This window comes from Vicia villosa, linkage group LG4 (assembly GCF_029867415.1).
Source record: "Vicia villosa cultivar HV-30 ecotype Madison, WI linkage group LG4, Vvil1.0, whole genome shotgun sequence".
In the NCBI taxonomy this organism is placed as follows: domain Eukaryota; kingdom Viridiplantae; phylum Streptophyta; class Magnoliopsida; order Fabales; family Fabaceae; genus Vicia; species Vicia villosa.
The window spans coordinates 190453276-190597454 of NC_081183.1; the positions used below are offsets into that span (position 1 = coordinate 190453276).

General features: G+C 35.4%; 8 protein-coding genes, 1 long non-coding RNA gene, 1 other non-coding gene and 1 pseudogene across 27 annotated transcripts in view; 6 read left to right on the top strand and 5 right to left on the bottom strand.

Annotated features, from left to right (window-relative positions):
* The first annotated feature begins 2236 nt into the window (after positions 1 to 2236).
* On the top strand, positions 2237 to 3766 carry LOC131598580 (uncharacterized). The gene is made up of 7 exons (XM_058871165.1): positions 2237 to 2374; positions 2458 to 2725; positions 2805 to 2895; positions 2973 to 3100; positions 3188 to 3278; positions 3355 to 3511; positions 3602 to 3766. The coding sequence occupies exons 1-7, from the start codon at positions 2237 to 2239 to the stop codon at positions 3764 to 3766; spliced, it is 1038 nt and encodes a 345-aa protein (XP_058727148.1).
* A 3399-nt stretch (positions 3767 to 7165) lies between these two features.
* On the top strand, positions 7166 to 35937 carry LOC131598581 (uncharacterized; annotated as a pseudogene).
* Positions 23803 to 28537, top strand: LOC131596481 (uncharacterized). Of its 2 annotated transcripts, none has more exons than XM_058869140.1 (2): positions 23803 to 24621; positions 27139 to 28537. In XM_058869140.1, exon 2 carries the CDS (start codon positions 27784 to 27786, stop codon positions 28399 to 28401), a length of 618 nt encoding a protein of 205 aa, XP_058725123.1. In that variant the 5' UTR covers positions 23803 to 24621; positions 27139 to 27783; the 3' UTR covers positions 28402 to 28537. The 2 variants fall into 2 exon arrangements, with proteins under 2 accessions (XP_058725123.1, XP_058725122.1); XM_058869139.1 differs by lacking the exon at positions 23803 to 24621 and adding an exon at positions 24889 to 24982.
* A 30-nt stretch (positions 35938 to 35967) lies between the features above and the next one.
* Positions 35968 to 36513, top strand: LOC131596482 (uncharacterized). Its single transcript, XM_058869141.1, has 2 exons — positions 35968 to 36172; positions 36275 to 36513. Exons 1-2 carry the CDS (start codon positions 35968 to 35970, stop codon positions 36511 to 36513), a joined length of 444 nt encoding a protein of 147 aa, XP_058725124.1.
* Positions 36514 to 36693: 180 nt separating this feature from the next.
* LOC131598582 (uncharacterized) lies at positions 36694 to 38111 on the top strand. Its single transcript, XM_058871166.1, has 2 exons — positions 36694 to 37450; positions 37534 to 38111. The coding sequence occupies exons 1-2, from the start codon at positions 36694 to 36696 to the stop codon at positions 38109 to 38111; spliced, it is 1335 nt and encodes a 444-aa protein (XP_058727149.1).
* A 1422-nt stretch (positions 38112 to 39533) lies between these two features.
* Positions 39534 to 47484, top strand: LOC131596484 (uncharacterized). Of its 17 annotated transcripts, none has more exons than XR_009282322.1 (11): positions 39544 to 41101; positions 41201 to 41620; positions 41709 to 41972; positions 42065 to 42246; positions 42610 to 43154; positions 43445 to 43812; positions 44007 to 44182; positions 44259 to 44346; positions 44430 to 44495; positions 44585 to 44682; positions 44799 to 45238. It is a non-coding gene; the product is annotated as an uncharacterized LOC131596484 (long non-coding RNA). The 17 variants fall into 17 exon arrangements; XR_009282325.1 differs by having other exon boundaries at positions 39545 to 41101; positions 44449 to 44495; XR_009282326.1 differs by having other exon boundaries at positions 39545 to 41101; positions 44455 to 44495.
* Positions 47485 to 51841: 4357 nt separating this feature from the next.
* LOC131596483 (uncharacterized) lies at positions 51842 to 61788 on the bottom strand. Its single transcript, XM_058869142.1, has 9 exons — positions 61376 to 61788; positions 59529 to 60262; positions 58012 to 58273; positions 56565 to 57924; positions 55621 to 55841; positions 54890 to 55487; positions 54722 to 54803; positions 52877 to 52924; positions 51842 to 52218 (listed from the first exon to the last, which is right to left on the bottom strand). Exons 1-9 carry the CDS (start codon positions 61710 to 61712, stop codon positions 52015 to 52017), a joined length of 3846 nt encoding a protein of 1281 aa, XP_058725125.1. The 5' UTR covers positions 61713 to 61788; the 3' UTR covers positions 51842 to 52014.
* A 6042-nt stretch (positions 61789 to 67830) lies between these two features.
* LOC131594132 (transcription factor RSL3-like) lies at positions 67831 to 69866 on the bottom strand. The gene is made up of 5 exons (XM_058866228.1): positions 69179 to 69866; positions 68874 to 69077; positions 68664 to 68729; positions 68510 to 68575; positions 67831 to 68392 (listed from the first exon to the last, which is right to left on the bottom strand). Exons 1-5 carry the CDS (start codon positions 69812 to 69814, stop codon positions 68294 to 68296), a joined length of 1071 nt encoding a protein of 356 aa, XP_058722211.1. The 5' UTR covers positions 69815 to 69866; the 3' UTR covers positions 67831 to 68293.
* A 23935-nt stretch (positions 69867 to 93801) lies between these two features.
* Positions 93802 to 94269, bottom strand: LOC131598583 (uncharacterized). The gene has a single exon (XM_058871167.1). It carries the CDS (start codon positions 94267 to 94269, stop codon positions 93802 to 93804), a length of 468 nt encoding a protein of 155 aa, XP_058727150.1.
* A 9631-nt stretch (positions 94270 to 103900) lies between these two features.
* Positions 103901 to 103980, bottom strand: TRNAL-UAG (transfer RNA leucine (anticodon UAG)). Its single transcript has one exon. It is a non-coding gene; the product is annotated as a tRNA-Leu (tRNA).
* Positions 103981 to 138855: 34875 nt separating this feature from the next.
* LOC131596485 (LEAF RUST 10 DISEASE-RESISTANCE LOCUS RECEPTOR-LIKE PROTEIN KINASE-like 2.1) overlaps positions 138856 to 144179 on the bottom strand; it is an 8584-nt gene continuing 3260 nt past the window's right edge. Inside the window, exons 3-4 of the mRNA XM_058869143.1 lie at positions 141526 to 141549; positions 138856 to 140283 (exon numbers count right to left, since the gene is read on the bottom strand). Of these exons, the coding sequence (XP_058725126.1) occupies positions 139022 to 140283; positions 141526 to 141549 (1286 nt within the window). The 3' untranslated portion in view covers positions 138856 to 139021. The remainder of the gene's footprint in view (positions 140284 to 141525; positions 141550 to 144179) is intronic.

The window sequence follows — 144179 nt, forward strand, 5'->3', positions numbered from 1 at the left end:
CAAGGACCCAAGATCTAAGAGAAGATGATTAAGAGAGGCAAGCGAATGAATTACTAGTGTGTGCAACCGAATCAGTAGAATCTGAGTTCTGATAATTTTGATATTACCTAAGAAAATCATCGTAGTTTGGCGTAAAGTTTTTTGGAGTAGCCATGAGTATCGGATCTGGAACAGTTTCACGGTGGCGAGTGTGGCGATAGAAAAATCGTCATGATCGGCCGGATCGAAGGAGGCGTTACTGCCGGTAGGGTTAGTTTGCTGGAAGGTCGCCGAAAACAATAGCGGCAACAACGGATGATGGCGGTATTCTGGTGGTGACCAGAGAAATTCAAAAACGAATGCCGAAATGAGTCACGGCAGTGTATAAATGGAAAACCGGAGTTATGACACGGTTTGCCAAAAATTTCTCACCAAAAGAAAGTGGGTCTACTAGGTAAAGCACGGTAAATGATTGTCTCTCAGTAGGCTCTAGATACCATGTTGAAATACGAGAGACTAAGAGACATTTGAATAAACCATGTGTTTTAAAAAGCACTATGGAGACTTTATCATATATAAAGAGATTACAGCCAATTATATGATATAGTCGATGTGAGACTATTATTTTTGCAAATATTCTTAACACTATATATTCACAAATATCAACAGTTATTTACAAAAATTACATAATTCAAATTAATTCTAAGGGGACTAAGATATCATATACCCAACAGACGAGTTGTGGTGGTCCAAGGGGACTAAGATATCACTCAAAAATGTTATTAAAGTAGTCTCAAAATAAAAAGTGATGGGATGTCCGCAACTGCCATTCAACAGCCATGCGTGCAGGGAGTGGATGCTATAAATTTAGATCATATGATGGAAGCGTGGAATGAAAGGCTCACTCCCATAGAGGATATAGAAGAGGTCCAGATTAGTTCCCTAGGTTTTCAAGTCACCAAACTAGACACCTCCCTGAGTGAAGTCGAAGAGGAGGAATCAATCGCCTTGTTGAGGAGGAATGTCGACTTATTTTCCTGGACGCCGACTAACATGCCAAGAATAGGTGACAGGGTGATCTGTCATCATCTCACCATTGATTCCACCGTAAATCCATTATCTCCTAGAAAGCGTACTGTAAATCCAGGCCGGAGACAGTTATTACCTCCTTTAAACTCAAACTTGAATCTCTAAATAATTCTCGTTCTACGTCTCAAATTCAAACGGAGATGGAGAATTAAAACTCAAACCCGACTCAAACGAATTTGAGTTAGGTTTGGATATTCCCACTCCACCACCATCCATTTAGTGAAATTATTTTTATTTTTTTAAATACTTATTTTTTCCAAAATCAAATCACACTATAGATAGTAAAATAAAATAATTTCAAAGAATTCTATACGTATATTTTAAATATTTTTAAGAGAAAAAGGGATATGTACTGACAGTGTAAAATATTTCTACACTTTCAACCAATCACAACCATGAATCTACTTAAAACACAATTTTAATTTAAAAAAACTAATATGACATTGCAAGTGTAAATATTTTGATTGGTTGTATGTGTAAAGTTAGTTTACATTGTCAGTGCAGTACCTTTAAACTCTATTTTTAATAATAAATGCAAATTAAAATCGCAAAAAATTGTCTACGTATTTAATATTCTAAATTATTAAAAATAAATAATAATGTACATAATAAAATAAACGGACATGTTTGGGTGAGTAGTAGTGTCTCCATTATCCAACTTTATTTTAATCGGAAAACACCCAAACCCAATCAAAATGGATTTTCTCCGTCAACTTTAGAACGAGTTAGAGTGGATACCTGCATATACAATTTTTGTTGCAGATACGATTTTTGTTGTCATGCCTAAAAAAGTAGGTGAATTCTTATTTACCCATCTTTTCATTGTCATGTAAACATTTGTAGTCATTAATTAATTGTGAATTGCCACATCAGCAACTCTTCTCTCAATGATCCACATCACCTTTGGTGGTTACTACAGAATTTTTGATCCTTCAACTGCATGGTGGGCTGCGACAGTTATGGCTGTGGAAGTTTCACCCTCACAGCTTCTCATGTTGCTGCAGTTATGTAAGGACCATTACTCTGTGCCTCTCCACGTTCCAAACTGCACAATTGCAGTAATTATGTGTTTAAATGGCTTGCCTATTTATCAGTGATTTCATTCTTCTCTTTCCATGCTTGCTAACTTCTGCGGTAATCATTCAGTGCAGTGTGAATTTGCATTATCATGTCAAGGCCTGTTGAGAGAATAGCAGAGATCAATGATGGAAAAGAGCTTTGGAAGATTGTTGTTAGGATTCACCACCGATGGAAAGTTGTCTCCAACAGCAAGGAACATTTTAAAATGATCTTTGTTGACAAATTGGTGATTACCCTGTTTATGTTTCAGTATGTTTATCATTTACCTATGTTTGTATAGTTTGAATCATTTTTTGGTTTCTGCTGCAGGGAGATGATATTCATGCTGTTGTTCCAGCACCGCATGTGTCGGTTTTCACCGAAAAATGCTTATTAGGCCATACTTATACTGTATCTAATTTTAAGGTGGTGCCTTATGTTCTGGCATTCAGGGCATCGGGACACAGATATATGATAAAGTTTACTGCTGGAACGTCTGTTCTTGATGAAGACAAACATGAGATACCCCCGAAATCGATTTTATTTACAAGTTTTTCAGACATCATAACAGGGAGGTTTGACAAACATGTTCTGATTCGTGAGTATGGTTTTTGGTTTTTTTATTGTCTCATGTTTTGATGCATTATAGCCGTGTGAAATTAATAAATTTATTTCAGATGTCGTTGGAATGGTGGATAGTATTGGTTATGCACAGACTGAGTCAGGTGCAAAGAAGCAGCAAATTAGCATGATGTTGCGTGATCACAGGTTTGTTTTTTTATACATTAGACTGCCTCATATATGAATCATGTTATATATCTTAATGTGTTGTGATCATGGTTTAGCAACAACATGTTGAACTGTACTCTGTGGGAATCATACGCGGATCAGTTCATCAAGTTTAACAAAGTTAGGGTTGCTGCATCACTACCTACAGTTGTGTTGCTTCAGTATGCCAAAGTGAAGGAAGAAGGTTATTCCATGACTTATTTTTTAAATTAATACTAAAACAACAAAATCTGTGATAAATATATTGACAAGGTGTAATTTGAATTTGCAGGAAAGTATCCTCTGTCTGTGACAAACACCTACAATGTGACCCTTTTATGTGTTGATGCTGATTTTCCGATCATGAAAGACTTTATTGATAGGTATGTTGATAGTGTCATCCATTTTATGCAATTATTTTTTTCATGTATGAATTTGATATTGATGCATGCTCTGCAGAATGCCTGAGGAGAGCAAGGTAACCCTCTCTGACCAACTTGGAGGGAATTCACAATATTCCTCCCAAAGTTCTGAAAATCAACAGCTCACTCCTGTGCAAAAATTGTTCTCAAAGGCTGTTGTTTTGCCTATTGCTGAGATTATTCAACTTACGGATGTATGTCTTTCTATTTTCCTATATTATCGTAATTATAACCTCATTGTTTAGTGTGTCACATGTTTCTGATTTTGGCGGCTATTTGTCCAGGTTACATTTTGCGCTACTGTCGCTACAACAAAATTATTAGTAGCATCTCCGTTTGAATGGTTCTATCGTGCCTGCCATATGTGTCAATCTATAGCGCGCGGGGACAGCCCCCCCTTTGAGTGTGAAGCTGGTCATGAAACCATGGCTGAAGTCCTTAGGTTTTAGTTGTTCTCACCTAATAGATGTTGTTTCAGTCATGTTTTTGATGTTTCTATGTTGTCGGCTTTTTTAACGGAATGACTTCTTATGATGTTCAGGTATAAGATTGAAATTGAGGTTACTCACGGGGGCCAAAGCTGCAATTTTGTCTTCTGGAACAGAGAATGTGAAATGCTGTTGGGTTTATCTGCATCGCAACTTCGTAACACTATGATTCAGGTTATATTTATATTGTGCAGACGAATTAGAATGTACTTTTCAATACTCTGTGTACACTAATATGGCCAGTTGTTTAAATAGGCTGGAATTACTGATCCATTGGACTTTCCGTTAGCACTTGATCAGTTGTTGAAGTTGGAAATGGCTATGAAGGTTAAGTGGCATCCACGCTGGAAGAACTGTTCCGTCGTTATGATTATAAAAAATGATCCTAAGGAAAAATGGGGAACATATGAGGTCAGCTCTAATAAACTGACATTTGTTTTATAAAAGAGGACTTCATATTATAACAATTTTTGGCCTGATTTTGTTTTTCTTTGGTAAATTCTCAAGGAACCTATTCCAATCCAAACTGTCGTACCTGATACTCTGGAGGTAGAAATTTTAAACTGTGTATGCATTTTTTTGCTTTTCCTGTGATTATGTTATATTGAAAACTGTGTTTAACAATATATAGATTAAAGAGAGTGTTGATGAAGCTAAAACAGATGCCAATGAAGACTGTGAATTGGTTACAGTAAGTCTCACTGCAACACAATTACCTACTTACATTTATATCAATATTACTAACACTTACCGACTTACATTTATATCAATATTCCTAACTAATAGTCTTCATCGTGGCATTGCAGGACCTGGAAATTACATCTGAACACAAGCCTGATGCTGTCACACCTGGTGGTAAGAGACATCTTCCTGCTGCATCAAGTGAATCTATTGATTTGGACGGATTACATGATGGGGAACTGTCATCAAACAAGCTGAAGAAGATAATTAAAATGGAGAAGATTGATTAGGAATATTTTTACTTTGTGTGTGTTTTGCTTAGGTGTTTGTTATAAAAACTGAATGTTAGTTTCCTTTGCTTTTAATCATGTGTGTGATTTCATTTTCTGTAATAATTAGTGCATGAATACTGGCTATGTGCTTCTGTTATGTTCAATTTGATTTAAGAATTATCAATGGTTTCTTTGGCTTATTATATTCAAATGATTCAAATTGAACTACATATTATATATACCATTATTAATTATTTTGATTCTTTTTGATCATATATCAAACATTCCATTTTAACTATACCTCTTATAACGGGGTGCTCCTTTTTTATTATTTTTAATGTTAGTTACAATAATGATGTCGCAAAGAACGGTTTGTTTGGATTAGCAGAATTTAAGTTTTCTGTCATTACATTGTAAACTAAAACATGGATTGTGTCTCACAAACAAACACCAGGACTTTTAACATTTGACTATGTTAACTATCAATAAATAATTTTATGTCTGATCTTACTATAATGTTGATACAATATTATGGGACAGATTTCATTTTAACTAACAGCATATCAGAGCGGATTAATAGAATATAATAGGAGAACTTAAAAAATTTGTCCCGAAAACGATTATAGATTAGATCTTCCAGTGGTCACAATATTACTGTGTTCACATTTTGGATAAAGTGCTTACAAAATAACATGTAGCTGAATATATATAACACAATGTACCAAAATAACATTCCCAACATATAATGTAACCATTAAAATTCGGGTATAGTACACGGTTTGCAAATAGCAGTAGTTTCTTCATTGTCTTTCAACCTTCACATAGATATACGGAGAGAATCGCAGCATACTCCACGCTATTGTATCCCCATTACGCAGGTTAAGAGATTTGGCGAATTCGTACCATCCCAGGGCCATGTACTTTTCATATGGCTGGGGTATTCCTTTTCTGTTAGCTTTGTGAACCTGACAGGTAACAATGTTCTTCGTCCTCACATCCAGCAGGTTGATTTCATCTTGAAAGCGACGGAGGCATCTTTTGGCGATTTCCTTAGGGAAATGCTGCATACAAGAAATAAGGTAACTATTAACAATATATACTATTTACATTTTCAATAACATGCTGCTCATATTCAAATATCTCCTTACCATTACATTCTGCTGTGTAGATTTAGCATTTGTAACATGGGTGTTCCAGAAAAATTTTTGAGCCCCTGTAGAACTGTCTACAGTAATGTCTGTACCGACCTTTGCTTTTTTCACCACTTTACCCTTTTGTTTCTTACCCTCTTTTGATCCATTTGGTTCACCAACTTCAGAAACTTTGATTTCATCTGTGTCAATGTCTGTTGATTCCTCTTTTATCTTTACAGGTCCTGCATTGGGATTGCTTTTAACCCTTGCGCTATTTTGTGCGACAACATCAACATTCGTCACAACACGATCAGCGGTGACATTGCGCTATTTATTCCTGCGTTTTCTTTCCACCTTAGGATCGTACCCTATTTCCTTTACCAAATCTTCTATGATTTCCATTGCCTGATCATTGCTGTTCCAACATCAAATATGGATTAAAAAGAAACCGCATATGAAGCATTCTTTACTAAGCAATAGTCATATGCCGAGCAACGACGGGATATGAAATCCAACAATAAAAACCAACAATAGTCATTCAGTCACATTTGATTTCTTGACAAATACCACACATAATACAACGTGCGCTATATTGATACTACACCCATCACTAAATGTTGTTAAGTGTTATTACCACACTACCATATTTTGTATACCGGTATACCCTATTTTCTACGGCAAAGCAAAGGTGAAATAAAATTATCTACTCATACCTGAAATCATTTTCATCATCAGAGGGAATACGCACAGAAGGACCACCGTGTGAAGATGCCATTGTCGGAATCCTAACCGCAGGCAGTTGCAATGCTAAACTTCTATTCAGTGCAATAGGAAACAAGTACTTGGTACATGCAGAAAGTGGGTTAACTGTTCAGTTTCTATTTACTTATAATATTAGTTTTGACTTAAAGTCTTTTTAAAAGAGTAACACATCCATCAAATAAAATATTATAAATAACCTGTATAGATTAAATTAAATACATTTAACACACACAACAGTTATAAGGGAGGGATAAGTAGTAATTTAAATCTATAACCATCATTCTATTCATATTCAGTTCCAACTTCATATATATTCAAGTATGAAAGAAAAATTAAAATCAATACTGCATTCATGACATTTGAACCCACCAATACCCCTTCAATTAGAAACTGTAAACTTTTAGTATTCAAAAGCATGAAGTAGAATGCTATACCTCTCATATTGTGTGCATAAATCTATACAAATCAATCTTATTTATAGTATTAATATTCATCCTACTTTTGTGTTTGTGATGGAAACAGATGTAGTTAAAAACATTGCTCCTCAAACATCCATTGCAAGAAAGAGGAGAAAGTTTATTCTTAAAGCAAAGAGGGATTATCGAAACCGTGTCAGATCAAGCAACCTCACTTCCCATCTAAATCATAATTTTACATCTTCTGTAACATATGAAACCACTATTGAAACGGCTATGGCTAGAAAGAGAAGGAAAATAATCTTGGATAACAGAAAAAGATTGAGAAATTTGTTCAATACTGAAGTTAGTAGGGTTCAAAATACAAACAACATTGTTAGTCAAAGTCAGAACATGGATCATGCATCTACTTCAAATTATAATATGTCAAGTCAGTCCATGGATCATCCATCTACCTCAAATCATAATATGTCTGTTGAATCTCATTATGAGGACAATAATGACTCCAACTCTGACAATAATTTAGATTCTTCAAATAGTTTCGACTCTGACGAAGATTCAGACCCGTCACAATTACAGGAGGCCCATCTTCAAGGTATTTCCATATCATACACTGATAACCAAATGATGTACACTTCTTCTGTTAATAGACATATTCAGTATTGTGGTTTCTTCTTTCAGAATATTACGATATTGGCGACCAAAGTTATGAATGCGCACACTGCCAAGCATGTATGTGGTACCAGGAAAAAGTCAATAGACACAAAATTACAGCAACTCCTCGCTTTTATCGTTGTTGCCGTGGAGGAAAAATTGTTCTTCCGTTCCTTGAACAACCTCCACAGGTGTTGCAACATCTTCTATTTAATAAAACATATTCAGATAGTAAAAACTACCAGGCTAACATACGAACATACAACGCAATGTTCTCATTCACTTCCCCTGGAATGAAGTTCGACACAACATACTCTAAAAGAGGAGGACCCCCTACTTTGAGACTGCAGGGTCAGACCTGTCATCGAATTGGTACACTGCTGCCAGAAAGAGGGCAACCTCCGCAATATGCTCAATTATACATCTATGACACGGACAATGAATTTGAACACAGAATAAAATGTTTCAAGTAAGCATGCTCAGACATAATTACACAATTGTTTTATAAAAATATTTTGTTAAACTATTTATTCATGGCTGCGAAAAATAAACAGGGACAATAAAGGCATCGAGCGACCGGTTGTCAAAAAGCTCAAGATGATGTTAGATGAGAACAATGTTCATGCCAAAGCTTTTAGAATGGCAAGGGATGTTTTGAGGACAAATTCTTTCACAGATTTAAAACTCAGGCTTATTTCTGATAGATCCGAAGATGTCCGTGTTTACAACAAACCTACGGTCTCAGAAGTAGCTGCACTCATTGTGGGAGACATTGATTCTGCTGATAAAAGGGACATCTTAATTCAGCGCCGCAATGGTGGTTTGCAACGAATAGATGAGTTTCACCCAGCATATTTGGCTTATCAGTATCCTCTTATATTTCCTTATGGGGAAGATGGTTACAGGAAAAATATAATGCACAGATATCGCCATGAAACTGAGGTCACTAAGAGAAACCGTCAAAGCATTAAGGATTGGTTTTCTTACCGGTTACAACAACGTCGCAAAGAGGCAAAAACACTACTTTACTCAAGACGCCTATTTCAACAATTCTTAGTCGACGGCTATGCTATGATGGAATCCGAACGACTGAATTGGTTGAGAGATAATCAGTCGAAATTAAGAGTGGGCAAATATAATAATTTGGCCGCTCAAACTGATGGCGATACAAGAAATGAACACCAAAAGCGAGGAAAACGAGTTGTTCTGCCATCAACATTTGTTGGTAGCAAGAGATATATGGATCAACTATATTTTGACGGTATGGCCATTTCAAGTCAATAGGGATTCCCTGATTTATTTGTTACTTTTACCTGCAACCCAAATTGGCCTGAAATTAAAAGAGCATTGTCAGGCACAGGTCTACAACCCCATGATAGGCTGTTGCACCCTGATTTTTACCCTACGATCCCGTGTCATTTACATCATTTCATTCCATTAGATTATGCTTTATGTTTACTAACCATTAATCAAAATTGCAAAAAAATGTTTTGTTTCTCTTTTATTTTTGTTACAGGGACTGGATCGAGGAAAAGTGGGATTTGCGAGATGATTCGACTAAAAGTCAACATTTCAAGTCCAAGTTCAAGTCAAGATTTAGAGTTCCATTTTCTCATTTCTTTTTCAAGTTTATGGTCATTTTATGATATTAATTTGTAGTATTAATTCTAATTTTAATTCAAATTTGAAATATCTTTCTAATTTGAGTTATTATTAAAATTAAAACTATTCTTTAATATAAAAATTATTTTATTATGTTAGTTTGTTTTTATTATTAACCATTTTCTTTTTGTTAGTGTTATTTTTAGTTCTTTTATTCAATATAATAGATCCAAGAAAATGGGTGGGTCCACACAACGATTTCCAGCAAGAGGGGGAAGGCAAAGAATGTTCACGTTTCTTCCACCAGTGAGATTCACACATTCCGGGAGCCAAATTCGCAAGTCCAAATTCAAATATCAGCTCACACTTTCTTCGTGGCAAACTGAAGACAAATTCTCAGCTTAATCTTGACCATAGGTTTGAATTTAATCAAGGGCTGAAATTCTTCAAAATTGATTCACACGGATGACTCTCCAAACTTGATCCAAAGGCAGAAGTCGTGAACCGATTTCCCTCTCAATCTCCCTCCAATTTGTCATACTCTTCTCACCTATCTATGCCTATAAATAAGCTATCTTAGATCAGAAAGAGGGGGAGGAGAAAAAACAGAGTCGTTATGCTGCCAAAATCTCACCACAAAGAATTCTCCTCCAAAAAAACTTGATCTAAACCGATTCACAAACCTGTAATTACGCACCAGTTTCCATCATCATCTTCCATAGCTAAATATCACAAAACCTCCAACAAATTCATCAACAACCATTCATCATCTTTTAAATTTCAACTTCAATACAATCAACCTGCATATACACCTTCACTGATCTCAAACAACTTACCTTCAATTCAATCCTTCAACAACGATGAAATCAGTACGACCTTCACGCAACAAAAGCTCAGCGATTCAATTTTGATTCAACATCACCTCACGTTTTCACCGGCAAACTCAAACGCAACGAATCAGACGCATCATTTTCACCACATGAACGAGTCAGCATCAGCAGCGTGAGTTATCAACATCAGACGCATCATTTTCATCACATTGACAATGTCACATTCAACTCCAACAGCAGAGGATTGAAGCAGAGCAAAAGGAAATCAAGCTCACCGTGGATTCGTCCTCCGATAACATTCGGAGTCGGTTAGTTTCCTGATTCTATATGCTTCTTATGACTGATCACCGTGTATGTCGTGTTGCCATGCTTGAACCGTGTTAGTTTGTAATGTTTGAATCTTACCGCTGTTTGAATGTTGAATGTAATCGTGTGGATTTATATGCTGCGATTTTGGGTGCTGAGTTGTTTGTATGCTTTTGATTATCGAAATCGAGAGTTGATAGAGATTTGAGACGTGAGAGTTTGAAGCGAGAGCAGAGTTAACCGATCGAGAGGGTGAGGCCGAGAGAGAGTTTTGTTGTCGCTGTGTTCATGAAAGTTTAGTTGTTGTTTGTTTCGATTATTGAGAGGCGAGTGTTATCCTTGTTTAGTTCGTGTGATAGATGATGAATGAACCGAGAGTTTGAGGCTGAGAGGTGAGAGTAGAGTGAGTAATTTGAGAGTTTGGGAACAGAGCATTTCGGAAGAGATGAGAGAAGCCATGGGAGAAACAGAGGAATTGGGTTTGGAAGCAGAGACGTGAGAGAGAAGAAGAGAGAGGCGGACCCTCCTTAGTCATTAGGGTTTTCTTTGTTTAATGGATATTTGGGCCTTGTATCTGTTTCCTAATCCGGCCCATTTCGTTTTCAGCATTATCACCCCCTTTCTAGCGATTTTCCCCCTGAGTTGATGTCTTTTATTTTATTTTGGGCCAAGCTTAGAGTCCAATGGATCCTTCGTATGATATTTACATCTTTTTTTTTACTTTCAGCCTTTATTTTAGTTTCTTTTAATTGTTTTAGTCTTAGTTTTAATTCTTGTTTGTTTTATCACAAAAATTCAAAAACATGCTTTTATTTTAAATTTAGACTTTATTTTTATTTTCATATTAAAAATTACAAAAATATTTTAATTTGTTTATTTTCCTTTTTAGCAACTCATGTTTGTATATATTCATCTTTTATATTTTCTATTTCTTTTAAAATGCTTTGTTCGGTTTTCTTTTATTTTCTTTTATGCACATGTTAATTCCGTTCCACGACAATTGTGTAAGTCTCCAAAGGTCGAGCAGCAGTGGAATGCGACGTTTAACATCACACACACACAAAATGTTTTAAGCCGAACTACGACTGCTCTGATTCCTTAATCGGGATACGTAGGCATTAGGTCGCGGGGCCTGAACGAGTAGAATCTTGTATATATTTTCTTTCTTTTCCCCGTGTTTATTTTCTCTTATTTCGTCGTGTGTTTCCCTTTAGTTTTAGGTTTAGATTTTTAGATAACACCCTTAGATTTAGACTAACAAGAGCGGATCCCGTCGAGTACGACGGACGTGAGGAGTGCTAACCCCTTCTCCTTGCGTAACCGACACCCTTACCTAGTTCTCTGGGTCGTAAGACCGTTGTTTGTTTTCTTTATAGGTTTTACTCGATGTTTTCCTTTCCCATTTTTGGGATAAATAAACAATCGATGGCGACTTCATTGATTTCATTTTGATGATTACGAACCAGTTGTTTCAGCTGGCGACTTCACTGGGGACAGATTGACCTTTGCTAGGCCCATCCTGAGTGTCAGTCCTAGCTCTTGTTTGTTTTTATCTTTGGGTGTTTGCTTTCTTCATGCTTTATTTGTATATTTGTATATATTTCTTTATTTGTATATTCGCATATATTGCTTTATTTGTTGTTATATTCTGGTTATCTGCTGTTCTGTATATATACTGTTCTAGATCTGCTGTTTTTTTGGTGGGTGGGATGTTACTGAGGTAAAAGGCCCAATACACAGGCTATGAGTGATACCATAGGAACTAGGACTAGAGTGGCCGTGACGGACAGAAGGCGTATGCCTGATTGATCTGATCACGTATCCACGGGCAGAGCTTGGTGGAACGAGGCAACATCGTATGATGGCGCCTACGTTCGATCCTATGTTGGCTTTTTGACCTACCCTGGCTTAGATTCACCCGTGAGTGGGGCGGGAATCAATCATTTTACAGGTACATTGCTGGTGACTATGGTTCTTGTTCAAGTGGTTCCATTTCTGTTTGATGATGACTGAGTTATGATCCTATTGGTTACTGTGGTTCTGCTGGTTACTTATTCACATTTTGCATTACATCTTGCATTGCATATCATTGCATGGTTCCCGCATTCATCCAGGTTGCCCGAGATCTTATTTTCAATTTTTGCTCACTTCCAGCTAGTTGTTGATCATTAAGTTGATTCCTTGACACGTTGAACTAAGAAGCATGTACCAGAAGACTATGGAAGAACTTCAACAAGACCAAGAGTTATTAAGAGCTGAAGTTAACCAGTTGAAAAGTCAGATGAATCAGATCATGGAAATCCTTCAGATCTTGTTGAAGAGAGAAGACAATTTTCCTTTTGTTGTTACAAAGCAAGTTGGTGTTCCTATAGTTCTTCCGAATTCTACTACAGTCCAAAGGCAATATCATCCAGTGAGTACTCTAGTGCCTTCCTGTGGCCCTTCTCCAAAGGATCTTCCTCCACCTTTGTTCTCAAAGATTCCTGATCAACAATCTCTGTCTGCTCTACGACAAAGCCAAGGAAATCATCAACAAGATGAGAATCTGAACAAACCTCTAAAGAAACAACAAAAGAGGCCTTGCCACTCTACTATTATTCCAATGAAGTCTGTTGGGTTGTTTCCTCAAAGAGTTCAAGCTTCTCAACCTCGGGAAGCTAACGAGAATCAGAATCGCGATAGGACTCACTTTGATCCTATTCCTATGTCTTATACTGAACTGTATCCATCTTTGGTCCAGAAAGGGTTGATTACAACTAGAGCCATGCCTCCTTCTCGAAATCCTCCTTTAGATGGTTATAGATCTGATCTTTATTGTGATTTTCATCAGGGGGCTGCTGGTCATGATTTAGAACATTGTTATGCACTGAAGGCTAGAGTGAAAGACTTGATCAAAGGAAAAGTGATAAGTTTTGCTGCTCGTACTCCAAATGTGATTTACTATTCACCTCCAGAGACTGACAATTGAAGCTTCAATCAAATTCAGATTCTCTCCTGAAGCCAAGTGTTTCAGACGGGACAACTCATCCTTGTTGCTGATTAGTCACTAGGCCATGTTTCTTTACTGTTTGCATTTCTTCCAATTGTAATGTCTGTTTAATTTCAAACTTGTTTGTTTCTTACTGTTAATTTTAAATGAAATGAGCATTGCATGTTTTGATTCAATTGTTCTCTTTTACTGCTTTATTTCTTTCAAAAAAAAAAACAAAAATATGTTTCTTTTATTTGTTTTCTCTACCCTGTTGCTTATGATTGGAGGGAGGATGATGAAAACAAGATACCCATAATTGCTGTTAGTGTGCTTTTGAATAAAACTTTGCTGATGATGTACAGGCCTTGTTTCAATTCCCAAACACTGGAGAAATAAGGAAGTTAATCCCTTGTCAACCCCTCTGAGCCTTCGAAGTTGGAGTTTTCTTTTTAAATGAAAAAACCTGCAATTTTAACCTGGGGATGGGTAGTTTTCAGTTTATTCATCTATGCATTCAAATACAAGAGTTTCATTCAAGATACCTTTTAATAAAGGTTGTAATCACAAGTTTTCCTTCGCACACATCCAAGAAATGTCGAAGACGTCCTTCAAAGTCAAAAGTGATGATGATGGTTCTCCGCAATTGTTAAGCAAGGCAGTCACTATCTTTCAAAAAAGAAAAAAATGAAAAAGAAAAGTTCAAGAAAAGCCCGCTAAGTCAAAACCTTTGAAGGAGACTTAGGCAAAATATATATTGGGGCATCCCGCTGACTGTAAATCTCAAATAAAACAGTTCAGGCAAAAGTTAGGGATATCAAAAGTAAAAAAAAAGAAGAGAGAAGTCAATAAATTCCAAAACAACAAAATGTTGTAAAAAAAGAAGTGACTTCCATCTCAAAGTATATTCCTTGGCTTCTGAATCATCATTGCCAAACAAGTGCTGCAAATTCCAAGTTCTCTTGAAAACCTGAATGCATAGGTTGAATTAACTGAATGTAGGATGGAAGTTCATCATGAAGAAGGGGTGGGTACAAATAAATTTTGAGCCTTATATCCTTTGTTTCTTAAACCATGAACCAGGCCACATTACAACCTTCAAAAGTCCTAATTGAGGCCAGGTTTATTTTGAAAGCATACTACAACAAGGTTGCGTTAACCTGACTCCTAAAGTTGTGCCAATCATTTGTCTGGATTTATTTGCTTTACTTTTCACTTCAAATTCCATGTTTCTTTGTCTTTCTATTTGCTTTATAATGCCATTTCTGTTGATTTCAAAAAATCTGCATGTTCTTTGCATTTAGATTACCAGTTTTGAACAAACATTTTTGCTTCTAAACAACATTCCTCATCAAGGAATTTCAAACAGTTGAGAAATTGGTCTGTGATCTCATCAGGGGCATTTCACTTCAAGGTTCTGTTCAAAGGTTTATCTCAGTGCAAGTTATTCTCAGATCTGGTTTATCATATCTCTTTCAAGACTAATGCTGGGGCAAGTGTTTCCAAATGCCTAATAAAGCTGTCATTCCAGATTATTCAAGCTGAAGCCATGATCAGTTGTTCTACATTAATCAGTCAAGCCGGGGCAATCTACTTCAAAAGAATCTCCGAGCATTTTATTAGTCTCTCTCAAAGGATCAGTTTAGTACATTTCACAAGTGTGATTGAAGAGCTTTGGGCAATGTTCCATGTGTTGAGGAATCAGACATCCCTTTCTGCCGCACAAAGGAGTCTTTCTCAGTTGTCACAAATAAATGCATTGCATTAATCATTCATATCATGCATAGAAAAATTTCATATCACGCATAGAAACAAATTCATATTCATTTGCATTTTCACTTTGAGATTAAAGTCCAACTTACTTGGCATTATTCAATACGGATTTATCCCTTTGGTTCATTTGTCTTGTTTATCCGATGTTTATTCCGGATGTGTTCCCTCTACAACCATGTTTTATCTAGGTTCTCTTTACAACCATGTTTTATCTTGGTTCTCTTTACAACCATGTTTTATCTTGGTTCTCTCTACAACCATGTTTTATCTTGGTTCTCTCTACAACCATGTTTTATCTTGGTTCTCTCTACAACCATGTTTTATCTTGGTTCTCTTTACAACCTTGTTTTATCTTGGTTCTCTCTACAACCATGTTTTATCTTGGTTCTCTCTACAACCATGTTTTATCTTGGTTCTCTTTACAACCTTGTTTTATCTTGGTTCTCTTTACAACCTTGTTTTATCTTGGTTCTCTTTACAACCTTGTTTTATCTTGGTTCCCCTACAACCATGCTTCATCCTGGTTCTCACTTTTTTCAGATTTATTCTCTGATATTGTGATTTCTCACTTCATTCAGATCCATTCCTGGATGTCGTGATACCTTTCTCACCTTATTCAGATTTATTCTCTGATATCGTGATTTCTCACTTCATTCAGATCCATTCCTGGATGTCGTGATACCTTTCTCACCTTATTCAGATTTATTCTCTGATATCGTGATTTCTCACTTCACTCAGATCCATTCCTGGATGTTGTGATACATTTCTTCAATTATCTCTTTCATCAGGTCTTGTGCTTGTTCCATTAACAGTTTGTCTCTCGTGGCGCTATATTCCCCACGAAGATTTGAGTCTGACTCATATCATATCATTAAAAAAAATTAAAAGAGGAATTTATACATTCATACCATTCTTGGGGCATCTTAGGCTAAAAATCGGGACATGTTTGTATTTAAGTATCTCCTATCTCCTGATAGAAGAAACTTAAATAGGGGCAGCTGTTGCACCCTGATTTTTACCCTACGATCCCGTGTCATTTACATCATTTCATTCCATTAGATTATGCTTTATGTTTACTAACCATTAATCAAAATTGCAAAAAAATGTTTTGTTTCTCTTTTATTTTTGTTACAGGGACTGGATCGAGGAAAAGTGGGATTTGCGAGATGATTCGACTAAAAGTCAACATTTCAAGTCCAAGTTCAAGTCAAGATTTAGAGTTCCATTTTCTCATTTCTTTTTCAAGTTTATGGTCATTTTATGATATTAATTTGTAGTATTAATTCTAATTTTAATTCAAATTTGAAATATCTTTCTAATTTGAGTTATTATTAAAATTAAAACTATTCTTTAATATAAAAATTATTTTATTATGTTAGTTTGTTTTTATTATTAACCATTTTCTTTTTGTTAGTGTTATTTTTAGTTCTTTTATTCAATATAATAGATCCAAGAAAATGGGTGGGTCCACACAACGATTTCCAGCAAGAGGGGGAAGGCAAAGAATGTTCACGTTTCTTCCACCAGTGAGATTCACACATTCCGGGAGCCAAATTCGCAAGTCCAAATTCAAATATCAGCTCACACTTTCTTCGTGGCAAACTGAAGACAAATTCTCAGCTTAATCTTGACCATAGGTTTGAATTTAATCAAGGGCTGAAATTCTTCAAAATTGATTCACACGGATGACTCTCCAAACTTGATCCAAAGGCAGAAGTCGTGAACCGATTTCCCTCTCAATCTCCCTCCAATTTGTCATACTCTTCTCACCTATCTATGCCTATAAATAAGCTATCTTAGATCAGAAAGAGGGGGAGGAGAAAAAACAGAGTCGTTATGCTGCCAAAATCTCACCACAAAGAATTCTCCTCCAAAAAAACTTGATCTAAACCGATTCACAAACCTGTAATTACGCACCAGTTTCCATCATCATCTTCCATAGCTAAATATCACAAAACCTCCAACAAATTCATCAACAACCATTCATCATCTTTTAAATTTCAACTTCAATACAATCAACCTGCATATACACCTTCACTGATCTCAAACAACTTACCTTCAATTCAATCCTTCAACAACGATGAAATCAGTACGACCTTCACGCAACAAAAGCTCAGCGATTCAATTTTGATTCAACATCACCTCACGTTTTCACCGGCAAACTCAAACGCAACGAATCAGACGCATCATTTTCACCACATGAACGAGTCAGCATCAGCAGCGTGAGTTATCAACATCAGACGCATCATTTTCATCACATTGACAATGTCACATTCAACTCCAACAGCAGAGGATTGAAGCAGAGCAAAAGGAAATCAAGCTCACCGTGGATTCGTCCTCCGATAACATTCGGAGTCGGTTAGTTTCCTGATTCTATATGCTTCTTATGACTGATCACCGTGTATGTCGTGTTGCCATGCTTGAACCGTGTTAGTTTGTAATGTTTGAATCTTACCGCTGTTTGAATGTTGAATGTAATCGTGTGGATTTATATGCTGCGATTTTGGGTGCTGAGTTGTTTGTATGCTTTTGATTATCGAAATCGAGAGTTGATAGAGATTTGAGACGTGAGAGTTTGAAGCGAGAGCAGAGTTAACCGATCGAGAGGGTGAGGCCGAGAGAGAGTTTTGTTGTCGCTGTGTTCATGAAAGTTTAGTTGTTGTTTGTTTCGATTATTGAGAGGCGAGTGTTATCCTTGTTTAGTTCGTGTGATAGATGATGAATGAACCGAGAGTTTGAGGCTGAGAGGTGAGAGTAGAGTGAGTAATTTGAGAGTTTGGGAACAGAGCATTTCGTAAGAGATGAGAGAAGCCATGGGAGAAACAGAGGAATTGGGTTTGGAAGCAGAGCCGTGAGAGAGAAGAAGAGAGAGGCGGACCCTCCTTAGTCATTAGGGTTTTCTTTGTTTAATGGATATTTGGGCCTTGTATCTGTTTCCTAATCCGGCCCATTTCGTTTTCAGCATTATCACCCCCTTTCTAGCGATTTTCCCCCTGAGTTGATGTCTTTTATTTTATTTTGGGCCAAGCTTAGAGTCCAATGGATCCTTCGTATGATATTTACATCTTTTTTTTTACTTTCAGCCTTTATTTTAGTTTCTTTTAATTGTTTTAGTCTTAGTTTTAATTCTTGTTTGTTTTATCACAAAAATTCAAAAACATGCTTTTATTTTAAATTTAGACTTTATTTTTATTTTCATATTAAAAATTACAAAAATATTTTAATTTGTTTATTTTCCTTTTTAGCAACTCATGTTTGTATATATTCATCTTTTATATTTTCTATTTCTTTTAAAATGCTTTGTTCGGTTTTCTTTTATTTTCTTTTATGCACATGTTAATTCCGTTCCACGACAATTGTGTAAGTCTCCAAAGGTCGAGCAGCAGTGGAATGCGACGTTTAACATCACACACACACAAAATGTTTTAAGCCGAACTACGACTGCTCTGATTCCTTAATCGGGATACGTAGGCATTAGGTCGCGGGGCCTGAACGAGTAGAATCTTGTATATATTTTCTTTCTTTTCCCCGTGTTTATTTTCTCTTATTTCGTCGTGTGTTTCCCTTTAGTTTTAGGTTTAGATTTTTAGATAACACCCTTAGATTTAGACTAACAAGAGCGGATCCCGTCGAGTACGACGGACGTGAGGAGTGCTAACCCCTTCTCCTTGCGTAACCGACACCCTTACCTAGTTCTCTGGGTCGTAAGACCGTTGTTTGTTTTCTTTATAGGTTTTACTCGATGTTTTCCTTTCCCATTTTTGGGATAAATAAACAATCGATGGCGACTTCATTGATTTCATTTTGATGATTACGAACCAGTTGTTTCAGCTGGCGACTTCACTGGGGACAGATTGACCTTTGCTAGGCCCATCCTGAGTGTCAGTCCTAGCTCTTGTTTGTTTTTATCTTTGGGTGTTTGCTTTCTTCATGCTTTATTTGTATATTTGTATATATTTCTTTATTTGTATATTCGCATATACTGCTTTATTTGTTGTTATATTCTGGTTATCTGCTGTTCTGTATATATACTGTTCTAGATCTGCTGTTTTTTTGGTGGGTGGGATGTTACTGAGGTAAAAGGCCCAATACACAGGCTATGAGTGATACCATAGGAACTAGGACTAGAGTGGCCGTGACGGACAGAAGGCGTATGCCTGATTGATCTGATCACGTATCCACGGGCAGAGCTTGGTGGAACGAGGCAACATCGTATGATGGCGCCTACGTTCGATCCTATGTTGGCTTTTTGACCTACCCTGGCTTAGATTCACCCGTGAGTGGGGCGGGAATCAATCATTTTACAGGTACATTGCTGGTGACTATGGTTCTTGTTCAAGTGGTTCCATTTCTGTTTGATGATGACTGAGTTATGATCCTATTGGTTACTGTGGTTCTGCTGGTTACTTATTCGCATTTTGCATTACATCTTGCATTGCATATCATTGCATGGTTCCCGCATTCATCCAGGTTGCCCGAGATCTTATTTTCAATTTTTGCTCACTTCCAGCTAGTTGTTGATCATTAAGTTGATTCCTTGACACGTTGAACTAAGAAGCATGTACCAGAAGACTATGGAAGAACTTCAACAAGACCAAGAGTTATTAAGAGCTGAAGTTAACCAGTTGAAAAGTCAGATGAATCAGATCATGGAAATCCTTCAGATCTTGTTGAAGAGAGAAGACAATTTTCCTTTTGTTGTTACAAAGCAAGTTGGTGTTCCTATAGTTCTTCCGAATTCTACTACAGTCCAAAGGCAATATCATCCAGTGAGTACTCTAGTGCCTTCCTGTGGCCCTTCTCCAAAGGATCTTCCTCCACCTTTGTTCTCAAAGATTCCTGATCAACAATCTCTGTCTGCTCTATGACAAAGCCAAGGAAATCATCAACAAGATGAGAATCTGAACAAACCTCTAAAGAAACAACAAAAGAGGCCTTGCCACTCTACTATTATTCCAATGAAGTCTGTTGGGTTGTTTCCTCAAAGAGTTCAAGCTTCTCAACCTCGGGAAGCTAACGAGAATCAGAATCGCGATAGGACTCACTTTGATCCTATTCCTATGTCTTATACTGAACTGTATCCATCTTTGGTCCAGAAAGGGTTGATTACAACTAGAGCCATGCCTCCTTCTCGAAATCCTCCTTTAGATGGTTATAGATCTGATCTTTATTGTGATTTTCATCAGGGGGCTGCTGGTCATGATTTAGAACATTGTTATGCACTGAAGGCTAGAGTGAAAGACTTGATCAAAGGAAAAGTGATAAGTTTTGCTGCTCGTACTCCAAATGTGATTTACTATTCACCTCCAGAGACTGACAATTGAAGCTTCAATCAAATTCAGATTCTCTCCTGAAGCCAAGTGTTTCAGACGGGACAACTCATCCTTGTTGCTGATTAGTCACTAGGCCATGTTTCTTTACTGTTTGCATTTCTTCCAATTGTAATGTCTGTTTAATTTCAAACTTGTTTGTTTCTTACTGTTAATTTTAAATGAAATGAGCATTGCATGTTTTGATTCAATTGTTCTCTTTTACTGCTTTATTTCTTTCAAAAAAAAAACAAAAATATGTTTCTTTTATTTGTTTTCTCTACCCTGTTGCTTATGATTGGAGGGAGGATGATGAAAACAAGATACCCATAATTGCTGTTAGTGTGCTTTTGAATAAAACTTTGCTGATGATGTACAGGCCTTGTTTCAATTCCCAAACACTGGAGAAATAAGGAAGTTAATCCCTTGTCAACCCCTCTGAGCCTTCGAAGTTGGAGTTTTCTTTTTAAATGAAAAAACCTGCAATTTTAACCTGGGGATGGGTAGTTTTCAGTTTATTCATCTATGCATTCAAATACAAGAGTTTCATTCAAGATACCTTTTAATAAAGGTTGTAATCACAAGTTTTCCTTCGCACACATCCAAGAAATGTCGAAGACGTCCTTCAAAGTCAAAAGTGATGATGATGGTTCTCCGCAATTGTTAAGCAAGGCAGTCACTATCTTTCAAAAAAGAAAAAAATGAAAAAGAAAAGTTCAAGAAAAGCCCGCTAAGTCAAAACCTTTGAAGGAGACTTAGGCAAAATATATATTGGGGCATCCCGCTGACTGTAAATCTCAAATAAAACAGTTCAGGCAAAAGTTAGGGATATCAAAAGTAAAAAAAAAGAAGAGAGAAGTCAATAAATTCCAAAACAACAAAATGTTGTAAAAAAAGAAGTGACTTCCATCTCAAAGTATATTCCTTGGCTTCTGAATCATCATTGCCAAACAAGTGCTGCAAATTCCAAGTTCTCTTGAAAACCTGAATGCATAGGTTGAATTAACTGAATGTAGGATGGAAGTTCATCATGAAGAAGAGGTGGGTACAAATAAATTTTGAGCCTTATATCCTTTGTTTCTTAAACCATGAACCAGGCCACATTACAACCTTCAAAAGTCCTAATTGAGGCCAGGTTTATTTTGAAAGCATACTACAACAAGGTTGCGTTAACCTGACTCCTAAAGTTGTGCCAATCATTTGTCTGGATTTATTTGCTTTACTTTTCACTTCAAATTCCATGTTTCTTTGTCTTTCTATTTGCTTTATAATGCCATTTCTGTTGATTTCAAAAAATCTGCATGTTCTTTGCATTTAGATTACCAGTTTTGAACAAACATTTTTGCTTCTAAACAACATTCCTCATCAAGGAATTTCAAACAGTTGAGAAATTGGTCTGTGATCTCATCAGGGGCATTTCACTTCAAGGTTCTGTTCAAAGGTTTATCTCAGTGCAAGTTATTCTCAGATCTGGTTTATCATATCTCTTTCAAGACTAATGCTGGGGCAAGTGTTTCCAAATGCCTAATAAAGCTGTCATTCCAGATTATTCAAGCTGAAGCCATGATCAGTTGTTCTACATTAATCAGTCAAGCCGGGGCAATCTACTTCAAAAGAATCTCCGAGCATTTTATTAGTCTCTCTCAAAGGATCAGTTTAGTACATTTCACAAGTGTGATTGAAGAGCTTTGGGCAATGTTCCATGTGTTGAGGAATCAGACATCCCTTTCTGCCGCACAAAGGAGTCTTTCTCAGTTGTCACAAATAAATGCATTGCATTAATCATTCATATCATGCATAGAAAAATTTCATATCACGCATAGAAACAAATTCATATTCATTTGCATTTTCACTTTGAGATCAAAGTCCAACTTACTTGGCATTATTCAATACGGATTTATCCCTTTGGTTCATTTGTCTTGTTTATCCGATGTTTATTCCGGATGTGTTCCCTCTACAACCATGTTTTATCTAGGTTCTCTTTACAACCATGTTTTATCTTGGTTCTCTTTACAACCATGTTTTATCTTGGTTCTCTCTACAACCATGTTTTATCTTGGTTCTCTCTACAACCATGTTTTATCTTGGTTCTCTCTACAACCATGTTTTATCTTGGTTCTCTTTACAACCTTGTTTTATCTTGGTTCTCTCTACAACCATGTTTTATCTTGGTTCTCTCTACAACCATGTTTTATCTTGGTTCTCTTTACAACCTTGTTTTATCTTGGTTCTCTTTACAACCTTGTTTTATCTTGGTTCTCTTTACAACCTTGTTTTATCTTGGTTCCCCTACAACCATGCTTCATCCTGGTTCTCACTTTTTTCAGATTTATTCTCGGATATTGTGATTTCTCACTTCATTCAGATCCATTCCTGGATGTCGTGATACCTTTCTCACCTTATTCAGATTTATTCTCTGATATCGTGATTTCTCACTTCATTCAGATCCATTCCTGGATGTCGTGATACCTTTCTCACCTTATTCAGATTTATTCTCTGATATCGTGATTTCTCACTTCACTCAGATCCATTCCTGGATGTTGTGATACATTTCTTCAATTATCTCTTTCATCAGGTCTTGTGCTTGTTCCATTAACAGTTTGTCTCTCGTGGCGCTATATTCCCCACGAAGATTTGAGTCTGACTCATATCATATCATTAAAAAAAATTAAAAGAGGAATTTATACATTCATACCATTCTTGGGGCATCTTAGGCTAAAAATCGGGACATGTTTGTATTTAAGTATCTCCTATCTCCTGATAGAAGAAACTTAAATAGGGGCAGCTGTTGCACCCTGATTTTTACCCTACGATCCCGTGTCATTTACATCATTTCATTCCATTAGATTATGCTTTATGTTTACTAACCATTAATCAAAATTGCAAAAAAATGTTTTGTTTCTCTTTTATTTTTGTTACAGGGACTGGATCGAGGAAAAGTGGGATTTGCGAGATGATTCGACTAAAAGTCAACATTTCAAGTCCAAGTTCAAGTCAAGATTTAGAGTTCCATTTTCTCATTTCTTTTTCAAGTTTATGGTCATTTTATGATATTAATTTGTAGTATTAATTCTAATTTTAATTCAAATTTGAAATATCTTTCTAATTTGAGTTATTATTAAAATTAAAACTATTCTTTAATATAAAAATTATTTTATTATGTTAGTTTGTTTTTATTATTAACCATTTTCTTTTTGTTAGTGTTATTTTTAGTTCTTTTATTCAATATAATAGATCCAAGAAAATGGGTGGGTCCACACAACGATTTCCAGCAAGAGGGGGAAGGCAAAGAATGTTCACGTTTCTTCCACCAGTGAGATTCACACATTCCGGGAGCCAAATTCGCAAGTCCAAATTCAAATATCAGCTCACACTTCCTTCGTGGCAAACTGAAGACAAATTCTCAGCTTAATCTTGACCATAGGTTTGAATTTAATCAAGGGCTGAAATTCTTCAAAATTGATTCACACGGATGACTCTCCAAACTTGATCCAAAGGCAGAAGTCGTGAACCGATTTCCCTCTCAATCTCCCTCCAATTTGTCATACTCTTCTCACCTATCTATGCCTATAAATAAGCTATCTTAGATCAGAAAGAGGGGGAGGAGAAAAAACAGAGTCGTTATGCTGCCAAAATCTCACCACAAAGAATTCTCCTCCAAAAAAACTTGATCTAAACCGATTCACAAACCTGTAATTACGCACCAGTTTCCATCATCATCTTCCATAGCTAAATATCACAAAACCTCCAACAAATTCATCAACAACCATTCATCATCTTTTAAATTTCAACTTCAATACAATCAACCTGCATATACACCTTCACTGATCTCAAACAACTTACCTTCAATTCAATCCTTCAACAACGATGAAATCAGTACGACCTTCACGCAACAAAAGCTCAGCGATTCAATTTTGATTCAACATCACCTCACGTTTTCACCGGCAAACTCAAACGCAACGAATCAGACGCATCATTTTCACCACATGAACGAGTCAGCATCAGCAGCGTGAGTTATCAACATCAGACGCATCATTTTCATCACATTGACAATGTCACATTCAACTCCAACAGCAGAGGATTGAAGCAGAGCAAAAGGAAATCAAGCTTGTAACAACCCGTTTTTTTAGTATTTATTTTATTATATTATTTTTATACTTTTGGTGCGTTAAATTAATTATTTAATAGTTATGAGATTTAATTATTAATTTAATTAATTAAACTTGAGTGCATTTGTGTTCAATAGAATTAATTAAATTATTAGAGAGTTTGATTAATTGGGCCTATTTATTAGAGTTATAAGCAATTGGGGGGTGCTTTTATTTTTAAAGCCCAATATGATAAATAATGATAGTAAGAGAGGAAAAAAGGGATAGAAGCATCATTAGTTCATTTTTCTGGTTTTGGAGAAATAGAAGTGAAGGAAGAGAGCAAGAGGAGAAAGCTAGGGTTTTGGAGGAGAAAACAAGAGGTAAGGGGGAGAATCCCTAATCATTATGGGCTAGTATAATGGGGTAAATTGGTAGATTATCCTTATAAATTGTTCATGAATAAATATTATGGTATGGGTGTTTTGATTTCCAGCATTATATTGAAGAAATCTGTAAAACGAATTAGAAACTTAAGCTATCATCCGAAACATACTGTTCATTTCATTGTTTTCATTTGATTTGTGTAGGTACTTGTTTTCAATTTACTTGTTTCTTTAATGAATCACTTTTGGCTGTATGCTATTTCAATTTAATATGAAGTGTCACTACAGCTACCTGAGTAACCGTGAGTCACCAACATTTCCTCATTTTCCGCTACAGTGCGCCTTAGACCAATGAACGTGGCTGCATATCCTCCTAGCATTATTTAGAAACCGTGAGAACCCTGTAGGCACTAAGTTGAATTGGGAACCGTAGAAAAGCACCACTTGTAGCATGTTATTTTACTGTAGCGATAATTACCACATGTAGTTATTATGACCACCCAAATTTTATGGATAGCATACACTCATGACAGACTAGCGGCTGGCCATACACTAAAGCATACATGCCTCACTAATTATTTTCCTTATTTCATTTAATAAGCTGATACATTAATTGCTAGATAGACTTCTATTTCTTTTATATAGTAGTGATACCACTACTGACAAGTAAATCAAATGGTGATGTGATAACATTCATCCACTGTAGCGATAAGGCAATATATAGAGGTTATGCTTACTTACTGTAGCGCAGCCACTTGATGTAGGAATAAAAGAACATGCTGCTACTAATTAATGCAATGAGTCAAAACGTGGGTCTGCCACCTTTTTCCAATGAACACCACTTGATATCTTTCTTTTGCTGTAGCATAATTTCATGAGGAATGAATATAGACCCTCCTTTTTCTATTACCCTGTTTTGGTTATTTTTATTCTAAGAAGCATGATGCACCCATTTTACTTAGTCAATAGGAAATGTGTCTCACTTCAACTACTATTAATAATTGCTGAACATACCATTTGCTGTTAGAATAATGGACACTCTTGTATACATATAGCTAACATGAAATGTGATATATATGTGCATATAATTATGGTAGTTAATAAGTGTGAGATAAATCTTATCTTGATTAATTGATAGATTTCATAGGTTAATTAGTAAATAATTATAGTTTAGTGACATTAATTATTATATTAAAATAGTGAACTTCTAATAGAAATGACCCATAGTCATGTTCTAGTATTGTTCTAAGGTAGAATTTTCTATGAGTAATTAAGTAGTATAATTCAAATGGCTTGTTAGGTTATTATTAAAAGAGTAAATCTTATCCAATTGAGAAATTGTGAGCTAGTATATGACAATATTAATGACTAGTATTAATTAAAAATGGTGGATTGGATTTGTGTGTTGATTATTATATGTGAATAATGCTTATGTGATGAGAATGTTGTGTACAATATTGTGGAATAATTCATTGAGTGAATTAATTGTGATATGCTAAATATTAAGATGGTAGAGATGATCTTAATTGCATATGGTTGATTAACATTGTACATACATTCATATCATGGATGCCTTGAAACAAAGGTGGTTTGCTTTGAAACATAAGCGAGGCTTAGATTCTAAAGTGAATCGGAAGCGGTAAACTATATGTTTACGTTTGGTGGGCTTTGGTCTTGTCCGGATCGGAAGCGTGGCTTGGATTCTAGATATTGAATCGGAAAGCGGTGAAACTTTGGGTTCACAATTCGGTACCACATGCATAGTGTCACATATCTTGCATTGGGTCACATTAAAATTATGCGATAATTGAGTATGTGAAGTTGATGTGATTGTGATATGTGTATGAGTTTGATAATTGAAACGAGTGAAGTGTGAATACATATTTGATTAAAATGTGTGAATAGGTGAGAATCATGACTGTGTACTTATCTGGGAATATGATAGTAGAATTGAAATATTATACTATTTAAGCTTGTCGTATACCCGATAACATGTGATTTATGCGTTGATTACTATTATATATCTCGTTTTATATAGTATGACTAATTACTTGAAGTATCGATTTAACCGTTGTATTCTGTTATACTTTCTTCATAATGATTCGTATTCTCACCCTTCTGTTTTAATGTTGCCCTCGTTTGGCGACATGCAGGTTCTGGAGTTTAGTAGCCGCGTGTGACTTAGCTGGAGGTTCTTCCTTGGTTATTGGAGACTAGGTAGTGAGTCGATGCTCTGGTCATGTAACACTGGGTAGATTAGTCGTGTTGAACTCATGTTTCTATTTGGTTATGTATTATGTTTATGACTTGAGAACTTGTTATTTGGCTACTTGTTGTTTGAGAGGCTTTCAAGCCAAATATCCTGAATTATGTTTTAATTTATGTTGATATGATTATTGAGACTTGATCATGGTATGGGACATGGATCATTTTATGAAACACATGAGTATTTAGTAGTTTCCGCTGTGAATGCATATTCTAGATAAAATATGATGAATTGAGAAGTGTTATTTGAAATGACCAGGTGTATCATATATTGTAAGTAAATGCTGTCGGTTTTTAAAAAGTTTTTAGTTTTTGGAAAACGTCGATGTGACGCCCTTTTGAATTATATGCATGCTTATTCTCTGATTATATGCTTATTTATTTTGGGGTATAAAAGGGGTGTTACATTAGTGGTATCAGAGCATGGTCGACCAGTTGGTCAAGGTTATTAATGTCTTTTATCCTGTTGTATTTGATTCGTGTATCTGACACGATCGACACTGTTTTGTCTGGTTGTTTGGTTGTTTAGGACGATGGTTGCGGGAAGGAATGTTGACATTAATGTTGAGGCAATAATGAGGTGGACTGGTACGATTGGACAAGCGCCACAAGAGAATGTCGGTTATGGAGGAAAGGATGAGTTCCGTGCTTTTGGAGACTTTCAAAGGTGCAAACCGCCGATCTTTGAAAGAGGGTATGGACCGGACAAGGTGCACGCATGGATGAGAGAAATTGAGAAGATCTTTCAAGTCGTGAGTTGTACTGATGTACAGAAGGTTCGGTTTGGTACTCACATGCTGACGAAAGGAGCTGAAGATTGGTGGAGTAATATTGTGCAGAGATTTGAAAGAGAATGTATTGAAGTTACTTGGACTCTTTTCCGTGATGAATTTTTGGAAAACTATTTTCCAGAAGATGTGCGTGGAAAGAAAGAAATGAGGTTTCTAAAGTTGAAGCGAGGAAGAGGACAATCCAGCGGGAAACCATATGATGACAAGAGAGAACAATCTGATTTTGGCAAGAAGCTAAGTGGGGGAGGAAATTCTACTCCACTTAAGTGTTTCGGATGTTGTATTGAAGGTCATTGTGCCGTAGATTGTGATGGGACTCCTGTGGTGGTCATAAAGCACACAAGTGTAGAATTGGTTTGAGTGTCATTTATTACAATTGTGGTGTGAGATTGGATCTTGTTTTATCTGTTATGCATAGAAGTATGGTTATTGATACAACTGTTGTGGTTTTGTTTCTACTTCTTTTGTGTGTTTGAATTATCCGTGGAGCATCTTGGTAGAGATTTTAGGATTGATTTAGTTTGTTTTCCGCTAGACCAATTTGATGAGAATTTTGGTATGAACGGTTTGGAGTCTAAGCAAGTGATTGTAATTTTAAGAGAGATGTTGGGTATTGGTGTTTTAAGTGATTTTGAGTGCGAGTTCTGAAGGAACACTATTATGGTTTAGTAACGATGGTTTATGTTTCATTATGATTGTCGACTGTCTATTGACAAATTGAGGACCTGATCACCCTTAATCCATTGTTGATAGGAGACAATATCGTATTGAACGAGATGGACTTGTCTTACTAACTTGGTAGCGTGTAAAGCGACTAAGGAGGAGTTGGAGAGTAGATTTGAGGAATTGTTTGAGAAGAGGTTCATTGCCTGAGTGTTTGGTCGTAGAGTTACGCCTGTTTATCGAGTAAGAAGAAAGAAGGTTCTATGATGTAATGTTTCTTGAAGATATTTGATTCTAAGAGCGACGATGATCATGTGGAACATTTAAGGATTGTGTTATCGGTGCTCAAAGAGAAGGAGGTCATGTAAAGCTTTCTGAATATGAGTTTTGGTTGGAAGAAGTGAATTTTCTTGGATATGGGATTTCGAGTTGAGGTGTGTTGATGCAGATATCGATAAGTGGTAGGTTATGCTTCAAGGTAACTTAAAGTTCATAAGGGGAATTATTCGATGTATGTATTGGAGTTGTTTGCCTTTGTGTTTGTTTTGGAATGTAAGAGGCATTGTTTGTGTGGATCAAGGTTTGATGTGTTGAGTGATCACAAGAGTTGAATACGAGGTAAACAAGACGAGTAGAATTTCGAAGGATTTTAATCTTTGGTTTGAATTACGATCCTGGTAAAGTGAAGGTTGTGGCCGATGCATTGAGTAGGAAATAATTTTATAAGTTATGTTGAGGATTCAAGAATTAGAAATCGTTGGAACGATTTGGAGGGTTGAGTTTGGTTGTGAAGCGACGTCTTCGTGTGTTAAGTTGATATGTTGAAGCCTACTTGGAATATTTTGACAAGATTTGAGAAGGTTAGAAATTGGATTTTTTCAATTGGTTGACAAGATGATATTGATTAATCAAGGAAAAAGTAGTAACTTTCGGATTGATGAGAATGGTGTCATGAGATGTTGTGATCGAGTTTGTATTCCTGATGGTTAGAATTCAGACAAAGAGAATTTTAGATGAGGAACATCGTAATGATTTGAGTATTAATCATAGTGTTAATTGTGTATCGAGAGTTGAGGAACTGTGTAGTGGTAAAGTATGAAAAGGGATATACCAGAATTGTGTATTTGAGTTGGATTTGTCAGGAACCGTTTCGTTTGGTGCAACAGTTATCTATTTTTGAGTGGAAGGGAGATGGTATCTCTATGGATTTTGTTTCGAGATTGCCGAGGCATCGAGTAACTGTGAAGTGAGTTTGGTCAGTGTGGATAGTTGACGAAATGTGCTCGTTTTATTCCGATGAAGAAGGATTATTCGCTGAAGAGACTTGCTGAGTTGTGCATTGAAACGATTATGTGTTTGCATGGTATTCCATTTGGGTATTGGAATGACATCTTTTGAAGCTTTGTATGGTCGTAAGTGTAGAACATTTTGTATCGGTATGAATCAAGAGAGAGTGGATGTGGTTTTGGTGTTGAGATGGTTGTGTCGACTGAATTTTCGAGGACGAAAATATTTTAAGTTGGGGAGAGTTGTAACAACCCGTTTTTTTAGTATTTATTTTATTATATTATTTTTATACTTTTGGTGCGTTAAATTAATTATTTAATAGTTATGAGATTTAATTATTAATTTAATTAATTAAACTTGAGTGCATTTGTGTTCAATAGAATTAATTAAATTATTAGAGAGTTTGATTAATTGGGCCTATTTATTAGAGTTATAAGCAATTGGGGGGTGCTTTTATTTTTAAAGCCCAATATGATAAATAATGATAGTAAGAGAGGAAAAAAGGGATAGAAGCATCATTAGTTCATTTTTCTGGTTTTGGAGAAATAGAAGTGAAGGAAGAGAGCAAGAGGAGAAAGCTAGGGTTTTGGAGGAGAAAACAAGAGGTAAGGGGGAGAATCCCTAATCATTATGGGCTAGTATAATGGGGTAAATTGGTAGATTATCCTTATAAATTGTTCATGAATAAATATTATGGTATGGGTGTTTTGATTTCCAGCATTATATTGAAGAAATCTGTAAAACGAATTAGAAACTTAAGCTATCATCCGAAACATACTGTTCATTTCATTGTTTTCATTTGATTTGTGTAGGTACTTGTTTTCAATTTACTTGTTTCTTTAATGAATCACTTTTGGCTGTATGCTATTTCAATTTAATATGAAGTGTCACTACAGCTACCTGAGTAACCGTGAGTCACCAACATTTCCTCATTTTCCGCTACAGTGCGCCTTAGACCAATGAACGTGGCTGCATATCCTCCTAGCATTATTTAGAAACCGTGAGAACCCTGTAGGCACTAAGTTGAATTGGGAACCGTAGAAAAGCACCACTTGTAGCATGTTATTTTACTGTAGCGATAATTACCACATGTAGTTATTATGACCACCCAAATTTTATGGATAGCATACACTCATGACAGACTAGCGGCTGGCCATACACTAAAGCATACATGCCTCACTAATTATTTTCCTTATTTCATTTAATAAGCTGATACATTAATTGCTAGATAGACTTCTATTTCTTTTATATAGTAGTGATACCACTACTGACAAGTAAATCAAATGGTGATGTGATAACATTCATCCACTGTAGCGATAAGGCAATATATAGAGGTTATGCTTACTTACTGTAGCGCAGCCACTTGATGTAGGAATAAAAGAACATGCTGCTACTAATTAATGCAATGAGTCAAAACGTGGGTCTGCCACCTTTTTCCAATGAACACCACTTGATATCTTTCTTTTGCTGTAGCATAATTTCATGAGGAATGAATATAGACCCTCCTTTTTCTATTACCCTGTTTTGGTTATTTTTATTCTAAGAAGCATGATGCACCCATTTTACTTAGTCAATAGGAAATGTGTCTCACTTCAACTACTATTAATAATTGCTGAACATACCATTTGCTGTTAGAATAATGGACACTCTTGTATACATATAGCTAACATGAAATGTGATATATATGTGCATATAATTATGGTAGTTAATAAGTGTGAGATAAATCTTATCTTGATTAATTGATAGATTTCATAGGTTAATTAGTAAATAATTATAGTTTAGTGACATTAATTATTATATTAAAATAGTGAACTTCTAATAGAAATGACCCATAGTCATGTTCTAGTATTGTTCTAAGGTAGAATTTTCTATGAGTAATTAAGTAGTATAATTCAAATGGCTTGTTAGGTTATTATTAAAAGAGTAAATCTTATCCAATTGAGAAATTGTGAGCTAGTATATGACAATATTAATGACTAGTATTAATTAAAAATGGTGGATTGGATTTGTGTGTTGATTATTATATGTGAATAATGCTTATGTGATGAGAATGTTGTGTACAATATTGTGGAATAATTCATTGAGTGAATTAATTGTGATATGCTAAATATTAAGATGGTAGAGATGATCTTAATTGCATATGGTTGATTAACATTGTACATACATTCATATCATGGATGCCTTGAAACAAAGGTGGTTTGCTTTGAAACATAAGCGAGGCTTAGATTCTAAAGTGAATCGGAAGCGGTAAACTATATGTTTACGTTTGGTGGGCTTTGGTCTTGTCCGGATCGGAAGCGTGGCTTGGATTCTAGATATTGAATCGGAAAGCGGTGAAACTTTGGGTTCACAATTCGGTACCACATGCATAGTGTCACATATCTTGCATTGGGTCACATTAAAATTATGCGATAATTGAGTATGTGAAGTTGATGTGATTGTGATATGTGTATGAGTTTGATAATTGAAACGAGTGAAGTGTGAATACATATTTGATTAAAATGTGTGAATAGGTGAGAATCATGACTGTGTACTTATCTGGGAATATGATAGTAGAATTGAAATATTATACTATTTAAGCTTGTCGTATACCCGATAACATGTGATTTATGCGTTGATTACTATTATATATCTCGTTTTATATAGTATGACTAATTACTTGAAGTATCGATTTAACCGTTGTATTCTGTTATACTTTCTTCATAATGATTCGTATTCTCACCCTTCTGTTTTAATGTTGCCCTCGTTTGGCGACATGCAGGTTCTGGAGTTTAGTAGCCGCGTGTGACTTAGCTGGAGGTTCTTCCTTGGTTATTGGAGACTAGGTAGTGAGTCGATGCTCTGGTCATGTAACACTGGGTAGATTAGTCGTGTTGAACTCATGTTTCTATTTGGTTATGTATTATGTTTATGACTTGAGAACTTGTTATTTGGCTACTTGTTGTTTGAGAGGCTTTCAAGCCAAATATCCTGAATTATGTTTTAATTTATGTTGATATGATTATTGAGACTTGATCATGGTATGGGACATGGATCATTTTATGAAACACATGAGTATTTAGTAGTTTCCGCTGTGAATGCATATTCTAGATAAAATATGATGAATTGAGAAGTGTTATTTGAAATGACCAGGTGTATCATATATTGTAAGTAAATGCTGTCGGTTTTTAAAAAGTTTTTAGTTTTTGGAAAACGTCGATGTGACGCCCTTTTGAATTATATGCATGCTTATTCTCTGATTATATGCTTATTTATTTTGGGGTATAAAAGGGGTGTTACAAAGCTCACCGTGGATTCGTCCTCCGATAACATTCGGAGTCGGTTAGTTTCCTGATTCTATATGCTTCTTATGACTGATCACCGTGTATGTCGTGTTGCCATGCTTGAACCGTGTTAGTTTGTAATGTTTGAATCTTACCGCTGTTTGAATGTTGAATGTAATCGTGTGGATTTATATGCTGCGATTTTGGGTGCTGAGTTGTTTGTATGCTTTTGATTATCGAAATCGAGAGTTGATAGAGATTTGAGACGTGAGAGTTTGAAGCGAGAGCAGAGTTAACCGATCGAGAGGGTGAGGCCGAGAGAGAGTTTTGTTGTCGCTGTGTTCATGAAAGTTTAGTTGTTGTTTGTTTCGATTATTGAGAGGCGAGTGTTATCCTTGTTTAGTTCGTGTGATAGATGATGAATGAACCGAGAGTTTGAGGCTGAGAGGTGAGAGTAGAGTGAGTAATTTGAGAGTTTGGGAACAGAGCATTTCGGAAGAGATGAGAGAAGCCATGGGAGAAACAGAGGAATTGGGTTTGGAAGCAGAGCCGTGAGAGAGAAGAAGAGAGAGGCGGACCCTCCTTAGTCATTAGGGTTTTCTTTGTTTAATGGATATTTGGGCCTTGTATCTGTTTCCTAATCCGGCCCATTTCGTTTTCAGCATTATCACCCCCTTTCTAGCGATTTTCCCCCTGAGTTGATGTCTTTTATTTTATTTTGGGCCAAGCTTAGAGTCCAATGGATCCTTCGTATGATATTTACATCTTTTTTTTTTACTTTCAGCCTTTATTTTAGTTTCTTTTAATTGTTTTAGTCTTAGTTTTAATTCTTGTTTGTTTTATCACAAAAATTCAAAAACATGCTTTTATTTTAAATTTAGACTTTATTTTTATTTTCATATTAAAAATTACAAAAATATTTTAATTTGTTTATTTTCCTTTTTAGCAACTCATGTTTGTATATATTCATCTTTTATATTTTCTATTTCTTTTAAAATGCTTTGTTCGGTTTTCTTTTATTTTCTTTTATGCACATGTTAATTCCGTTCCACGACAATTGTGTAAGTCTCCAAAGGTCGAGCAGCAGTGGAATGCGACGTTTAACATCACACACACACAAAATGTTTTAAGCCGAACTACGGCTGCTCTGATTCCTTAATCGGGATACGTAGGCATTAGGTCGCGGGGCCTGAACGAGTAGAATCTTGTATATATTTTCTTTCTTTTCCCCGTGTTTATTTTCTCTTATTTCGTCGTGTGTTTCCCTTTAGTTTTAGGTTTAGATTTTTAGATAACACCCTTAGATTTAGACTAACAAGAGCGGATCCCGTCGAGTACGACGGACGTGAGGAGTGCTAACCCCTTCTCCTTGCGTAACCGACACCCTTACCTAGTTCTCTGGGTCGTAAGACCGTTGTTTGTTTTCTTTATAGGTTTTACTCGATGTTTTCCTTTCCCATTTTTGGGATAAATAAACAATCGATGGCGACTTCATTGATTTCATTTTGATGATTACGAACCAGTTGTTTCATAGGCCAGATATCATTTCAAAAGTTTTCAAAATAAAGTTTGATACCCTCATGGATGATATTACAAAACACCATGTCATTGGAAAAGTGATTGCATGTAAGTTGTTTCATTTAATTATACTACTTTTCAATCATGTGTCTGTGTAGTACCAAAATATTACATCGAACTAACTTTCAATTTAATAGATATGTACACCATCGAATTCCAAAAGCGCGGATTGCCACATGCTCACATCTTGATATTCCTACACCCAAAGAGCAAATACCCAACACCATCTGACATAGACAAGATCATTTCTGCTGAAATTCCCGACCCGACTGTTCATCTCAATTTATACAAATTGGTTAGGGCACATATGATGCATGGACCCTGTGGGCTTGCTCGCGTGACCTCACAATGTATGAAGAATGGACGATGTTCTAAATACTATCCCAAAAAGTTTATTGAACACACTATTGTTGATGCTGAGGGATATCCGCTGTATAGGAGAAGATCAAAAACCTTCACTATTGAAAAAAATGGTATCACCTTGGACAACAGACATGTGGTTCCATATAATACCAGATTTCTTATGAAATACCAGGCACATATAAACATGGAATGGTGTAATCAGAGTACTTCCATAAAATATCTTTTCAAATATATCAATAAAGGCTATGACAGAATAACAGCAGCAGTTTCAACAAATAGAAATCAACCTGTTGATGAGATCCAACAATATCTCGACTGCAGGTATGTCTCTCCCAGTGAAGCATGCTGGCGCATTTACTCTTACAATATTAATGGCAGAAAACCAGCTGTGGAACGTATGTTCTATCATTTGGTTGGGGAAAAACCTATATACTATACAGATTATGCACGCATGGAAAATGTGCTGGAAACTGCAAGTGTGACTGAATCAATGTTTACTGCATGGCTGGTAGCAAATGCTAAATATGAAGAGGCACAAACATTAACTTATGGTCAATTTGTCTCAAAGTTTGTTTATCACAAAAAACAGAGAGAATGGAAACCGCGGAAAAAAGGCTTCACCATTGGACGTCTCATATGGGTTCCGCCAACAACTGGTGAACTGTTTTACCTGCGCATGATGTTGACAGTGGCAAAAGGACCAACAACATATGAGGAAATCAGGACCGTGGATAACATTTAGTATGATACATTCAGAGATGCATGCTTTGCAATGGGATTTCTTGAAGACGACAAAGAATACATAGCTGCTATAAAGGAGGCAAGTCATTGGGGGACTGGTCATTTTCTTCGAAAACTGTTTGTTATCATGCTTTTGTCTGGTGCTGTTAATCGCCCTGCACATGTTTGGGAACAAACTTGGCTCCTATTATCTGATGGTGTCTTACATACACAAAGAGCATTGGCTGCTAATCCAGGTTTGTTAGACATAATAAAATAGCAAACAAAACAATTTGTTAATAACAACCTACAGATGACTTACCAACAGTATTATAACTCAATTTCTCATATCAATGCAGAATTGGACCTCACACAAGAAGAGTTACAAAATTTGACTTTAATAGAAATTGAGAAACTGCTTCAGGCAAATAGAAGGACACTAAAGGATTTTAGTCCTATTCCATATCCGGATGCTTATGTTCTTGAACAGTTGGGAAACAGGCTCATATATGATGAGCGTAATTATGATACAGCATCAATGAACTCAGAATTTGAAAATCTGTTTGCTGCTCTTACAGGTAACTATTGCGTCAATTAAATTCATTTTATTTTACGCTTTGAAATTCTATGAATCAATTATTCTAACACCGTTCTACAATCAATATTATGTTCCTAAGATGAGCAAAGAAGTATTTATGAAAAAATCATCCACGCTGTGGAGTCTCAAAAACCTGCGGTTTTCTTCCTTCATGGTTATGGTGGTACCGGAAAAACATATATGTGGAGAACACTCGCAGCTGCATTAAGATCAAAACACGATATATGTTTAACTGTTGCAACTAGCGGTATAGCATCATTGTTACTTCCAGGAGGTAGAACTGCACATTCAAAGTTCAGGATACCGGTACCAACTATGGACAATTCTACTTGCAAGGTTGAATTCAACGATGATGTCGCAGACATGTTACGACAGACAAAGCTTATAATATGGGATGAGGCACCAATGGCGCATAAGTATGCAATAGAATCGCTTGACAGAACTTTGAAAGATGTTATGAGTGCAGACAAAAATTCAACTGATGTATTCGGTGGAAAGGTTGTTGTTTTCGGGGGCGATTTCAGACAGATTTTACTTGTCGTCCCCAGAGGCAGTCGTTCCGATATTGTACACTGTGCCATAAATGCATCTTACATATGGCATTCAGTTGAGGTATTAACATTGACAAGAAACATGCGGCTACGAACAGGATCAACACAGATTGACAAAAATGAGATAGCACAGTTTTCAGATTGGCTTTTAAGAATAGGAGAGGGCCGAATATCTGAGCCTAATGACGGCACCGCCGAAATCAACATACCACCTGATATTCTGATAACAGAATTTGATGATCCAATCGTGGCCATTGTCAATAGCACATACCCTGATTTCATAAATAATTTCCAATGTGTTGATTACCTTAAAAGTCGAGCGATACTTGCCTCTTCACTGGAGATTGTTGATCAGATCAATGACCATATACTTAACTTGATGCCAGGTTAAGCAACAAAAATATATAATTTAATGGATTATATTAATCTAATTTTTGCTTTTACTAATTCTGTTCGGTCAACAATGTAGGAGAGATTCGTGACTACTACAGCGCAAATTCAGTTGACAAGTCTGAGATTCATGACCCAGCAGTAGTTGATATCCTCACACCAGAATTTCTAAGTTCCCTCCGAACATCAGGATTGCCAAACCATCACTTAAAACTAAAGGTTGGGACACCTATAATGCTCATGAGAAATATAGATCAGGCTGAAGGTTTATGTAATGGCACAAGGCTGTGTATAACAAAGATGGCAGCCCATGTACTGGAGGCTTCAATAATGGGTGGTAAAGGTTTGGGAAATTTGGTTTACATACCTCGAATGGACATGTCACCATCCCAATCACCATGGCCATTCAAACTGAATAGGAGACAGTTCCCTATTATAATTTCCTATTCTATGACAATCAACAAATCACAGGGACAGTCATTGGATAACGTTGGTTTGTACTTACCGAAAGATGTATTCACACATGGCCAGATTTATGTCGCATTGTCAAGAGTAACAACAAAAAAGGGAATCAAAATACTGATACATGATGAAGAAAAGAAATTCAGGGAGAAAACTACAAATGTTGTGTATAAAGAAGTTTTTAACAATGTCTAAGATTTTAGAATTGATCAGAATAAATCTGTAACAGTGGTAATCTATATTAATAACAGCATATTAGTATTGCAAGTAACTGCTGTAATATATATTACTAACAACATATTAGCAATGCAAGTAACAGAAATAATATATATATATAGCATAACATCTAAATACCAAAATCGTATATATTAATATATAGGTGGACCTAAGTCCACCAGAAAATTACAAAAAGTTAAACACTTAGATACTTATAACAAACTTTGACATCATTTTCAATATTTCAACATTGTTACAAGTATCTCCTTGCTGATGGGATCCTTAACGCTGAAGCCCATAGAGTCTCCATCAAGCAGGCACCTTTCTTTGGCAAATTTGTACCAACCACGCCCTAAAAACATCTGACCCTTTTCGGTATGATGAACTTCACATTCATACCTGACTTCCCTTTCCCAGTCAACCAAATCTACAAACCTTGCTCCATGGAGCCAGCGACTTGCCACAACATGCTCAGGAATTTCCTGCAATATTGATATAAAACAACATTAGATAATCCCATTAACTGTTAGGGAAAGACAATAAGCTTAAAACGAATAATAACTTACAAGAAGACATGACTGAGCCATCTTCCCGTTGGACACATCTTGCTTCCAGATACAATATTGTAACTTAGCAGGCTGTTCTACATGGCAACTAAAATCATCAACAACAGGTTCATGGCATCTGGAACATTATACAAACAGACAACATGGTCAATAAATAAATGTGTTATCAAACATTCTAAATTAAAACATAAAACATAAAACGTATACTCAACATAAGCTAATTCAAACATACACAGAGTTATCAGAGGTGACAGCTTTCCCCACAGCCATTTGGTTGACCGAGTTTTCTTCACCTGCATGCAACCATATATAACTTTTAAATACAATATGTAACAGAGCAAACTTTCAAATGATGTGTTTACCTTTACCTCTCATTGCTTGATCAACTCTTCCTTCCATCTTTTCAGAAATTCGCAGCTTACACTGTTGATTGTAGAGTAATGATGAATGCTTCAGTGTTTAGTGCTATCAAACTATCTGCACATTACTTATATAACACTCTAAATGGACTCTTCACATACCTGCTACTTTTCCACTGTCCAATAGAATTCAATGCAATTGTTCAATTAGTCTTCTTTGCATTTACATCACTTCAAAACAGTTTTCATTTTATTTATATTCCTCACGAAAAACATTAACTGCCCATAACCCAATTGATCTTTCTCATTCCAATATAATATAACACATTACAACTATTTTATAACCATTTAATATTATCGTACTACTCTTTAACATATACTATTAAATTGAATTTTCAACTATTCATATGTCCATTGTTGTGTGTTTACCAATTAGATTTAATAGCCTACCATTTACAGGAGCCATACACGAACTTATACTAACCTATCAAGTTTGATAGATATCCTGTTCAATACTTATAATAAACAATACTTAATTTTAAAACAGAATGGTAATCAATTTTGAATAAAAACCAGGGCAAATTAGGCTCATTCCATGAAACTTACAACCAACATTGTTAATATTCAATTTAAAACCATACATAATGGCATAATTGTTAAACTTGGTTCACATCCACCATTACAAAAAACAACAAAACCATAAATCCCATACAAACCAAACTGCTAAAAAAAGGCCCTATACATCCACCACAAACATTGCCTAACCAACAGCTCTATGAACGATCACCACTGCGCTCCACTGTTACCATAATATCTAACACTGGCGGGTAATAAATCACAAAGTGCACTTTATCACCTTCTTTCAATTCCGCTGCCCTTACATAGTCAAACCATTCTCCATACAAATATGTTTCATTTTTTTTGGCCTCTTCTTCACATTGCACTCATATGGGTACCCGTTGTCCACATCATTGAGGGTAATCTCTGACATTCCAGCTAGCCCACATTTCTCTACTATTTCTGCAGGAATATGCTGCACTCATTGACATACAATATCAGTTACATTACTTCTCTCTATAACACCAGTGTTCCAACAACTATAGACTTTGAACACTGCTTACCATAACATTTGAGCAAAACTTCTTTACATCAAGAACTTCACGAGTCCAGTACGCTTCTTCGTACTCTTCCTGTATAGGACTCATTTCCCTGAAATTAAGACCACATTTACAGCACAATGCCAAATAAAGACCACATTTACAGCACAATGCCAATGACCCTTTCTATAGGGAAATGCTAACGAGTGCCCCAGGGGCACTCTTTAAGCATTCCAAATAAAGAAAATGTTCTTTAAAAAAGTTTACCATTTCAATTTTCGATGCATTAATTAGACATATTTCCAAGAAAAACTTCCTTTTTTTAAGCTCTTAAAGAGTGCCCCTAGAGCACTCGATGATCCGATTGTTGACCACTTGTGTTTCGGTGAAAGATAAGTAACTCATTCCTAATGCTTATGATTTAACAGAAATTCTCTTATGATGCATTGTGATAACACATCACATAATTTTGTATAAAGTTTTCCTATCAAAAGGGGAATTACTTATTGAAATGCTGGTATGCGTGTTGTGTTGGTGGCATCATGTGCTTTTATACAATGACAACAATAATGTATATAAAAATCATGATGAAACAATAATCATACGCAACATGTACACCTAGACTACAATAACATTTCACCTTCACTCATAATACACAGATGCACGGATTCTCATATTACATTCGCGGTACGTAAAAGCAATTACGTGAATGCGCATCACACACCATTGGAAATTCAATATAATGTAAATTTATGAGGATTAAGTGTGGTATTAAAGCACCTGTGTCGGTTTATTTCTATTTGCGGTGTCTGTTATCAATTATCAATCTACTACATTATTGTTCCGAGTTTTCTAATATAAAGAAATTGAATGCAACAACATTGTTGTTCGAGGCATCACGATTCTTGCTCCTGTGAATTCGCCAAATACCGATGGGATCAACCCTGGTAAGTTAAGTTATGTAAGTATATACGTCTTTTCGAAGATGATGCGATGTATAGTCTGGTATATCCGTGATTGATTATGGTTTATGGTTTATGACGCAGACTCCTGCACGAAGACACAGATTGAGGCTACTTCCTTTTGGTTAGATAACAACAAAATAAGTTGGAGACTGGATTCGGCTCTTAAGGATGGAAAGCAAGCAAAAACAGACTGACAATGCTGGCGATGGAGCAAATACCAATCACGGGATAGAATCACTTACAAGTGCTAATGATGAATATGGCATACATGAAGTATTGACTAACTATCATGACAAAGCTGTGAATAATTCTGAGGATGGAGCTTTGAATAATCAAGAGGTCTTTGATAATGGGAAGTCAACAGAATTTCAGGCTTCATTGTTGAATTCTGTTTTGTAATATACATATTTTGATGGCAAATACTAATGCACTTAATGAAATTTCAGGCTTCATTGTTGTTTGTTTACCTCGCTGTTGGGACTGGAATCGTAACGTTCCTATGTAAGACCATACTTTGACACTTTCCCTTCTCTTATTATTCATGTGTACTATTAATTGATGGTTTTAAATTGCGGTATGTATTCTGCAGAGGTATGTGTTGGATGGTGACAGGAGAAAGACAAGCTGCGAGGATTCGTAGTTTGTACTTGAAAACAATATTGAAATAGGATATTGCGTTTTTCGACACTGAAACAAACACAGGAGAAGTAATTGGTAGAACGTTTGGTGAAACAATTCTCATTCAACATGCAACGGGAGAAAAGGTTGGCAAGTTTGAATGTTGGTGGAATTTTCCCTATGGTTGTATGCTGCAGCTTCAGAATGTGTAAGCATTGAACTGCATCTTGACCAGGTTCACTTTCTGCTTTCCAATTTTTATGCCATAGAAAATGAAGATTCAACTTCTTACTTACTTTCATTATGTTTTTTTTTTTTGGGTTTTAGGTTTTGATTTTATCTGACTTGGAAGCTGATTATATCAACCCATTTGATGCTTCATCTCGGATTAACTACTTCATTCTTCCAAAGTTTATTGGATAATGAATTTTATGTGCACTATGTCTCTTCACTGGCCACTGGCTCATGTTTTTGCTCAATCTGCCTCTTACTTGCTATCATGCCATGCTGTAAGTATAGTTTTGGTTGTTATATTTTTGGTGTGCTCATACTGAATTCCATTTTGAAGAACTATAGTATTAATCATTATCTGCATTAGCTAATTATGATGATAAGTATCAGAAGTGTAACAACATACTGGTAAGTATCCAATATGATTCAGTAGAGATCTTGACGTATCTGTTTGCCAAAGGTGTATATTATATATCTATATATGAATGTTATGATGTCATTTTCATTTTCATGTGGATGGATTAATAAAAAAGGCCATATGTTCGTCAAATTAATACATAGCCAAGTCTTATTGTTGATCTTCAGTTATACCGTCCTGAAACAAATCATCGTTTCATTCAAGTTTTATTTCGATTAAAAAGATGTAGAGGAAGAAGGAAGAAGAATAAAGAGAAGAAAGAAGAAGGAGAGAGAGGACGCGGAAGAGAGAAGAATGGAAGAGGAAGAGAGAGGTTAAGGAATTGTAGATTAATGACGGAGGAACCGTTTTTGAATTTGGAGATGGTTATATATTTTGAACAGGCTTCTGGAAAGGTATAATTTTTTAGCTTCTTGAAACAAATCATGTATATTTTTGAACTTTGTCTTTCAGCGTTTAGCAAAGATCATTTACTTAGAGGTTACCTTGATTTCAATTTTCTATTGTCTTGGTCATGTTCACACAATTTGTTTACTTTATTATAGACTAATGGAGAGTTCATTAATTGCATCTTATACTTACTTTGGTCCTCTTGGATTTTAGTTACTTTATCTACTAATTCAGCCATTCAGATAAGCAAGACAGTTGATGGAGATAGTATCCTACATAATGATGGTAAAGGTAAGAAATTTCAAACAATACTTGGTGAAGACACACGATGGGAAATTAAATGGGAGGAACTTCGTATCGGGGAGCGTATTTGTATTGGTGAGTTTATTCCCAGGCTTTAAATATGATTTTTGGATTTAAAAGTTTATTGGGTTGATTGCAATGGCACTGTAAGTTTTCTCATACTTTTTATGTTGTCTTTTAAAAGGTGATTAGAATTCCATAGTCTGAAAAAGTCTAGATAACTTCATTGTTCTGATTTATTTATGCAACGATTTTGTTCCAATGTGGGTATTGAGAAATTGAATGGAATTTTCTACATCTGAATACGTTCCTTGGCCAATAGAGATACTATTCCGTGACCGATTTTATTTTAAATTTGAGTGCAGTTCGAGATTATGGTTTACCTCAAAGGGAAAGTTGTCACATGATCAGGCCTTGCATAAATACTGCATATCTTTGAAAGTGTTGAGTTTACGTAAAAATTCGTATATCAAACAATATGTGCGTGGTTTGCATTACAAGTATGTGGCTGCATACTTCTGATATAATATTTCTTCAAGTGATTATGATTCCTCATTGTGAAAGGGTATAAAGATGCGTGCCTTGAGTTTGGACCACGGGTTAGTATCATGGTCCCTTTGATTTTACGAAAAAGGGAGCCTCATGAGGTCGAGTTCATTCAGGAAGTCTAGGAGGTAGTTCAAGCCCATGAGAGAGTCATCGGGAAAAATGCTCAATGAGTTTCTTTCAAATGGTTATTATTAATCTTCTGTTTTCAAACTGTATTTCTAATTTATAATATCATTCATGACTTGCTTACTGTTTAGTCAATATATGCTCTAACTAGCTTCTGGACCATTGTTCAACTTTTCTTGCATTTCAAATAATGCAATTGGTATTAATTGCACAATAATGCTTTTGTGTGTCTAATGTATCTTCAATCTGCAGTGTTCCTCTCTACCTGGCTGTTAATGTAAAAGAAGTTTTAACAATGTGAGTCTTTTTGAGAGTGAAGGTTGTGAGGATGTACTTATTCAGCTTATATCCCTTGATATCGGTGCACTTATTGCCAGAGCAAAATACCTGGGAGAATTCGAAGATAGGATGAAAGCCGTTCTTAACGGGTATCCTTAAAAGAGCTCAATATGTTTTCAATATGGTTTAGAACGCAAACCTTCTGATGTGCAGAAGTATGTAAAGGTGTTTATGGAAGTTGACACCGACAGGGATGGGAAAATCACCAGGGAGCAGGCACGCAGTCTATTTTTAAGTTGGAGATTACCGATAGGTAAAACCTTTTGCATTCAAACTAACAACTGTTTGATAAAGTCTTAATGCATTTTGGTATTGTAACAAGTTTGTGAACTTTAGTTTCCTTGATGTTATTAAGGAGCAGCAGATCAGTAGGGGTTATTTGCTTGTGAACTTTATGAATTAGTAAGATATTCATTTCAATTAATCATATTTTCTTTCTGCAGATTATAATATAATTGAATAACGGGTTATTTGTTTTTTTTGGTTTCTAGATAATGGCATAGAGTCTTAATGGATTGACAGTTGGATTCTCACTTCCTGATAATCTAATGGAATCTCCGGCAAGGTCTGAAAGTGTATTCTCTCTCAGGTAAAGTCATGACTGCTTATGTTATACTAGTATGAAAGAATATGAACAACTATTTCTAGGAACTAGGCTTATTGTGTGTAGTAGCATATAAATAGTAATTATGTTGATATGGTTAGGGAGATGATTAAATATTATGATCTTGCTGATGCTGGAATTAAAGAGAGAAATGGTTATGATGCGCTTTATTTGTACCATTTCGAGTTCGTCTTCCTCTACGTGCAATCTGCTACTCTCAATGATAGAATCGGTTTATGCTATGTCGTCAAGAATCGTTTAACTTCTTCTTGCTATATGGTTTCAAAATAAGAGAGCTAGATGGAAATCAAAGCAACTTGAGAGAGTACAATAAACTTTAAAATATTTACAATAGTTTGGTATCAAGATTTGTATGAAATGAGTTTCATCTATGGAGTTAGGCCATGTTTGGATAAATAACTTAATCAAACGCCTACAGTATAAGTGCTTATACATGAACACTTAATCTTATGAAATCCTACCATGTAGATATATCATAACTTTGATTGCAACTTCATAACAGTAAATTCATTGTAACTTCCATGCATGCAGTTTTTTTCCTTTAAAAAAAATACAATTTCGTAACAGTGACATTGGCAGAAAGTGAGGCATGGTGATGAAATTATTTTGAGAGAGGGAAGGAAATATATTTAAAGTTGTGGTGGTTTGTCTTTTCTAATTTCCATTAACACTCTTGAAAAAAAGTGACTATTAACGTAAGATTTTATGAAACAACCACTTTTTGGCCCTTGAAAATGTGAGATTTTATTTATTTTATTAATATCTTTTTATGTTTGTAATTGAATGGTAACACAAATTAGTTTTAGTATTGATTGATTGTTTTTCAGTATTTGACAATTTTTACGTGTGCAATATTTTTTTATATGTTTTATTATGTAGCTTGATCTTGAAGCATAATAAACTGATGCAAAAGAGAGAAATAAGAATATTTTCTTAAATATAATTAACATGAATCAATGAAAATGTGGACAATTAATTGAAGGGAAATGCTAACGAGTGTCCCAGGGGCACTCTTTAAGAGCTTAAAAAAGGAAGTTTTTCTTGGAAATATGTCTAATTAATGCATCGAAAATTGAAATGGTAAACTTTTTTAAAGAACATTTTCTTTATTTGGAATGCTTAAAGAGTGCCCCTGGGGCACTCGTTAGCATCACCCTTTTCCATAAATATATCCTATACATCTTGTAGTTCCAATGGAATAACAAAACAGAAAGTTAAGTGTATGGTTGAGCTTTCTGTAGATTCCAGACATTATGAAATGCTAGCTGACCTCGTGCACCAACTCAAATCTTCTCCCTAATAAAGGTTACTCTTCCATTAGTGTTATAATTATATTATAACATTAACAATTCTCTCGATTTCAACATATTCTAATTAGTCTCTAGTTTCCAAAGCATCTTTTGCTAAGTTCATAGAATTAAGAAAGCAATATTGGTCTGAGAATCGGCCGCATTATATGAACTAGGAAAAAATGATTCCTCAATCCTTCAGTAACGTTTCTATCGTCTATATAACTGATTTTATTTCATTTACATGAAAGGCACCAAGAAAAAAACCACATAGATTACTGAGAGGGTGAAGGAACATGGGAGGTATAAAAAGATGGTTATTTAAGAGGCTAAGAGAGAAATCATGGAGGTGCAAGAAATTTTTGTCTTCATTTAAGTGGAAGAGCCATTATTGGCCATTTCCATTTATAAATTACTTTATTTTTAAGATTATGATGGTGGTTGAGACCATTGTGTTGGTTATGATGCTGTCTCTGTTCTACCTTTTTTGTGGCTGTACCTTTTAAGTTTCCTTGTAGAGTCGAATGGAATGGAATCTAGTGATTCTTAAAACTATGTTAACTAATTCCATTCCATTTCATTTCTTGTTAATCTATATCACCAACTCAAACATACCATTAATATTTGATTCTGGTAAAATGCAAACCTTAATCAGCAGCTACTTTAAAGAAACAGCCTTTTTTTATATGATAGTCAATTTTTTTTTTTATAGGAGTAATTCAGTACAGCATGCAATGGTAGCGTGTTAAAGCAATGTCTAAGATGCTAACAAGCATTCAAATATAAACAGAATGCATGACTTTGTAGCCTTTGTATTGGGTATGTAGTTTATTAGGCTAAAAAATGCTTTAGTTGAATTAAAAATACAAAGTCTCGATCACTAAATTTTAATACGTCATATTATTCCTATTAGTTTTGTAATCAATCGATTATTTAAGGTATTGGAGTGGCGCAGTTAAGAAAAGGGTCCTATGAACTAAAGGATGTTGCTCTACAAAATGCAATTTGTAAAGGGGTTGAAGTCGACAATGACCTGAAAAAGTTATACGGTGGCAAAGGGAGAAGTCGACGTAATAGACAAACAAGATGGTCAAAGTGTATCTGTCGACCATGTTGAGAATTGAGACTTACACAAAAATCTATTGAAGAGTAATTCAATATTCAGAAGTTGTTGTTAATCAGAAGAAGATGCTTCTGATGTTCTGGTGTTGTTCAGAAGCAGTAGAGCTTCTGAGGTTATTAATCAGAAGCAGATGCTTCTGATGTTCTGGAGTTGAGTTTGTTAGTGTAGCTGTTAAGTTTAGTTAGTAAGAGTACTTTAGTATTTTCTAGTATTGTACTGTTTGTACCTTAAACTTGTTCACTAAGTTTAGTGAATTAGGGCTTAGGAGGCAATTTTTTTTCTTTTGTATAAATAGCCTTGTAGTAGCTATCATTTATTAACAATGCAAGTAGAATATACATCTTTATTCTCTCATTAATCTTTGCGTCGTTATTCTCTTTGTCATCATCTTTATTCTTTGTGCACCAACAATTGGTATCTAGAGCTCCGATTCCAAACACAGGGAAACACGAGTGAACGTGAGTTTGTGTGACTGTGTGATTGATTTTGTTTCTGGGAAACAAAGTTGTGTTGAATCACATTTTTTCTTGGTTGTTTGTGGGTTGGGAAACACTGTGTGAGTGTGAGTGAAATCTGATTTTTCTGCACAAGTTTAAAGATGAGTGGAAGCAACTTGAATACCAAACTTCCAGTTCTTGATGGTAAAAATTGGAATAGATGGATGATTCAAATGCATGTATTATTTGGTGCTCAAGATGTTTTAGATCTTGTCACTAGAGGATATGTTCCGGTTGCAGTGGATGCAACGGAAGAACAAAGAGAAGCGCAGAGGGAATCAGACAAGAGAGATCAAAAGGCGTTGTTCTTCATCCATCAGTGTGTGGATGTGAATGTGTTTGAGAAGATTTCTGATGCTATGAAGTCTAAGGAGGCGTGGGATATACTGGTCAGGTGTTACAGTGGTGACGTATCAGTAAAGAAGGTGAAACTTCAATCCCTGAGAAAGCAATATGAAAATCTCAACATGAAGAACAATGAGAAAGTTTCTGAGTATATCTCTAGAGTGATTGTGATCACTAATGAGATGAAGGCTTGTGGAAAAACTCTTTCTGAACAAGTAATCATAGAGAAGATATTGAGGTCTCTTACTCCTCAATTTGATTATATTGTTGTATCTATTGAACATTCTAAAGATCTGGACACCATGAGAATAGAAGAGCTGCAAAGTAGTCTAGAGGCGCAAGAGTTGCGTCTGACTGAAAGAACTTCTGAGAGGGAAGTTGAGCTGACTCTGAAGGCTTCTTTTGTCAAGAAGGACCAGAAGCTGAAAAAACATGGTAGGTCGCAGAAGTCAGAAGTCTTCTATTCTGATGAGGAGAAACATTAGAAGGGAAAGGAGAAGTATGACAAGAGAATGGTTCAGTGTTACTGTTGTAATAGGTTTGGCCACTTTGCTAAAGATTGTTGGTCAAACAAAGAAGAAGCAAAAATAGCCAGAGGAGATTCTGATGATGAACCTGTGCTATTAATGGCTTATGAATCTGATGAGGAACCTGTGAGTTTGTCGTTTTCTGATTCTGAAGGGGAAGAAGATAACTCTGAATATTCTGAAGGAGTATTTTTATATGATTCAGAATCAAAAGATGACTTTGAAGATTCTGGAGAAGAGTCAGAATCTGAGGTTTTTGAAAATAAGTCAGAGTAAGAAGATGACTCTGAAGCTGAAGACAAGTCAGAATCCGAAGGTGATTCTGAGTCTGAAGGAGAATCAGAAGATGAGTCAGAATCAGAAGAAGATTCTGCTTCTGAAGATGAGTCAGAACTTGAAAGTTCTGAAGAAGAGTTAGAGTCAGAAGATGAAGAATCTTCTGGAGACTCTGAAGATGAGTCAGATGGTGAATCTGATTCTGATCCAGATTTTGATGATGATCAAGAATCTGGTGGTGGTCATGCTTCTGGAAAGGAAAACTCTAAAGACATAGGTTCTGGAGGACAAGCTTCTAAAGATGATCATGTTTCTGGTGTTAATCATGACGTTGAAAATGAAACTTTTGAAGGCGGAGCTTCTGAAGGTAGTCCAGCTTCTGACGGTGGTCATGATTCTGAAAGAAAAGATTATGAAGTTGGAACTTCTGAAGGCAGAGCTTCTGAAGACGATCCAACTTCTGAAGTGGTGGTTTTGAACAAGACCCATAAATTAACAAAGGTGGAACTTCTGGTGGTGATCAAACTTCTGAAGAAAATCCAGAAGGAGATATGGTTCCAGAATCAGAAGGAGATTCTGAACTATTGGATATTGAAGAAGCACTCGAGAAGAAAGGCTGGCTGAATGCCATAAAAGAAGAACTTAAGGCTTTAGAAGGAAACAAGACTTGGAAGTTAACTAAGCTTCCAAAGAAGAAGAAAACCATCAGCGTCAGATGGGTTTTCAAGGAGAAATCTGCATTTCTAAATGGAGTATCAGAAGTTGCACACTGTAGCAACCAGAAGAAACTTACAGATGTTCTGATGAAGGATGTCAAGACTGAACACCTTATTCGTATGGAGTTGGTGTAGATTTTGGCTAGCTGAATATGAATTAAGGGATGGTATTAAAGAGTAATTCAATATTCAGAAGTTGTTGTTAATCAGAAGAAGATGCTTCTAATGTTCTGGTGTTGCTCAGAAGCAGTAGAGCTTCTGAGGTTATTAATCAGAAGCAGATGCTTCTGATGTTCTGGAGTTGAGTTTGTTAGCGTAGCTGTTAAGTTTAGTTAGTAAGGGTACTTTAGTATTTTCTAGTATTGTACTGTTTGTACCTTAAACTTGTTCACTAAGTTTAGTGAATTAGGGCTTAGGTGGCAATTTTTTTTCTTTTGTATAAGTAGCCTTGTAGTAGCTATCATTTATTAACAACGCAAGTAGAATATACATCTTTATTCTCTCACTAATCTTTACACCGTTATTCTCTTTGTCATCCTCTTTATTCTTTGTGCACCAACAAAATCCGATTATATTTATGTGTTGGGGGTTTGTGTCGAATTAAGCACTTGAGCAGGATAAATTTGAAATTTAAAAGTACCAGCAATTACAACAGGAGTATTTCAAAATAAGCGCCAAAGACGTGGAGAACGGTTACATTAAGACGTGTCAAACATTTGGCAGGTTTCAGGCCGTAGGCAGTTAGTTTGTACTCATTATAAATAAAGGATCCATCGAAGGATTTTAGTGTGTTCATTTGTACTAAATCACTTAGAAAAACTTTGCATTTTGAGCGTAAGAGAGCAGAAAAGTTTCAAGAGTGCTAATGTACGTGAATCACCACTTTTATTTCAATGCAACTTCCTTTCTTTTCAATTGTTCCTTTTGAGTATCTTGTTGTAGTCTCTTTTACTTTTGAACAATTCTTTTACATCGTTATCTATGTTTTCGACACTAATTCCATTACAATAATGGAATTTACCAAAGACACGAGCTACCCTCAGTTAGTCACATTAACTTCTTTTTGTGGAAAACCATACTTGTCCAACGCTTTGAAGAAAACCGTTTCTTATAGTCTAATTTTTCGTCGAATTGAACAAGTTATACTTAGTTACATTAACACATGTCCTAGGATCAACTAGTCGATCCTCCAAGTGACCCTTAGTTTTTACGCTATGGGAGGACTAGCGGTTATTTACCATTTTCCACATTAAACACTTGGTCACCAATATATGCTACTATAATGCTTGGATGATTTGCATCCACCAATAACCTTTTATCAGATACTTATGTTGCAAAGTTTACTGTTTGCTGGATAGTTAATACATCTATAAAAAATTACATATACTAAAATTAGTTTATGTCATTGAAATATATAAAAAATTAACAACAACTTGTACATTTATATTGAATAAGATTAACCTTGGTGTATTTCATTAACATGATTTTAAATTCATGTAAAACTTCACAAATGAAATGTGATAGTAACTTCATATCCACTAGCAATTTTGAAACATTAACGTCAGTAGACCATGGGTTGAGATTAATTACCCTTGGTCAATCCAGTCCAATTCACTCACTTAGAAAAATGAACAAAATGATCAACTTCTCTATATGCCACCTTGACCTTGGCCGGATTAGGTTGGTGGACATTTGACTCGCATGACCATAAACCTGTAATGAACCAACTCATCCAACCTGCAAACCATTGTTAACCAGTCTAGGTGGGGCCAGATTGAGCCGTGCTAACACCTATGCACAACCAAAATTAAAGAACCTATTGTCCGATAACGATGATAATGAACTTAACATGTCACTTTGAAGAGTCTCACATTTAATGAGATAGACTCAATGTATATTTATAAATAGAACCAATCTTCACTTTACAAAACTGATTTTGTAAAGTTGAGTTAGATCTTATCTAAATTTTAAGATGGTATCATAGTCTATCAATTCGGACCACCCACATTTTATATCCACACACCAAGTCCCGGACCACCCACATTTTATATCGGCACACCAAGTCCCGGACCACCCACATTTTATATCCACACACCAAGTCCCGCATAGATTAAAGATAAAACCTTAATAGAATTAATAAAGGCCGACCCTGCTGCCCTTACAAACCGATTTTATAAAGTGGGGATTACCTCTATTTATAAACATATTAAGATTATCTCTCATCAAATGTAGGACTCAAAACACACATCCCTCATAACCAAGAACTGACATCTATAGTAGCATGACCCGAGTGGTCTGATAGTCGAAATCTGATAGAATGTGTCCTATCAAAATCTTGAAGAGGATCAGATACCATATATATATATTTATATTGGGCCTGATCTTTTATAGGCAAGAATCCCATCCCAAAATTATACCAATTTGCTTCTCTAAAAAGAATCCTACATCTCAAGCAAATAACATAAAAAAGCATACATACATTCGTTTTGCTCAACGATCTTACCCTATTATTAAGGACAGATATCATTCCCACTCAAAGTTTGTTTCTTTGGGTAAAACCAAAGCAATAAGGCACTCAGATGGATCGGGTGCAATAGACAGCAACGAGCACGTTTCATGTGAATGAGGAAGTATAAATAGCAGCCTTGCCCATATGGATTTTGAAGCTGGAATTTTAATGACTCCAGCACAGCCCCTCTGTTTTAAGTATGATACGAAATCCTGAAACTGGTTGACAGATATCGGGTTAAACAAGGACAAATCTTACTCCAACTCTCACTCAAATATATGTAATGTATGAATGATTTATAATGTTGCAAGGATGTTGAAAGAAAAAGGAATTTGGCTTCTCTGCACTGAAGGGTGAAACCTAGAGAGCAAAGTGTAACATTTTTATATGTTAATTGAAATACATTCTATTTATCTACTAAGATTACTTTCCATATCTCTTTCTTAGTGCTGTTGTATTTGTTTCTTGATTTCCTTTTGAACAGGGGGATTAGTATTTAGTCTTTTATATCTTGCACTACAACACTTTACTACTAAAATACATACACATCAGTTAAAAGAACCAAATCCTTAAAGAGACCAAGAGACATGATATGTTTTGTTTAATATACTCAAATGGGATAAATGTTATATGTCAGCCAGCAGTTAAAAACTGCTCTCCCATTCCTTGCTCAGAACAGGATTCAGCAAAAGTTATGACAACATCTCTTAAAGGGATTTCAATATAATAGACTAGAGCTTGTAAGATAATTTAGCAGCTCCTAGAAGTCTCGCTAAATGAGTAATAACATACTGTAAGGGTAAAATCAGATTCAGTGCACATTTGTAAGACAATGCCATCTTGAAATGAAAAATAAATTATGTAAAGAAAACATACCCTTTTGTCATCACTTGTTGAAGATGGGATTAAACGGCAAACTTCCCTCTGCATCAGAAGTCAACACAATAAAGTCAGATTCACGGAATGGCAGGCAGTAAATAAAAATTTGTTTCATGGCCGGACAATTTATAGCACTATTGTGTAGTCGAGTTTGGGCGAAACACTAAACTCCAGTACACTGATTGTTTTGCAACAGCGGCCGCTATTCCGGTAGCAGCATTTACAGAAAAGAAGTACTTAAAGGATTTATTTTTTTTAAAATCATAACACCTAAGAAAGCAACTGTACATGACCATTTTAAAAAAGAAAACATAAGACTTGGCGAGGATTGACTCTTATATAATTATGACCTTATACTTTAAATGATAAACCTCAACGTAAACTGCTTCCATCCTCTTCTCTCCAGTAAGCCTTCGGCGTTCCACCGGCAAGTTCCTTTTCTGGCACAAAGCTATGCATCACCGGTTTCTTTCTTCTCTTCCTCTGTTATTTTACTTCTGTCTACTCCCTTTCTTTCACCTACTATCCTCTGATTTTCTTTTTTCAGTTTATCTCATTTCCCCCATCTTCCCTTTTTTGATTTCTTTCTTCTTTTCTGTTTCTGGTTTTCTCATTTTCTTTAATTGATCTTCCTCTGCATTTTTAAAAATAATTCCCCCTCCACCACAGCTTTTCCAAAGTCTTCTAACAACTACTTTGGTCATATCTCTACTAGAAGTGATATATCAATAGAAAGTTTGGAATGGTGTGCAGTAGAAAAGTAAAAGAACGGCAATGAATCAATGTAACCATCATAAGTATATCCCATCATACAAGGGAGCAAAGTGGGGATAAAAGCAAGCTGGTTATGTTTGTGCATGTTACAGTACCCTGAGTATTAGAAATCTAAACTAGATAGAGAAAATCTGGTAGAATACTGAACGATTATATTATCTGAAATGAGCTTTTATGTAATTGCTAAAGAATTGCGTTGAGCTACAATCTATTTATAGATTGGTCTAGATGCTGATGGTAACCTAACTAACTAGCAGACGTCAGTTAGTTATTGCGGAAGTTAGGTTACTTACAAGAGGGGTGATAGGAACCATAGGATGCAGAAAGGACTACATGAGCTTGAGGAAACATACTCCTTTAATATTGAGCAATATAAATCTAAGATCAGACACAGAGAGTGAGGATACTCGTTTGAAGTAATAGGCTATGATAAAACATCTCAGAATTTGGGTTGGGCCTAACTCATCCCTACAAAACCGGCTTGTAGGGGGAGGATTGCTCCCACTTATAAACTCAACATTGGCCATATCTCTTAGCAATGTGGGACTAAATCTACCCCTTCAAAGCCAACACAATGAAGGTGTTGGGGGCTGCAATGAGGCAAGTCAAAGTGCCGCAAGTAAGGTGGAAAGTCCAACGCACCCCTTCACGCTTGGGCCTCAATGAGCCCGAAGCGTGGACGATGTGGGAAGCCCAGCAATGGATCTAGGATAGGCTCTAATACCATCTCAGAATTTGAGTTGAGCCTAACTCATCCCTACAAAACCGGTTTGTTGGGTGAGAATTGCTCCCACTTATAAACTCAACACAGGCCATATCTCTTGGCAATGTGGGACTAAATCTACCCCTTCAAAGCCAACACAATGAAGGTGTTAGGGGCTGCAATGAGGCAAGCCAAAGTGCCGCAATTAAGGCGACTAGGGGCGGACCGCAATTAAGGCGGAAAGTCCAACAAAACATCAATTAAATTAACAACAAATTAGGTACACAATTCATGATATAGTGAGCATGCGATGTTTGAGAAGGCACATGGCAGGGAACAACCCCATAGGATATTTGAAAACTCACTCTATGAGATGGCGTAGCAGCAAATGTTGATTGCACATGCCTCAAATCTGTGCGTTTAGTCATGTCTAATTTGGTAGGCCATCTGCAGCAGAAAATAGCAATTTAAACAAGCATATTTTTTAGGGAAAAAAATTCTGAGCAGTAAAGAATCAAAAGACGATTTCTTACACGGCAGGCTCGGGTATGGCATTCGAGTATCTGCACATATTTGAATCTACTCTGCATGCATTAATTGTACAGTAGCTGACTCCACTTTTACAGAGATTTCCCTGCCATTGATACTGCAGTGGCTGCTCCGAACATTCCATATTGACTGGTTCTTGGACAGGCAAGGGTGGAGGAGGTGGAGGAGGAGAACCGGGTGGTGGAGGAACCGGGGGTGGTTGTGTCTGGGGTAGAGGTGGCAGAGAAGGAGAAGGAGGATGTGGGTGAGGAGGTGGCATTTCAGGCTGATGAGGTGGCAAAGATGATAGAGGCGGTGGTACAATTAACGGAGGAATCTGTTGGTTATAGGATTGCATTGGAGTTCCTTGTATCTGAGCAAGTGGAGTTACTGAAGCAGATATGAAAGGACTGCCATTAAAATTATTTGGCACTACAGCTGTCTGGAAATGGTTGACAGGTAACTGATTATTTATTCCATGAGGATCCCATGGCCCATTTGGAGGAGCATAAACAGGGCGGGTGAAAGGAGATGATTGAATTTGTTGTGGTGGCGGTGGAATGGAAGGTCCACGTGTTCCAGGGTGTAAATGTGGAGCATTTCCTGGTGCAGAAGACACTCCATTTAATAAATAGAGACAGTAATAAACCAGAAATTGAATTTTTCAACTGATTTTATTATTTAATCCATAATTCCATGACACATAAAGGCTGTACTTATAACCATAGAATATTACCTCGATGAGGATCCATCGATAAATGATCATAACCATCAGGTTTCCTTACTCCAACTTCTGATATCTCCCTAGAATCAGGGTATTGCCAGTTTGACTGAGAGAGAGGTGCACCGGGTACTCCACTACTATGATTCTCAGCATTTATTCTGGGGGAAACAAGCTCCATAGCATGGTTTTCAGGTTTAATTGAAAATGGTACAGCATTCTGATTTCCCGGTTTGCTGTGTAAATATGGAAAATGAAGAGCTAAACAAATTAGTAAATACTACTAGTTGTCCAAAATAATTGTTATTAAACAATTTAAAAGCTGTTGATAGAAATAAGAATCACATGTCATACATTGATACAATTTTCAAAATCAACTAAAAGTGGTGTGAAACATAACTAATTTACAACAATGGAGAGCATTATCAGTGTTCATATACATGGTCCTGATTTGAATTAGCTTCTAGCCTGTAGAAGCTTTTCAACTAAAATAAGTATTTAGTTTCCAAGTCAGGAATTTTTTTTACAAATTTATAGGTAACTGTGTGAAGTTAAATGAGAAAGCTTCTGACAACCAAATGCAGAAGTTGATTTCAATTTATGAAAGAAGTTATTAGTTACAGTAATTTAACTTATTGCAAGATCATTTCAACTTTTCTTCTATACAAGTGCTTGGGAAAAATATCATCCTCACTAGTTCTAGAAAATTTACTGTTGGATTGTATTTATCCGGGTTTATCCACACTACTAATAACTGATAAAACATTCTAAGAAAATGAAGATAGCGTGCATGCATTTGTTTATGGGGCCTTTTGTTAGGACTTGAGGAAGAGTGAGAAGCAGGTTGGAAATCGAGACATGCTTACAAACAAAAAACAAAAAATGCAAACCACACTTAATCATCCAATATATTAATGTGCTTGTGTGTATGTACATGAAAAAGATTAATCCTGTGTAACCTGAATTCTATTTGGAAGAACAATCCTGGACAACCACGCAGATTCTTTAAGACGGAAACTGCACCATCAACATTACTACATTCAACAAACCAACCACATCCCATGTGAATTTTTGCTTGTGTCAACCGTGCAATGAAACCAGAGTTTCCAATAGCAAGGTTGCAAATACTCATTATCTCATCGTCTGTGAGGAACTGGGAGCTATTATGGGGAATAGTTATCCACAGAGTGCTGGATGGCACCGCATCTTCCTCACGCATGGAAGAAGCAAAACTATTTCCAGTCATATAATTATCATGGAGACCTGTGTTTTGATTAATATTATACTTCGCACGCAATGAAGCTAATATATTACACAAGTGAGACATTCTTGTTTGACTACTGTCAGCAGGGCTCCCATGTAAAGTTCGAGAATGAGGTGATCCAGCAGAGTTGCTGGCCTTGAAGTCCGGATGGGCAGGGGTGGGCAAAGGTCTTGCACCATCCATATAAGCATGCCCACTTACAACATTAACTGTTCCCGGACCAAAATGTGGGTTATAACTACTTCTTTCTCTTCGGAGCTGTCTCAGATGCAACATAACAGAGGCAGCTTCTTCAGGGGTTTCAAACTCCATAAGTAATGCACATTCACAGCTAAGATCAATAAATGTGAGAGGACCCTTATAAACTACTTTCCTTGATTCATGAAGAATCTCATCCTTAGCCCATTGACTGGAAACATTTCCAACATAAATATGACAACAAGAGCCAACTGCCACACTATTCATTGCACCCTTAGTACCAAGTCCTATATCCATGAATTTTACACGGCAAGGAAAATTTTGAGGTGCAAAGTGTCGAGCCTTTACCGCATCAATAATCCTTCTGTACTCAACTAAAGCAAATCCTTTCAAAGGGAAGAATATAAACTTTTCAATAGGACCAAACCTCTCTAATTGAAACCTAATATGGCTTTCAGGCATATCAGGTGCCACACAACCTACCCATAGCTGATTTGAAGCAGCGACAACATCTACAGCAGCGGGATCCCCGTCACAGCACCAAACAATTTGACTTCTGGTTAATGAAGTTGGTGACATAAAATGATGATTCGGAGAAGCCAGAACATTGCTGACAGCTCCACTAGAGGACCTCGACAGAGGTGAATTGAAATTTGTATTTATAACTTGATTTTTCTCAATTGGGAAATCATTTCTACCATCGAATGAATTACTCCTAAGATCTACCACCGTTCTAACTGTAGGTGAGAATATCTGATGGCTTACATAGTCCCTAGGTGTGGGACATCTAACATGGGGCATGTCACCTTTCTCAACACCCACAGACCTTGATATCCCTCCATTATCAAAATGAGAACCTGCTTTAAATACAGAAACATTGTCAAGAGAAACTGCAGAGCAAGAAGCTATCACATATTTGTCAGAAACATTATCACTAAAATCACCTTTTTGTGATGTTTCGCCAATACTTTCATGTTCCTCAGAGATCCTAGGATTTCCATAGTTTCTATTCGTGAACATTGAAGAATCAGATTTATCTTCATCACTATCTATTTGACAGTCTTCTATCTCGGTCTGCTGAGTGAACATTCCAAGAATTTCTTGCAATATTGATGTAGTTTCCAGGGAAGCACTAGTGAGCGAGTCAAGTAACTTTTTACATCGACGCATAGTCCAATTCCGCAGTGAGCGGTCCTTGTTAAGAACCTTATAGAGAAAGGTCGGGAAAAAGTCTCTCCAGTAAGAAGCAATTAGAACTAAAACTATTAAACAATATAAACAAAAAGGACTAAGTTTTCAACAGAGCTCTTTTACCAGCAGTTTATATGCCCCAGAGAAAGCAACTAATAACAACATATCAAAATTCGATCATGCAAACAAAAAGCTAGACCATGACTATTGCAGCAGAAAATAAAATAACAAAAAGAACACTATTATAGTTATTAGCAACTTTTGCATTAGGCTCTTTAATCAAGCCCGTCAATTAGAGTTTAGTCTATATATTTAGATTAGTGTTTGTACTCTTTACATAGTTCAATAATATTTCAAAATACTTTTCCATGAGGTATGACAGGCCACATAAATGAAATATTGGAATATAACAACAGCCACTCTGGAAACAGAGTATGAAAATGAAGAATTAATTAATACTGAAAATAGACAAAGGATTGGAGGGTAATTTCCTTATGATATGGATGAGAAAAAAAATGTAGTATTGAATACCCTCGAACTAGAGAGAAGATCCCTGATCCCTCCCTCACCCAATGAAGTATCATCCTGTGTTCTAAGTAGTATTAGTCTTGTCTCTCACATTTTTCTTTTGTTTTTATTATTGTCTAGAGTTTTAAGTGTCGAGTCTTTAGATGTGTTGCTTTTATCCATGTCCATAAATCACGTCGAACTAAGTTGGACTTTTGTGTAGTCAGGTCAGGTGCATCTTTTTGGACTATACTTATGCCCCTGGCAAGAGAGCTATAAATGCTACTACTATTCACCAAGTCTTTGATACTTTATTTCTATGGATGTCACCTTCCATAAACTTGTGTTGTGTCTTTCATCCCCCACCCATCACCTTCAGAGGGAGAAGTGTAATTTAAAATTTGATTCCAAATTTCTCCTTATTGATTTTTGCCTTCCAGATCAACATTTAAGTCAATTGTATATGTTTTTAACATAATGACAATAATAAATATTTTCTGCTTTACAATAACTTAAACTTCTACAATATATGCACAACTATTTTAAGGCAAGGCTATTAAAGTTTAAATGATAGATAAGGGCATAGGTGCAATTCTTCCAAAGGAGAGATCACGTTAAAAACAGCATGGTTTCCCCATAAAAGCAAGTAATTAAAAAAAAAAAACTAACATGACAAAAAAGATAAAATACATAATATATATATATATATATATATATATATATATATATATATATACACACACACACAAACACGAAGTCTTACCAGCATAAGCAAGCAGCTCTTTCGAATAGTATCGGATATATGGTTGTCATCGGTGATAACTTTCTCACCAACCTCAATTTCTTTGATGCCTTCCCCAATATAATCACTACATGATTTAGGTCTATCATTTGCTCTACCCAAAAGGTGAACCGCTTCTTCATCATTAAGAATGCTAGTTACCAAGCTCAAAAAACGCTTTCCTTCGTTAGAAGTTCCCTCTTTTGTGGTGGCTCCAAAGAGTTCCAAACAAGCTGCAAGCAAGTCTTTCGGACAAGAGAAAAATATCCTAAGTATACATAATGTACGGAACTTGGACAATTTAGTCGACGAAGAATCATCTTGATTTAAAATATTTCGTTCCAATTCAGAAAAGACCTCAGGATTATCTTGCATATTCAGGAAGTTCTTGTCAATCATCCTTAAGAAATCCTTTTCCTCAAATAAGGCAACAAAAAAGGTGAGCACATTTTGAAAAACTGTTGAGCGAATTCCTCTAACTACAGCTGATGTTGGTGCTACTGAAGAAGCAGCGTGGCAAATATCAGCCAATCCAAAAATACAGGCTTTAGCAGTTTCAAATGCAATACCACTGGAATCCTCTTCCTTACTGATCAATGCCAAACTCCAGTTATGCATATTGATAACCACTTTGGCCGCCGCTTCCAAAGCCGTTGGACAGTGACAAGCATATCGAGGAATTAAATCGGCCACAATTCTTTGTACACTCGGACAACCTGTCACATTATAAAAACTTCACTTTGAGAAAAAGAGAATTCCAATTCCAATCATGGAAAACTTTCTATCAGTTCCAACATTATGAGCAATAGAATATAGCTTGCTTGCGTGATTAATTAGGTGATAAAATCACACCACGTGACGTAGAGATATGGCTTTTAGAGGTGATATTGGAACATAAATAGCTTGTGCTTCCTAAAACTAATTTAGCCTTCAGTAGAGAGATTCCAAAATCTTAGATGCTAACATGCAAAAAAGAAACGCCTCACTGCAGGTAACAGAGAAGCTGAATGGTGAATATAGCAGTGGTCCATGAAGCACTCTTTCTCGATTTATGAGACTAACAAAAGTATGAAAAGTTGCAGTTTACCTCAGCGGCTCAACCAAACATGGAATTCCTACAAGTGTCAGTGGAGGTAGAGTAGAGATTGAGCTTAAATTGAACTGAATGTAAATTGGTGGTGTCTGGCAGGTGAAGTGTTTTAAATCTCAGTCATAATGAGTATTTGGGTGGATAGAACTCGAGTGTTTAGGGCTTATTCCTTGTAATCTTCATTGATCATATTAATTCCTCATTCTATTTTCTTTATGCATGAAGGTATTTTGTTTGCTTTAAGTTGAAACAGGTTAAATTCTATATCAAATTCTCCCATCACTATTTGCTGTTTGCACTCCTGGTTTTAATATTACCTCACAATCTAACGAGTATATCCCAGTCCCACTACCTAGACAAAACAATAACTGTGTGTGTATATACTCATGTAGATCGATACTTCTACGTACGATGTATCACTATCATACAAACGATTTCAATTGTGAATTGAAGTTTCGATCACATATCATTTCCAAACAAGATTTGAGATCATTTTTTCCATTTTCAATAACTCAAATTAAAAGGAGCACAACGGCAGTCAATTATCGAAACTACATTTTGTAGAAAACAAACAACAAACTACTCTTCAATGGTTTTCAATTCTAAAGTAAACTCGATAAAAACATTCATCTCCAGCAAATACATCCTAAAACCCTAGTTGACAAGTAAATCATAATATACAAAGAAATTCTACTTGAACAACTCAAATACTGCGGAAAGGAGAAAAACGAACGGTTACCTCTGGAAGAAGCGATGAGAGCGAGAAAGTTCTGATCAAGTTCAGGTGTGGAGGGAGCTTGTTTCTGAATGAGACATCGTTTAATTCGCTTGTAACCATCATAGAGGTTTCGAATTGCGTCTTTGTTTCTGCGCTTGGCGAGAATTTCATCCTGAGACAAAGGTGGAGGAGGTAGGGTTTGAAGAACGGGCGCGGTGGTTCCTGGCGGTTGTGGCGGCGGGGAGTCGTGAAGCTTTCGCTTCTTGAGAGGCTGCTGCTCAACGGAGGTCATGGTTGTGGAAGAGAGTGGTGAGTCTCTCTTTGGTTGTTTATGATTTGCGGAAAGAAGATTCTCCATTGGAATTTGGAATTGGTAAGAAAGAGTGGTGTGTTAAAACGATGCTTATTTTTTGACTTGAATTGAATTGGATCCGGTAAATCATCATTTCAATCAGTGTTTTAAAAACCGAACCGGACCGGTTAGTCGGACCGGTCGAACCCGGAACCGGTCAAGTAACCGGTCTGATTCAATAGTCGGATCGGGTATGCCATCAAACCGGTGAAAATCGGGAAACCGGCGGTTTAATTGTTTTTTTTTTAACTTTTTTTTTAATTTTTTCTTAAAAATTTTTTAAACTTTTTTTTTTAACTTTTTTTAAATATATTTAGTAGTGTATTACTTAAATAGCATTCTCACATAGTTTTTTTCGTTAGTGACAAATTAAAAATTTTATTGTCTATTTATTATCTTTGCTAATAAATTTTCTTAAATAGCATAAACATATTGAATTTTATTTGATTTTTTAAGGAGGATCCTATTTTGAATTAAATTTGGTACACATTGGAGTTATTTTGTTATAAACTATTCAATTAGATTATGTTGTAATTAGACTTTGTTTAGATTATGTTGTAATTAGACTTTGTTTGCAATTAGAATTTGTAATTTTTTACTATTTTATTATGTGTGATACTTTTGTTTAAAATTTGAATTTAAGTTATGAAATTGTGAACTTATGATATGATATTTTTAAAAAATTTAAAAGCTAGTTATATTTTTTTAGAGACTGAATCACCCGGTTCGACCGGTTTTATACCTATATAATGACAGGTCTATTCAACCGAGTTATCCGGTTTAATCCCATTTAATCCGGTTTGGTCGTGCGGTTCGACCAGTGACCCAGTACCCTCACCGGTTCGATGACTGGTCCGGTTTTTAAAACACTGATTTCAATACTCCAATATGTGTGAGAGATATTACCAGATTAATTTTTTGCAAAATATTTATTTGTTTTTTTTTCTTTTTCATCAGTTTAGTCCGGGATTATTTCTAACAAGGTTTTAGCTCATTTCGATCGCATGGATATGTAGGGATGGCAGATGCGTGCGGTCTATTCCATTTAAGTCCGTTCAAAAGTGAAACAGAGCAGAGTGGACCAATCTAGGTATCCGAGCTCAAAAGTCAAGTCCACCCGTTTACTAATGAGTTAGCGGATTAGCGGGCTGGCCGGTTAATTTTTATTTTACAATTTAACATAATATATAATTAAAAAAAATTAATTATTATCAAAAAGGTTTTGATAAAAAATGTTTTTTAACAACACGCCAGAACATCAACATGTCTTAAGTACAAACAGTCTAAAAAATAAAATAAATAAAGACTAATTACAATAAAAAAATAAAAAAAAATAACGAAATAAACTCATGCACAATAAAAAATTATCAAAATAAATAAATAAACAATACATATCATTTTAATTCCATTTAAAAACTAACTACTAAAAGAACCCAATTAAGAATTTATAGACTCACGGATACACTCATCAAATTCTTTTTTTTTTTCTTAAAATCAACATCTATTTCTAAAAAAAATGAGCTAAGGTATTGACAACTTAATAATTATGCATGTCATACAATTGTTGTTTTATTTCAAGTTTTTCAAATTAACACGTGTATTAGAAAATTATAGAAAGAACGTTACAATGATAATTCAATTTGTATGTATAAAAATTTAGAATACAATTCAATCAACATAATCATAAGAGAAGAGTGTTGTTTTTATAGTTAAAGTTGTTTTAATCCTAAGTAAAAAAAATTAACAAAAAGCCCGCCAAAATTTGCCCGCCTCGGCTCGTTTTTTAAAGCGGGTTAGGCGGCCGGCGGGGCGGACCAACTTAAAGTACCGAGCCAAAAATCTCAGTCCAATCTGTTTAAAATGGCGGGTTAAATGGACCGATCCGGCGGATCTTATCCATTTTGCTATCCCTAAAAATATGTGGTTCTCTCTACCAAATCTAACATAATCACTTTTAAATCAAGTTGCAAAATATTTATTTATTACTTTTAAAAGAAACAATATATCTTTTTATCTATAGTACTTTTTAAATTAAACTGTAATTAATAATATTTTGAACTTTAAAAATAACAATGAGAAATAAGTCATTTAAAAAAAAACAATCTTGCTTGGCCAGTGCGCATGCCTCTCCACACGAGCCGGATTAGTGGCCCACCTGTGGTGGGTCGACACCGGTGCGAATAGCGCAAAAAAATAAATAAATAAATAAAATATGGAGGGAGCAATATCACTAAATTATTGAAACTTTAATGACAACGTTTAGTGTGTTTTTGTTACTAATTTCATGGACCTTACAAATTGGGATGGACAACTCAACTAAATTCACGTAGACTGCAATAAACATGTAAGGAATTTCTTAACATACCCTATGTTTATTCTAGCACATCACCCGGAAATATATAAGTATTTTTAAAAATTAGAAATGTATTTTCGGAAGTATCTTTAACTAGGGATTAACCATAAATATATATATATATATATATATATATATATATATATATATATATATATATATATATATATATATATATATATATATATATATATATATATATATATATACGGGAAGAACCCGTAATTATATTTCTAGAATCACCCCAACTATAGATCATAGTTTAGCCTAAAATTTAGATGTCACATAAAAATATTTCGGAAATGCATTTACGAGACTCTCGTAAATGTATTTCCGAAATATATTGACACAAATACGCACACTTGTCTCTTCCCCTTCCTCATTTCAGAAACACATTTTTAAACACAACCTCAAAACTCTCTCAAAACCCCACCTACTCCCTTGAGCGAAAATCTCAATAGATCGAAATCAACAAATAACAATCAAGCATCATATCACATCATTGTTGAAGCTTCATCAACCAACCAGAATCAGATTTTGAAGTGAAATTGTAAGTGTTTTTTGAGTTTTTTGAGTTTAATGTAAATGCATTTAGAATTTGAGTTTTAGATTGGATAATTGAAATATTTTTAATGTTTGAAAGCTTTTAAGTATGGTTAAACATCTTAGTAAGGTTGTTTTTTCGATCAATGGACATTTTGTTGAGAGATGGGTAGCCTGAGCTTCTCCATTGACGAAACATAAAGTTGCAAGTCGTACCAAAAATACATTTCCGGTTTTGTCAACGTTTACATAAAAACTGGAAACGCATCTTCGATTTTAACCTGTCTGCATTTTTTCCCTTTCTTTTAACACGAGTCTTTTTGTTAACATGTGTTTCTTAATTCTATAGGAGTTATGGCTAAAAGACCATCTAGATTAAGACGCGGCAGGCTTACACAACATGCTTCCATTCAGAGGGAAAGGAGTCAAACATCCCAGGCTCCTTCTACCTCTAGACAGGATGTGGTAGATGCAACTATAGGTTTTGGTCTTCACGTTTCTCCGCCTACTTCATCATCCTCCCGCATCAGGCGAGGTTCTCCATATCATCCCTCCCCACCTCCATCTTCTCGTAGACGCACTGCCTCACTTATGGTATTTAAGGCAGGAGAGACATCACACTCCCATCCGACACCTGAGGCCACACAGTTACAGCCTGATGCATCCCTGTCTCAGTCACAGGCGGCACCTGAGGCCCAAGAAGATGAGGTCGCACCTAAATCCCAAGCAGATGAGGCCGAACCTATGGAACCGCTAGGTTTTGGAGGAGGGCTTTCCGATTAATCACTGCTTCCTCTATACCCGGGCAATATTGTCAGACATATCTGGGACGGATAGGTAAATATTGCATTTAAGTATTAATTTTTATAGTGTTTATTTTATTTATTAATTTTTGTTTGCTTGAATCAATTTTGTTAAACCATGTATGGAGGAACGTGATCTGCTAAATATCATTAATCATGCACGAAAGATCACTCGTGTGGTAGCACCTGCTGAGTCATTGTATCAGGAGGTATTGCGGCTTTTCAAGGTTGAAAGATTTGACCCTCTTTAGATGTACTACCGTTAATCATGGTATTATTAACGCTTTTGTTTTGAGATGGCATCATTAGACATCATCATTCCATTTACCACATGGTGAGATGACGATCACATTGGACGATGTCGCGTGTCTGTTGTATCTTCCGATAAGAGAGAGGTTTTTAGACCATGAGAGGTGTGTAAAAAAAGAGGCACTAGAGTTGTTAGTGGAGTACTTAGGAGTTACCCAAGAGAGTTATATGGAGGAGATAGACTGCACCTGTGGTGCTCATGTCAGATTTAGATATTTGAATAGGGTGTTCATGGAAGAGCTACTGTGTGCACAGCAGGCTGGTGGTGATCGTGAGTAGGTAGCCTAACACAGAGTGTGTGCTATGAGAGCATGTCTGTTATATCTGGTTGGAACTGCCATTTTTGTGGACACGAGTGCGACTTACACTAATGTCATGCACCTGCGGTACGTTGACGACTTTGAGCGGATCCATGAGTGGAATTGGGGGCCAACTTCTTCATGGGTCTTCAAAATCATATCATCAATATATACCATTAGATTATGCCCTTTTTTATTTGAGAATAATACATCCATTAGCCTTTGATAAGTAACACATGCGTTCTTCCATCAGAATGGCATGATGTTGTAATACTAATTTCCATATTTTGACATGAACTTCGTTTTTGGTACGTCTAAGGGATCCATTTTATTCTGCTATAATTGGAGTAAGCATCCGTGAAACTCAAAGTCTTATAACTTTATGAACCATCGATCAACCTGTTAATGTTGGGCAATGAGTATGGATCTTTAGGACAGGTTGCATTTTGGTTAGTGAAATACACGTGCATCCGTAATTTATTTGATGATTTTCAAACTAGGACCATGTTACCAAACCACATCGAATATTTGACTTCACTGATGAAACCTTCATTCTTAAAGGTCTCGACTTCCTCGTCGATCGCCACCTGTTTCTCTTTACAAACCTTACATTTCCTTTGTGCCAAATGTTTTATAGTGGAATTAATGGAAGGGTGGTGACAAACCACCATAGCATATATACCTAGAATGTCGTCGGGGGCCAAGCAAAAAAATAATGTTCCTTCTTAAAAGGAGACAAACTCATCCTCTTCCACTTCGGTCAAAGAAGTTCCTAGTTTGTGGGCATTAGCCTTTCTTTCTATGGCTCTATCTCGGGATCCAAATTGACAAAATTCATTACTTCCACGTCTGGTTGTAAAGCTACAGTCGTATTGATTTATGCCATTCCTCAGGGTGTCCTGGTAACATTATTGGGTGGTCCCTTGATCACCCTGAACATTTCCAACCCGCTCGTTAGGTAGTAGGTATTTCATGCTTAAGTACAAGGTTGACAGGGAGGCCCCTAAAAGGTTGAAGGGGGACCATCCTATGATGATTTTTATGAAGATGGGGTGTCTACCATGAGATACCTGACCTTGAACATCTTTGCGCTCTCGTTTAACAGAAACATTGTCTTGAGAGTTATATGGTGTTTCACCCGAAATTGCTCGCTAGAGAATCCGAAAAGAAAACCTTAGAACGCTAGAAGTTTGTTCGGATTCACAAGGAGCTTCTCGAATGCATCTCAATATAGGACATATATTAATCTCTCTCAGTCAATCAACATCCATTTTATATCCCAATCGTCACATTGCACTGTTATGACCATCAGGGTCATTGTCGTGAGGACGAATGTTGAAAGTATTTTTATCTAAGAAAACTATCTTATGTTCTAACTCTCTTTCTGGAATTGATTTGGGGTTGACGAGTGAACCTTCCATAATCACAAATTTTCCAACGGCTCTTTTGCCAGATGAACTAGATTCTCCGCCTCCAACAAACGCCACTGCTATGGTGTAAATGGACGTGTCCACATTAGTAGATGACCCAGTGCCACGTCTCGTCATCATGTTGAGGAAGGCGTCTGAGGCGACTTATGAAATGAAGGTGAATTTGACTCATGTCAATTTTACTTCAACTTTAAGGTGAACGCTAATTATAATTATTAAATTTTAAAATACAACAATTAAGAAAGAGTTTGATCACGTAGAAAATACGAGAGACTCAACATATTTTCCTCTAGTTGTAAGTATCTGTACTAAGAATTCTATCATTTCCAGTAATGGTAATCGTTACCATTAAATCCACCACTTCTTATGTGGCCTTATATATGCTTCCATGTGGTTATCTCAAATAGTTTAGAACTTTGCAAACTGAGTGATATTTAATGGTTGTTTGATCAACTTAGAACTTCATAAATTCCTAATAAAATATTCACAATTTCATTTTTCTATGTATGAAGCACGAGACACATTCATTCATTACTTGTGTATTTTCTGTTTGAGCTCATTACTACATTGTTCACACACCACAAGACAGCCTCTAAATCAAAGCAACAAAAATGTCTGCTTAATCATTTAATGCCTTCCATTCACAATAGTCAGAAAGACACTACTCCACGTGATTAATAATAAACAAAAACTGATTCTACTTTCTTTGAGCATGATATTGCTATTTTATTCACATCCTCCAATAATAATAATAATAATAATAATAATAATACTTAACAAGTTAGAATACAAACATATATAAATGTTTGTTTCCTGTTTAATTATTATTACAGTAAACAATATTTGAAACTCATAGTGATGAAGAACCATTGAGGTTGAGATTGAGTCCAATGTCAAGTCCATTATAAGCCAGTGGTGCATACATCCACATATCATCAGAACTCAAAAGCTACATAAAAAATAAAATAAAAAAGAACAATGGTTAATTTTTTTAATCTTTTATTTAAAATAAAAAACAAAGATTTAAATTTTATGATTCATATTAATGTCTCTTATTGTGTAGTACCTTGATTTGAACTTGCAAAAATTTCACATAATTGACTGCTTCTTCAAGCATTGTACTTATATCAACCTGTATAAACCATTCATGAAAATTAATTCTCTTGCACAATAAACTATTCCAATATTAAAACAAGAATTACACCTACTATATATTATACCTTTGTTCCATTTGGTACAAGATTCTGTAGAATTCTTAGTCTCTCATTTATCCTCTCTCTTCGTTTCTGCAAAATTCAAATAAATTAAAAATTAGTATCATAAATATGCAAAAAAAAAAAAATATATTGCTTTGATATGAAAAAATATATATAATGAAAATAAGTAGAAAAAAGAATAAAAAACTAAGTAATTGATTAATTAATTAATACCCTTGCATAGAGACTTTGTGGATCTGTTGCTGATCCTCTACTAGCTCTTGTTTTCCCATTTGAGTTGAGAGTAGTTCCTCCACTATTTTCTTGAGAACCATTTTCATCTTCAGAAATGTTACTACTAGAGCTATTATTAATCTCTTCATTTTCCTCTTCATTGTTACCAATAATTTTCTTCTTAGACCTTGCATTTTTCATGCCCTAATGATTGAAATAACAACAAAAATTAGAAAAATAAATAAATAAATACGGTCATCGTTTCTAGTGGCCAACGACGAAATTATTTACAAACTTAAACTTACATTTTTTGAGACACGGGGTTTTTTCTTCGGACTCTCTGAATTGTTGTTAACTTTTTCTTCGAGAGGAACTTCATCTTCTAAGACATCGAGTTTCCTTTTGAGTTGCATTTGCATCGCATGCTTGTTTGGAAAATCAACATGTTCTTCCATTATTGGAGTATTAATGTAATCATTTTTCTTCAAAACATGACCATCACTTCCAATAGCATCTTCATTCAATTTCACATTCTCTTCCATTACAATCTCATTAAAGGGTGTAACAAAAGAAGCAAAAAGTTTCTCATCCATGGATATAGAACTATTCATATTATTGGCTAGTACTTGATTAGGATAACTAAAATAGTAATTAGTATCATCATTAGGACTACAGTTGCTACCATAACTATTCTCTTGAGATTGAGATATATAATGTGAGTTTGAGATATTAGCATGATCAAAAGAATAAAACATACACTCTTTTTCACCGATTTCCGCGGAGGAAAATGTGGATTGTGATTCATTGTTCATCAATCCATCATCAAGAAGAAGAGAATTTTGATCAAGAAATTGTTGAGAGTAGTGTTCATGATCCTCACTAGCAAACATTTTGCTAAAGAAATCCCATTCTCCATCAGGGAAAGATCCTATGAGTTCCATAGTAATTAGAAGAGAAAAAATTTGTCTAAGGGTTATTTTTTGGAAAGCTAGATAAAATGTTTGCTTTGAGATAATCAAAAACTTTGGACATATTTATACTCAATGCTAATGAATTTTTTAGTATAAGCATTGACTTAGTTTGTGAATTAGAAAATATTAAAATTGTAATTATTGTATAGGGTTTGTCCTAGTTCTATGTAACTAAAACTTAGGGGAAGTCCACTTAAGGGGCCATATACAAAGCAAACGACAACTCATATGGGACCAAAGTTTAGAGAATGATAATTTACAATAATAATATACCTTTAATATGGTTTTAATTTAAACATTGTAATTGGACTTAAAAATGTACTTGAAATTGAAACAAGGGGGAGGGAGGTTCCAAAGTGTAATCATTGAGAGATGACTTAAATAAAGTTTATTAGGTTTTTATATTGGGTCATACTTCTAATATGATAATAAATATTGAACATAATTTGGGATTGAAAAATGAAATGAAAATTTTTTAGATAGATACAAACATAAAACAAATAAATGTAATTTTATAAACAATCAATCATAATATTTTATTAATTAAAAAATAAAAATAAATTTTCTCTCTCCTTTATTATCACAATCACCTTATGATTCCAATTAAAAATAAAGTCAAAAAATATGTATTAAAAATTTTAATTTGAATAATTAAAAATGGCGGGTTAAACAGACAAATTTGATGCGTTTTGTCACCTTTACAATGAATGCATTGTAAAATTTAGGAGCATGTTTGTCTTGTTACCTGCCCTATCAAAGTCCGTTAAAAAATATAAGAGGTAGGTATGGACGATCAAAGTACAGGATGCACTTTCGAAACTTTGGCACAACCCAAAAAAACAACATGTTAAAAAGCTGACAAACCCAGTCCATTTTACTGTTCCTATCATATTACGTTTTTATATTAAATTTAATATAATAAAGTGGCGATTGTTCGACTAACAAATATTTTTTTTTAGTATGAATCGGATATCTTCTACGTATAATTGTAAAATTAGATACGTGATCACAATGAATTCGAATTTAAGACATTAGAAACGAAGATGATCACAATGAATTTGAATTTAAGACCTCTGAATTTGCTATTACATATGATGCTTAATAAGATTAGTTATAAGTGTGTTAGTTAATTAGTGATGTAGCTAGGAGTTAGAAGAATTAAGGTGTGAGCTTAGCATGCGCGTTATGATAATAAACAACGAACGTGGGAGTCTCCAAGAATATAATAATATATCAAAAGGAATTGTGTAAGGTAATAAAAAAATTGAAGTCACAATTAGGTTTGGTACATCGTGGGATGAATCTGAAAATATTCTTATAAGTAGTTTAAAAACCGACATAACAACCGTGGGAAACGCTCGTTGTCTCTTTGTGTTGTACATGTGTAACAAGTTCATCAAACCTTTGCTACATTAACATTAACTACCAACTAAATAAGTATAGAGAGATAAGCTCTTATGATTAATCAACAATTCTCACCATGCATGTTATCTTGGGTGTATCATGCCACTTATATTCGGATATGGATCAACACATACAAATTTCACCTTTAATCAATTGTATTAAATCACCAATATATCAATGTGACTACATTATATCGGATACACCTTGTGAGATATTGGATCGAACTCTAGTATTGTCAAAGGGTAGCTTCTTGGTTCGACAGTTCGACAGAGTTAAGCATGAAGTCGAAGGATTGTTCACATGCTGGTGTTGAAGTGTGCATGCTGTAGTCGAAGATGGGTCTAGCATGCAGATGTCGAAGATGCTAGAGTTGTTAGCATGTTAAATTAGGTTTTAGTGTTTAAACCCTAATTTGTTAAGTTAGCTTGTTTATTAAGTTGGCTTGTGTAATGGGCCTTGCTGAAAAAGCCCATTAGTTAGTATGTTAGGTTTTATTATAAATAGCATACTAGTCTCTCATCATTGCTAAGCTGCAAATCCTAATTTAGGGTGAGAGAGGTTATTTGTTATTCTTGTAAACTTGTAATCTTGTTTTAAGAGAAAGTAAAAGAATAACAGTTATAACCAATTCTTGTGTTCTTATTCTCTTCCCTAATTCCCTATTATACTTTGTTATTGGTATCGTTTTTCACAACAAATTGGTGCGGTGAGCGTGGAGAAGATGCCTTCAACAAAGTATGAGATTGAAAAGTTCACCGGAGTGAATGATTTCGGTCTGTGGCGCTTGAAGATGAAAGCCCTACTGGTTCAGCAGGGTTGTTTGGAAGCGTTGAAGGGAGAGGCAGCCATGAATGCAGAATTGACGGCAGCGGAGAAGACAAATATGATCGAGAAAGCACACAGCGCAATTTTGTTGAGCCTTGGTGATAAGGTTCTCCGGCAGGTATCAAAGGAGACGACGGCATCAGGGTTATGGGTGAAACTTGAAAGTTTGTATATGACCAAATCGCTGGTAAATCGACTCTACCTGAAGCAAGCTTTGTATTCATTCAAGATGATTGAAGACAAAGTATTGGCTGAGCAGTTGGATATGTTCAACAAGTTGATTCTTGATCTTGAAAATATTGATGTGAAGATCGATGATGAAGATCAAGCGCTGTTACTATTGTGTTCTTTGCCTCGATCACATGCTCACTTCAAAGAAACTCTCTTGTATGGAAGGGAGTCCCTGACGTTTGAAGAAGTTCAATCAGCCTTGTACTCTAAGGACTTGAATGAACGAAAGGAGCATAAACCTTCGACTGTTGGCGAAGGTTTGGCCGTTAAAGGAAAACTCTTACGAAAGGATGGTAAGTTCGACAAGAAGAAAGGCAAAAGCCAGTCGAAGACTTACAGTGGCGAAGCATCTGGCATTCGATGCTACCATTGTAAGAAGGAGGGTCACACAAGAAAGGTGTGCCCTGAACGCTTGAAATATCATGGAGGTAAGGATAATGGCAACGCTGCCATTGTTCAAGATGATTTCGAATCATCTGATGTTCTTGTGGTTTCAAGCAGTGACTCTAAGAAGGAGTGGATTATGGATTCAGGTTGCACTTGGCACATGACTCCAAACAAAGACTTGTTCGAGGAATTATGTGATCAAGATGGTGGATCAGTATTGCTGGGAAACAACAAGGCTTGCAAGATTGCAGGTATTGGATCTGTGAGATTCAAGCTCCATGATGAGTCAATAAGGTTGTTGACTGAAGTCAGGTATGTTCCTGATTTGAAGAGAAATCTGCTTTCTCTTGGTGAATTCGACAAGAAAGGATATGTTTTCCAAGGAGAGAAAAGTATCCTAAGAGTCATGAAGGGTTCGAAGGAAGTCTTGAGAGGCGTGAAGAAACAAGGCTTGTATACCCTTGAGGCTGAAGTTGTAAGTGGTTCGACAAATGTTGCATCCACGAAACCTTTGTCGAAAACAGAAATCTGGCACATGAGATTGGGCCATGTCAGTGAAAGGGGTCTGGTCGAATTAGGGAAACAAAATCTGCTTGGTGGAGACAAAATCGAAAAGCTGAAGTTTTGTGAACGCTGTGTACTTGGAAAATCTTGCAGAGTGAAGTTCAACAAAGGCAAACAAAGAACACATGGATCCCTTGATTACATCCATGCTGATCTTTGGGGGCCTGCAAGGTGTCCATCACATTCAGGAGCAAGGTATTTTCTATCCATAGTAGATGATTATTCCAGAAAATTATGGGTATTCATCCAGAAGACTAAGGATGAAACTTTTGAGAATTTCAAAAGTTGGAAGACTCTGGTTGAAAATCAGACTGGCAGAAAGATCAAGAGGTTGAGAACCGACAATGGCCTTGAATTTTGCAATGAGGCATTCGACAGTTTTTGTGCTGCCTCTGGTATTGCAAGGCATAGAACTACTGCAGGTACTCCACAGCAAAATGGTTTGGCTGAAAGGTTTAATCGAACTATTTTGGAGAGAGTCAGATGCATGTTGACTAGTGCGGGGTTAACAAAGGTGTTCTGGGCTGAGGCTGTTTCGACAGCAACATACCTGATAAACAGATGTCCTTCGACAGCGTTAGATATGAAGACACCTGAAGAAGTTTGGTCGGGACATCCACCAGATCTCGACAAACTGAGAGTATTTGGCTGCGTAGCCTATGCTCACATTAGGCAAGACAAGGTCGAACCTAGAGCTCTGAAATGCATGTTCATGGGATACCCTGAAGGAGTCAAAGCTTATAGGCTATGGTGCCTAGAGCCAGGTCACAGGAGGTGTATCACCAGTCGAGATGTAGTTTTCAATGAAGCTGAAATGGCTTTTAAGAAAACTGATGATGTTGGTCGAAGTACAGAAACATCTGACGAAGAGCTGGAACAGGTAGAGATTCCTGTTGAGGTGGAGCATGTTGATGCTGAATTGCATATCCCAGATGAAGTCGAAGAAGAAGCAGAAGATGCTGAAGTTGAGGAAACTGACGATGACTACCTATTGTCGAGAGATAGGTCGAGAAGAGTCATCAAGCCACCTCAAAGACTTGGATATGCAGATCTTATAGCTTATTCCTTAATCTCTGCAAGTGAGGTTCTAGACGAAGAACCTAGAGACTATAAGGAAGTTATGAGGAGTCGAAATAAGACTGAATGGCTGAAGGCCATGGATGATGAGATAAAGTCTCTTCATGAGATAATCATACCTGGGAACTGATCAAGAAACCTGCTGGGGCAAGGTTAGTCAGCTGTAAATGGATTTTCAAAGTTAAGGAAGGAATTGAAGGAGTGACGTCGAAAAGATACAAGGCAAGGTTAGTTGCAAGGGGTTTCACTCAGAAAGAAGGTGTCGACTTCGATGATGTGTTTTCTCCTGTTGTGAAGCATAGGTCCATTCGAATGTTGCTTTCCATGGTGGCACAGTTCGATCTTGAACTGGAACAAATGGATGTGAAGACTGCGTTCTTGTATGGTGATTTAGATGAAACGATCCTGATGAGGCAACCTGAAGGGTATGTCGAAAAGGGGAAGGAAGATTATGTGTGCGAGTTAAAGAGATCTTTGTATGGGCTGAAACAATCTCCTCGACAGTGGAATAGGAGATTTAACAAGTTCATGGCACGCATAAGTTTCATTAGAAGTCAGTTCGACCACTGCGTTTACTTCAGATTTCGATCTGGTAATTCGTTTGTTATTTTGTTGCTTTATGTGGATGATATTCTCATAGCAAGCAACAATGTTGAAGATGTGACGAGGGTGAAGGCTGAACTCAATAAGGAGTTCGATATGAAGGATCTGGGAGCTGCTTCCAGGATTCTTGGAATTGACATTCGAAGAGATAGAAAGAAGTCGAAGTTATGCTTATCTCAAAAGGCATATCTACGGAAGATTCTTGAAAAGTTTGGTATGTCGAATTCGAAGCCAGTTGTGACTCCAACAAACCCTCAATTCAAGCTGAGTATTGATCATTGTACCAGTACTGATGTCGAAAGAGCCTATATGAATAGCATTCCGTATGCTAATATAGTTGGTTCTTTGATGTATGCTATGGTTTGTACTAGACCCGACATAGCTTACGCAGTCAGTCTTGTAAGCAGGTACATGGCGAATCCTGGAAAGGCTCACTGGCAAGCATTGAAGTGGATTTTAAGGTACATAAATGGGTCTCTGAATAGAGTCCTAATTTATGGTGGAGCCTTGGGTGAAGATAGTAAAGCAGTAATAGAAGGATATGTCGACTCTGATTATGCAGGTTGTATGGATTCCAGAAAATCTATTTCTGGATATGTTTTCACTATGTTTGGCACTGCAATTAGTTGGAAAGCAACACTTCAGAAGGTTGTTGCTCTATCAACCACTGAAGCGGAGTATATTGCCCTAACTGAAGCTGTGAAAGAAGCATTGTGGCTTGAAGGTTTTGCGAAGGAGCTACAACTTCAAGGTCGAGGTATCACTGTTAAATGTGATAGTCAAAGTGCAATACACCTGTCGAAGAATTCAGCCTATCATGAGCGAACTAAGCACATTGATGTGAGGCTGCATTTCGTCAGAGGAGTAATCGAGCGTGGAGAAGTCCAAGTGCTGAAGGTTTCGACTGAAGACAATGCTGCTGATATGATCACCAAGACATTGCCGAGTTGCAAGTTTTTCCACTGTATGCAGTTGATAAAGCTGCAAGAAGAAAGCTAGTTTGTTCCTTGACGTTGTAGAGTTAGGTCCAAGGTGGAGATTTGTGAGATATTGGATCGAACTCTAGTATTGTCGAAGGGTAGCTTCTTGGTTCGACAGTTCGACAGAGTTAAGCATGAAGTCGAAGGATTGTTGATCAGTGGTTTTCACACATATATTTACCGTTGTTTTTAAGTATCTTCAAGTTATTTTATTTAGTGCTTTATGTTATTATTCGTCATTTTATGCTTTGGTTGTGTGTTTTAATGTTTTCAGGTTCATATGGAGAAATCGGAGTAAATCAGTGCGAAACTCGGAAGTTTTGTGGAAGTTTAGAAAACATGCTATAGGAGGCCTGACACGGGTGGCCGTGTTGTCCAACACGGGCCGTGTCAGGAAGAGAGCTGGGAGCAAAGTTTGAGAGAAAGGAAAAAACAGTGGTGCAACACGGGTGCCCGTGTTGCTCAACACGGCCCGTGTTGCTAAGTCTGGGACCAATCAATAAAAATAAATATACCAGGGGACCAACACGGGTGCCCGTGTTGCTCAACACGGCCCGTGTTGGGTTTGACGCTGATTTCAGTGAATTTTATGATTTTGTTCAGTGGTTTGCCTGCAAGGGTGTTTTTGGTATTTCCAATCAACTTAAGTGAGTCTGCACTATTTAGGAGAGCTCTCAAGATGAATTAGGGATCTTTTTGCCACACGAAGAATTGGAGGATTGAGAGAAGAAGCCTATGCAATTGGAGAAGAACGGAGAACTCTCATGAGCGGAAGCCATTGAAGATCAAAGTTCATCATCTCTATTGTAATGTCTTTATTTGATATCTTTGTAATTTCTTTGGATGATATGAGTAGCTAAACCCCCCAATGCTAGGGGGGTGTCCCTGATTAACATTTGTGATGATTTTGAATTCCGAATTTCAATAACATATTTCTCTTTTACATTCAATTTAATGGTATAAGGTTTTTAATGCTTTCCTCGTCGGACTAACTGGATTGATTTATGACTGACAATTAGGATTGACCTCCATTGTTAGGGTTTTTATACCATTATATTATAGTAGATATCACCTAGGACTAGGGATACCCTATAGTAACCAGATTGTTCTTGATTATAATAATATTTGATTTGATCACTAATTTCGAAGGACTTTGGGATTAGGATTTCAATGTTCAAAAGGTTTGCCCACTAAGGACTTAGGAGCAAATACCCTTAAGAACTGGTAATTGATAAGTTGAACTTTGTTAATGGAATAAGGGTTCAGAATTATTACGTGTTAATGCACACACCTACCCTGGCATGTTACTCATATCTGGCCAAATCAATCTTTTTAAGTTTATTTGCAATTTAATTTGTAATCACAAAAACCAAAACCCCAAGGCTTTTTGTTTAATTGAAGTGCTACTAACTCTATAATATCACGCAGTCCTTGAGATCGATATTCGGGGAATTTTCCCTTTATTACTACAGAGGCAAAATAGTACACTTGCTATTTTACCGATCAAGTTTTTGGCGCCGTTGCCGGGGACTGCCGAAAATTGTAGAGTTTTTAGTTTTATTTCAATTAGAATTTTGTTGCTCTGCGACTAAAATTTTATTTAAAAAAAAAAAAAAAGAAAGAAAAATATTTTTATATTATTTTTGTTCCTCATTCTAATAATTGTCTAATCTGTTTATGCGAGGCAAGGCCTCAGCAGAATTTCCTTTTGACGCAGAAATTGAAAGGACTTTTCACGCAAGGCGCAGACAAACTCGTCAAGCTAAACTGGAATCTGAGGAAGAAGTAATTACAGTTCATTCTGGTTCAGACACCGAAAGTGAAGAAGAGATCATGGGCGAGGTACCACCACCAGAGAGACTTCTCGGAGACTATGGTGCTAGAAACACACCGGGAGGAAGACTTACTATTGTAAACCAACCGGTGAATGTTCCTAATTTTCAATTGCATCCAAGCACCATCACTCAGCTCGAAAGAAAGCCTTTCACCGGAAAGGTTAATGAAGATGCAAACAAGCACCTACAGAGGTTTCTGACCATGAGTACAACTTTAAAAATCGAAGGTCATACAGAAGAGGCCAAGAAGCTGAGAATGTTTCCATTCACCTTGGCAGAAGAAGTAGAAGAGTGGTTTTATTCCCTTCCAGCGGGCAGCATCACATCATGGGAAGAGATGGAAAAAGCTTTCTTAAATGAGTATTTTCCCGCCTCGGTATTTATAAGGAAGAGGTATGACATTCTGAATTTCAAGCAGCAGGAGGGTGAGCCCTTAGGAGATGCCTACAAAAGATTCAAAAGAATTCTAGTGGCATGTCCCACTCACAATATGGACAAGACTGAACAGATGCAAGTATTTGTCAATGGGCTCAGGATGAAAAAAAGCAGTTAATTGATACAGCAGCTGGAGGCTCGACAAATTTCACAACAGCCTCAGGAATCACCAAAATCATTGAAGCAATAGCTGCAAATGAGCATTTGGAATTGTATGACAGGTGTGCTAGCAAACCGGAAGGAATCTTTGATCTCAAGCTGGAGACTTCTAAAACTCGGGTTGAAGATGCGATAGCTGCAGAAGTTGAAAAGAAATTGAAGGCAATGAATATAGGTAAACAACATGTGGCTCAAGTTCAACAAGCTCAACCTGTCAGCTGTGAAATCTGTAATGGCCCACACCAAACGATGTACTGTTTCGCTACTCCCAAGCAGATTGAAGAAATCAAATTCCTAAGGCAAAACAACCCGTATTCTAACACCTATAATCCAGGGTGGAAGAATCATCCAAATTTTGCTTGGAAAGATCAACAACAACAAGGTACCCAGAAGGCAGAGTGGGAAGTGGCAATTGAAAGATTAGCTGGGCAGTGTTCTCAGTTCCAAGAAGAAACAAGAAACAACCACAGAAACACTTCAGCCTCAATTAAAAATCTGGAAGTTCAAGTGGGGAAGATAGCACAGCATCTCACTCTACAGGCACAAGGTACCCTTCCGAGCTCAACTGTGAAAAATCCGAAAGACCAAGAGAAGATTAATGCTGTTACTACAAGAAGTGGGAGAGTAGCAGAGTCTGAAAAAGAAAAAGAGGAAATAGATGACCCCATGGTAATAGAGGTGGATCTGGAAATAAGTGAGAATCCAAAAGAGCCAGAAGTTGTGTTGTGGTGCCACCAGTTCAACCAATTGAAGAAAAAAATAAGAAAGACGCGGAACCGGTGATAAAACTACCCTTCCCCTCCAGAGTGACAAAGAAGGGTTCAAGAGAGAAAGACTTTGAGAAGTTTACTAAGTTGTTCAAAAAGTTAGAGATAAACCTACCATTCTTTGAAGCCCTTGAGCACATGCCTTTGTACAAGAAATTTATGAAGGAGGTGTTGGGAAAAAAGAGATCACTAGGAGGAGAACCAAAAATTGCAACAGAGAAGTGTGGTATAGTTTCGACAGCAAGAAAGATCCCAATAAAGAGGAAAGACCCTGGAGCGGTGGCGATACCATGCACTATCAAGAATATAGCATTTAAAAAGGTACTCCTCGATTCTGGGTCTAGTGTGAGTTTAATGCCTTTGTCCATTTTCAAAAAGCTTGAATTAGAAAAGATTAGTGAAAGTAAGACACAGTTAAGGTTCGCTGATCACACCGTTAAGAAATCATATGGGGTAGCTGAAGATGTACTAGTGGAAGTAGATAAAGTTGTATTCCCTGTGGACTTCCACATCATGGACATTCCGGAAGACGAAGAAACTCCCATCCTTCTTGGGAGGCCATTTTTGTCGACAGGCCGCTGCAACCTCGACATTGAAAAAGGAACGCTGACGCTGAAATCTTTTGATGAAGAAGTAACGTTGAAGATGTTAGGAGTCAAAAGACAGAGGGCGGTTGTGAATGATCAAACTTCTGATGGTATGACAGAAAGTGAGGAAAAGAACAAGAAGTCTAAACAGCCCCAAGAAAAAGTGTCAAGCATAGCCTCCCGGGTGGAACCATTTTATGTAGTTGTCAAAAATTTTAAGAAAGCTAAGGAAGTCAAGAAGAAGGTGGAGGAGAAAGAGCAAGGAAAGAAGAAGAATGTGGGAAGTAAATTAAAGAGAAAAGCGGTGAATGCTTTTCGTCTTCATGAGTTAGTGGTTGCGAAAGTGACAAGCAACAAGGTTTGGAAAAGGAAATACCCTCCATAATAAAGGGTAATGGACCGTCGAGCCATGCGACGTTAAACGAAGCGCTTCGTGGGAGGCAACCCACGGTTTTAATAATTAATTTCTCTGTTTGTTTATTTTATTTTCAGGAAATAAAAGAGGACGTCTCTGGTGAAAGCTTGGAAGTGATCATGAGAGTGCATTACCCTCTGTGAGTCACCTCTCTCGAACTCGTTCTGAAACATTGAGGTCAATGTTTAGTTCAAGTTTGGGGGAGGCTCTTCTCTGTGCATTTTATTTTTATGTTAGTTTTATGTTATTGGTGTGATGTGAAACCATAAAGTGAATTCTGCCCAAATTTTTACCGAAATTTTAAATTTTTGTTGAAGAAGTTTTGATCCTAAAGAGCGATCGGGAATAGTATATAGAGATGAAGCGAGGATTGTTTGAGGACAGGAAGTGCGGAATAATGTGACAAGAGGTTTGTTTAAGCACCCTTGGTTCCCTGAAAGAGATACGAGTCTAACGTGTAGATTTGCACCATAGTACTTGTCTCCTGAGAAGTACTTCTCGAGTAGTTTATTGATACAGTCTGGCATAATTCGGATTCACTTGCATGATGGCGGGTTGAGAAAAAAAAAAGGAGATATAAAGTTGGCACCAAATGATGAAAAGGCGGTAAAAGGCAATCGGCTCGCTAAGTTGGGTAACCCTCACCCGGTTATTCAGCCCAAAGGAGATTGATCCCCAAACGTCGTCCAAAAGGACAATATATAACTGCAAGGTTTGAAAATTTCATCGGTAATAAAAAGTAGCCAATGCTGCTAGTTTGGTGCCAGAAAAAATAATAAGAAGCCTTGATCCGTCTCATGCAGGGATGATTATTATAAGAAATGCAGTGCCTTAAAATGATTGTCCGAATGAAAGAGGAGGAAAATTGGAAAGAGACTTAAGTGCAAAGCATAGTTGGAGAGGTATCCGAAACGGGAGCTTGAGGATTAATGTGGTAACAAAACTCGTCGCGTCATGTGAATGCCAAATCACTGTTTCTTGATCAATACAGACGGATATCTCACGTATGAACACCGTGTGCTTTGAAGGTCATTAACTTTTGTAAGTGTCGCTTGAGGTCAAGCAACGGTTTAAGTTTGGGGGAGTTTGATCAGTGGTTTTCACACATATATTTACCGTTGTTTTTAAGTATCTTCAAGTTATTTTATTTAGTGCTTTATGTTATTATTCGTCATTTTATGCTTTGGTTGTGTGTTTTAATGTTTTCAGGTTCATATGGAGAAATCGGAGTAAATCAGTGCGAAACTCGGAAGTTTTGAGGAAGTTTAGAAAACATGCTACAGGAGGCCTGACACGGGTGGCCGTGTTGTCCAACACGGGCCGTGTCAGGAAGAGAGCTGGGAGCAAAGTTTGAGAGAAAGGAAAAAACAGTGGTGCAACACGGGTGCCCGTGTTGCTCAACACGGCCCGTGTTGCTAAGTCTGGGACCAATCAATAAAAATAAATATACCAGGGGACCAACACGGGTGCCCGTGTTGCTCAACACGGCCCGTGCTGGGTTTGACGCTGATTTCAGTGAATTTTATGATTTTGTTCAGTGGTTTGCCTGCAAGGGTGTTTTTGGTATTTCCAATCAACTTAAGTGAGTCTGCACTATTTAGGAGAGCTTTCAAGATGAATTATGGATCTTTTTGCCACACGAAGAATTGGAGGATTGAGAGAAGAAGCCTATGCAATTGGAGAAGAACGGATAACTCTCATGAGCGGAAGCCATTGAAGATCAAAGTTCATCATCTCTATTGTAATGTCTTTATTTGATATCTTTGTAATTTCTTTGGATGATATGAGTAGCTAAACCCCCCAATGCTAGGGGGGTGTCCCTGATTAACATTTGTGATGATTTTGAATTCCGAATTTCAATAACATATTTATCTTTTACATTCAATTTAATGGTATAAGGTTTTTAATACTTTCCTCGTCGGACCAACTGGATTGATTTATGACTGACAATTAGGATTGACCTCCATTGTTAGGGTTTTTATACCATTATATTATAGTAGATATCACCTAGGACTAGGGATACCCTATAGTAACCAGATTGTTCTTGATTATAATAATATTTGATTTGATCACTAATTTCGAAGGACTTTGGGATTAGGATTTCAATGTTCAAAAGGTTTGCCCACTAAGGACTTAGGAGCAAATACCCTTAAGAACTGGTAATTGATAAGTTGAACTTTGTCAATGGAATAAGGGTTCAAAATTGTTACATGTTAATGCACACACCTACCCTGGCATGTTACTCATATCTGGCCAAATCAATCTTTTTAAGTTTATTTGCAATTTAATTTGTAATCACAAAAACCAAAACCCCAAGGCTTTTTGTTTAATTGAAGTGCTACTAACTCTATAATATCACGCAGTCCTTGAGATCGATATTCGGGGAATTTTCCCTTTATTACTACAGAGGCAAAATAGTACACTTGCTATTTTACCGATCAATTGTTCACATGCTGGTGTCGAAGTGTGCATGCTGTAGTCGAAGATGGGTCTAGCATGCAGATGTCGAAGATGCTAGAGTTGTTAGCATGTTAAATTAGGTTTTAGTGTTTAAACCCTAATTTGTTAAGTTAACTTGTTTATTAAGTTGGCTTGTGTAATGGGTCTTGCTGAAAAAGCCCATTAGTTAGTATGTTAGGTTTTATTATAAATAGCATACTAGTCTCTCATCATTGCTAAGCTGCAAATCCTAATTTAGGGTGAGAGAGGTTATTTGTTATTCTTGTAAACTTGTAATCTTGTTTTAAGAGAAAGTAAAAGAATAGCAGTTATAACCGATTCTTGTGTTCTTATTCTCTTCCCTAATTCCCTATTATACTTTGTTATTGGTATCGTTTTTCACAACACACCTTAACATATAGAATTAAAAATACTACTCTTCTTTAAATCTTAGGTTTGAAGTCCGCCATACTAATAACTCATGTGTTAGATTGATCTAAATAAAAATATTCATCGGCTCTAAAATCAATTACAGACTTTTAAAAATATAATATTGTAACAAATGATACTAATAACGATGTAATTTTGTTAAAAAGAGAGGGTTTCTTAATTAATCAATAAACAGTTCAGTTAACAAAGGGGATGAAAGAAGAAGAAAATATGATTGATTAAAATCATTATTCTTTACTTTTTCATTAGAATTTATTATTACAAGTATTATAAAATAACAACCAACCTCAACCTCTACCTCTCTCAACAACCTAAGATATCAACCTATTTATAAATTACTAGCTATGTAAGACATGTATGATGATAACACACATACATACATAGCTAACTTATACAACTACATGCTAGAATATACTTCGACTACAACATGTATTACTCTGTCAAACTATGAAGCTACCTTTGTCGAGACTAGAGTTTGATCCAAATACCACAAATCTCCACCTTGGAACATAAAGGGAACAAACTAGCTTTCATCATACAGCTTTATCAACTGCATACAGTGGAAGAACTTGATGCTTGGCAATAACTTGATGATCATATCTACAACATTGTGATCAGTCAAAACCTTTATCACTTTGACTTCTTCACTTTCGATTTTCTCCCTATTAAAATGCAGCCTAATATTTAGAGCCGTCAATATGGGCTATCCGGCCCTAAACGGGTCGGCTCTGGGCTTTTTCAGGGCTGGACCAAAAAGGCCCTGTGTAATATGGGCTCGGGATTTACTACCCGAGTCCGGCCCTAGATGTGCTTCGGGCTACCCGATTCTAAATGGGCTTTTTTATTTTAAAAACTAAAAATAAAAATTCCATGATATTTATTACAAATAAAATTAAAAATTATGTTATTTTAAACATAATACATTTTTAAGTACTATATTATCTCTTATAAATACTATAATGTGTTTCTAAATAAAATATATGTCTAAATTATATAAAATAATACTTTGAATATTTATTATAAGAGAAAAAATAATATAATATGATAAAAAAATATTTATTATATTAATGTATAATATTTAAAAGAGAAAGATTGAATAAAATAGAGATAAAATTTTGTGAAGTGAGAAAAATAATATGTTATTTTAAATTAAGATAATACAAATATTAAATATTTTTTTAAAATTTATAATTATGCGGGCCTAATGGACTACCCACCGCCCATATGGACTAGCCCTAATGGGTAGCGGACTTTTCAGGGCTGGGTTAAAAAGGCCCTAATATGGGCTCTAATTTTAAAGTCCAAGCCTTATAATTTTTCGGGCCTGGCGGATCGGCCCATATGGGCTAGTCCATTTTGTCAGCTCTACTAATATCAATGTGCTTGGTTTTCTCATGATAGGCCGAATTCTTCTACAGATGTATGACACTTTAACTATGACATTTAACAGTGATAATTTGACCTTGAAGTTTCAGTTCTTTAGCAAACCCTTCAAGTCACAATGCTTCTTAACCGCTTAAGTGAGGGCCATATACTCAACTTTAGTGGTTGATAAGGCTACAACCTTCTAAAGCATTGCTTTTTAAACATAAGTAAAAACATATCCAAAAAGAAATTTTTTGATATCCATACATCATGCATAATCAGAGCCATCAAATCTTTAATCTTCGGCTTTGCCATCTTCTCTAGCTTCACCATCAAAATCCTTATTGTATTTTTTTTTTAAGTTACAAGAGAAACTAAAAAAAAAACAATATTTTATATCGTAACATATAAACCATCACTTTGGATCCTCTCCTTCAATTTTCTCTCCTTCCCTCTCCATCCTCTCTATCTCTCTCTTATAATTTCATTCTCTCTCTTTATTATATTTTGTTTTTTAATGATGAGTGAGAGTGAGATTAAGAGAGAGATAGAGAGGATGGAGAGGGAAGGAGAGAAAATTGAAGGAGATGATCCAAGTCCATAAACCAAACATAACTTTCCATACTTAATTTTCATTTTTTTTTATCAAACTAGAAACAAATTGTATTAGGGTGTGTTTGGTTCGGGGTAGATGGAGGGGAGGGGAGGGGAGGGGAGGGAATATTTCTAATTAAATGTGTTTGGTTCAAATTTTATGAGGGAAGGGGAGGGGTGGGGAGGGGAGGGGAGCAAAATCCCTCCAAAACACACTTTTTGCTTCCCCCCAAATCGGGGGGATTTGGAGGGGAGGGGAGAGAATCTGAAGATTGATATTTTAAAATTTATTATAATTACTATAATATCCTTAGTTTTATTTTAATATTTCAAAATTATTCATTTTCTTTTGTATTATTACTCTCTTCTGTGCGATTTTTCTTGACTGCTTCTATCAACTTATTATAATTATTCTCCATCTTCAAATTATTTTAAATTTTTTGTCCTTAATATAAATCATAACCATTGTACTTTTTTGATTTTTTTTATAACTCTTTTATGTTTATTTATATTTTTTCTCTAATTTTGTTATGTATCCTATCATATTTTCTTTTATATCAAATTTTAAATCTTTCATTTTAATTTATTTATTTATTTTATTAAAACATTCAAACTATTTATATTTAATAATAAATTATTTTATGTATTTGATGTGTTAAATAATTCATTACGATTTAAAAGTTGTTATCAACATATTGTTTAATTTGTTTTTGAACATTTTATTCGAATTGAGTGAACTCAATTTTTTAACATTATGTAGTAAATTATAACTTTTTAGTCACTATTAGAAATTTTACTAACAAAAAAATATGTATAAAATTTTCAAATTTGAATATCATATTGTATTACTTATATAAGATAATAAGGATAAAAATGTAAATTATTGATAAAATCCCTCCCCTCCCCTCCTGAACCAAACATATTTTTAATTAAAATCCTTCTCTTCCCCTCCCCTCCCCTTGTTTGAACCAAACACCTATATGATTAAAAAAATCCCCTCACCTCCCCTCCCCTCCCCTTTATTAAAATTCCTCCCCTTCCCTCCCCCTCATTTGAACCAAACAGACCCTTAGAGAATTTTTTTTTGGTCAAAAGCTAATCATTTATTGTAGTCGAATAAATTATGCTTTTAATTATAAAAAAAAAAAAAAGGTCAAATGGAAGTATTAAAAGCATTCAAATTATTAACATTTTAAAATGTACGACTAACCGAGCTACCAACTCAGTTTGCCCTTAGAGTTTGGATACAATTATTTTAATCCCCATCACATAAATATGGAGTTTTTTTTAACTTTATTTAATGTTTAAAACCGACCCTATATCTTTCTTTTTATTTGTTAAATTAATTAATTGTTTTTAAAACATATTTACACGGTTGGTTTAATTAATATTTTTTATTTATTAAAATTTTTAAATAAATTTATATGTACAATCATCAAATAAATATATCATAAAGAATATTTTACCACACAAACAGGACAAAATATTATATATATTGTTTTTGTTGTTGGTTTTAGTTAATTAGTTTTTTCTTCACTAATAAAAGAACAAAAATAATTATTTTATTAGCTTCTCACTAATTACTTTTTAAAATTATTGATTTTTAAGTATAGGCAATTTATTTTGTTGTCCGAAACACGTAATTTGATTTTAAAATCAATTTTAAACCTGCAACATTGTTAATTTTGTTTTTTTTTTAGAATTTTTTTATCATTTATTATAATCTTTTCAAATTTGAAAAATTAATTTTTATAATTGGGTGAAAAAGAATATCCAATTTTAATTTGATACATTGTGAGTGTGACTAACCCTTTATGTTAAATTCAATTTCAATTATACTGAAAACAACTCAAATTAAATATTTCAATTGGTTTTTTAAAAAAATTTTATTTAGAAAGAATAATATAAATATTCATTTTTAAAATTGAGTTATTTTTATGAAATTTTTAAAAATAAAAAAATACAATTTGCAAAACTTAAACATTTACAGATAAATTATAACTTTTACAAATGCACAAATACATTAAAAAAATACATAAAATCATTATACAAATTAAAAAAATAAAAATAAAAAATTTGCAAATTTTACAAAAATCATAAAGACTAATTTGATATTTATATTATGTAGAGTAATGAATGTATATCAATTTTTTTAAATTTTTATTTATTGTTTATATCACTAGCAGTTATTAAATAAACACTTATAAATAAATTTATATAATTCATTTAATTTTTTTTATATTATAAACTATTATATAAGTTGTTTGAATAAAAATTTATAAAAAAAAATGACATAAACTAAGCTAATTTAATAAGATCTTTCAAACATCATCACCCGACTTGTATGATTGGATAAATTTAAATAAGTTTATCCAAAATAATATTAAAATTCTGTTTAGTAAAACTAGCCGATAGATAATGACAAATAATTTATAATTGATAGCTAACGACTAATAATTTACAGTTAATAATAACTGATAAGTTAATCGAATGTTTTCCAACTAATTATCAAACTATCATATTTACAAACAATTTTTTTTATTACTACAGTTTTGTCTAATGTTTTGACGGATCTATATAATTTTTTAAAATTATTTGTTAATTATTTGCGAATTTTCATTCATGATTGCCTGCAAATTTTAATTCATGATTGCCTGCAAATTTTCTTGTGGAAATGTATTTATACATAAAATAGTTTATTGTTAAAATCTATAGAAAAGTTTGTTGGAAGTTTTGCAGAAACGAGTTTTTATGAAAAATCGGTAAAAAAATGTGATAAGAGTAAATTTTTGCAAGAAAATCTACATGAAAAATAAAATAAAATTAAAAATAAATAAAAATAGGAGGGTGCGGCTAATCAATTGGTGGATACACTTTAAAATATATATTTTTTAAAAGATGGTATTTTGGGATTTATGAGAAAAAGTATGATAGTTTGATAATTTCTAATAAAAAAGATGTTACATTTGTAAAAATTTCTAATTGCCTTTACTTAAAAGTTGCAACCTGCAACACTAAAAACAAATGATAGAATTGAGACCATTCTTTCTGTGAGTTGACAGTATCTGTTTCTATCATTGATAGATGGTTAAAGAATTGTTTGGTGTCTCTGTCTTTGAGTTGTGGAGTAAATGTTATTTAAGTTGTACTTTTTAGACCTATTCTATACACATCTTATGTTTAGTTTAATCAATACTAATATACTTTACTTTTAAAAATAAATAAATGATAGAATGAGGTTTATCTAAAAGGTTTATTCAAACCCCTAAAATTTATAGGTATATATGTGCCCATGCTTGTATTGAAAATATAGAAATTGTTAAATAATTAGTAACATTGTTTGATATGTTGAGTTTGATTGTTTCAAACCATGATTTGAAAATAAGTTGAATAATTTCTTTTAGGAAAGCAACAAATTACAATTCAAGCTTCTATGATTTCTTTCGAGGAAAAAAAATGAAAAATCGGTTGGTTTTCTTTAATAATATATAATTATAAAATATATATTCAAGTCTAAATAACGGGGGCTAATATTTGGCTGAAAAATTGTTTGACTTATAAAATAGATTATTTAGTTTTAACTTGAAATTTTACATAGGTGTAATTATTGACTCATGGATAAAGAGTGTAACCATTGGCTCAAAGATAAAAAGTTTGGATAGTTGGTTAAAGATTAGTCAGGAATTAGTCATATTTGAGTTGGATGGGGGTTCTCATGAAAGGAAAATTTAAGACGTTAAAATTGATCATCGAAGGTGAGATGAAAAAGTGTAAGGTGAGGTTAAGTTGAGGATTCAGGAACAAATATTAAATATTAGGGCACTTGATTTTTGAAGTGGGGCTCGAGGGCTTAATGTATTTGAATTGGAGAGTAGAAAATAAGTGTTCGTCAATTTATAGGTGTTTTTGAAAAGAAAAGACATTCTCTTCTTTCAGCATTCACGATCTTGATGGTTGAGAGAAAGTGGTGGTCACTTCAATGCTTATATTAGATGGAGAGGAGGGAAATCAAATCACACCATTGTTGACAAAAGGGAGTGGTTTCAAGATCCAAGTGAGGTGAGAGAGTAAGTAGTATAGTTTTTTTAAAAATTATTTTGAGAGAAGAACCGACAAGCATCTAAATTTTGATATGTTGAATTTCGTGGAGGTGTCAACAGTTGATAATGATCTCATGTCATCTCTTTTTTTTATGTCGAACATAGACATATTGGTGAAAGATAGTGACAGGTTGAAGATCTATGGACTCGATGTGTTTAACTTTTCTTTCATTAAGGAACTTGGGGGTTCATAAAAATGACGCCATGATCCTTTTTCCATGTGAATGTTTATCTTACCATGTTCTTTTTGTCCTACTTTCTTACCTTGATCTCAAAGTTGAAGTCCCTATGCCTTCGGAGGATTACACGCCTATTTATTTTGCATAAAAGCTTGTATAAACTGTTGTGTTAGGTTCTAGCAGAGATACTTGTGACGTTAATGTTGTCGATTATCTCTCTCACGCATTTGGTTTTCCTAAAGGTAGGTTAGTGATTGATAGTTTGTTGGTGGTTACAAGGCTATTGACTTTGCAAAGAAGATGAGTTAGGAGTTCCTGATTTTAAAGGTAGATTTTTATAGGCGCATAACTTAATGATTAGGACTTTTAGAGTATATGTTGGTTAGTTGTGGATTCTATCAAAAATGGATTTCTCGAATAAGGACTAATGTTTTCTCAAAGAATAAATATGTTTTGGAAAATGACAACTCAATCAAAGAGATTTGTATCTAGATATGGTTAAAGTAAGAGGATCCACTAGTTCTTTTTATGTTCCTTTTGCTCGTTTGAAGGTTTGGGCCCAACGATGAAGAAAGAAGTGGCTATTAATATTTATTTTGTTTGTTTCAAGTCAATTAGGTTGGTATGCTAGTCCTCACCTGAAAGGCCCCATTGGAAAAGTTTGTGTTAAAGCTTAACGGGAAGAGTCTGACCTCGTATAAGGTGTGTGCTTTCTCATGTAAGCTTTTTTCTAATCAAATCTTTTCTAAAGTCAATATGACAAGGGGAAAGAGTTCCCCCAATTTGTGTCAGAGTTATTTCCAATGTGTTGAATTGAAATCACTTGTAAGATTGCAATTAACCCAATATTACGACCATGGTGTTTTGAGTTTCCATCATGATCAAACACATAAGACATGAAACATGAGGTATCAAATCTATAACGATTATTTTAAAGTGTTTTGGCCCTTAGATCAACCACATATTAATAAATTTATGCAATTTTTATGGGAAATAGTTCTATTATATACTTGAGTTTAAGTAAGAGCAAACAAATTATAAAGTAAGGAATATATGTTCTCTTTAAGAAATCTATTATATATGATTATGGAAAAAAATCAAAATCTCATATTCAGTATGTGGATGATAATCTTATCTGGCAAAAACTTTGATTGACAAACTTTGACTTACTAAAGCCAATCTTAGGGGGTTGAGCTTTGCTTCTGAGCTCCGTGTTAATTTTACTTATAATATCTTTATTGGGGTTAACATAGACATAATTTTTTAGGATTTAATTGGTGACTTTCTTCATTATAAATAAGAGACATTCCTTTCAAGCACCTTGGTATCTCGATGGGTGTAAATCCTCGTCTTGAGACCACTTGGAAGCCTCTAATTAATTTTATTACTAGGAGGATGTTCTCGTGGAGTCATAGGTATTCCAGCCTAAGGGAAAGGTGATTCTTCTAAATTTTGTACTTAATTTTATCCATATTTTTTTTGCCCTTTTTAAAAATTTCTATCAAGGTTTAGAAAATGATCGTTAGAATCTAAAGAATGTTTTTTTAAGGGGTGTGGGAAATGCGTAGCTAATATTTCTTGAGTTAAGTGATCATATGTTTGTAAACATAAGCGGAGAAGAGACCTTAGTGATATTGACCTTCACTTAGTTAATTTAGCTTTGTTATATAATGGCGTTTAAGGTTGATCTCATATGTTTATGCCTTGTGGCATGATATTTTATCTGCTAGATAAGGAGATCTGGTTGTTTTCTCTTTCAAGAGGGGGGAGGTGTAGGTCCTCTAGTTTTCATATTTATACATGGTGGAGATGAGTTTATCTTCTAGGTTCTATAGTTGATGCTTCCTCTGATAAGTTTATGGAAAGCCTGTGGAAGAAGGTAGGCACTTGCCTTCTCACTTTTTTTTTAGGATAATCTGCTGGCGGGATAAGTCATTCTTAGAGTTAAATTTCATAGACTTTATCTTATTTTCTATCAAGATGAGAGGAAATTGGAGAGGTTGATTTTTGGGAGGAGGGGAATTTAGTTTGGGATCTCTAGTGGAGGAGGTCCATTTTTGTTTGGGAACAAGAGTTGGCGATAATCTCCTTCTGGAAATTTAAGGAACTATCTTTTCCCTAAACATAGACCATTGAAGCCGACAACATGGAAAAGATGTGGTATACTCAGTTGCATCGGCTTGCAATTTCCCCTTGATGTTAATTTTGATGTTGTTACCTCCGCGAATAAAGTGGGTCAAATTCTGGCTCTAATTTGGATTAGTTGCCCCCTATAAAGTGTCAGTGTTCTATTGGCAAAGCTATTCCTAGACAAGATCCATAGTAGAGAGAACTTATTTAAACGTCATGACTTACTTGACCTTAAAAGTGTTTTATATAATTTGTGTCGTGGGTCCTTAAAGTGCTCTCACATGTGTTTGCTACTTGTGAGATGGTGGCAACATTGTGACATAGAATTTTTAAGTGGCTTATGTGGTTTTGTGTCCTTCATAGTGATCTTTCTTCACCTTTTGAGATTTTTTTATCGTTGGAGAAGTTATTTAGAATTAGAGGCGGTTTCACTATAATTTGACATCCAATTGTGTGGCCTATATGAAAATCTCTTTGTGGTGTGGTGATTTTTGACTTGGTCTCCAATGTTTAGTGGTCTATTTACTTTTTGTCAATGTTTCGTTTAGTGTTTTTTGCGATTTTTTTTTTGTTGAGATTAACTGGATACATTTTGTGTCAGTTGATTTCTTTTATACCACTAAGGATCATTATAATTTGAATTTTGATCATCTACAGAAAACAAAATTTAAAAAGGAGGTTTTGAAGAAGAGGAGAAACAGTGATTCAATTTCCTATTCTAAATTAAACAAATTATAAAATATTACTAAAAATAGATGAAGTGTGATTGATGATCACATATTGGTACTTTTTAAGCGTTTTAAAATATAAAGCTAGTGTTGAAAAGAAATGATGTAATGTAATGAAAGTAAATCTATAAAAAGAGAAAAAAATAAGATGATTAAATTAGTGTTAGAAGATTAAGAGTGTCTAAATATTACTAGTATTTTCTTTTTTTAAATCAATTTGCCGCATATTGTGTCAATTTTTAACGCGTATATGTTCCAACTCAATGACAGCACCTAAGTACATTTACATACGGAAATGTATTTGACGTTACCGTCATCAAGCATTTCATGTTTTAAACAGACAAAGTCAAAGCCGTTAAGTACTAGTATCTTGTCGTTTTCTTCCAGCTGTGTCAGTGAAATTGTCGCTATCAAAAACTACAAATATCATACTAATTCAAATTAAATTATCTTGTAGCCTACTTTTTGTATTATAGTAGTATATATATTTCAATAGTAGAATGAAGAATTCTGTCAGCAACTATTTTATCTTAGCTTATTTTATTTGTAATATATGTCATGATAAAGTGAAGACTTATAACAAAAATATAAAACATATTTATTTTTTATCTCAAAATTTGTAAGATTAATTTAAATTATTTTTAGTTTAATGATCTGAACTGAATTTTGAGTTACATATTTTAGAAAAAACCAAATAAATCAAGTGTCACATGCTTAAACTTGTGCCTCTATAATAAGATATTTTTATATTAACTTAATAGAACAATTTTGATTTTTTATTTTATATATATATATATATATATATATATATATATATATATATAAATTTTAAAAAATATTCATTCAATATATAACAATAATTATAAAAACAAAAAATTAAAATCATGTATTAGAACACCTAAATACCTAATCCTATTAGAGGTTAAGAATTCCTCATTCTACCCTTCATGTTTGAATAAAGAAGAAATTTTAGCTTATCAAATTTTTCTAGTTTTTCGGGTTTGAATGTTCTTCCCGCACCCCTAACCTATGAGTTCTTTTTTATTTCTTTGTCTCTTAAAACCAAAATTTCACGTACTGTCAAAAATACCTCCCTAAATCTAAATTATGCTTAACCTTAAATAGTTAGGATATTAATCTATTTAGAATTTAACTTCTCCCCTCACTTAATCCTCCCTCACCCCTTCCTCCCTTCTATTTCTCTTATTTTCTACTTTTGGCTCAAATTCTAATTTTTCATTTTTAATTAAATCAAATAAACTATTATTATTTTAATTAGTAAAATAATTTTAGATTCTCTCTCTCTCTCTCTCTCTCTCTCTCTCTCTCTCTCTCTCTCTCTCTCTCTCTCTCTCTCTCTCTCTCTCTCTCTCTCTCTCTCTCTCTCTCTCTCTCTCTCTCTCTCTCTCTCTCTCTCTCTAACCTCAAGGTCACACACCCCAAACTTCCTATTTATTTAATTACAACAACACAATAATTAAATAAATCACATAAAATCACAAATAAATACATTAAAATAATTTAACAAAAATTGGGGTGTTACAACTCTCCCCCCACTTAAAGAATTTTCGGCCTCGAAAATTACCTTAAGCAAACAAAGTTATATACGACTTCGTCATTTAACTCTTTAGCTCCGAAGTTACGTTTCCACCAGCTGGTCATCCCCAAACTACCTTCACCAAGGCAATTTATTTATCACACAACTACTTCACCTGTTGATCCTCTATCCGCATGGGTAATGCCTCAACAATCAGGTTATCTTTCACCTGTACATCATCCATTTGGATCACATAAGACGTGTTTGAAATATATCTCCTCAATTGAGACACATGAAACACATTATGAAGATTGGCAAGCTGCGGTGGCAAAGCAATCTGATAGGCCACCTCTACTATCCTATGCAATATCTGGTACAAACTAATAAAACACGTCATGAGCTTTCGAGACTTCAAAGCTAGACCAACACCACTTATCGAAGTAACTCTAAAATTTACATGATCCTCCTCTTGAAACTCAAGTTCCTTCCTTCGCTTGTCACAGTAGCTCTTATGGCGACTCTGCGAAGCTCTCATCTTCTCTTGGATTACCTTGATCTTCTCACTCGTCTGCTGAATGATCTCAGGTCTAATTACAACATTCTCTCCCGACTCATACCAATATAAAGGTGTCATACACCTTCTACCTTACAACGCCTCAGACGGTGTCATTCCAATACTAGAATGAAAACAGATGTTGTAGTTAAATTCAATAAACGACAAAAAAACTATCCCAAGCACCTCTTTGTTCAAGCACATAAGCTCTCAACAAGTCTTCTAAAGATTGGATAGTCCTCTCCGTCTGACCATTTGTCTGCAGATGATAAGCAGAACTCAACCACAACTTAGTACCCAAAGCTTTCTACAAACCCTCCTAGAACCTCGAAGTAAATCTTGAATCTCTATTGGATTCAATATTCAACAAAATACCATGTAAAGTAACAATATTTTCAATATACAACTCTGCCAATTTCTGCAGCGAATAAGTAATCTTAATCGGAACGAAATGTGTCAATTTAGTCAACCTATCAACTATAACCCGGATATTATCAAACCCTTTTGATGTCTTTGGCAAACTCGTCATAAAATACATAAAAATGATGTCCCGTTTCCACTCAGGAATAGACAACGACTGCATCAAACCCAACGATTTCTTTTATGTATTATTGACTTTTGACAAGTCAAACAAGCATAAACGAACTTGGCAACTTCCTTCTTCATTCCTGACCACCAAATCATCCTCTTCAAGTTTTGAACATTTTAGCAGCACCGAGATGAATACTCAGACCACTCATATGGCCTTCCTCAAGAATACTCTTCTTGAGTTCTAGTGCATGTGGTAGACAAACTATGTCTTTGAACCTCATAACCATGTTCACATTGATTATGAAGTCATCACCTTTACCTTGATTGATCAACATCAACTGGCAATAAATCCCAAGTTGATCTTCTGACCTTCTCTGATCTCTTCGAGAGTACCACTCGTCAGTTTCAGCATCCCCAACTTTACACTGTAAGGAGTCATCTCACAAACCAGACTAAAATCTCTGAATTGTTCAATCAACTCTATCTCACGAACAATCAATCATGATATATGTAGATATTTCCTACCCAAAGCATCTATAACAATATTGGCCTTCCCAAGATGGTAACTCAAACTAAAATAACAGTCCTTCGAAAATTCAAGCCACCCCTTTTGTCGCATATTCAATTCCTTATGATCGAGTAGATACTTCAAACTCTTGTGATCATTGAACACTTCAAATATGTAACCAAACAAATAATGGCTCCAAATTTTCAATACGAACACCACTAGTGCCAACTCTAGATCATGCGTCGGATAGTTCCTCTCGTGAAATTTCAACTGTCTAGAAGCATAAGCCACTACCTGGCTGTTCTACATCACCACACCACCCAAGCCCATCTTCGAAGCATCACAATACATAACAAGGGATTCATTTGGATTCAGAAAAATCAAAACTAGAGCAGATGTCAACTTCTTATTGAGTTCTTAAACATTATTTTCACACTTTATGTCCAAAGCATAAGCTTAAACCTTTCAAGTCAACTGAGTCAAAGGCAACGCTAACTTTGAGAAGCCTTCAATAGACCTCCTTAAAAAACTTTTGATCTCAATGACACACTTTGGAGTCTCCCGCTGCAACATAACATTAACCTTTTAAGGATTAACAACAATACCACCCATTAAAATCAGAGGCCACCACGACTTTGTTCATGAGTTGAGAGACACGCTCCTTCGTGCTTACGACGTCACTCTGAGCTTCCTCGACCAAAGTCTTCAATGTATCCACCTCAGTTTGCTGAATCATCCTTTCTTCGGCCACTTCCTTGACGAGCACCTTCAAATCAACCCTTCTTGCATTCATCTTCCTTAGCGTCATCGTGGCTTCCTAGGTGTGGTGATTCAGGTTAGTCACCCCGAACATCATTCCTCCTTGGGTATCAGAGGGCTTCTCCCTTAAGGCATTCCCTACCAGGAAGCATCTCATAAGTTGGACCTATAACACAGACGACAACTAGGAGGGATACATAGCGTAAAGCATTTGGTAATTGCCCATGACATTCCTGGAAAAGGAAAAGCACTGCAAAAATCGTAACGTCAAAGGCGAGGTTACTCCACAAAGAAGGCTCAGAAGGACTCATAGCTTCCTTTAATTTCTCCACCTTAGGTTCCTCCTTCTAACTTGATGATGGAATGGGAGGGCCATCTTCTCGTTGGGGAACATTTAGAGGATAAATCTCAGCCTCCCGAGAAGTTTCTCCCCCCGCCATCACCTAGACAATGGAAACACCACAAGAAAAGGATTGCACTAGCTGCTATTGGGTCACCTTTATCTTCACCAAACGCTCCTGCTTTTCTTTGAGGGGTACCACCATCTTCTTGGTTACGCAAAAATAAACCTTTAGAGCATGTCCACATGATGGAACAGAAATAAAATGTATTTACCTTTACCTAGGTACTCCTCCACTCCATTATCGTCGTCACGGTCCTGAGAGGTGAGGATACTTGACTCTATGGGGAGGAATCACTTCAAAAGCTGAATCACCTCACGATCCAAAGGGGGAAGAACGTGCGAATCCACCATCATGGTAACCTTGGGGTCTGGATTTCAAGATAAGATGAACAATGGCTCGCCTATCTCTCCCGCGATAACAGGAGATGTGTTGTTACACCCCCTAACTCGTACAAAATTGTATTTCCAGTCCTCATAAGGACTAGCGAAGGGCTTAAAAAAGCACACCCCCGAAAAAGGATGCAGTGTCACCCAGCCACTACCGATAAGGTCTCCGCTATGTAGAAATACAAAAGTACCCTATCAGAAGGAGAAACCTCAAGTTATAATAAATTATTTGAAAAGCTCTGAGTATACTCCAAACGTTTGGAGTGATATGGGAGGGGGTTACATGGGAAGTGGTTAAACTTCGTTTCAAAAGAGGAGAAAGGAACCATATTTTCCAAATCATATATGACAGTGAGGTGGAGGTAGAAATAGAGAGCATATGGATCACTAGAAGTATCTCTGTCCGCCCTCTCTTCTTGGAGCAGTGATCCATAAGCACATCACTCTCTCGCCTCGTGCACGAAAAGATAATGGCATGGAGAAACTTGTCGATCATGTCTGCGGTAGAATACATCGAAGTTATGTCTCGCAAATGGATAAAAGTCGCTTTTCTCACCATAGTAGACGAAAGTAACGGTTCAAGAAAGTGACAATCTAGACGCAAGAGGTTCTGAAAAAGAAGGAAGAAATAGTGAAATAATTCTTTTGAAATTATATAGGAAGTCCAAAAAATGAACTTGGACGATCACCCAATAAGCTAACCTAGAAGCGGGAAAGTTTCCACGCCTAAGGGCCACATGTAAACACGACATACTGATTTGTCTTCCCGAGGAATACAATCATAAGGTGCATTAAATGCTACCCACGTCTTATCCTCTCCAACACTCAATCTGGCCAAATTGATTGACGTTTGGTGTCTCGAAATATCACTTCAAAACCGACAAGTTTCCCAAAGCCTGTTAAAGCGCCCATGCCACGTAGGCGTATACGAGCCTGTATATTCCCACTAAGGGATTCGCCTACTATTTCACTCACCCTGCCGAGGGACTCGCCTATGAGGGGGTGTCGCTCAGCAACATCATCCTCAGCAAAGAGAATCATCGACAGGGCGAGGAACGCCTTCTAAGAAGAAGAATGGTTTTAAACACTTCGTCATTTAACGGAAAAGTCCTAGTGCTTGAGGGACTGTATAGTGTCAAATTTGACAAAGTCCTAGGTTAGGGTGCCCTCGCCTAACAATTGGGCCACCCAGACAAAATCCACAGGATCCGCCCAATATGGAAGCTAAATGAGAGAAAGTCCTCGCTGACTCCAAAAATATAGTTGGTAAATAATCCCCTAATAATGGAGAATGGTTAAGACCACATCCACAAACCATAAACCCTAGCCCTTGGAAATTCCTATAAATTACCTTTATATAAAAACATTATTAAAGAGTATTCAATCTACATTAAGCATCATTAATAATGTTTACATCTATATTGTATTAATGAAGAAAAAAATTGTTAATTCAATTCAAATTATAATTGCATTAACATTCAATTGCAGTACAGTACTACTAGTCGAATTTTTGACAGTACATTTAATCATCATTTATATATAATTAAAAAATGGAATGGGTTTAGATAGTTCCACATATGCATAGCAGAAAGAATAATATCTACAACAAAGTTAGCAGCCAAGCTGTGATATCAAATATACAACATTACAAAAGATTAAGATTAATCGAATTCATCAAAATTTTCAGTAATCCAACACACAGATTACCTTAATTTACAAACCCATAAGCACAAACAAAATCAAGACATAGTCACTAAACTAAGGTATACCCTTAGATATCGCCTATTTTTGCGCTCTCATTCATTACACGCGTCACAAATTGAATGTTGGTAATCATTTTTTAATACTTGTCTTCAACAAAGTGTGTTGGGTGAGGTCATGGTTGTTCTTCACAATTTGCACCGCCCATATTGCACGACCCTTGGGAATAGCTTAAAGAAACATTGCTAGAAGTTGAAAAAAGCCAAAGAATAAAATCTAGAAACTCGAGATTAGGACAAGAGAAAAAAAATCTGATTTTATTCCCTTTTCAGAAATTATATCGATTAATAAATACATTGCTCTCAAGTTATGTATTTCAATTTCTGTTTGCATTTTGAAAGCATTGAGACTTTTTTTGGCCTTATTAAACTGTCTTACCAAACTGAACTTTAATAATTAAACATTATTTTATGTTTAATATATGGTCACAAATTCTCAATGCATGTCTCATTCAAACATCCACAGCGCATGCCACGTCACGCGTATCATTTTTCTTATGATTATTTAGACTTTTTTTTTTTGTCTTAAATGATGTCTTATTTTTAAATGAAAAACTATTCATTGTTAAATGTGCTTTTAAAGGTTGTAGATAATATAAGCAATTAGGTTGTAGATAATATAAGCAAATTCGCATGTATTTCACAAAAATATTTTGTGGATAAAAAATATTCCCTTATAGAATAAAAAATGTGTAGAATTGTAAAAGTTAATGAGAGCTTTTAACAGAGAGAGAGAGAGGATGTATTACAAGGTTGATACTATGACATTTAAGTCACTATGTGTATGATGAAATAACATTCAATTATTTTTTAAATTTGTTATCTCAAATGACGCCATCCTGTATGTATAGGAAAAATAACTGTCTCGCTATCTTTTCGACTTAGAATGTAGAGGATTATTAGATATATTGGATTCTTTGAAGGCATATATCTTCTACTTTTGGGGCTTTGATGATCATGTGGTCAGAAAATTATTTTAAAAATTTGGTAAATACCTGATCTCAATGAGAAAGTTATTCGTCTAATGATAGTCGTATCCATCGAAATATGGCCCGATTGAGGTAGATATCATCAGTAAAAAAAAAAACTTATATCTTAAATTTTTTCATATGACAACATAAGCATCATCTTATTAAATATATTTTTTGAGATATTAAATTTAACTTTTAAGATATTAAATATGGTGATTTCTCATCTCATCCTGTGAGTCTCTTACGCACCATTAAATTGGCAAAAATGTCTTCGTGCTTCCGTAGATGTATCTTCAGAAGCACCTTTTTTTGTTTAACGTTGTTTTGTTCCGTAGTTGTACTTATGAAACTCTTCCGTAGATGCATCTACGCAAGCCTTAAAACATAGTAATTTTTGGGATTTTCCCAATTAATTGGGAAAATCCCAAATTAATTTACAATTAATTGGGAAAATTTCAATGGCATATACGGAAGCATGAGATTTTCCCAATTAATTGAGAAAATTCTAAAGTAATTACAAATTAATTGGAAAAATTCTAAATTAATTTCTCAATTAATTGGTCCAAATTAATTAAGTTCATGAAATCTTTCGTAGATGTATCTACGGAAGGGTTTGAAAAGAGAGTATTTCGTAGCTGTATCTAAGGAACATTATGGAAAAAAAAGGCACTTCCAAAAATCCTAAGTTCCACTCTGTATCTACGGAACATTATAAAAAAAAAAGGTACTTCCAAAAATGCATTTATGAAAACTTAAGGCATTTTTGAAATTTCGCACGATGTATGAGAGATTCATGGGATGGATTGAGAAATCGTCTTAAATATTAAAAACGTTACTTTTATATAAAGGTTTAGAAGAACTAGAAAGAAAATATATTTTTTCAATTTCATTAAGAATGGTTATTTTTGAATTTCATCAAGTTACATTCTTATAGAATATGTTATAAACTTTATAGGACTCCTTTATTATAGAGTTTTTATTGAGGGATTTTAGTTTGATCCCCTTAATTTTTGTTTTTTCAACCTCTCTTTTTTATTCATATATTTTTGAGGTGGCTCTTGACCGCGCTATACCAGAAAAAATAAATTATTTTGCCCCAATTATCAAGTATAAATTTTTTTAAGATTAAAATAGATTTAAAATTGTTTGAAACAATTCTTTCAGAATTAATTTGTTTAATACAAATTGTGGAAGGTGAGACCTAGAGGATCAAAATATATCATAAGCATAATAAATGGTATGGTTAGTGTCGAGTGAGTTTATAATTTTAATCAAGAATTAAAAACCCATAAAATAACTTCTATAATTTGAATCTGACTATTTATTATTTGAGTTAGACAAATACATGATTCAAATAAAATAAATACAAAATCAAAATCCAAAATCTACATCAAATTTTGTATTTGAGTTAAGTCATATTGTGATTTGAATCAAGAGCTCCATGATTCGAGTCGAGCTTTTCTACGATTTGAATAAAAACTGCAGAGGCAACATCTTGTTTTATTGTTTCAATTTTTTGTTTAAGTCACCCTTTTTCACGATTTAAATTAGAAATGCAAAATCAATTTATAATTTTCACATTATATTTTTGACTCGAGTCAATCAATTTCCTGATTCGAATCATACTTCAAAAAGTTCAATTTTTTTTAAAAATGAAGTTTATATTTGAGTCGAGACTTGGCGCAATTTGAATCATGCTTTCATGTGATTCTTGATCCAAAACTTCGCCTAATTGACTAAAACCATATTACGTTGACTTTAAACAAATAGTTTGATTTATGCACGAGTAAAAACGATTTTGAACACAACCTTAGAATTCACAATTATGCAAGGAGACTCAATTACGACAAACAAACCGAAAGACTAAGTTGACAAGAAAGGGAAAACATTGAGAGACAGAGAAACTTCATGAACCACTGTATGTGTGTGAACTATTTCTCATGGCGGAATGAACCACCATCAATGTCAATGATAAAAAAAAAATAGAGAGAAAATTAGAGAAAAAAAAATACTATAACATATCAGACAATCACATGAAGTAGTTGATGGCAGCAAGCTAGGCAACACAAAATTCTTAGAGCACGAGCTGTAAACATTTCTCAATTCTCACAACAATGAACACTAGAGCAAACAAACAACAAATGAAGAGAAGAAAACCAAATGCATAGAAATGTTTTGAATTAAAGAACATAAAGAAGTGGAAAGACACTGATTGATATAATGACTCACAATAACCTTAAAACTCATCACAACAAACCTATGGGCATAGGAACTTGAAGACATTTACAACACTTGACACGTGGCAAAGAGAAATTGAACATTTGAGACCCTTAAACCCACATCGCTAGTCTCGAAAGAAGTTTGAGCTTAAAAGTCCATATTGTGAACAAGAGACAGATAAACCATAAGACTTAGAGAAGTCCTCCTTGAATTGTCCATGACCTAAAAATTCCCCGTTTCATTTGGATCTCCATGCTAATCCTCTTTGAATTCCCCATGACCAAAATACTCCACTTCTTATGTAAGGAAATTTACATAACTAAGTTTAAATAAAAAATACAATAGAATTTGTATGTATTTATTTTAGAGATGATAAAATAGGTTGGACCCACTAAATCGACTTATGGATTTAGCGTTTCATGTGGTCTAAATCTGATTCCTTAAACCATTAGGCCAAATTGTCCTTATGGTATAGTGTTCATTGTCTGTATTAATTAAGGATGCCAAGTATTATATAGGTATAACAGTGTGTGTTTAGGAGCCTGTATGTGATGCTGTTGTAGGTGTATATCATGTTCTAGTTGCTTTGGCTCTTGGTATTTTGGATTTAAATTAACTCTGTATCAGTTTTGGTCCTGGCATTCCTTATGCCTTGGCTTGGTTTATTAATTTAATATCCTTTTGCTGTTTCAAAAAAAAAAAAAAATTAAGGATGCCAAGTCGTTCTTATAATACAGTAGAATTTGTATTGTTCTGTTAATTGAAAAAAATACAGTAGAATTTCAATCAATTAAATTTTTCACTTATTTTTTAGAATAGTTTTTTATACAATATCTTTTAAATAAATTTTACCTAAAAAATATTGCATATATTAACAAATAAATGTATAAAATAAAACCATCAAGAATTTGAATTATTAGAATTAAATAAAAAATTGTGGACTTAAGGCGAGATGAGCTTAACAAAGAGGTGAGGTGGGCGACAAGCTTTGGCGGGGGGAGCTTAAGCGAGCGGCGAAATTTGGTTGGACTGACTTTAGTGAGCGGCAGACCTAAAATTCCAACCCAACTTGCCATTTTTTGACAGGTGCGCGGACCGGCCCAACGTACCTCCGCCCGTTTTGCCACCCCTATATAAAACATGTCGAACAAAATCAAAATAATTTACAACAAAATCAACCGCATCCGAAACATCTTTATTTTAATTTTCTATTTTTATTTTTATTTTCTATTTTTATTTTAATTTTTTATTAAAATAATCAAAACGACGTTATTTTAATTTTTTAAAATAAAAATAATTAAAAATGCATTTAAACCATCGGTTCAAGAAAACCGTCGGTTTTTCCGGTTTACACCAATTTTGACCGTTTTACATGACATATCCGATCCAGTAATCGAACCAAACTGATTACCTGGCTGGTTCGGACGACCGGTCCGATCTGATTTTTAAAACACTGAAAAAAAGAAAAAAATACCAAAAATATCACAGCTGTGAAATTTGAACTCACTTTCTTAGACCACTCGGCCAAACCGTCATTGTGTTCTTAGACGTTCAGTAATTGTGATTATCGTAAATCAAGTTTTATATTTCAACAATTTTATTTTTTCTAATTTAATTATTGTTAAATAATTAATTAAAAGAATAAAAAAAAAATTTGACCAATTTTTTTATTTATTTTGTGTGTAAATTAGTGAGGCTAATCATTAAAGAAATAATTAGCTAGGGGATAGTTATCAAAGAAATAAGAGTTATTAATTAAAATAAAAAATAAATGGTTAACAAATAATAGGTTAGGGGGTAAATAATAAAATGAAATAAATAAATATATGAATAATAAATTACAAAATTACTATCAGCTCCTAATTTTTTTTAGAGGATTCTATTTTTGATAATATTTTTATGAATTTTAGTTAATATGTTTTTAAAGTATAAATTGACTTGAGCCATAATCTTGTGTTTGTATTATTATTTGGTACAGTCCAAATTGTATTATTATTGGTAAATAAAAAATGTCCACGTGTGAGATTTTTGATTTGTGTGCCTTATGATCTATCCTAAACTAGTTTATTAGCACGCGCCGTGAAAGAAAGTTACTCTACGTGTGAACGAAATTTATTCATAATTTAATAAAGAAATTGAACAAACAATTCAAAAAAAAAACCACAAAATAGAATGACGGCTGTGGGATTTGAACCCACGCCCTTTCAGACCAGAGCCTAAATCTAGCGCCTTAGACCACTCGGCCAAACCGTCCTTGTGGTCTAAGGTGTTCAGTAATAGTACTAATTGTGTTCCGTATTTTATGTTTCAGTCATGTTATTTCTTTTGGTTACAAATGATAGTGTGTCATTATTGCTTATATTGTGTGTGGGGACATATCATGAGTTATTCATTATATAATACTCTAGTTACAGATGAGAACTAGAAAACTTGCGTATCAACACGGTTTAGCTATATATCTTAATTAGGGGTGATCAAAACCAAACCAACCCAATAGAAAACCGCAAACCAAACCAAACCAAACCGAAACCGCAAAAAACCGCATTTGGTTCGGATTAGTTCGGGTCAGTTTTTACAAAACCGCACGGTTCGGTTCGGTTTGCGGTTTGTATTTTGTAAACCGAACCAAACCGAATCAAACCGCACTATGTTACAACCTAAATTTTACTAACTTACATCCAACCCAAACTTAAACTTATTATACATTAGCATTATGATTACGAACAATTTTCTCATCCTTACACATATAATTTCAGTCCCGATCTTCTAAAATCTCTATTAACATTATCGCACCTTCTTTGCCACATACATCTTCCCTCTTCTTCTATAATCTCTACTCTCTTATATTCTTTCTTTTTCACCTTCTCATTTTTATGTAAATATTCCGTATTTCAGTTTCGTTTTTATCGCATATCTTCTTCTCTAATCTCTCAACACTTTTTTTCTTTTTCACTTTCACTAATCTTTCTTCTCTTCTATTTTTTTGTTTCGTTATAATAATTTTTATATTGTTTTATGCTATTATTTTATGTTTAATATTCCACTTTTGTCTAATTTAATTTTTACATATTAAATGGAAAATTGTTGTCAAAATATGACGAGTTTTGTTGTTATTTGATAATGTATGAATGTATAAATACAAAATTATGTTATCATCTATATGTGTATGTATGGCTCAATAAAATATTTGTAAAAAACCGAACCAACCGAACCGAACCAAACCGCATTAGTTTGGTTTGGTTTGGTTTGGATTTTTTTTAAAAGCCAACCGAACCAAACCAAACCGCACTATTTTTTCTCTTGCGGTTCGGATGATTTTTTTCGTCAAAACCGTCCAAACCGCACCGCGAGCACCCCTAATCTTAATACCTTCATTCATTTTTCTCTCTTACACTTAAAGGGTTTTTTTGCCTAAAATTTCGCACCTTCTTAACTATTCAATGTCAGTTTTATTTCATGGCAAGAAGAAATGTTATAACAATTATGTGGTAAGTAATTGACACGTATAATACAAAGGAATCACATGGCAAGAATTTCACATTCCTCTTCTTCTACATCGTACACATGTAAAATCAATTTCCTTTTCATATATAACCACACATGTAAAACATACCACGCCTCATTGTTTAATGTTTGTGGAAGAATGATTGGCGTTTAGCAACCTTCGCAGCCCAAAGCAACCTCAGCAGAAAATATCACTGGAAAATCCACTGCCATGTAACAACTCTACCACTGCTAAACAAAGCCAACACTGAAACTTGAAATCAACTTCAAAAAATACTAGCTATGAACATCTACTCAACAAAAACCCAGTCTCACATGCGAGCTATAACTGAACTAGGAATCTGGCTATTGTGAAACTGAGATGACAACGCTGAAAATTAAACATTCAAATTTAAACACCATAGAGAAAAATCATCCTTAATCATCTTTTATTTTATCTTAAGCCATCTTCAAAAGTAAACTTTAGCTTCCTCAATCACGCGAGTAATCTGAATTTCTTCATTTCGAAATATTTTATGGTTCCTAGCCTTCCAAATGCACCAAATACATATACATCACAACACTAGAAACTTTGTAGATGACGATTTTTCCCCACGAGCAAATTTTCAAACTGCAACATATGCTGCCACCCCTCATTATGCATAATTGAATATACGCCTAGCCATATGCAAATATAACTCCAAACACGTGCGAAACAATGACACAAAAAAGTGAGATACATTCTGTTGGGAAATAACACAGTTGAAGAAAAAAATAAATAAACAGAACACAACCAATAACACAAGAATATAACGTGGAAACTCCAAAACCGGAGAAAAACCACGACCGTTGTCTAAATAGACAACCAGAGAATTATTACTATGTGAAAATTTTACAACACATAGACTTCTCTACTCTCACCCCAATCCCCTAGTACACCCACACTCTTACAAAGAAAATATTTAAACTAAATCTCACAATACTCTAATACAAGAGCATAAGAGAACAAAGAAAATCAAATATAAGCTTAAAGTGTTTTTTGACTAGTGTATCTGAAAACAAAGAACTTAGGTCCAATATATAGCCTTGGTCCCCCCTTGCTTCACCACACTAAGCAATGTGGGACTTCTCAAATAGCTACTTTTTAACTCCCTTCTTTATTTAAGAATTTAGGCAACATTAGACATACAATCAACCCCAACACATTCTCTCCGCTTCTACATTCGCCTACGCATCTATCTTGCGCCTGCAACAATAAATCCCTCTTAACTATATTGTCTTTTGTTGCGATTTTGTTCTGAACTAGTCTCCAAACTAAACAAGATATATACTTTCATGGGGACCGCTTTATTCCATATATTCGACCACGGATTCCTTAAGTCAGAAATATGTTCACGCATAAGATTATTGTAAATCTCCTTCACAAAATAGTCACTTGAATCCTCCCGCTTTCCTAAATTCAAGGAACACAAATCTTTCTACCAGCTTGAGCCGCCACTGGTCCCCGACCTCATAACATCTACATTTGACCATATTTGACCCATATCTATTCTCCAGAGCCGGAAACCATATTCCTCTTTTTCCTACTATTATTTTCTATTTCCATTTTTCCAATGAAGCCAAATTAAACAACCTTAACTTTTTAATCCCCAACCCCCTTCTTCGATTGACCTACAAAGATTATCCCACTTGACCCAATTTATCTTTCTCTCTACCTCACATCCTCTATAAAAATTATTTAAATATAAATTCTAATTTTAAAATTATACCTGTCGGGACATTGAAGAAGGAGAGGAAGTGCACCGGAATCGCATATAAGATTAATTTAAGAATTTCAACTCGACCTCCAATGGAAAGATGCTTATTCTTTCAAATGGACATTCTTTTTTTCACTGTATTGATCATGTGAGGCCAAGTATCTATTTGCTTCGAATTTGCACCATACTTTAGTATATTCGCAGCCTCAATAATACAATTATGTGGGACATTGATCCTTACGAGCGAACTCTTGAGAAAATTAACTTTCAACCCGGACATAGATTCCGATAGAAGTAGTAACCCCTTGATGGTTATACTATTCGACCACAATTTCTCACATATAATCAAGGTATCGTCCATGTATTGTAAATGTGAGAATCTTTCAACTTCTTCTGCAACAATTAGAAAGAGAAACGACGATAGTGGGTCACCCTGTCTAAGCCCTCAGCTCATTTTAAATTCATTAGTTGGACTTTTGTTTACCAACACCATAACTGTTGAGGAGCTTAAGCACTCAAAAATCCACTTACACCATTTCTGAGAAAAGTCCATTTTCTCCATCACATGAACTAGAAACTTCCAATCTACACAATCATACGCTTTTTCGAAATCCACCTTGAACAAAACCACTTCTTTCTTCTTTTTCCTTGCCTCGTCAAGGATTTCATTTGCCACAAGAATCCTGTCCAAAATATGCCTACCAATGATAAAAGTTGTTTGTGACTATGAAACAATTGTGTTAATCACCTTTTTCAGCCTATTTTCCAAGACCTTGGATATAACTTTATAAATGCATCCTACAAGAGATATTGGCCTGTAGTCAGATATCTTTAAAGTTTTTTTCTCTTCGGAATAAGAACCATAAACGAACAATTTTCCCCTTTAACCATCCTCCAATTTGCATGAAATTCCATCATCATCCTCATAAAGTCTCTTTTGATTAATTCCTTTATAAACCAAAAATTGACACTGTTCGGATATGGATTTTTAGAACTTTCACAATTCCAAATCGCACACCGCACTTCCTCTTCCGAAAAACTCCGTAATTAAGCCAATAACATCTGTTTCCTCCAGCTTTATGAGCTCAATGTTATCTGGCCTAATACTCCCCTCCGTGCATGCGAAAGATTTTTTGAAGTGATCATGAATTGCTTTTTTTTATCCCCTCTACATCTTTCACCATTCTACCTCTCACTTCTAAAACCTGTATTTCATTCTCTTTCCTTCTCTTATTTATACATCCATGAAAATATTTCGAGTTTGCATCTCCTTCTTTCAAACACCTATTCCTTGATCTTTGACAAAGTATATTATAGTTAGGACCATTTATTTTCATAATTTTACCAAGGGCACATAGAAAATGTGAACAAATAAAAAAGAGAGTTTTATTCTTTTAACACGTGTTATATACTTATAGGTGTACAAGAACAATATAAAAAATTTATATTAAAATGCATAGAAATAAGTTTCGAACTTTTCTCTCACACTTTTATTGTCACTAGAATGAATGAGTTTAACATCGTCTAATACAATGATCTCCACCAAAAGAAAATAAAGAGACATCCTCTAACATAATGATTTACAATAGGTGATCTAGTAAAACATCGTTTGGCCCCGGTACAATCTACAAATAGAAAATGAGCATCATCCCCTAATCAATGCTAAAAAAAGTCAATTCATCTTTGTCCTTTAATATAAGATCGATTTGATGTCCTTTGATAGCTTATTCAATTAAGGAATTTCATTTTAAGACCGTTAAAAGAATTTTGAGATATCTTAACATAATTCCGCACTACGGTATTTGGTTTCTCAAAGGAAATGAGTGCAGTTTAGTAGAATTCTTTGATTCTGATTTTGCTGGTTGCAGAGATAGAGAGACTACTAGTGGGATTTATCATTTGTTTGGAAATTGTTTAGTTTTTTCACACAATAAGAAGCAACATATTGTTGATCTTTCTACCACTGAGACTGAATATGTGGTCTTCGGTAACTGTTGTACACAAGTCTTATGGATAAAGCAACAATCTTTGAATTATAATTTAAAACTATGATGTGTTTTATTCAAATACAATAACACTAGCGCTATTAGTATTACTAAGAATCACGTGTTGCATTCACATACGAAGCATATAGAAATCCAATGCAATTTCCTTAGAGATCATGTAGAAAAGGGAGATATTGTTTTTGAGTATGTGGATACAAAAAATCAATTAGTTGATATTTATTCAAAATCACTATCCAGAATGCCTTTTCACAAGATTTGTAGGGAACTAAGGATCTTGAATTCTTCGTGTTTTAAATAGATTTATATTCTAATTCATTTCATTTTGCTATATACTCCCTCCGTCCCAAATTATAAGAGAAATTCACTTTTTAGATTCATTGAATAATTAATGTATCTGGTCTATATATGGACCAGATACATTAATTATTCAATGAATCAAAAAAGAGAATTTCTCTTATAATTTGGGACAGAGGGAGTATTTTGTTGTGAACTCACATTTCATATGCAGTAAGTTGCCTATGAAGCATGGAAATCAGAAACACAACACTTACACGTCGGCACCAGTAAAAAAATGAAGAAATTAAACATAATCAAAAGTGTCGGTGTCGGTTTTGGCCACAGACGCGACTTTTTTCAGAGGTGTCGATGCTGCATCGTAAGTTACTTCTAATCAACTTTACTGGTGTGATCACTTCAACTTCTATCTTTAATTATATTATTTTCTTAATCTGTTCTACATGTCTATGTGTTTACATCTCATATGCCGCTTTACTTTCATAATTTCTTAGCTATTGAATGAATTTTGTTGTGCATGTAAAACCTTTTTAAGTATATATTTTATTTATGTGCATTTTGAACATCTTTTTTAATTGTTCATGTATTATTTAATCTTTCATTTTTTCAAGTCTCAATCATTTGAAGTTTTGTTGTTGTATGTGTCATGTTGTAGCGCACATATTTGTTGCATTTGGCATGTGTTATATCTCGTGTATCTATGATATTGTCATACCCGGGTCCTTTACTATTATATGGTTTTTCGTTCCAATTCATTTTGAATGAATGAGATAGCACAATTGATAAAATGTGCGTGTAAGGTTTGCAAGTACAAGGTCATGGATTCAAATCACATTTTATTCAAAAATATCACAAAAAACATCCAAAAATGCACTTTTTTTTATCCTTTTAATTTTTAATTTATTATTTAAGAATTTTTAAAATATTATTATTATTTTTTTACTTTTTTCTATTTTATTCATAAAAATATCAACAAAAAAATAAAAAAAATATTAATGATAGTTTATTCTTAGTTTTCCAACAAGATTGGAATCAGTGTATTTTTGGTTTGATTCTTATATTTCTAGCAAGAATCGAATTAAACTCTGATTTCAATTTTGTTAATTGCATGATTTTATTCTCCATTTTTACTTGACCTAGTTTCTCAATATAAATAAGCCACTCACTCACAATACCATTCATCTAACAATTCCCACTCTCCTACAACAATTACCTTTTTTCCACGTATCAATTTTGACACTTTTTCACACACAAACTTTTTCGTGTGCAGAATCCCTAACTCATCTACACAAACAACCATCATGGTAACTTAACCACAACAAAAAACCTCATGAACTACCTTCAATTTTACAATCACCATCATCAACCTTTGCAACCATAGTCATCAATCCAATGCAAAAATCAAACTCCTTTAAAGCCATTCACATCAATACTAAATACCTTTATATCTCATATGCCGATTTACAACATATTCCCTCATTTTTTTTAAAAACCGAGGGGAAAAATAAATTATGCCACACTTTAAATCCCAACTGTTATAGTTTATGTTTTTATTTGTTTATAAGTGTAAACTAAATGAACTAACCCTTTGATTTTTTGATATAACTGAGGGACCAAATAATCAAATTTCACTATAAAAGCACTCATCAAACATATTTTAACCTAATCCTTACTTATATGAAGCCGCCCCAAACTCGCCTATCTAGAACAAAACATTTTTTCTGCCCTTGCAATCTATCTCACATAATAGTGTTGATGTTGTATTTTTGCTCATTTAATAGATTGCAAGTGCAGAAAATCAGTCTTGCTTCAAAAATTTGTTGTACATTTCCAATCAAAGAAATAGTACGACATTTCTAGTGCACTCCTCTCTTTTCAAACCAACATACAGCTAAAAAATGGTGAATTTGAATGCGAAGTTCTGATATTCAAGCATCATTTTAGAAGTTGGAACTTAAATAGAGAAGGGAGTCTCAACTTACACAAAGAATGAAGCTTAACCTTTGAAAAGATTTGTTGTAAACAATTTATATTAACATTCTGTGTAAACAATGTTATATTTTTTAAAAACGAATTGTTGAGCTCGATATTAATCCAAAACCGAGGGGTATAATAATCATATTTTACTATAAAAACACTTGTTAAATAGATTTTACCCTAATCCTTAATAATACGAAGCTTCCCCAAAGAGAGAAAATATTTACCACTGCTACAACATATCCCTGGATGGATTGCAATTGCAGAAAAATAAAATTTCTCATTACCTCTAGAAACATATCTCTAGTATCTTGCATGTGACTTCTAGCATCTAAATCTTGATATCATCGAATACTTTTTGCATACAATGTATTTTTAATATCCTGTGAAAACAATATAATTAAAAATAAAATAAAATGTGCATTTACCTCGGTGATTTGTCATGACCGAGGTGATAGTTAAACGTTTTATCTATATTATATAGACCGGCCTTAACAAATCTTTGTCATCCATTTAATGATTATCAACGGTCAAGACACTACCATTAATGATCTGCGTGAAACCTAAGGGACATCCATTATAAAAGCATGCTGAATATTGAAAATCAAACCTAAATGAAACATATGAAGCCCTTGAAACTAAGGACGCTTCGAAAAGTTCTATATGATGGATTGCAAAAGCAGAAAATTTTCTGGGTTCAAGGTTTGTTTTCTGAAATATTTATTCGAACCGGAAATGATTTGATTTTTTATATTAATTCTCTTACCCTTTTTTCTCATCAGAAACAATTGCATGTAAGATCCAACAGAAGATCTTCCCCAAAATTCAATAATTCGAAGATCTAAAGTTCAAATCTTGAGGGAATTTGATTTTTATCTAGATCCATAAGGAATTTGATTTTTATCTTAAACTCTAGAGAATTTGAAATTTATTTGAATTTTAATATCCTATGTAAACAATGTAACAACTTAAAAAAAATATACCCCTTGTTTTTTTAAATAAACCGAGATAATAAATACGCTAGTTTTGAAAATAATAAAAGTGCAGATGCTGGAGTTTGAACCCATGTGCATATAACTATACCCTTCAGTTTTTTAATCACCGAGGTGTTAAGTGCAACCTTTTCATGACACTCTTCGTTACCTCGCTACTTACCTCAAGGTAAAATGCATTTTGCGTCCGAGGTTAAAAGCGTTAGCTGTTGTAGTGGACTTCTCTTCAGTTCTAGTATCTTTCAGAAAATCATATTTATTACTGATGTCAGATGAGATGTTCTTGACATTTGGTATTCCCCTCCTGTCCATTATCTTTGGAATTATATTGAATTGCTTTCCAAATAACTCATTGGTATTTGACAATCATTCTTCAGTATCCAGATCAACCGGACTCTCTTCATCTTTAGCATTGAAGACAAAAGCTATGCTCTTATTCTTCTTTTCAAATTTCTCACTAATAGCCAATTCAAATGTTTGAAGTGACCTGACAAGTTCATAAACTCTCATGCTGCTGATTTCTTGAGCTTCTTCAATAGTTGTCACCTTCATGTCAATTTTTCTATGTAGAGACCTAAGAATCTTCTTGACAAGTTTTTCTTCTAAGGTCTTCTCCTCTAAGGCACTGGAAGCATTTGTAATTTATAGAAAATTCATGTGAAAGTCCCAAATGCTCTCATTATCCTTCATCTTCAGATTCTCAAATTTGGTAGTGAGAAGTTAAAGCCTTGACATCTTCACTTTAGATGTGCCTTCATGAGTTGTCTTGAGGATTTCCCAGGCATCTTTAGCAGCAGTACAAATATTGATTAACCTGAAAAACATTCTTGCCCACTCCAATGAATAGAGCATTCAAGGCTTTGGGGTTTCCAAGAGCTACTTCGTCTTCCACTTTGGACCAGTATTTTCTGGCTTCAAGCACTCATTCCCATCTTTGTCCTTCACAACTGGATGACTCCATCGTCTCAAAATAGCCTTCCAAGGTTTGTTTTCTATGGATTTCAAAAAGGCTATCATTCTATCCTTCCAATAGACATAGTTTATGTGATCTAACAGAGGTGGTCTGTTATTGTATCCTCCTTTCTCGCCCATAGTACCAAAAAATATCTTCCCTAGAGCTCACCCAAAAACATAACAGAGTGTCTGCTCTGATGCCAATTGAAATTTTGGAACTTTCAAATAGATGTCAAGACAAATTTCCCAACACCAAAATAGAATGTCAATACATATGTTAAGACATCATCTGCTGACATAATTTTTTTCACCAAATTAACAGTTATATAGAAGTAAATAGTAGAAGGTAAAAGACATAATTAATTGTTGACCCATTTTGGTGCAACTCACCTACTCTAGGGGCTACCAAGCCATGAAAGAAATTCTCTATGATAGTAATAGTTCAAATCTAAACAACTCTAGTTTATAACTTATTTCCTAATCACTATCTTGTGCAACTTCTACCTAAGACACTCCTAGACATAAATCCCCCTCTCACTTCCAATCACTTCAGTGACAATAACAAAAGACCAAAATAGAAGAATATACTTCCAATAATGCACAATACACTCTTTGCTTAAAAGCTTATTGTCATACCCCAAAATTTGCCCAAGCATTTCCGGTAAAGTAATTTATCAAGGGAACTAAATTAAGGGTCGTGGGGTTTAACATTCTTATTGTTAAACCCATTCTCCTATAAATTGGAATAGAGGTGTGGATAACGGGTATTTTGGGACCCAAGCACTTGGGCCCAATTAGGACAAGGGTTTTATCATTTTTTGGGATTACATTTCTTTCCACGAACATTTGTTTTTTGATTATTATTTTTATTTATTTTTACTAATTAATTATTGTTAACATTTAGGATTATTATTAGGATTTATGAATTAAAATATGTTATATTAGTGTTATTATTATTTTATTATTTTGTTATTATTAATTGTTGTTATTAAGCTATTAAAATGAAAAAAAGAAAAAAAATTTGCCAAATGGTACAAAGCTTTTCACGCTTTCAAAGGAAAAAAAATCAGATTTTACAAGATTTCCAAATATCACTCAAAATCTCTCAATCAGCATTTAATCAAGAGATTTGGCCTAAGATTGTTAACCTAAAAACCTCCCTCATATATATTGAAGAATGTTCATACGCAGAGGGGAGGAGGCTTGCCTCCAAGGACCAAAATCGGGTCATAAAAACTCCAAAAATTGGCAAATACGTTTTAAAAGATAAGGGTTGATTCCAGGTGTTTTGAGGATTCAAGAACCCTCCTGAATCATCACTGGTCATTCCTGGATACTTATGCAAGCCTGAAGTGTCGTGAAACTCTTCCATTAAGCCACGGTTTGAACATGGTTATTTCAATTTCGGTTTTATTCATTCGTGCATTGTAAATAAATTTTGGATCCATATTCTTGTTCAGGATGATATTTAGAAGGGGGCTGAATGGTTTAATTTGAAATTAGTCGTATATTTAACAAGATGTCATGGTTGGGGTTTTGAAGCTTTGATTTGGGGATAGTGGGTTAGAGATGAAATTGGTTGAAACTATGGATTTCATGGAACTCGCGAGGTTGTGTATGATTAATCTGGGCTATTGGTTTGTGTTTAGCATTGATGATTTGCAGGTTGGGCGATGAAGGGTTAGGGCCACGCAATAAAACCATGGCCAAAGATGCTGCCCAGTTTTTGCAGATTCGCAAACGAAGAAGAAGGGAACAGTACCGCGCGCTTAATTTTTTAAATGATTGGTTTGTTCGTTTTTAATATATTGAAGTTACGGTTTTAACAACAAGCCAGTGTAGCGCGTATGGCTTTGGGGAGAGACTGGTGATCGAAGGGACCTGGGTTCGATCCCAGCGTCCCACATATATTTTTCTTAATTTCTTTGTTAGCACATGCCATGCGATCCAGTGGTTCCTACGTGCATACCCCTACCATGCGCCTCACGCATCAACCAATGGATCTCCTTCAGATCAGATCTAACGCACCAAAAGTTGGAGGTCTACCATGGGACCTCAAAGAGTCATCACATAGGATTCTGCCCAGGTTCTATTATATTTTTTTTAAAAATTATTTGTATAATTATACTAAACTTAATATATTTGCTATAAAAATTGTTTTTCTTAGAATTAAGTTGATAATATAATTAGGATTAGAAAAATCAAAATTAGGATTAGGGTTTGGAGTATAACATTTTCCCCGATTATTTGATTATGTCGATTATTCGACTTAATTGATTTAATTAATTAATATTAAAAAAGCAAGAACCCTATAAAGGTGTGAGTATTAGGGTTTGCCCTATCCCATTGCCATTTGGCAAAAATATTAATTCGATTAATTCTTACTAATTCTCTCCTCGACCTGACTAAAGCTATTAGTCGCATTAGACGAGAGATAAAAAAATATATAATTTAAAATATATTTAATTTGCTGCCCGCGACGATCAATCTATCGATCTGAGTAACCAGCAATGCTCCTTAATCCGTTAGCTATACTGATCAAATCTATTGATCATCGCATCTAACGGTGACATATTAAATCAGGGTTGTACGCCCAAATCTCAAAATACACTAAACCACAACACTACGGATTTTCATCCTTTTCAATCAGGCAATTCAAAAATGCCTTTCAAATCACAACTTCCAAAACTACGACAAGGCCACTCAAAAAGCCTTCAAACAACCTCATACTAATGCAAAGGCGTACAACCCTGTGCCCGAACTACATTGACTCTGATTCTCCCTAAGGAGATACGTAGGCACTTGGATAACCAAGGCGAGTCCCCTTCCCTAAAACCTCCATTCAGTTCAAATCTCAATTTTTACCCTTTTCACTTCTTTAGCTATTAACCTTAACTTTTAGCCATTAAACTTGACCATTAGATTCAAAGCCATAGGAAAGGGTTGAGGGTGCCTAACACCTTCCCTCGACCTGATTATAATAACTTACCCCGATCTCTAAACTGCGTAGGGTTTCCTATTCGCCCTTCAGAATAGGTGGCGACTCTAAAAGTCTTTATTTTTAGGGCAGATTGCTACAGCTGGCAACTCTGCTGGGGAAATACACTATAGGTGAATTATTATGCTCCAAAGGCTTGAGGGGGTTTAGGTTTAGGTTTTTGGCAAACTTTTTTAGGTTTCTGGCGAACTTTTGTTAGGGTTTGGCTAACTTGCCAAAATTAGGGTTTTGGATTAGGATTTAGGTTTTATTGCTTTTCTTTTTTATATTTAAATATTTAAATATTTATTCATATATTTATTTACAACTTCTAAGGTTTAAATTCTTATTTAAATATTTAAATTCTTTTATTTATTTATTTTTTCATTCACAATTTCATTTACCTCAATTGAATATTTTTATATTTGTTGTTGTATTATTTTCAGTTGGGATATTATAAATTGCGTTAACACCTAAGCGTGGGAATTATAATTAAGACCAGAGGGGAACTACATCGCCTACGAGTCTTGTTATAATTCCACTCAGAGTGGGTTAAGTATTCAGAAAGGTCTGATACGAGGCTCGACCTTGTTGAGGGCTGGACTGGGTATTTAGCCGATCTCTCTGGGAACCAACCCCTAAAATTAGAACCTCATGGACCAATGAGTTGTTCCAAAATCCAAAGAGACAAAAAGTCTCGGCGGCTACGAACAATCCCATGAGACCTTCCAGAACATACCAATGGGGAGGGTAGGCACCTAAGCCGTTACGTCGAACCTATGAACCTAGGGCTTATGTGCTTATATGCTTATTATGTAGCTGCAATTTATACTGCGAATATCTTGCGTTTTGATTTTCAGGTATTCCTACGTGTTCCCTGGCCTGCAGGAACCCTATTTCTAAAACCATGTCCTTCCCACGAAGGAAATCTACATTTATGCACGTTGATTGGCCTCCCCATGGCCATGAGACCTAGTGACTGTCTTGAACGGTCACTCCGTGCCTACGTCTACGCACTCCCTAGCCTGTAGGGACTTTCCTTATATATCCTTGTATTCTTACAACTATGTGTCCTTCCCACGAAGGACATCCTCGTTTACGCACGTCAATTGGCCTCTCGATGACCATGCGATTCAGTGACTGTCTTGAACGGTCACCCCGTGCTTACATCTTTCATCCCTATCCTATAGGGATTCTACTTCTAAAAACGCATCCTTCATACGAAGGACATCTTTGTTAGCATACGTCAATTGGCCTCTCGATGGCCATGCGATTCAATGATCGTCTTAAACGGTCACCCCGTGCTTGCTCCTACGTACTCCCTAGCCTATAGGGATTTTCTTTTACATCCATGTGTTTTCACAACGACGCGTCCTTCCCCGAAGAACAACTTCATTAGCATGCGTTTGATTGGCCTCTCGATGGCTATGAGATCTAGTGAATGTCCTGAACGGTCACTCCATGCTTGTTTCCGCGCACCCTCTAACTTGTAGGGTTTGGATTCCCATCTATACATCTTTCATCCCTAGCCTGTAGGGATTTCACTTCATCCGATATCGTCCTTATATAGGTCGTGTTCCACACAGAGAACCTTCCCACCAAGGACAACTTCATTGGTACACGTTGACTGGCCTCTCGATGGCCATGAGACTTGGTGACTGTCTTGAACGGTCACCAGCCTCTACCTTCTGCAAGCTCTTGAATTTAAGGGATTTCCATTGACGTGTCATAACATCTATCTCGCAAGGATTTCACTAGGGTCTAATGTCGCCTCTAAGGCTATCCATAGGATTATACGCCACACGTCTGCATTGCATATAAGGAGTCATAATACAAAAAAAAAGGAGTTGAGTATACACATGCATTTGCATTTTCATGCATTCATTTACATTGGCATTTGCACTTCTACCTTCGCCCGTACTCATACTTATCGCGCTAGCCGATTTCCCGAGACCCGCGAAAAATCAAATGGATCATCAACTGTGGAGAAAGAGGATAAACTATTGAGAACGAACGCAGCCTTACAAGGAGAAAAAAGAATGCCTTTCGCCATGCCAGGCGCATGTCCATGCCTTGTCGTAACAAGATTGTAAATATAATAAAGGTTATCATCGAGCAAGGATTAGTTCAACAAAAGAGTTCCTTCATAGATACACACAAGGGGTATCTAGCCATAAGGGGGTTCATCTATGAACATAGAAAAACTTACGTGGACGCTCTTGTTGATTGCAGTATAGGGCAAGCAACAAAAGAAAGATTTGGAAATATTGATCCGGGAATTATCGTCCTCAGAGATGGAGAGATGCCATTCAACAGTTTCTACGGTTTCGAACTCGGGATTGAATGAGCAAAAAGTAAACAAAGATATAAACAGGAAAAGAATAAACACATTCTTAGAAGAGAAATAACTTATCAGGAATGTAAATATATTCACTCTTCACAAACATACACTTACCAACCCATTATACTCAACCTACGATATTCATCTATGTCATCACGTATCTCTCACATAAGCGTCCATCTCTGGAGCACAAACGAGTTCATCTCACAACTAAGGTTATCTCTAACGCGAAGTCGCGAGAACATCCGTATTCTCGCGTCGGCGATCTCTCGCGCGCCGCTCAAACACGAAAGCATTAAGAACAGATACAAACAGTGAATGCTAGCTCTAAATCTATCTCTAGAGTTCAGAACCAACAGATAATCATCCTAGATAAGGATTCAAGAAGTTTATCTCTAAAGCACCCTAAATCCCCAACATAGAGCAAAAATCCAGGATAATATCAACACAGATTTGTAAAGCAAGTTAAATATAACATTATAATCGGTAAATATACATAAGATTCAAGTAAATATACAAACAAAACCCAACCAAAGAGAAATACACAAAGAAGAAGAGAAATGAACCGAAGATCTCCCGGTTTGTCAGCTTCGTTCGACGCTCAATCCACCCCCGATCATCCTTATGCAACCTCTGAAGTTGTTTTCTAAGCTAATTTTGATCTAAGAATGAAAATGATGGAGTTGGGACTCAAAAATACCCAACCCATGACCTAAAAATGTGATTTTGGCCCCTTTTAACGAGCTGCTGTCTTAGCAGATCCGCTTAGCGGACCCCCTCCGCTCAGCGGACTCAAAATTTCTTCCAGACGCTGATTTGCTCCGCTGGAGCTCCGCTCAGCGGACCACCTCCGCTTAGCGGAGTCTGCTAAAAATCAGATTTTGTTTTCGCCATAACTCGAGAACCGTAACTCCGAATTGCGCCCGGTTCGAAGCGTTGGAAAGCTTATTCAATGCTCTATCCAATAATGAATGAATGGAAACCAAATTGATGATTTTGATCATCCTTATTTTGAGTCTTTGGAAGTCCGCTTGATGGTGGCTAAGCGGGCTTTCACCAAAATTGCGAAATCGAAGTCGTGCCTTTGACACTTTATTCCTCAAGGCTCCAATAAGCATGAATACCTATAAAAACAAAGGAAAAACAATCAAATGGTATAAAAGTATATGAAAATACAATTATTCACAAAGTATACGTATTTATACACAAAACGGGGAATTATTCAAACGGTATAAACAAAAGTATTGATAAGTGCCACTATTTACATACTCAAAACATCGATATTTTGGCACTTATCAAACTCTCCCCAACTTGAAAATTTGTTTGTCCTCAAACAATGTCAAATAAATCAAAGAATCAAAAGTAATAAACCAAAGAATTGTGAATCAACAAGTTTAGAAAAACCAAAAACAAATGTATGGCTCAATACAAAAACGTATAAACAAAGTAAATACTTACCACTATACTACAACGACAACATGTAAATGAAATGAATCCTAAGCACAAAAAGCATACCAAACATTCTAACACAATACATGCTCACATCATGAATCACACCTAGCAAAATTTCATCAATGGATGAAGAACACACAAAGGTGGAGGACTTTTAACACTCATCCAACAATCTTGCAAACAAAAGATTAAATTATGCATTCATCCAAAAATCACATTGAAGATATAAAAGCAAGATCACAAGGACTTTTCAAGGTTGTAATGTGGCTTGGTTAACAAACAAGGGATATGTCCTAAGGCTAATCGAAACAAAAACTTGCCTAAACCTAAGGGAGTGATCAATCCACAAAGTTCTAAGCAACAAAATCTCGATTAAACTTCTTCCTTAACCACAAGTTTCTCAAACCAATGACAATACTTATTAGCACAATTATTCACTTCTCTTTTCTTTTTCTTTTTCAAAACTTTTTCTCTTTTTTTTTTCTTCTTTTCTTTTCTTTTCACATTTTTTTATTTTCTTTTTTTTCTTTCTTTTCAACCTCATAGAAACAACCAAATAAGTAGCAACCATTTCTCTCCCCAACTTGAATTCAACCACACCATCATGTGAATACTCCCTACTTTCTAAGGCAAGGTAAAAATTCATAACAAAAATCATGGTTGAGGGTTCAAGAAAACAAAGAATCAATCATCCATGCAAAAATGACAACTAAACACTCAAAGATAAGCATTTAGCAAAAACAACATGGACATTGACAAAAAGGCTCAAAAGGGTTAACAAATGATCACACACTCACAAGGTGAATTGACTATTTGATTATGGTGGTTGTGCTCAAAATGAAACAAAATGCCTTGATCCTTTTCATGCTTTCATAAAATCAACATAAACAAAAGATTAAGCATAATAAAATCTAGTTAAAACAAAGATTGTGGCCTCCAGCATATGTGAATAATGGAAAGCTTCCTCACATTTATGGTTTGGGAACTAAAGTGATTCAATCAACAAGCAAGTAATGCAAAAGAATGAATTGTATGGTAATTGTACAAATGAAAAGTTTCTTAAACATGTTATGCTATAGAAAGCGATAAATGAGTACCTTGAATGATACAACTTCAAAAACAATACCCTACCATACATCAGCAGGTTGAAACACAAGCTTTGGAAAATCACCTCAAAAATCTTCGAATTACCGAACAAAATTTGAGTACAAACAACCAATAAAAGAATTAGAGAAATAAACCTAGTATCTACTACTAAATAGCCTTGGTGAAAGTGGGAAAAATGAGTGAACCAAGTGGAATGGGAATCCCACTGGTACAGAGCATAAAAACAAATATCTGCTATGCTCGCTTAGCGGAGCTGAGCTCGCTTAGCGGGCACATCAGAACTCAGAAAAATCAGAATTGCACCAGCTGTTTCAATCACTCGCCACTTCACCTAAATACCTCATAAACAAAAATATAAACAACATTTAGAACCGTTGGGGTGCCTCCCAACAAGCGCTTGTTTTACGTCGTTAGCTCGACGCCTTTATTGTTTCGGTGTTTGGAAAGTAGCCTCCTCTCGTCATGCCATGGTGACGTCTCACCGCACAAGCCTATAGAAAGTGTCCTAACCAACCACTCAACAAACGTTACGGGTACAAATATATACAACAATTAAACGAACATAAAAACAAAAGTATACAACTATATACACAAACAAACACATATGTACAAGTTTGGAACAAATACAATTATTATCATACAAAAAGAGAAAATTGGTGAATGTTGGATTCACAAGTTGAAAAGTGAAGATTTGTTATTAAAGAGCTCATCCGAGATCAACATGTTTCACCAACATTCACCAATAAAAGTATACTTATATGTAACATATACAAGTAAACTTATATGGTGAACATAAACAAGTAAACATGTACAAGTAAATATATTTACAAGTGAAACTATACAATATATACAAAGATCAAGACCACAGAAACTATTGCGATGCAATTCAAACAACCATCCCCGGCAACGGCGCCATTTTGTTGATTGCAGTATAGGGCAAGCAACAAAAGAAAGATTTGGAAATATTGATCCGGGAATTATCGTCCTCAGAGATGGAGAGATGCCATTCAACAGTTTCTACGGTTTCGAACTCGGGATTGAATGAGCAAAAAGTAAACAAAGATATAAACAGGAAAAGAATAAACACATTCTTAGAAGAGAAATAACTTATCAGGAATGTAAATATATTCACTCTTCACAAACATACACTTACCAACCCATTATACTCAACCTACGATATTCATCTATGTCATCACGTATCTCTCACATAAGCGTCCATCTCTGGAGCACAAACGAGTTCATCTCACAACTAAGGTTATCTCTAACGCGAAGTCGCGAGAACATCCGTATTCTCGCGTCGGCGATCTCTCGCGCGCCGCTCAAACACGAAAGCATTAAGAACAGATACAAACAGTGAATGCTAGCTCTAAATCTATCTCTAGAGTTCAGAACCAACAGATAATCATCCTAGATAAGGATTCAAGAAGTTTATCTCTAAAGCACCCTAAATCCCCAGCATAGAGCAAAAATCCAGGATAATATCAACACAGATTTGTAAAGCAAGTTAAATATAACATTATAATCGGTAAATATACATAAGATTCAAGTAAATATACAAACAAAACCCAACCAAAGAGAAATACACAAAGAAGAAGAGAAATGAACCGAAGATCTCCCGGTTTGTCAGCTTCGTTCGACGCTCAATCCACCCCCGATCATCCTTATGCAACCTCTGAAGTTGTTTTCTAAGCTAATTTTGATCTAAGAATGAAAATGATGGAGTTGGGACTCAAAAATACCCAACCCATGACCTAAAAATGTGATTTTGGCCCCTTTTAACGAGCTGCTGTCTTAGCAGATCCGCTTAGCGGACCCCCTCCGCTCAGCGGACTCAAAATTTCTTCCAGACGCTGATTTGCTCCGCTGGAGCTCCGCTCAGCGGACCACCTCCGCTTAGCGGAGTCTGCTAAAAATCAGATTTTGTTTTCGCCATAACTCGAGAACCGTAACTCCGAATTGCGCCCGGTTCGAAGCGTTGGAAAGCTTATTCAATGCTCTATCCAATAATGAATGAATGGAAACCAAATTGATGATTTTGATCATCCTTATTTTGAGTCTTTGGAAGTCCGCTTGATGGTGGCTAAGCGGGCTTTCACCAAAATTGCGAAATCGAAGTCGTGCCTTTGACACTTTATTCCTCAAGGCTCCAATAAGCATGAATACCTATAAAAACAAAGGAAAAACAATCAAATGGTATAAAAGTATATGAAAATACAATTATTCACAAAGTATACGTATTTATACACAAAACGGGGAATTATTCAAACGGTATTAACAAAAGTATTGATAAGTGCCACTATTTACATACTCAAAACATCGACATTTTGGCACTTATCAGCTCTACGATAACTTGGGGGCAAGGATTAGTCCAACTAGGGCAATATCCTGAACCGAGGTGCATAACTACGATAGAGGGAAGGCGACATATGTTGACTCCACACCAAGGGGCAAAAGAGCCATAGGTTTTCTTCATCAACCTACAAACGCTGAAGGTTGCAAACGGTGTGATACTATCCTTAGGAAAAACAAAAGAGGTTCAGTCAAAGGAAACTCATGAAGTTCCGATACGACGAAAACCCACCGCTAACAATTTATTCCCGATAGGTTTGACATGCCCAAGGAGAATTCAAGGTTACCCTTCACTTCCACAAGTTCATCAACTAAGGAGTAAAACAAGGTCAATGGATCTACAAAGGAGGTTGTCCCTAGGATCAATAGGTGTTTATCATGCTCAGAATTTCAACCCCTACGATCGCTGAGTGTTACTCAAGATAAAAAAGGTTGTACCTTCGGATTAGCAATTCTAATGAGATAACCATGTAGGTTTTGAAATCAATTCATTCGCTCACCACTACGACTTTTCACTCGCACATTTCTATTATATTCTCAATTTCAAATTTAGGATTATTAACAAACTTAAGGGAGAATGACGAATGCAAATAACTAAGTCCAGCTAAACATATGCGTTCAAGGTAAGACCGAACCGACGATGTACAGGCATTGTTTCAATTCCCAAACAGTGGAGATATAAGGATGTTAATCCCTCGTTACCCCCTCGAGCCAGGAGTTGGAGTTTGTTTCTACTTTTCAAATAAACCTTGATTTTAATCAGGGATAGGGTAGATTTCAATTAATTCAATGGCGTGTTTTGGTTGACAAGAGAATCAATCAATGAAGCAAAGGTTCAAGCATAAGGATCAAGTAAAGCAAAGGTTCAAGCATATCTTCTTCCTCGCATTCATCCAAGAATGAGGGAGCAATGGTGACAACATCTTCTTCCTCAGATATATCATTCAAGATCGAGGACGTATAAAAGTCGAAACTTGCAAATCAAAGTCAACATGGCAGTCACAATAGTCAAAGTCCAAGAATCAAATCTCAAAAGGAGCATTAAAAAAAAGGAGAAAAGCGCCCGCTAAGTCAAAATGAAAAAAAAAAACAAAAAACGACTTAGGCAAAATTAGGGCAACCCGATGAATCAAATCCGAAGGAATTGGTTCATGCAAAATAAAGGATAAAAACAAAACAAAGGTGAGATGCAAAGGATAATCTTGTGACTGCTAAATCATCGAAGCTTCTTATAAACGCTTGGATTTTTACAATATTTTTCATCAGTGCTTGGATCTCTACTAAGGCTTTTGCTCAACATCAAAACTGAAACGATTCTCTTACAAACAAAGCGCAATCATTGGATTAGGCGAATCTTAGGACCTGGAGAACATCAAGGAGAAAGGGGTGGGTTAAATAAAATTTGAGCCTTATATCCATTGTTTCTTAAAACCATGAACCAGGCCAAGTTACAACATTCAAAAGTCCTAATTGAGGCAAGGTTAACCATGAAAGCATATTAAGCAGGATTTTGTTATATCGACTCCGAGGTTTGTTAAAACTATCCCTAAATCACTACGCTTCTTCAAGCATTCATTTCTAAAACATCCATTCCTAGTTCATAACGGACTTCGATTTCAAAACTTGCATACGCATTGCATTGGAGTTACGTCTCAAAGGGTACAACGTCATCTACGAGTATACACTTAGCATCGAGGAGATCTCGAGATTGGTTAATCAAAGGTGATCACTTCTAATAAAGACCTTTGCATGGGGGGAACCACATCTAGGGGGTTCTCCTAAACAAGGGCAAAATTTCAAGGATCACAAGGGCATGCAATCAAACATCCTATTCACTGGGGGCATTCATCCTAAAAGGTTCAGTCGACTTGGGGCACACCTCGAAGCAATCATAATCAAGGGCATGCCAAACATGGGAAGAATTCAAACTCAAAAGGATAGAACGCTATGGATAGTCCTCCATATCCTAGAGATCAAGGGCATGCCCTTCAATCTAAAAGTCGAAGCATCTAACAAGGATATTTCTCGGGGTACTTCCTTCATGGCTTTAAGATCATAGGCATCCTTTTCCACTAAACATTGAGGCATTGGATATCAAAAAGCAAACAACTCAAAAGGTTAAAGGCGTGGAGTAATTCAAAGGGTTAAACTGGGGCAAGGCGCACAGTATAAGGGAAAGGCGTTCTCACACTTTACAACCTCGAACAAATCTTTCTCCTAACAACGATCTTCAAAATTCAGAAGGAGGTATTGGGAAGTCGCGCTAGCATCCAACAACCATCCAACATCGGCAAGCTATATACGCTTTGGTTATCAACAACCTAGCACTGGAGTATCATGCAAATACATATAAATCATGCATTACATACATTGGTTGATACATTACAACATATCTTTTTAGGTAGTCTTCTTTAAGACGAATTGACATTCCTTTTCTAAGAACCTTTTCAAGTAGTCTTCTTTAAGACATTATTTTTCTAAGAACCTTTTCAGGTAGTCTTCTTTAAGACATTATTTTTCTAAGAACCTTTTCAGGCAGTCTTCTCTAAGACAATCACCGTCATTTTCCAAGAACCTTTTTAGGTAGTCTTCTTTAAGACATTCCTTTTCCAAAGACCTTTTCTAGGTAGTCTTCCCTAAGACAATCATCGTTATTTCCAAGAACCTTTTTAGGTAGTCTTCTTCAGGACATTCTTTTTCTAAGTACCTTTTTAGGTAGCCTTCTTTAAGACAATTTGTCATCCTTTTCAGGAACCTCTTCAGGTGGTATTCTTTAAGACATTCTACGAACCTTTCTGGGTGGTCTTTTTTAAGACATTCATTGTCCTTCCCAAGAACCTTTTTAGGTAGCCTTTTTTAAGACATCTTTCAGCCTTTGTAGGTAGTCTTTTTAAGACATCTTTTAGCCTCTCCAGGTGGTCTTCTTTAAGACAAATTTCTATCCTTGCTAAGAACCTTTTTAGGTAGTCCTTCTTAAAGACATCTTTTAGCCTTTTCAGGTAGTCGTCTTTAAAGACATTCCTCATTTGTTGCTAAGAACCTTGTCAGATAGTCTTCTTTAAGACAAATTTTCATATCCATTCTAGAAACCTTTTCAGGTAGTCTCATAGAAGACATTACTTCGTCCATTCGCCAACATATACATGAGCATAAGCATTATCCACATACATAAACATTACCAAGCCGGCATAAGCATGGCCGTGGTGTAGGCGCAAATATGGTTTAAACAGGTTCAATAAGGAGATAAAACCATGGGATTGACATCAGCATCAGCATATATACATACGCATTAGCATATGCATATCATCTAGTGCATTCACATACTACAAAAGTCTTCCGACCCTCGAGTCGTGAGTTTCCAACCCTCGTGTTGTGATTGAGGTGTTTTCCGACCCTCGAGTCGTGAATGTCCGACCATCGAGTCGTGAGTTTCTAAACATATCGTTTCCTTTCCGACCCTCGAGTCGTGAATATTTGACATGCTATTTTCTCCGACCCTCGAGTCGTGAATCTCCAAACAGGTGAATCTTTTTCATGCAGGTACGCTTGTCAGAACCATGGCAGGCAATTCCTTTCATACAGGTAAGTTTGCTAGAACTATAGCAAATGGTTCCTCTTATGCAGGTACGCTTGTCAGAACCATGGCAGGTAATTCCTTTGGTAAGTTTGCTAGAATTATAGCAAATAATTCTTATTGGTGCAGGTAAACTTGTTCGAGCCAGGGCAAGTGACTCCTATTGGTGCAGGTGAACTTGTTAGAACTATGACAAGTGATCCTAATGGTGCAGGTGAAATTTGTCCGTACCAGGGCAAATGATCCAAATGGTGTAGGTGAAATTTGTCCGAACCAGGGCAAATAATCCTAATGGTGCAGGTGAGTTTGCGATAACCCTCACAAATTATCCTAATGGTGCAAGTGAGTTTGCTATAACCCTAGCAAATTATCCTAATGGTGCAGGTGAGTTTGCTATAACCCTAGCAAATAATCCTAATGGTGCAGGTGAGTTTGCGATAACCCTCGCAAATTATCCTAATGGTGCAGGTGAGTTTGCGATAACCCTCGCAAATTATCCTAATGGTGCAGGTGAGTTTGCTATAACCCTAGCAAATAATCCTAATGGTGCAGGTGAGTTTGCTATAACCCTAGCAAATTATCCTATTGGTGCAGGTGAGTTTGCGATAACCCTCGCAAATTATCCTAATGGTGCAGGTGAGTTTGCGATAACCCTCGCAAATTATCCTATTGGTGCAGGTGAGTTTGCTATAACCCTAGCAAGCGATCATATTGGTGCAGGTGAGTTTGCTATAACCCTAGCAAACGATCCTATTGGTTCAGGTGAGTTTGCTATAACCATGGCAAATGATCCTATTGGTGCAGGTGAGTTTGCTATAACCATAGCAAATGATCCTATCGGTGCAGGGATTTATTTTCCCATATCAGGATCTTCTATACGGAGTTATCAATACACTTCAACCACATAGTGGTCATTCTACAATCAAATGAATATTATTAGTCCTTTCTAGGAGCCTTTCCAGGCAGTCTTCTTTAAGACATATTCCATCCTTTTCAGGAACCTTTCCAGGCGGTCTTCTTTAAGACGTATTCCATCCTTTCTAGGAGATTTTCCAGGCACACAAGGTTTTACAAAGGGTTCTTCAATTGGGTTTCTTATCACGTTAGTCCCTCGGCAGTGATCTCTTGCCAAACACCATCAATAACAATCAAAGGTGTTATCTTTCTTTTCAGAACTACTAACATACTTTAACTGACAATCATGCATCATTCAACTAACATACCTCATTCATACATAGTGCATATACATACATGGCTCTCATTTATTTTGAGAAGCCCGCTACATCATACATCGCATGCATCATAGCATTGCATGAAATTCAGGCTGCCTTTTCAGGCCATACTGCAGTCAAAGCACAATGGTACCTTCCGAAAAGCATTTGCTTCACATTCTGAAAAATGGTAATTACCTTGGGTGGCATCATTAAGCCCATCTCCCGCGGAACTTCTTCCCAATAAATGCAAATTTCAGGGCATTTCAGTGTTTGTTAGGAGTAAATTAATGGTAAATTCATGTGTTAATAGAAGTAATTTAGTCTCCAAACCAATGCAAAATGGGATAAATCCATAGGTTTTTATTAAGAATTAAACTGAACAAGTTTAGTTCGTGCGTAAAGCAAATCGAATCACTTGTGGGTGTTATTGTTGCAGGTTTAGAGCTGAATTGAAGCTTGAGAAGAACACGAGGAGGAAAGAGAGCTGGAAGTCTCAAAGGCAGAAGAAAAAGATGGAAATTGCAAAGGGCGCGCCGCGGAAGTCATGTGAGGCGCCGCGAAAATATCTCTGTTTACGGGCGCGCCGCGGGAGTTCTAGTCAGCGCCGCGCCAAAGTTTCGGTTTGTGAGCGCGCCGCGCCAGTCCGATGCCGCGCCGCGGCCTCGGCGTTAAAAGCCCAAAACTTCTATTTAAAAGCCCTAGCTTCCAAGAGAAAAAGGAACTTTTGTGAAGAGCGAAATTAGGAGAGCAATCTGAAGGTGCAGCCACAATCATCAATTGAAGACCAATTCTCTATCAAGCGAAGACATTCCTTTGATGAAGATGAATTCTTCCATTAATCTTTGTGTGTTCTTCATGTCTATGGAGAGCTAAACCCCTCTTGTTGAATCTAAGGTAGTAGTTAACCTATGAATATACAATACCATTAATTAATTCCTGTGAACAATTATTTGAATTCATTATCAATAAGAAATCTTGTTTTTATTCTTAAATTATCGTTGAATCTTTGATCGAAAGAAAGGATTTAACTTTTGCCCTAGGTTACTATATTGATTCAATTGCAATTTGCAGAGATGGAATTGTAATTGGGTTTTCATAATTATCGTTCTTAATTACTATTATCGTTATTGATATTTGGAGAGATCGAATCTCATACCGGTAAAAGTTATCTAATTTGATTTGCAGACATGGAATCTTATTTGAGGATAAGTGAAGATAATGAGTCAAAAGATTGTTCAATTGTGAATTAATTGATAATTGTATAGGAAAAGGTTGATGAACCCTAAGGTTCAACATATTTCTCTAATCGTTAACAACAGTTCATTATTCGCTTTTAATTTATTGTCTACTTTTGATATTATTCGAATTATAAAACAAACCAACTCAATTTTCCTAACTCAAAATAAACAACTATAGAACGGCAGTGATATTAACCAATCCCTGTGGATACGATATATTACCGAAAATATTTACCCAAAAATACTTTCAACAGTGTTCAATCATCTTCTACCTTTAGATCACGATAGGCAGACGTGCCTATCCGACTCTTCAGGTTTAAGAAGATTGAACAGGGGCAGCTGTCATACCCCAAAATTTGCCCAATCATTTTCGGTAAAGTAATTTATCAAGGGAACTAAATTAAGGGTCGTGGGGTTTAGCATTCTTATTGTTAAACTCATTCTCCTATAAATTGGAATAGAGGTGTGGATAACGGGTATTTTGGGACCCAAGCACTTGGGCCCAATTAGGACAAGGGTTTTATCATTTTTTGGGATTACATTTCTTTCCACTAACATTTGTTTTTTGATTATTATTTTTATTTATTTATACTAATTAATTATTGTTAACATTTAGGATTATTATTAGGATTTATGAATTAAAATATGTTATATTAGTGTTATTATTATTTTATTATTTTGTTATTATTAATTGTTGTTATTAAGCTATTAAAATGAAAAAAAGAAAAAAAAATTGCCAAATGGTACAAAGCTTTTCACGCTTTCAAAGGAAAAAATCAGATTTTACAAGATTTCCAAATATCACTCAAAATCTCTCAATCAACATTTAATCAAGAGATTTGGCCTAAGATTGTTAACCTAAAAACCTCCCTCATATATATTGAAGAATGTTCATACGCAGAGGGGAGGAGGCTTGCCTCCAAGGACCAAAATCGGGTCATAAAAACTCCAAAAATTGGCAAATACGTTTTAACAGATAAGGGTTGATTCCAGGTGTTTTAAGGATTCAAGAACCCTCCTGAATCATCACTGGTCATTCCTGGATACTTATGCAAGCCTGAAGTGTCGTGAAACTCTTCCATTAAGCCACGGTTTGAACATGGTTATTTCAATTTCGGTTTTATTCATTTGTGCATTGTAAATAAATTTTGGATCCATATTCTTGTTCAGGATGATGTTTAGAAGGGGGCTGAATGGTTTAATTTGAAATTAGTCGTATATTTAACAAGATGCCATGGTTGGGGTTTTGAAGCTTTGATTTGGGGATAGTGGGTTAGAGATGAAATTGGTCGAAACTATGGATTTCATGGAACTCGCGAGGTTGTGTATGATTAATCTGGGCTATTGGTTTGTGTTTAGCATTGATGATTTGCAGGTTGGGCGATGAAGGGTTAGGGCCACGCAATAAAACCATGGCCAAAGATGCTGCCCAGTTTTTGCAGATTCGCAAACGAAGAAGAAGGGAACAGTACCGCGCGCTTAATTTTTTTAAATGATTGGTTTGTTCGTTTTTAATATATTGAAGTTACGGTTTTAAAAACAAGCCAGCGTAGCGCGTATGGCTTTGGGGAGAGACTGGTGATCGAAGGGACCTGGGTTCGATCCCAGCGTCCCACATATATTTTTCTTAATTTCTTTGTTAGCACATGCTATGCGATCCAGTGGTTCCTACGTGCATACCCCTACCATGTGCCTCACGCATCAACCAATAGATCTCCTTCAGATCAGATCTAACGCACCAAAAGTTGGAGGTCTACCATGGGACCTGAAAGAGTCATCACATAGGATTCTGCCCAGGTTCTATTATATTTTTTTATAAATTATTTGTATAATTATACTAAACTTAATATATTTGCTATAAAAATTGTTTTTTTTAGAATTAAGTTGATAATATAATTAGGATTAGAAAAATCAAAATTAGGATTAGGGTTTGGAGTATAACATTTTCCCCGATTATTTGATTATGTCGATTATTCGACTTAATTTATTTAATTAATTAATATTAAAAAAGCAAGAACCCTATAAAGGTGTGAGTATTAGGGTTTGCCCTATCCCATTGCCATTTGGCAAAAATATTAATTCGATTAATTCTTACTAATTCTCTCCTCGACCCGACTAAAGCTATTAGTCGCATTAGACGAGAGATAAAAAAAATATAATTTAAAATATATTTAATTTGCTGCCCGCGACGATCAATCTATCGGTCTGAGTAACCAGCAATGCTCCTTAATCCATTAGCTATACTGATCAAATCTATTGATCATCACATCTAACGGTGACATATTAAATCAGGTACGCCCAAATCTCAAAATACACTAAACCACGACACTACGGATTTTCATCCTTTTCAATCAGGCAATTCAAAAATGCCTTTCAAATCACAACTTCCAAAACTACGACAAGGCCACTCAAAAAGCCTTCAAACAACCTCATACTAATGCAAAGGCGTACAACCCTGTGCCCGAACTACGTTGACTCTGATTCTCCCTAAGGAGATACGTAGGCACTTGGATAACCAAGGCGAGTCCCCTTCCCTAAAACCTCCATTCAGTTCAAATCTCAATTTTTACCCTTTTCACTTCTTTAGCTATTAACCTTAACTTTTAGCCATAAAACTTGACCATTAGATTCAAAGCCATAGGAAAGGGTTAAGGGTGCCTAACACCTTCCCTCGACCTGATTATAATAACTTACCTTGATCTCTAAACTGCGTAGGGTTTCCTATTCGCCCTTCAGAATAAGTGGCGACTCTAAAAGTATTTATTTTTAGGGCAGGTTGCTACACTTATGAGTAACAGGCAATGAACAATAAGTCAACCTTAATGCATGAAAAGATACATGAGTGACATACACAAACAAAGCATACTAAAACGACTCTCAAAGCCTAAGACTTTTGTAACAACGATAATCCTTATTTTCTTCGTGTCTTGCCGTAGGTTTAGTCTTCTTCTTTTATAAGTAAGTACAACCATTGGGCTTACATATTCAATCTGGGTATAACCTTCTGCAAATCAAATCAGATCATATCAAATCTTCAAATGCAAGGCACAAGGTTTTAACATCAATATAGCAAATAAAATATTCTGATATCTCTCCAGCTTTGAAACAAATCTTCAAAGAGTCCAATCTTCAAAGCGTTGCTTGATCCACAAATAAAAAAAAATCTTCTAGAACATTGATAATTGATCTTCAAGAATTAGAAACATCACAGGCTGCAAATTCGTAGCAATATGTTTACGACATCTTTTCCAACATCTTGCTGAACATATTGTTTTACTAAAATGCAGCCAACAAACAAAGTCCTAACATTTGAGAATTCCCCATGCACTCTTTGAGTGAGGATAACTCGTTCAACTTGCTTATTCCATAAAAGATAATTGTTGTCTTGTAGCTTGATTGAGAGTTTAGAACCAGTGTGATGTGATGAAGTTAGAATAAATGTATTAGCTACACTCAATTGAGAGTTATGAGTCGAGCTTATGATTGTCGCAACTTGAGAAGGTTCAACCATGACAGAAAACAAGGAGAAGAACCAATAGAGAACTCGAGATGGAGTTCTTGGAACTGGAGAGTATTGTAACTAATAGTTAGTTATAACTGAATTGGAGTTAGCTACATAGGGGAAGGGATCAAATTAGCTGAAATATGATACCATGATAGATGTGAGCTTGATTGCGTTATGCTTAATGAATTGGTCTATTACAAAGCCATGACACGCTTAATTATACAAGAGTTTTAGTGTAACCATGCTTCTCTACTACACACACAGGCATGGTGCTTTGCACTTACGTTGCATCTTTACTACACACACATGATACAACTCTATACATATATAATATAGAATGGTGCAACTTGTACAACTCTATACATATATAACATAGAATGGTGCAACTTGTGCAACTCTTCTAATTAAAAAAACTCTGTTGTGAATTCAATGCCAAGAACAAAGTATAAAACAAGGAAGAATAAAGGACAAGGAAGAAGAGGAACACAAGAATTGGTTATAACTGCTATTCTTTCACTTTCTCTTAAAACAAGATTACAAGTTTACAAGAATAACAAATAACCTCTCCCACCCTAAATTAGGATTTGCAGCTTAGCAATGATGAGAGACTAGTATGCTATTTATAATAAAACCTAACATACTAACTAATGGGCTTTTTCAGCAAGGCCCATTACACAAGCCAACTTACTAAACAAGCTAACTTAACAAATTAGGGTTTAAACACTAAAACCTAATTTAACATGCTAACAACCCTAGCATCTTCGACATCTGCATGCTAGACCCATCTTCGACTACAGCATGCACACTTCGACACCAGCATGTGAACAATCCTTCGACTTCATGCTTAACTCTGTCGAACTGTCGAACCAAGAAGCTACCTTTCGACAATACTAGAGTTCGATCCAATATCTCACAAATCTCCACCTTGGACCTAACTCTATAACGTCAAGGAACAGACTAGCTTTCTTCATGCAGCTTTATCAACTGCATACAGTGGAAAAACTTGCAACTCGGCAATGTCTTGGTGATCATATCAGTAGCATTGTCTTCAGTCGAAACCTTCAGCACTTGGACTTCTCCACGCTCGATTACTCCTCTGACGAAATGCAGCCTCACATCAATGTGCTTAGTTCGCTCATGATAGGCTGAATTCTTCGACAGGTGTATTGCACTTTGACTATCACATTTAACAGTGATACCTCGACCTTGAAGTTTCAGCTCATTCGCAAAACCTTCAAGCCACAATGCTTCTTTCACAGCTTCAGTTAGGGCAATATACTCCGCTTCAGTGGTTGATAGAGCAACAACCTTCTGAAGTGTTGCTTTCCAACTAATTGCAGTGCCAAACATAGTGAAAACATATCCAGAAATAGATTTTCTGGAATCCATACAACCTGCATAATCAGAGTCGACATATCCTTCTATTACTGCTTTACTATCTTCACCCAAGGCTCCACCATAAATTAGGACTCTATTCAGAGACCCATTTATGTACCTTAAAATCCACTTCAATGCTTGCCAGTGAGCCTTTCCAGGATTCGCCATGTACCTGCTTACAAGACTTACTGCGTATGCTATGTCGGGTCTAGTACAGACCATAGCATACATCAAAGAACCGACTATATTAGCATATGGGATGCTATTCATATAGGCTCTTTCGACATCAGTACTGGGACACTGATCAATACTCAGCTTGAATTGAGGGTTTGTTGGAGTCACAACTGGCTTCGAATTCGACATACCAAACTTTTCAAGAATCTTCCGTAGATATGCCTCTTGAGATAGGCATAACTTCGACTTCTTTTTATCTCTTCGAATGTCAATTCCAAGAATCCTGGAAGCAGCTCCCAGATCCTTCATATCGAACTCCTTATTGAGTTCAGCCTTCACCCTCATCACATCTTCGACACTGTTGCTTGCTATGAGAATATCATCCACATAAAGCAACAAAATAACAAATGAATTACCAGGTCGAAATCTGAAGTAAACGCAGTGGTCGAACTGACTTCTAATGAAACTTATGCATGCCATGAACTTGTCGAATCTCCTATTCCACTGTCGAGGAGATTGTTTCAGCCCATACAAAGATCTCTTTAACTTGCACACATAATCTTCCTTCCCCTTTTCGACATACCCTTCAGGTTGCCTCATCAGGATCGTTTCATCTAGATCACCATACAAGAACGCAGTCTTCACATCCATCTGTTCCAGTTCAAGATCGAACTGTGCCACCATGGCAAGCAACATTCGAATGGGCCTATGCTTCACAACAGGAGAAAACACATCATTGAAGTCGACACCTTCTTTCTGAGTGAAACCCCTTGCAACTAACCTTGCCTTGTATCTTTTCGACGTCACTCCTTCAATTCCTTCCTTAACTTTGAAAATCCATTTACAGCTGACTAACCTTGCCCCAGCAGGTTTCTTGATCAGTTCCCTGGTATGATTATCATGAAGAGATTTTATCTCATCATCCATGGCCTTCAGCCATTCGGTCTTATTTCGACTCCTCATAACTTCCTTATAGTCTCTAGATTCTTCGTCTAGAACCTCACTTGCAAAGATTAAGGCATAAGCTATAAGATCTGCATATCCAAGTCTTTGAGGTGGCTTGATGACTCTTCTCGACCTATCTCTCGACAATAGGTAGTCATCGTCAGTTTCCTCAACTTCAGCATCTTCTGCTTCTTCTTCGACTTCATCTGGGATATGCAATTCAGCATCAACATGCTCCACCTCAACAGGAATCTCTACCTGTTCCAGCTCTTCGTCAGATGTTTCTGTACTTCGACCAACATCATTAGTTTTCTTAAAAGCCATTTCAGCTTCATTGAAAACTACATCTCGACTGGTGATACACCTCCTGTGACCTGGCTCTAGGCACCATAGCCTATAAGCTTTGACTCCTTCAGGGTATCCCATGAACATGCATTTCAGAGCTCTAGGTTCGACCTTGTCTTGCCTAATGTGAGCATAGGCTATGCAGCCAAATACTCTCAGTTTGTCGAGATCTGGTGGATGTCCCGACCAAACTTCTTCAGGTGTCTTCATATCTAACGCTATCGAAGGACATCTGTTTATCAGATATGTTGCTGTCGAAACAGCCTCAGCCCAGAACACCTTCTTTAAACCGGCACTAGTCAACATGCATCTGACTCTCTCCAAAATAGTTCGATTAAACCTTTCAGCCAGACCATTTTGCTGTGGAGTACCTGCAGTAGTTCTATGCCTTGCAATACCAGAGGCAGCACAAAAACTGTCGAATGCCTCATTGCAAAATTCAAGGCCATTGTCGGTTCTCAACCTCTTGACCTTTCTGCCAGTCTGATTTTCAACCAGAGTCTTCCAACTTTTGAAATTCTCAAAAGTTTCATCCTTAGTCTTCTGGATGAATACCCATAATTTTCTGGAATAATCATCTACTATGGATAGAAAATACCTTGCTCCTGAATGTGATGGACACCTTGCAGGCCCCCAAAGATCAGCATGGATGTAATCAATGGATCCATGTGTTCTTTGTTTGCCTTTGTTGAACTTCACTCTGCAAGATTTTCCAAGTACACAGGGTTCACAAAACTTCAGCTTTTCGACTTTGTCTCCACCAAGCAGATTTTGTTTCCCTAATTCGACCAGACCCCTTTCACTGACATGGCCCAATCTCATGTGCCAGATTTCTGTTTTCGACAAAGGTTTCGTGGATGCAACATTTGTCGAACCACTTACAACTTCAGCCTCAAGGGTATACAAGCCTTGTTTCTTCACGCCTCTCAAGACTTCCTTCGAACCCTTCATGACTCTTAGGATACTTTTCTCTCCTTGGAAAACATATCCTTTCTTGTCGAATTCACCAAGAGAAAGCAGATTTCTCTTCAAATCAGGAACATACCTGACTTCAGTCAACAACCTTATTGACTCATCATGGAGCTTGAGTCTCACAGATCCAACACCTGCAATCTTGCAAGCCTTGTTGTTTCCCAACAATACTGATCCACCATCTTGATCACATAATTCCTCGAACAAGTCTTTGTTTGGAGTCATGTGCCAAGTGCAACCTGAATCCATAATCCACTCCTTCTTAGAGTCACTGCTTGAAACCACAAGAACATCAGATGATTCGAAATCATCTTGAACAATGGCAGCGTTGCCATTATCCTTACCTCCATGATATTTCAAGCGTTCAGGGCACACATTTCTTGTGTGACCCTCCTTCTTACAATGGTAGCATCGAATGCCAGATGCTTCGCCACTGTAAGTCTTTGACTGGCTTTTGCCTTTCTTCTTGTCGAACTTACCATCCTTTCGTAAGAGTTTTCCTTTAACGGCCAAACCTTCACCAACAGTCGAAGGTTTATGCTCCTTTCGTTCGTTCAGGTCCTTTGAATATAGGGCTGATTGAACTTCTTCAAAGGTCAGGGACTCCCTTCCATACAAGAGAGTTTCTTTGAAGTGAGCATGTGATCGAGGCAAAGCGCACAATAGTAACAGCGCTTGATCTTCATCATCAATCGTTACATCGATATTTTCAAGATCAAGAATCAGCTTGTTGAACATATCCAACTGCTCAGCCAACACTTTGTCTTCAACCATCTTGAATGAATACAAAGCCTGCTTCAGGTAGAGTCGATTTACCAGCGATTTGGTCATATACAAACTTTCAAGTTTCGCCCATAACCCTGATGTCGTCGTCTCCTTTGATACCTGTCGTAGAACCTTATCACCAAGGCTCAACAGAATTGCGCTGTGTGCTTTCTCGATCATAGTTGTCTTCTCCGCTGCCGTTAATGCAGCATTCATGGCTGCCTCTCCCTTCGACGCTTCCAAACAACCCTGCTGAACCAGTAGGGCTTTCATCTTCAAGCGCCACAGACCGAAATCATTCACTCCGGTGAACTTTTTAATCTCATACTTTGTTGAAGGCATCTTATCCACGCTCACCGCACCAATTTGTTGTGAATTCAATGCCAAGAACAAAGTATAAAACAAGGAAGAATAAAGGACAAGGAAGAAGAGGAACACAAGAATTGGTTATAACTGCTATTCTTTCACTTTCTCTTAAAACAAGATTACAAGTTTACAAGAATAACAAATAACCTCTCTCACCCTAAATTAGGATTTGCAGCTTAGCAATGATGAGAGACTAGTATGCTATTTATAATAAAACCTAACATACTAACTAATGGGCTTTTTCAGCAAGGCCCATTACACAAGCCAACTTAATAAACAAGCTAACTTAACAAATTAGGGTTTAAACACTAAAACCTAATTTAACATGCTAACAACCCTAACATCTTCGACATCTGCATGCTAGACCCATCTTCGACTACAGCATGCACACTTCGACACCAGCATGTGAACAATCCTTCGACTTCATGCTTAACTCTGTCGAACTGTCGAACCAAGAAGCTACCTTTCGACAATACTAGAGTTCGATCCAATATCTCACAAACTCTTATAACTAAGAATAAATATTTTCGAAACACTTATAAGTATGAACAAATAAAGAACTTCAATCATCAGCTATGAAAAATATTCAACCTAAACGACCCAAACAAAATCCTTTTGAAAATTTTAATTAAAACTATTTAGTGAAAAATGACTCACTTTAAATAAAATATCAATTATAAAAAAATAAAATATTTTTTTTTAATTTTTTATCAAACAATTTTAAATGGATGTGAAGATTGTTTTCTTCGATGGCTGAAGGTGAACATACTATGAAAATTAAGGGAGGAAAATAATACAATATTAAACAAATTTCTTTAAAAAGTTAATCTTAAAAACATAAAAGCTAATGTAGATAGATATAATAAACACTTATACAGTCTTATTTTTTATGATATATAGATTGTTTGGAAGAGTTATGAATAAAAAATTAAAATAAATTTATCAAATTACAATGTTATTCACATTTTTATGCAATGATATTTATTTTATATAATATATTTTTATATATGATAAACTGTAGAATTATAATTAAAAGTGACGAATTTTTGGAAAACAAATATTACATTATTATAGACACATTTTCTCTTATGTATGGGTGCTTTTGAAAACTAATGAACAACTAGAAATCATCAAGCATAATTCATCATTAACGGCTTTGTGGTATCTTCCTTAATAAAACTATTAGAACTATTATCAACTTCCAATTCAATTTCATGGGAGTTGAATTTGAGTTCTTCTTCAATAATTTCATTTGGATATAAAGAAGGCTTTGGAGACATTTCAATATTTTTAATATCATCTTCGAGCATCTCTATTACTTTGTTCATTGCAGGACGATCACTTGGTTTCAATTGTATACACCATAATGCAGTTATGAACATCTTCTTTACATTATATTTGTCCTCGTTTGTGTATTCATCCATTTCTATCTCTCTTTCTTCAACCAATTGATTATAAATCTCAAAAGGAAAGAAAACATGGCTTGAACGATCTACCTGTGAATTCAAATTTCTTCTTTTACTTGCAATTTCCATCAAGAGCATTCCAAAACTATACACATCAGCTTTGTAGGATACTCCTCCAATATTTTTGTAGAATAATTCAGGAGCCATGTAGCCAATTGTTCCTCTTGCTGCAGTTAAAGGGACAATACTATTGTTATTAGGATAAAGTTTTGCAAGACCAAAATCAGAAACCTTGGCGATAAAGTTTTCATCAAGAAGAATGTTATGGGGTTTGATATCAAAATGCAAAATTTGCATGTCACAACCTTGATGCAAATAAGCAATTCCCCGAGCCACTCCAAGAGATATGGCGTACATTTTCTTAGAAGTTAGTGTGATAACATCCTCTTTAGATGAAATATATTTATCAAGAGACCCATTAGGCATGAACTCATACACAAGTGCACGTTTTGATCCTTCTACACAAAATCCAATAAGTCTCACCACATTGGCATGGTGTATCCTTCCTATAGTTGCGACTTCACTAATAAAATCTTGTCCATTACCCTTAGATTTGTCCAACATCTTTATGGCAACAAATTTCCCACCTCTTAACTTTCCTTTATAAACAGAACCAAATCCTCCTTCACCTAACTTGTCTCTGAAACTCTTAGTCATTTTCTTTATATCTCTGTATGAATACCTTATGGGCATTAGGGTATTTCCACGAAGAAAATTCTCAATATTTTCATATATTGATATATGTCTTCTTCCAAATGTATATATCAATAGCACAAAGAAAACCATTAAGCCAAGTGTAAATCTCACTGTAAATGATGGCAAGAGATACATACCACTTACTTTTCCTATCTCAATGACAATTTTAGAATCGGAAAATCCCTTGCCTAATTTAGAGCTTTTGGTCATGCCATGTATATGCAGTAGTCCTGCACAAGTTTTATATTAGAAAATAATAATATATATATATATATATATATATATATAGTTACATGGCTTTGAAAATTCAGTGAGAGGAAAATGAAAAGTAAAATATAGTGAACTTTGAATATTGATCTTTCAACATCTCTTTTTATACAAAACTTATACACTCTATTACACTTATTTTTATCTTGATATTTCTCTTAGAAAATGTTTGCACTCCAAAAAATAAATGGGAAATGAAGATTATTTCAATAGTCTTATAATACTACATGTCTTCCTCCAATGAAAAAGTAATACTAAACAAAAAAGAATAGTATAACAAAGTAAACATTTGATTTATAGAACATGGAATTGTTCACACTCAAACCCCATCCATTCAACTCTCAAAATGGAAAACCGTGATATCCATATAATTTCAATAGGCTTATTTATGTTGTATTCACCTCAGTAAAATGGTTGAAACTTATAACATGCCTCCTTAAACTTATAACATGCCTCCTTAATAGATGTTGCATTTGAGAATTTCTAAGACCTATTTTCATTACATGATTGATACGTGAAAAAGAAATTCCATTTCGCTCTTTCTCGAATCATTAAAAATATGTCATTGTACTTGAGTTAAAGAATCATCATCTTGTGATTTCTTAATTATATAAATTTTCAACGAACTCCCAAATATCACGTGCTCCAATATGATACTTCATTTTTATGCACCATTATCATAACTTTGGAAGGATTTTTTTTATTGAAATCTAAGCTCGAATGTCACTTTGTAATAACATAATAGAGTGAGATTTTGGAAAGAAATTGAATAGGGGATAATATTTTATAGACGTGTACTTTCTATTGCTTGATAATTGTTCTATTTTCCCCTTTTCCTTCCTGTCTTTCAAAGTGGTCCCTTTTTTCTCTCTTAACTTCCAATAGAGACTTGAAAATTAAAGATATTATTTATAGAGCTTAAAAGGTAGTGCTTGTCAGTGTAAGTTAGTTTTACACAATCATTTAATAGAATTATAATATTCAGCCATGTCATATTAGCATTTTAAAATTAAAAATGTGACTTGACGGGATACACGTTTGTGATTGCTTGACAGTGTAAAAATATTTTACATTGTGAGTGCATACTCTTTTTTCTATTATTTATGAATAAAATTCTAAAATAATATAATTGGTGTACAAGTATTAACATATAAATGAAAAATAATTACGTAGAAACAAATGTTAAAAAAAGGGTAAAATATTACCTTTAACAATGCCAAGTATAATATCTGCAATAAATTGTAGTCAAAGTAAAGCATTAGATCATAACATACAAGAAAAAAATGTTAATAACAACAAATTAGCTTCTATTTATATGTTCATGAAAAATAATCCATTTAGTTATACTTATGCCAACTAATTTCTATTTGTAGTTATTTAATCTAAACCGACTATTTATATATTATTGGTTTTTGGTTTTCAAAAAATATGTGTCAATATAAAATATTTTATGCTATGTATTTAATAAAATATAACTTTAAAGAAATTTATAGAGATATTTAAAGAATTAACATAACTAAGAGGTGCTAAATTTAGTATCCAAGTTGATAGGTGATCATGGGTGCTAAATTTAGTACATTCAACACAATTTTTTTTGAAAAAAAACAAGTATGAAGAAACACTGAAATTGTGTAATATAGCGTTAAGCTGAGAGAAAACATGTTTTGAGATTGTTAGAAAGTTTAAAATAAGTACAAATGTTGACGGAAAGGTCCAGAGCCACGAAGGCGTTCATTGGTAGAAAATATGATTTGTTCTTGGAAACTTAAGTGACTATTTTCTTTTAATTCTTTTTTAATCTCTTGAAAAAACTTTTGAATATATAGTGAATCAGAAAAAATTTCTCTTTCTAGAGTAGATCGTTTTATTAAAATGGGTAAACAAGTTTGATTGTGTTCTTGTCTTTTATCTTCTTCTTGCTTGTTCTGCATTTGCTTAAAAAGTTAGCATGTTATTTTGTTCTTTTAGACCATTTATTTTTGTCACCATTGTTATTTTTCGCGCACATCAATTTTTTTGGTGTGATTGAACCTTTCAATTTCAAAACAAGTGGCATCCAACTGGATTTTGCTTACAGGTGAGCAAGAAAGCAAACACGTGTTCTAAAATTAAAGATTCAGAAGTTTTTTTCACAGAAAATGATTTTGGATTATGGAAAGTGAATATGAAAGCAATCTTAACTAAATAAAAGTGCGTCAAAGCATTGAATGGTGGGACATTAATTCCTGGACACCTAACACAATCAGAGAAGATCGAGATGGTGGATAAGGCCAGAAGTGCCATTATTTTTTTCCTTAGTGATAAAGGAAGTATAGAAAGAGAATATTACGGCTTTGATGTGGGAAAATTTTGATTCTTTTTATATGAATAAGTCTTTGGATTACACATTGTGTATGAAACAACTCTACTCATTTCGAATAGTAAAGAATGAATCCATAATGGAGAAGTTTGCCTAATTTCGCAAGATCATTGATGATCTAGAGAAAATTGAGGTAAAGATTGATGATGGGACAAGGTTATACTCTTGTTAAGCTCATAAATAAATTCATTGAGCAAATCAAGGATTCTCTTCTTTATGGTAAGAAATTTACTATAACTTTGGATGAAGTCCGGGGGGCTGTGAGATCCAAATTATTTTTATGGAAGAAATATTTGAAGATTAAAAATAGTCATGATGGCTTGAGTGTCTCAAGAGAAGGAAGTGAACATATAAATATCTCAAAATCCAATTAGTTTAACAAGTTAAGGTTAAAATGGTTTATTTGTCAGAAACTTTGTCACTTCATGAAGGAATGTCACAAAAGGAAGGATAATGAAAATTCTATTTAGATTTTATTTTTCTTAGATGATGATAGTTATGACAGAGATGATGCACTACTGATGTTGAGTTTGAATACTGAAGAGAGTTGGGTCATGGGCTCATGATGCTCTGTGTCAAAGGAAAGAATACTTTAAGATTTTGAAGTTGTGGGAAGTTGGAGTATTTCTCCTTGGTGACAACAAGGCTTGTAAGATTCATGGTATTTGTACAATCAGACTTGAAATGTTCAATGATCATGAATTTCTTCTACACAATGTGAGGTATGTTCCATAACTAAGGAAAAATTTGGTAACCTTAAGCATATTTGACGATCTATGCTATTGCACTAGACATGAACTTGGGGAGTTGAATATTTTATGCAGTGAAGTGATCATGGCTAAAGAGTCTAAAATATGTTATTTAAATACTTTAGAAGGTTCTAATGTTGTTGTTCTCTCATCATCAATAGTTAAGACTTTCATGACAAGAACAAACTATGGGATTTGAGGTCAAGGAACGATAAATGTTTGGAGGTTGTTTGAGAGAACTTTAATGAGTTTTCCAAGAGACAAGGAATAATAACGTATTTGACCACTAAGTTGTCATTGGGTTTCTTAGGTAAGGTTGATGACAAAGCTGCTTACTTGGTAAGGAGATGCTAATTTATAGGAATAAACTTCCAAACACTTATGGAGATTTGGAGTAGGAAAATTGTAACATTCTTTGTTTTAAAGGTTGTGAAAGTTTTTCTTATTGATAAAATCAAGCTTATCCAGCTAGATGGTAAAGTTTTGGATTGTATCTTAAATGACTATCCAAGAGGTGGTAAGGGTTATGAGCTATGTGAAGTGGAACCTAGATGATCCAAGTTCATCATGCGTAGATGTATTACTTTTAGTAAGTTCTGTCAGGAGAGGAAAAGTAAAGACTTAGATATGAAGGTTTTAGAAACTATGGCGGAGAAGAATCAGTTTGAAGTCGAGGTTCCTGTGATTGATAACAGTAGTAGTCGGGGAATGATTATTGAGGCCTTTGATTATAATTTGACTTGTACTAAGG

What these genes read in the sequence shown, in the direction of transcription:
- LOC131598580 (XM_058871165.1), top strand. Translation starts at nt 2,237, where the DNA reads ATGTCAAGGCCTGTTGAGAGAATAGCAGAGATCAATGATGGAAAAGAG. An exon ending in TGCCAAAGTGAAGGAAGAAG is followed by an intron (nt 3,101 to 3,187) that starts GTTATTCCATGA and finishes TTGAATTTGCAG; the next exon opens with GAAAGTATCCTCTGTCTGTG. An exon ending in ATGAAAGACTTTATTGATAG is followed by an intron (nt 3,279 to 3,354) that starts GTATGTTGATAG and finishes CATGCTCTGCAG; the next exon opens with AATGCCTGAGGAGAGCAAGG.
- LOC131596481 (XM_058869140.1), top strand. Translation starts at nt 27,784, where the DNA reads ATGGTTGCGGGAAGGAATGTTGACATTAATGTTGAGGCAATAATGAGG.
- LOC131596482 (XM_058869141.1), top strand. Translation starts at nt 35,968, where the DNA reads ATGGGATTTCTTGAAGACGACAAAGAATACATAGCTGCTATAAAGGAG. An exon ending in AGCATTGGCTGCTAATCCAG is followed by an intron (nt 36,173 to 36,274) that starts GTTTGTTAGACA and finishes ATATCAATGCAG; the next exon opens with AATTGGACCTCACACAAGAA.
- LOC131598582 (XM_058871166.1), top strand. Translation starts at nt 36,694, where the DNA reads ATGTGGAGAACACTCGCAGCTGCATTAAGATCAAAACACGATATATGT. An exon ending in TATACTTAACTTGATGCCAG is followed by an intron (nt 37,451 to 37,533) that starts GTTAAGCAACAA and finishes TCAACAATGTAG; the next exon opens with GAGAGATTCGTGACTACTAC.
- LOC131596483 (XM_058869142.1), bottom strand. Translation starts at nt 61,712, where the DNA reads ATGGAGAATCTTCTTTCCGCAAATCATAAACAACCAAAGAGAGACTCA. An exon ending in TCTCATCGCTTCTTCCAGAG is followed by an intron (nt 60,263 to 61,375) that starts GTAACCGTTCGT and finishes ATAATGTGACAG; the next exon opens with GTTGTCCGAGTGTACAAAGA. An exon ending in TGGCGAAACATCACAAAAAG is followed by an intron (nt 57,925 to 58,011) that starts GTGATTTTAGTG and finishes TATTTAAAGCAG; the next exon opens with GTTCTCATTTTGATAATGGA.
- LOC131594132 (XM_058866228.1), bottom strand. Translation starts at nt 69,814, where the DNA reads ATGGAACTCATAGGATCTTTCCCTGATGGAGAATGGGATTTCTTTAGC. An exon ending in CACAAAGTCTCTATGCAAGG is followed by an intron (nt 68,730 to 68,873) that starts GTATTAATTAAT and finishes TGAATTTTGCAG; the next exon opens with AAACGAAGAGAGAGGATAAA. An exon ending in TTGTACCAAATGGAACAAAG is followed by an intron (nt 68,576 to 68,663) that starts GTATAATATATA and finishes TGGTTTATACAG; the next exon opens with GTTGATATAAGTACAATGCT.
- LOC131598583 (XM_058871167.1), bottom strand. Translation starts at nt 94,269, where the DNA reads ATGACACCTTTATATTGGTATGAGTCGGGAGAGAATGTTGTAATTAGA.